Genomic DNA, 125,397 nt, shown 5'->3' on the forward strand with positions numbered 1-125,397 from the left:
TTCATTAGGCTGTATTTCTGAAAGTACATTTATACAGTACATGCATCATCTTATGAGACATGTTTTCTGTATGTGCAAATGTATGCTAAACATTTTGGGATTGTGTGTGTCATTTATGGATTGGGTCTCCATGATTATTATGCAATAACATAAATGTACATGGTGAAATTATCTGAACTGTGAGTATAAACTGTGATCTGAACTGTGAGTGTAAAGATAATTTCACTGGAGATGACATCTGTGTCAATGCATAATAATGATGATAATAAGAGTAATCCTCAAAATAGCTTGGAACTGTTATTTATAAGTAGAAGCGTTGTCAAATGTTTCCAAGAAAGATATACACACTTAAAATACATGAATATACATAGATAGTCACAGATACATTGATGTTAGGTTCCCATGACACTCCATGCCTGTTTATTATTGCATACTTATATTTTAAGTATTTTTGTTGGTCCCAGACCAAATGTCAGTGTCATATTCCATTTGCTTTTCATTTTCTGGACGTGTCGGTGTCATATTAATGTGTCCTCCACTGCTTCATCCCTCACCTCCTTCACACTCATTCATTTTCTTCTCCTCCTCTTCACACTCCTTCGTTTTCTCCTCCTCCTCCTCCTCATGCCTTTCACCGTGCCTGGTCCACCTCGTTCGGATCTCTTTTCTCCTCTTCACGTCTTCCTGCTTCCTCCATACCATACCATCTCTTCCATCCCTGTTCTCCACCCTTCCCTTCCATCGTTCTTCCTCTCGTACCTCTTCCTCGTCTGCCTCTGCCTCCACCTCCTTCCCTGCCACAGCTTTGCCCTGGAACCTCTCCTGCCAAAGAAGCAGCACTTCAAGTCTCAGGACAAGCTGGACCGCGACGAGCCTGAGAAGGACAGGAAGGAGAAGAAGAAGGAGAAGAGGAACAGCAAGCACCAGGAGATCTTTGACAAGGAGCTGAAGACCGCCGACATCTCCGTGCAGCCCACAGAGGCGGTCATTCTGTCAGAGACAGTGAGAGAAAACACACACACACACACACACATGCCCACATGAACAGTCTGTCACACACTCTCCTCCAGCTTCAGTAGAAGTACACACTTGAGATTCACTTTTCTTCTTGGATACAAGCGAGAACTTACACTGAAATAAATGAACAGGCCTGAAGTTGGTTTTTTAATGCATTTTTTATGCGACATAACGTGGCGGTTGTGGCGGAAAATGGCGAGTGTGAAACACGCGTGACACAGATATCCGTAACGCCCAGCTGGACGCACCGGCACACCTGGCGGAGTATCGGCCCTCTGAAGAGCTGCAGTCATGTGCTGTGAGCACCCACGTACTGCTGGAGGATCACGTCCCGTTCTGATGGTTTTATGCGTGCTCTGTTCCTCAAACCGGTCTGCTCTCCCTCGTTACCACCCTCCACTGCCCCTCACTGAGGAGCCTTTAAATGTTTCGCCACGTTATTGGTCTGCCCCGTTATTGTCTTTGGCATCTTTTTCCCCTCTTTGATTCCTTTTACTCAATCCATCACAAATCTCTTAAAGGGCCCGTTCCACTTTTTTTTTTTAACAGGCTGCATCTTTATTTTCATAAGATAGATGAGCTCTTTTGAATCACTGTATTGTGCCTAATGCATAAAGCACTCGGGAGCAGAAAAGCTCCTGAGATCTGCAGTGTGAGTGGGTAGGCTAAACTTCTACAGATTATGTAGGTGGTGATATGTAAATAATTTCTTGTGAAATCAGAGACAATTATGCTCTTGCAGCATGGATTACATATATGCATAGAATGGGCTGAATGGAGTGAATGTTATGTTTTGAAACATTATCTATGCGTACATAGTACTTCCAAATTCTTTACTGCAGTAAATTAAGTTTTCGATGATGGGGGTAATTTCAGTTTCAGTCCAGGGATTTTGTTCGCGTTTAGTACCTCATGGGTGTGGCCTCCCTGATGTTATTCCACACCGTCCAATGAAACATGAGCAAGTCATCTTAAACAGGGCCATTACCCCGTCCTCATCTGTCTCTCTCACTGTTTCCTAGCACACGTGGCAGTACACTGACCTACTTTGTTGACCGTCACCTCATCTTAGTTCTGCAGTAGATCCCTATTACACGCATTTGTCTTTCTGTTCTCAGATCAGTGGTAATGCCGCCCAGTAGGGAGATGATTCTGTTTTTCATTTCCTGACTGCTATATCACCAGGATGGGCAGAAGTGCTGCGATCTGATGGAGTTGTTTTCATCTTGGAGTAAATTGAATAATACTGGGGTTATGATAGAGTGCACTGCCAGTTTCCCCAGTGTGTATTTCTCCACAATCAATCTGACTTGCTGTAGTCAGGGCCACAGACAAATAATGACCCACACACAATAGGTCAACTCGTGAGGCTTTCCTCTCTCTTCCTGGCTCTAGATCATTAATACCTGTGTACGATTATAATGTGCCTGTGATCTCTACCCTCCGCTCTCTCTGTTTCCAGATCAGTCCGCTGCGGCCCCAGAGGCCGAAGAGTCAGGTGATGAACATAATGGGGGAGAAGAGGCTGTCCGTGTCCCCAGGCCCTGCTGCTCCACACACGGCTCCGTCTGCACCTCCGCCCATCACCCCCAGGGTCAAGCTCCCCTTCAGCATGCTGTCTTCCTCCAGTGAGTAACACTCTTCCCTCCAGCATGTGTAGCAGGGCTCTACTCTCTCACTCTCTCTCACTCTCCCACTCTCTCTCTCACTCATTCTCTCTCTGTCCCTTGCTCTTTTATTCTATATTCAGACAGAAATAGGTGGACATTCAAGCAGTACATACACAAATGATCATCATGTGCATTTGACAAAAATCGAATGGATCAGTCAAACATCACAGGAATTGAGCTTATATGTTGCCATAGTGTAGAGTTTACACTTATAGTTTACAGAGTTTACACATATAGTTTACAGAGCTTCACCATTTTTCTGAAATGGTAAGTCATGCTGGAAACCGAAATTTTAATTAGAGTTTGATCAAGGTCAACATCAGCAGTGTCAACCAGGTTTACATGAGGAGAATGTGTTCGTCTCCTAGCGCAGCCGTCTAGATGTTTCTGTTTCGTGGAGATCTGAGGGGGATCTTTCCCCGTTAGTGAAGACTTGTGCAGTTGAGACAAAGTGGAATATTCCCAAACGCTGGGAGCTCTCCTCCACTCTCTCGTCTGAAGGTTTCTAGCACATGCCCCTCGGTGTGCACACAGTTCCAAGTCTGAACGTCTCGGAGTTGCTCTGTGTGTCATCATCCCTGCCCTGAGCTTTCAGTGCGACTCCAGTTCCCTCTGCAGAGTTTACACTGGTTTTTTTAGAGAAAAAAAATCACACTTTGTTTTAATAAAGTCTTTATAAATGCTACGCAGAGATGTGAGAGCACAGTAGTAAGGACTTAATTTTACATGATAAAATGTGATTGACTTTATGTGGAGAAAGGACATTTTCATAACATTTCTATATATTTTGTGTATCTTATAAACCCTTTTGTACTGTAGTACCTTTAGTTTGCTGCTAAATTACACTCCGAGTCTCAGTAGCACTCTGTAATATTTGCAGATCTAGATTACACTACACTCTGAGTCTCAGTAGCACGCTGTATTATTAGCAGATCTACATTACACTACACTCTGAGTCTCAGTAGCACTCTGCATTATTAGCAGATCTAGATTACACTCAGTAGCACTTTGTATTACTTGCAGATCTAGATTACACTAATTGCACTAAGTCTCAGTAGCACTCTGCATTATTAGCAGATCTAGATTACACTCAGTAGTGCTTTGTATTATTTGCAGATCTACATTACACTAATTACACTCCGGGTCTCAGTAGCACTCTGTATTATTTGCAGATCTAGAGCTGAATGGAATGGGTTATGGAGATAAGGGTGAGACTCCACCCCCTCTGCCAATTAAAAGCGGTATGGGTGACTATGGAAACCTGATGGACAACTTGGAGCTGGGCAGCCCCACCACCCCTCCTCCTCCCCCCCCACATCAGCGGGTAAAACACTCACACTCTGTCTGTCTCCCTCACACACACACACACACACACACACACACCAAACAGTGACTCAGATGCACACCTTATTTATGATGTAAGATAATAACATCAACTTTTAATGGTTCTTGTTTTTCCAAAGATGGTAAAATAATGCAAAGAAGGCCCTGTTTGATAGGCCCATCCCTCACTCAGACAGAGCACTGCTCTGACCTTTGTCCTGGCCGTGATTGGCTGAGTACATTCACCATTCTTACACAGACTTCCGTCTTGGACTTGGCCAGCATGTAAGCAGCTAGAGACCATGAATGAATAAGAGAGTTGTTCTTTCATGCTGACTCTTTAACATCTATCAAAGACGTGGCTCATTTCAATCTCTTTACACTTTTGCCAGTCTGATTATTCTTCCCTGTTTCAGTGTGTTCATCTGTCATTCTGTACCACTGCCCTAGCTTATTAAACCTCAACACTTTCTTGTACAGAATCTATTCATATCTAGCAACACCGAACCCACCCCTTCAGTCTTTTACAGCCCTTAGTTCTTGTCGAGTTCATTTCTGCTTTCTACTTCACTCTGGGCCTTGGTATAAATGAACAGTGTATGCAGCAAACTCATCTGACAGCCAGTACCAATATCTAATATCCTGAGTTTCTACATGCGTTGCAGGTTAACACTTCCTGTATTATACTCCTTTGATTTCTGCAGGTTGGTGCACATACATGCACAAACCTTGCAGTGGTAAGACAGGCACGTACACCTGTGGGCGAAGCTGTATTGCTGAGTGTGTTTACCTGATGTTTGTAGTCATGTGGGGCACAGCTGTGGTGCTTTACATCTGACAGCTGTCACAGTGTCCGTCCATTAAAATCAGGCCTTAATCCTATGTTTGTTCACACACCCACACGTGTACACACACACACACACACACACACACACACACACACACACACACACACACACACACACCCATGCACACACACACACACACCATTTGAGCATGTTTTGTGGAAGTACACTTGTGTGCTCAATTAAGAGGGTGGGATTTTTTTAAGAGGTTATCTGTAGAATTGCTGTTGGTAGTTGTGTAACAATATTTACTTTGTATTTTTATCCTGGGCTTGGGAGTGTTAATGAACCCCAGGACTTGAGACTGTGTTCTTCACGAGCAGGTCCACGTACCCGTGCGTGCTCCAGCTGTGCTGGACCTTTGAAATATCAGCTGAATCTGCTTATTCTCTCTGGGCAGCAGCTATTCTCATTTAAAGGAGATATCAATAATCAAGAATTTTTATGTCACATATAAATTTTGCGATCCATATTGCAGAGGTATAAGTAAAAAGTAAATAATGAAATATACATGTATAGCAGTTAAGATGTTTTAATGGGCTGGGGTGAGGATCTGAGACAGCAGGTATGGTATTAGAAATGAAAGGGTCATTCTGTAACGGTTATATACCACTTTCTGTAACCTGCTCTTCTTTTTTTATTCTTTTTTCCAACCTCTCCAGCAACTGCCTCCTCCGTTGCCAAGTAAGACCCCCCCACCTCCTCCTCCCAAGACCACGCGCAAGCAGGCTTCCATCGACTCTGGGATTGTCCAGTGAGCGTCACTGGTGAAACAGCAGAGTAGCTTCTATTGACTCTGGGGTCATCCAGCAAGTGGCATTTGTGAAACAGCAGAGTAACTGTAGATCGACAGCTGAAACTTCGGCCCTTCTTCACGGAGTGTGGCAGCAGCATCATCCTCTCTGACAGCATGACAGAATGACAAGTTCATCTTGGCTCCCTCCTAACCTTCACACAGAAGGAGCTGCCCTGTCCAGGAACACACACTCTCTCTCTCTCTCTCTCCCCCCCCCTCTCTCTCTCTCTCTCTCTTTCTCCCTCTCTCTCCCCCTCCCCCTCTCTCCCTCACGCTCTCTTGCTTGCTTGTTCTCTCTCTCTCTCTCTCTCTCTCTCTCTCTCTCTCTCTCTCTCTCTCTCTCTCTCTCATCATTAGTCAGAGCCTCCACCCAGGTGTCAGTGCTAGGTTCAGTATCTGATCCTTTTCTCTCTTCTGCAGGCCTGTAAAATGAAATGGTTTTATAAAGCGTGTGGGTGCAGTGACCAAATCAGGACTTGATTGACAGGGTTTTGGTGTGCAGAGAGCCTGCCCGATGTGTCCGCCTGGTATTCTGGAATTTCCTTTCAGATTTACACCATTTAGCTGTTCTAGTTGGCATGAGTCTAGATTTATTTAGTCTTGCCTTTTAAAATATTTTTCCTCTCTTCCTTATGACCAAGACTTGTGGCTCGTTTCCAAAGCTGAGAGGTAGTTACAAAATGCTTGTGATGATCTTTATCCTCAATATATAAACCTAGATATATAAACATGTATATGTACAGAGGTTTGTATATATGATTATTTTATTTTTCATCTTTTTCTTTTTTGGAAGTGAATTTTATCATTTTTGTATTAACAATGCATCAAATTAACTGGCATTTTTATCTAAGAAAGGGGCTTTTAGAATTTCCACTGACAGGGACTGTATAGTACTTCTGTGTACTTCTGTGGAAGCACATGTGTTGAATATATGGGTCTTTTTGTTTGTTTTTTTTTATTGTTTTGTTTATTTGGAGTGTTCACAACTAACTCCCACTGTGCTATCATTGTATAGAATTGGTAATGCTGTAACCTTGGATTTCATCAGCATCGACTGTTCACTACTGACTTAAATAAACTCAATGTATACATTTTTAAACATGGCTGGCTGGCCTGTGTGGTAAATCAGTACAGGTGTGTTTCTCAGCAACACCCTGGACCCAGAGCCCAGCAGCTGCTTGAAGAACCTTTCCCTGTGTGTGTGTGTGTGTGTGTGTGTGTGTGTGTGTGTGTGTGTGTGGGGTGGGGAGGGGAAACGTACCCGTGTTGTCTTAAATAGAAGATAACTTTCACAGTTGCACTTGTCAGAGTAGGAATTCAGAGGCCCGAAGACTGTTTTGAAAGTGTTTTTAACTTTTGCCTTTTCTTAGGAGGGTTTGATGAGCCCCAGGATGTGGATGGTCATGGTCAGACCCGGTTGCATCTGTCGCATGTTTTGAGATCCAGATCTGTTCTGCAGAGTTAATGTTCATTCTCCAGAAACCCTTAGCAAACTACAGAGGGAAGCAGTTATGAAACACCACACTGTTATCTGTCTATAAAGAATACTAATATAATAATGAGAATACTTTAATCTTTACTGTTATACTGTATACTATAGTTAGTGTAGTGCTTCCCAGGTGTAGAATGTTATGGCTGATGGTTAGCACAGTGAGGAAGACTGCTTTCAGGGAGGAAGACTGCTTTCAGGCGACCATTACATTTCTCATTTGATGTTTTGTTTGGAAAACGGGCTGAAGTGTTTTTGGACTGTGGCAAATGGGTTTTTGTTGTTGTTAATGTTATTACTGGTCTGAAAACCATAATCTGCCGTGTGGGGACAAAAGCATTGTTTATTCTCCCCCTCCCCCTGTTTACACTTGGCTATACTGGATTGAAATGAAACAGCAAGGTTAAAGTGCAAAACTTAATTTTGAGGGTACTCATATTTCTACTGAGAGAACAGTACATGAACCATGGTCTTTTTCATGAGTAGTTCCCTGGTGTTACAGGACCAAGCAAGAAGAACTCATTCATTTAACTAAACAAGAAAAATCAGGGTTCCAGGCTACCAGTCGTCATCCTAATGACAGCATTCCACAATTGCATTAACTTAGTTTCATGTATTTTGTCACATAAAGTATGGGTGTGGCATTTCCTGAGTATATGTCCACAGAGCATGAATGAATAAGCAGGTTGGTGTGCAAAGAGGAAATGAGTCCCAATATTCTTAATACTGGAAGATTAGGAATGCGTTTATACCAAAACATCTTCATTTGAAGGTCAAAATTTGCTGAAATAATTCTAAAAGTTATTCAAAACATTTAAAGTTAATTAATTTGTTGTTACCACAATCTTTTATTACACCAGAATTAAATATGTTAACTTAGATTTTATTTGCTCCATTATAAGCTTTCCGGGTGACTCCGAGATGTCTTGCTTGATTCTATTGTATCTGATGCCGTCACTAAACTGGTTTATGGTTTAGTGAACATAAAACAGGAATTGTGCCATTGCGATTCCGAGTGGTGTAGTATGTGGTGTATAGCGTGGGCTATTCAGCTAATGCGTTCACATTCACTGTCAATAAGGGTTAATACTGTGGCAAGATGCAGCTAAATAAATACCGTCTACATGGAACAAGCCTTTTGTTTGTTTGTAAGCTTCAGTGGATTTGTGACACAAGTTGGTAATTATGGAAGGCCAAAAGGATAATCGGCTGTGAGGTGCAGTTAATTTCCCAGTCATTTCCTTCACTAGTTCCATCATTTATATTCACCTTTTGTAAACAGCATTTTTTTTAAGGATTTTTCACCAACTGTTTTCATCAAGAAGCAGTCAACACAAATGGTATAAATGTTAATTGTGGGGTTGTTGGCTGGTGTTTAGTCTTTCGAATGCACAGTCACATGAGACCATGGTGATGAGGGTAATTGTCAGTGTGCTGTGCACAGAGATGACCTCTTACTCCAGTGAACAGTGACTACATCCCCCAACTGGGGTGTCCTGTACCGACTGGGCCTATCCAGGCTTCTCTGGGTGGCCCACTCAGTGATTTTGTCAAGACTTTGACTTTCCTTTGAGATTACCATACTGCTTTCATGTGAATTGCCTAGTGCCATCCTGATTTTAATACACCGATGTGTTCATCCAGCAGTGTTCGTGAGCTAAATTGAAATAGAATCCCTCTCTCTCTGCTCATCCGCACCCTCACCGCCCCCCACCGGATCGTGCTGTGATTAAAAGAGAGTGCATGACTGGATCCGGATCAAATCATCACACACAAATGACCAACGTCTCAGTGCTCTCTGCGCTAAATTGATGTCATTTTATTATTTGAAATTTGAAAAATAATGGTGCAGGAGGTGGTATTCTGACAGTGTGTCTTCTCAGTGTAAATGAATTCTTCCAGAAGGCTTTTTCAACATGAAATTTATAAGTGGCTTTAGTGTGTGTGTGTGTGTGTGTGTGTGTGTGTGTCTCATATATATATATATATATATATATATATATATATATATATATATATATATATATATATATATATATACACACAGATAGATAGATCTATAATAATGATAAATCTGGCATCATTTCTATAACTGCTATAATTTTGTTGCCTCTCTATTGTTAGTATTACCCATGTTGTAAGGGCCCAGCAGAAGCACCTGTCGTGGTCCACGTGGCCTTTTGTGTGGCCCTGTGCCGTTCTTGGGTGCCAACGACACTGTGGCTTCATCCTGCTGCTTTGTGTTGCCAGCATGCAAAGCAGATATTTGCAGCTCTTCTATAGAGACGGGCCTCATATCCTCAGATCAATGAGATGGACTCTGGATCAACACAGAACCACTGTACCATGATGCTCTGGGTGAGAGGGATGGGAGGATATAAACTGTTGATGTCTGTACTCTCTTGTTGGCTTTCTTGTCCCAGCACTTCCAATACACACATTCTCTCTCTCTCTCTCTCTCTCTCTCTCTCTCTCTCTCTCTCTCTCTCTCTCTCTCTCTCTCTCTCTCTCTCTCTCTCACACACACACACACACAACATCTGTACTTGTCATTTAACATTAAATATGGCTTTGGCTGACGATACATGTTTGAAATGGTGCCAACATAGTGCCAGTTGTGTTCATTTTTTGGGATGGGGGGGCAGGGGGTGTCAAGGAAAAGAGTCTGTTTATGGTGATATGTATAATATTTGAAGTTACCCATAGTTCCTGTTTACATCTGCAGAAGAGAGAAGAGAACTACATGGGGAGATGAAATTCTGTATCTGACTGATAGGAGAGCACAGAAGTGTGTGCAGCAGGCAAAGTGGGGTACCATCTTTGATGCGTGATAATTATTAAACATTAAGCAACTAAACTGGTATTACTGGTCACGGCACCGAGGATGCTGGTTTTGCTCTGGTGGTTGTGTGTGTGTGTGATAAAGAGATCTGTGGCCAGAAAGCTCTGTGTCTAGCATTAGTTACTGCAGCATCCAGTGTTCCTTTTGGGAATCTTCCCTTCCCAAACATATGATAATACGCATGTATAATACCTTCAGACCATAGCAGAATGTCTGTGTAATGCTTCAAAGCGCACATGCATAGAAAACGTCAAAGCATAGCCAAATATGCAATGCTTCAACTTGGTGCTGATCATGGTTTACCTTGTTTATTTCATATATCCCATATATCCCTATCAGACACTCTTAACTGAGGATAAAGACACAGGTAGACTGCGGGACATTTGGTGTGTGCCAGGTCTGCCCTCTACTCCCTGGGTCTGTGGCAGGTCTGCAGGAGTGTGCTTGCCCATTGTCTTGTCGTCATACTGATCCAGGACAAAATAAAATGATCTTCTACAATAGGATGACTTGTGCCCACAGAAGAGTACATGAAAGAGTGAATGTGATGGACGGTAGGTCGTCGTCTTAACATCAGTAGTGTGTGGGTTATACAGAGTTTAGGCACTGAACTAAAATATACTTGAAAAAAGTATGTGCAGAGAGATTCATTTTTATACTAAATGTGTGTCTGGGGAAATATGACAAAGTCAATTTCAGCAGTTCTGTAGAGAGGCTCCGCCCACAGGCTGCAGCACCTGCCACAACTGGGCCATGAACATGAACGCCAACAGCTGGGAGTCATTCTGCCCTTATGTTTTTGTGTTTGGCTTTTTTGTTTGTTTTCTTAAAAATATTTAAACAATCTGCCAACTGTAAAAATATCTGAACTCAGTAGCTTGTAGCATCTCCATTTGCAGCCAATACAAATGTCTTCTGTATCCACAAAGGATCGTCACATCTGCTTCTGGGGATTTCTGCCCACTTCTCCTTGCAGAACTCCACCAGTTGAGAGAGGAGGAGGGGGGGGGGGGATCTGTCATGTACTGCTCGCTTGCTACAGCATTTTTATGAAATTGAGGTCCGGATTTTGACTGGACCGGATTGACTGGATTGGATTTTGGCCAGTCCAGAGTGCAAATCTTCTCTCTCTTAAGCCATTCCTTGGTAGTTTTGCTGTAATGTTGTGGGTTGTTCTCTTGTTGCATAATCCATTTCTGTCCCAGCTTCAACTCCCTGACTGAATGCAGGACATTCAGGTCAAGAATGTGTTGATAGGTCTGGGAATTGATGCTTCCCTGGATAATATGGAGTCGTTCAGGTCTAGAAGCAGAAAAGCAGGCCATCAAGCTTCACTGTAGGAGGCATATGCAGTGTGGACTTTTCTTCAAACATGGCACTTGTGATTGTGGCCAAATAATTCAATTTTGGATTAATCTGTCCAGAGAATGGACAGCCAGAAAGCCTCTGGTTTGTCCAAGTGTAAGCAAAGTTTAAACAGGCAAAGTTTAAACTCTACCTTGAGAGCAGAGGCTTCCTTCTAGCAACTCTCCCATGAATGCCATGTCTATGGATTTTTCGCCTGATTGTAGACGCATGTACATTTTAGCCCAGATGCTGTCAAAGAGGTTGGCAACTCTGTAGGTGATGTGTGGGTTGGCCTTTACCTGAATAATGTTTCTGGTACTTTTTGGTATATGGTTTGATGGCTGTCCACTTCTGGGCAGAGTTGCGGTGATGTTTAGTGTCCTCCATTTGTAAATGATTTGTCTTACAGTGGATAGATGGAGCTGGAATCTTGTGGAGATGGTCTTGTACCTTTCTCCAGACTGATGGGCTGTCACCACCTTCGTCCTGATGTCCTCGGATATCTCCTTTCCTCCTGGTGTTGTCGGTCTGTGTGCTTTACACCTTGGCAAGACAGTGGCTTGGTTGGTTCCCTCTCCCTTTTAATCAGTGTGGTTCCAATCATTTCCCAATGATGTTTCATTTGATAGGTCTGAACTCATGTGTTTCACCTGAGTATTTTACCTAATTGACTTTACCAATGCAGCTGTGGTTCATTAACTTTTGCTCAGATTCTGTGTTTCATGTAGTCTGCTGGCAACTCACAATTCCTTCAAAACATGTAAATTGTATTGATGAACACAAACCTGACATTTCATATACAAAAAACTGTTGATGAAATAAGAAAATAAGAGAATCATGTCAAAACAATAGAAAAGTCTAAACTACTCATGGTGTGTGTGTGTGTGTGTAATACATTAGGCAGATCACTGGATAAATAAAGTTTAATAATATATGATTTAATTTAAATAAATCAGCACTCCATTGGGAAGTACTGCCAGTTGGATGGATGTGCTAGGGAAAACAGTCCCTGGATTATAGACCCAGCCCTGTAATTGCAAATCAATGACCACCCTCCAACTCATTGATCAGGCAAGTGGCCCCAGCACCGTGGAAACAATTAGCTTAGCTCCAACTCTCTGGGCCTCAGGAACTCCAATCCTGGTTCAGTTTGCTGCTCAAGAGAGGACGAGAGGTTCGTGGTCCAGCTGTTTCAGGTTCTGAGTAGAACAGTCCATATGGACTTACTCAAACTGGCTTTGTCAACCTTCCCCAGATGCACGTTGATTCATCTATCAGACTGTGGTTGTGTGCCGCAATGTGCTTATTGCCAGTATTGCGAACAGCAGTTGGGTCCACTGCTTTTCATGATATCCTAGTTGTCGGTCCAGAGGCTGCAGATGGTGTCGGTGATCTGTGCCTCTGCATTAAGCTCCCTCAGCCTTAATTAAAACCATTTCCAAAAGGATTCAACAATCTCTCTCACTTTCTCATTCTCTTGCTCTGTCTCATTCGGTCTCTGAAATGTATTTACTGTGTACAATGAGCGGCTGTCATTTGTCACACGCCTTCTGCGGGATGTTGCGTGTACATTAACTTCTTCCCGACATTCTCTCATTTGTTTAGCTGCTTAAAGTGAGAACTGCTTCTGTTTTAATGCCTCTCTCGCATAACGAATGGCGCGGACGCTCACATTAATCTTGCATTGCTCTGCGATTGTGTGAGCATGGTCTCTGTTGATCCACAACAGTGTTGAAAGCAGGAGTCCTTTCTGTCACTGATCAGAGAGAATATGAATGTAGAGACCTGAATTCTCTGTGTTCTATGACCTTCTCTTCTCTATGTCAAGAAGATGGTGACTGGAAGATCTATTGTTGTTTGCTTGTTTTATTCCTTTAAAATCTTGTAGGTTTTTTTATTTATTTTTATTTTTTCTTCTTTTCTATCCTTATCTTTCAGTACATATATTGCCTAAATCATGCTGGATATGTTCAGCATAAACTGTTGGTCAGATGCTCCTCTGAAAGGATCTTATCGAGCTACGTCACGTTCCTGTGCACAAACCACTCAGCCATAACTAAACTGCTGTTTTAATTGTTTATTCCTCTAAATTAATTGATGTGATTGGCTAGTCTATAGATTACACACATGAACCAATGGTGGAATCAGTCGCACATGCTCAGTTTAACATAGATGATTGTGTGTGAGAGAGAAATTTGACTATTTCCAGTTTGTTAGGAAGTTTTAGTTCGGTTATTTGAGGACAAGAAGAAACAAAAACGTTCAAGTATTTTGTGATTTTGCAGAACATCCTCACCGATGCCTAGAGCTACCACTGCAGCAGACATAAATCACATTTACACACGCAGTAAATAATTCCCTCTTATCCCCATATCTAATCAGGAGTCACATATCCATCTCTCTCTCGCTCTCTCTCTTTCTCTCTCTCTCTCTCTCTTCCTCTCTCTCTCTCTCTCTCTCTTCCTCTCTTCTCTCTGTCACTCACTTAGCACAAATGTATTACATATGTTTTAAGGGCATGACATGCTAACATCCAAAAAGTTGGGACACTAAACAAATTGTGAATAAAAACTGAATGCAATGATGTGGAGATGGTAAATATCAATATTTCATTCGTAATAGAACATAGATGATGGATCAAAAGTTTAATCTGAGTAAATGTAACATTTTAAAGGAAAAATATGTTGATTCAAAAGTTCACAGTGTCAACAAATCCCAAAAAAGTTGGGACAAGTAGCAATAAGTGGCTGGAAAAAGAAAATTGAGCATATAACAAAGAGCCGGAAGACCAATTAACACTAGGTCAATTGACAACATGATTGGGTATAAAAAGAGTTTCTCAGAGTGTCAGTGTCTCTCTGAAGCCAAGATGATAAGAGGATCACCAGTTCCACCATTGTTGCACAGAAAGATAGTGCAGCAATACCAGAATGGTGTTACCCAGCGTAAAATAGCAAAGACTTTTTAAGTTATCATCATCAACCATACATAACATCATCAAAAGATTCAGAGAATCTGGAACAATTGCTGTGCTTAAGGGTCAAGGCCGTTAAACACTACTGGATGCTTGTGATCTCCGGGCCCTTAAACGTCACTGCACCTCAAACAGGAATGTCACTGTCAAGGAAATAACAGAATGGGCTCAGAAATACTTCCAGAAAGCATCATAGGTGAACACAATCCACCGTGCCATCCGCCGTTGCCAGCTGAAACTCTACAGTGCAAAGAAGAAGGCATTTCTAAGCAAGCTCCACAAGCTCAGACGTTTGCACTGGGCCAGGGGTCATTTAGAATTGAGTATGGAATGGAAGACTATTCTGTAATTAGATGAGTCACGATATGAAGTTCTTTATGGAACACTGAGACGCCATGTCATCCGGACCAGAGAGGACAAGGATAACCCAAGTTGTTATCAACACTCGGTTCAGAAGCCTGCATCACTGATGGTATGGGGTTGCATGAGTGATTGAGGCATGGGAAGCGTTCATGTCTGGAAAGGCACCATTAATGCAGAGAACTATGTTCAGGTTCTAGAACAATATACTGTATGCTCCCATCTAGACATCATCTCTTTCAGGGAAGACCCTGCATTTTTCAACAAGATAATGCCAGACCACATTCTGTAGCAATCACAACATCATTTCTATGTAGGAGAAGGATATGGGTACTGAAATGGCCAGCCTGCAGTCCAAATCTTTCACCTATAGAGAAAATGTGGTGCATCATAAAGTGGAAGGTGTGACAAAGAAGGCCCAAGACGATTGAACAGTTAGAGGCCTGTATTAGACATGAATGGGAGAGCATTCCTATTTCTAAGCATGAGAAACTGGACTCCTCTGTCCCCAGACGTCTGTTGAGTGTTGTAAGAAGGAAAGGGGATGCCACACAGTGGTAAAAATGGCCTTAGAATGATGCATTCTCTCAGTTTAAACTTTTGATCTGTGATTTGTGTTATGTTCTGAATAAAATGTTAATTTTGGCACCTCCACATAATTGCATTCAGTTTTTATTCACAATTTGTTTAGTGTCCCAACGTTTTTGGAATCAAGTTTGTAGATTAAGAAATTTCTTGTTAATCTTTTGTTTTTCTCTTGTAGCAGGAGTCTAGGTGGACATTACAGTAAATGAGAAACCACAGGTAATGGCTGCTGCTCTCTCCAGTGGTAGTAATCAGTCACAGCCATGTTTGAAGGTATAACTAGCCAGTTCACTACACAGTACACACTACACAGTACACACTATACAGTACTCATTACACACTACACAGTACTCACTTCACATTGCACAGTACACAGTACATACTACTCACTGAACACCACACAGTACTCACTGCACAGTACACAGTACTCCCAACACAGTACACCCTACACAGTACACAGTCCTAAATATGATGCAACATGGTATCTTAACTGGATCATGATGGTAAACACTCCAAACAAATACTGAAATTATGATGCTATTTAACTTTTTTTAATAATCTTTTTTTTAATGCCAATTGATACCCCTTAACAACAATATATAGCTGCTAGCATCTGTAGGAGTGACTGGGATTCTTCATTCTCACTGAATGAACTCCAGCAACAGACAGACATGGGTCAGAGTTTCATTTTCAAAAGGATAAAAATTCCAACAATGAAATGTGATATTTTACATTTACATTTATGGCATTTAGCAGACGCTCTTATCCAGAGCGACTTACAAAAGTGCTATGTAGTTGCTTGGAATCTCCAAGGTAGAATAGATAGTCCTGAACACAAGGTACTCTAAGCTGGAAAAACCACTAGACGAAAGTCAAATGATACCTAACAATTATACCTGAATATACACATCCCCTGAGGAAAAAGACAGTAAACAATTCCTATAACCCAATTATGCACAATACCTGAGGAAAGAGACGATAAAGTACAATAGACAAAGCATAATTATGCAAAGTGCACTTGAAAGAGGTGGGTCTTCAGTCGGCGTCTGAAGACAGCAAGTGACTCCGATGTTCGGACACACAAGGGAAGTTCATTCCACCACCTTGGAGCCAGGACAGAGAAAAGTCTGGATGCTTGTCTCCCATGTGTCCTGGATGATGGAGGGTCAAGACGAGACATACTTGAGGCGCGGAGGGCTCTAGGTATGCATCTGGGTTTTACCATGGCCATCAAGTAAGGAGGAGCTGGACCATCCTTTGCTTTGTAGGCCAGCACCAGGGTTTTATATTTGATGCGGGCAGCTACCGGAAGCCAGTGGAGGGAGGACAGCAAGGGAGTGACATGGCTGAACTTGGGAAGGTTGAAGACCAACCGAGCTGCAGCGTTCTGGATCAGTTGCAGGGGTTTGATGGCATGCATAGGAAGACCAGCCAGTAGGGAGTTGCAGTAGTCCAGTCTTGAGATAACAAGGGACTGGACAAGGACCTGAGTGGCCTCCCTAGAGAGAAATGGCCGAATCCTCCGAATGTTGTGAAGGGCGAATCTGCATGATCGTGTTGTGTTAGCAACGTGGGCCGTGAAGGAGAGCTGATTGTCGACAACTACACCAAGGCTACGCGCTTCCATGGATGGAGTGATCACGGTGTTCTCGAATGAGATAGAAAGATCACGATGAGGACTGGCTCTTGCAGGGATGTACAGCATCTCCGTCTTGCTTGGGTTAAGCTTTAGGTGGTGAGCTGCCATCCAAGAGGCAATGTCTTTCAGACATGCAGAGATTCGAGCTGAAACCTGTGTGTCAGAGGGTGGGAAGGAAAAGAAGAGCTGGGTGTCATCCGCATAACAGTGATAAGAGAAGCCATGTGCAGATATTGACTCACCCAGAGAGCGGGTATAAAGGGAAAAAAGAAGTGGACCCAGTACTGAGCCTTGTGGAATACCGGTGGAGAGTTTGCATGGCGTGGATGTTGATCCTCCCCATGTTACTTGGTAGGAACGACCCTCCAGGTAGGATGCAAACCATGTCCATGCATTGCCAGTGATACCAAGGCCTGAGAGGATGGACAGAAGGATCTCATGATTGACTGTGTCAAAGGCAGCCGAAAGGTCAAGCAGAATACTGCTGATAGAATGATATTGGGATAATTCTAGTGTTCAGGAATAGTAGCTCAGAAATAGTTTAATAATCAGTGTTGTTTTGCAAAATATGTTGCATCAAGCAAATTCTACAGACATTAAAATGCTTACTAGAAAGAAGGAGAAAGACCAGACACCACCATGAATCACTTATTTAGCGCTTGAAGAATCAGTCAGCTGTAGTACCGATGGAGAATGACAGGAAGATGCTTCTAAAAAATTTTGAATTTACTGTTCCAGTAAAGCTTTGTTGTAAAGGTTAATTTAAAAACTGTGATGATCTCATCTTTTCTTTTCCACACACACATAATTAGCATTAATCTCATTAATCTACATGCTCGTTCAAAATCTCTGCTCACTCTGGAATTAAACATGAGTGCTGGTCTGTGTAGCATTGCTAACATTCCCTCTGCTATGCAAATAAATGAGAATATATGAATGAATAATTAATTAGACTCTGATTGTTCATGTGAAACTTTCCAATCAAGGCTGTCTGCTGCATGATATCTAATGGCCTACATACACTAGTGTTGACAAGCCCAGTGTTGTGATGATGTTTTAAGTAGGGGGCGTGGCCAACAATGTAAACTGAGTGATGTAATTTTTTGGTTTTTAATTTGTTTAATGCATCTCTCTAGGATGGCCGCCACAATATACACATTAGCAAATACATGAAATGTATGAAAATACATTAAATAGTTCTAATGAATGCAAACTTTTATTTCATTGTCTTTTTCAGCAACTGTATTGATGACATTTGTTTTTGTAAATGTGAGTGTTGCAAAAACATGTAATATTCTCTTTTGTTCTCTAAAACATGTGGATGTAGCTTTTTAGTGGAGGGGCCTCCTCAACAAATCATTTCAATTGTCAACATTGTTTGTCACACATCACACATCCTGTAAGTTTATATGTATTACTGAGCGTAAAGTACTACAGCCTGCAGACACCATACTGGTCACAAGGAGGCGCTAGAGTCCAGCAGTGTGACTGACATTTGTAATGGATTTGTAGATGATTTACGTATATTTTGGGGAGAATATGTAACTCCTTGTTTCCCAACTCCAGCCCTAAGCTGGACGTGTCATTGTGGAGCAGTACTATGAGTGGGCGCATTCCAGTATCGCTGGTTCTAGGGACAACTACTAAAAACTTGATAGCTGATGACTTCCCTGGTTTATTTTGATGGAGAATCTCATAACTCGCTGCACTGCTGAATTAGTTCCTGTGAGTGGTTACCTTGGCAACCATCATCGTACGAAAGAACTTTGAGACGCAGTGAATGTAGATTATGTGGAGAAGCTTTTTATTCCCAGGACTTTCAATGCAATTGCACAAACACACACACACACACACACACACACACACACACACACACACAGATTCAGACTGAGACGTTCCAACATTCTCCCCTCATGCTGCATATGTGCTCTGATCCCACTGTGCTTGGATTATAAGAGTGAAGTAGGAGCATAAGTGACGTTGTAATCATTTTGTCAGTTAACACAAATATGCTTTTGGGAAACTTGGATGGGAAAGTGGAAGCATTCATAACACTCATCCCTCTTATCATGTCACAGCTGTTCAGAGTGCTTCACAAGAGGAGAGCATTCAGCACACCCCCCAAATGCCGGCGTCCACTTCAACCTGATGGAGATGACTCCATGGAAGAATGAAATCTGCAGATGAACATAATCCGGAGTCCCACACATTCTCTGTGTGGGGTGAACTCTGTAGGTCTAGAATCCTCATCTCTCTTTTGATTCTGGCGACCACAAATTTGAGAACAGTGCTTGCAGGTTCTTGCCCCCAGATACAGATTCCTGTAGCTGCCCTCATGTTTAGCGACACACACACACACAATAATAGTTGTTTGGAAAATATCCGAGAGCTAGATGTAATATAGGTTGTAATTCTGTTTGTCAAGAATTTCTGGATCTGATTACACTAAACTCAATTCCACAGTGGAACCACAGATACAAAACAACAGTGAAGTTGGATGAAAAGCATTGACAAAGCATTTTAGCTATGAACTACTGTAACTAAATTATGATTGCAAAGGGAATTACCCAACCTTTATAGAAGGTTCTGGAATGTTTGCTGTGCTGGGTCTCTCGCTGCCTATTTGCCTGATTTATCAATATACCACAACCCTCAGTTCAAGGCGTGAATGATTACAATCCATCAGTGTCTGAGACTGTTCTGAAAACAAATTAGAGTCTCAAGAATCTCAAGACAACTGGGGCTAGAAGTCCAGCCACTTAACATTGTGCCATTACCTGCCTACCTGTTTGGTTACTTATTTCTCAAATGCGTATGATTCAGGTTTTCTTTTGGACCGTGCCTTTTGTGATTCTTCATATTTCACTGTTCTTCATATTTCACTGTAATTAACACATCACTGATGGTTGGCTTGGATTTCCATATGTCAGAACGTCAGCCAGCGTCTTTGTGTAGAGCGCTAGCAGATGCAGCTGGATTACAGCACCAGCGGAGATAGTGAGAGACAGGGCTCTACCCCTACACTTTCCCTAAACTACCCCTACATTACCACTACAATTACCCTACACTACCCCTACTCTACCCCTACACTACCCCTACTCTACCCCTACACTTTCCCTAAACTACCCCTACATTACCCCTACACTTCCCCTACACTACCCCTACTCTACCCCTACACTTTCCCTAAACTACCCCTACATTACCCCTACACTACCCCTACTCTACCCCTACACTTCCCCTACTCTACCCCTACACTACCCCTACACTTCCCCTACTCTACCCCTACACTTCCTCTACACTGCCCCTACATGTCCCCTACTCTACCCCTACACTACCCCTACACTACCCCTACTCTACCCCTGCATTACCCCTACTCTACCCCTACACTACTCCTACTCTACCCCTGCATTACCCCTACTCTACCCCTACTCTACCCCTACTCTACCCATCTCTCCCACCACCCTGAGCCTCTGCTCTGTGCAGTGTGGTTTTGCGGTAGACGTCTTGTTTGTGCGGTTCATCTGAGTGATGCATAAGCAACATGCTTGTACCTGATATGGCCGCCATGCGTCTGCCGTGATGCAGAGGGGCAAAGGTCAAACCTGCCCACCTGCATCTAACTCCATTAAATGACGCCCCTGTCAGGACATAAATATGGAAGACATCTGGTTATTTCTCCACATAATACACAGCAGCGGTAGGAAAGTACTTACTAATCATTTTGTATCGCAGGTGGCCACAGAAATGATAAAGGAATGTTGTCTCCATTTTGGAGAGAGTTATGGTAATGTTATTGATTGATGTGTTTGCACACATACTGCTGGGTTTATTCTACTGGGAGGGAAACCATGTTGTTTTGTATTACTGAATCTTTAGCTTCATTCAGCTAATGTATATATTAGCACCTCTACAACGTTGAGATCTATGCAATCAATATCAGTCAAAGCATTGATTAGAACTTCTACACTGAATTTTGTCAACAGATTATGATGAGGAGCTTCCTGTCTTCCTGCAGTGTAAGTATAAATGACCGGGGGGATTCCTCAATGGTCTCTAGATCATGTTTATGCATTCATCACTCACCACCTCTGATGCTTTAGCTGATGCTTGCCTTTTTCTATTTTTTTTTTTTTATCTCAGTCAGGTGAATAAAGGACTTCTCGGTGCCCAGGGTCGTTAGGAACTCCAAGTTCTACTCTTGCAATTAGACAACAGAGGTATGTTGCTAGGAGACGCACCTCAGTCACAGGAAATGGGTATGCTGCACACTGCCACTGGCCGACATGGCTAAGTGATTCTCACCCTTACCAAACTCCCAACGTCAGGAGCTTTCTTAAAAAACAAAAAAGCTCAAAAGCACAGCCACTCACAGACTCTAAATGACTCCTGTTTGGTTTAAAGTGTTCATTAGACAGCCTAATTAAAACACACACAGCCTTTCACAGTATTCATCAACAGATGAAAAGTTTACTGAAAGACCTCAGAGAGGAACCGTGTTTGTCTATGACAGAGAGTGAAGGGACAGAGTGTGGCATAAAGTGTGTGTATGTGTGTGTGTGTGTGAGAGAGAGAGAGAGAGAGAGAGAGAGAGAGAGAGAGAGAGAAATGCAGGAGAGATTGCACTCATTTAGTTGCAAATAGGAGCATTCAGCTTGGAGGTGGTGTGTGGCTACAGAGGTGCTGCCTCAGAGTCTTGGTTCATGTGAGAGGTTCTCATTAAGGGCTCGACATTGCAGAGTGGACTGTGAGCATTAGGGGAACATTATGAGATTTGAAAATTACAAGCACATATTCCAGTAGCGTAATAAACTTTCTCAGGCGATTGTAGCATGACTGCTCTGTTCATTTTCTGTTAATTGCAAATGATGATAAAAGATGAGCCTCTCCAAACACTGAGCTGTGTGAACACTGTCAGAACTCACAGCCATTTTGTCATAGTGCAGCTAAGTCCGTTCTTGCTGCTGTGGTAAGTAGACAGCATTGTATCTGCTGAAAGCTATCTGTGTGTCACTTTCCCATTACTACGGCCTTGGAGGAAACTATTAGTTAAGGATGAACCTGGCCATCATTCCTAAGCCATTTCTATTGCCATCCATCATTGGAGCACAGATATAATGCAGAGGAACCTTGAAGTTCAGTGATGGTCAGTGATGGAGACCTTTCACTTCACAACCTGCTCAGATCCACCAAAGACAAGAAGAGAAGACAGAGACCAAGGGTCAACTGGACATAACTGTGTAAGTGAACTCTTTCATGAGTTATGAGTCGTGGGTTGTGATGTGTGGCCTGGTTGCAATAGAATGTGATTCCCCCAGCAGTATGTGCACTCAGTGGTGCATGAATGGAGTGTGTGATGAGTAGATCAGACCAGCTTAGAGTCATGCTGCCCCCATCTGCCAGCCGGGTGAGCCCGATTCACACACCCACATCATGTACAATGTAGTCTGTGGTTCCTGCTCCAGTATCTAATTCAACATAGATGTTTCTCATATCTGAGCTAACAGGAGACTGGCAAGGAAATGGGGAAAAAATATAGATATTTATTATTACATGAGGGAGGAAGGGGGAGTGATGAATGGACAGGAAGAAAGAGAACAAATTACAGACATAATGGAAAAAAATGATAGAGAGAAAAAGACAAGGAAGGTAAAAAATGAAGGAAAGGACAATGGAAAAAGAATGACAGAAGCTGAGACAAAAACAAAAAATAAGGTTTTGAGTCTCAATAACAATGACAAGTCTGCCTTCCCTTCTTCTGAAACTACACTTCATTAAGTCACTGTGACCTACCGCACGTACAGAGCCATTCACGGCTGATAAGAGTTTGCAGTAACAGTTCTTTAATAAACAAGGAGGTATATTCTTCCCTTAGGGGACTTCACTAGTGCATTAGAAGAGTTTCACAGAGTGAAGATGTTGAAATTCAGAGGACTTGTATGCATGACCAAGATAAAGATGCACAAATGCTTACAGGTTCATTTAAATAAATCTCAAAGGGTTCACCATGGCTTATGTAACGCTTGGGTGTGGGAAGCAGGCACCAAGACGATTACGGTGAACACTGAACATTTAATGAGACCACACGAATAAGCTCTGTGCGGAGCGCAAGCAGCACATTTAACACACTCACGCTGACACGTAGCTTTAGACAAAGACGAGCACACGACACTGCGCGAACGCACATTAAATAGGTGAATTACACAGACCCACGTGACCTCGAGACAAGGCACAGGTGTAACAAACGAACACGCTCACAAACAACCCACACCCACGGAAGTACAAACATGGACATAACTGCACGCAGACGACATCATGACACGCCCACAGGGAAGGGTCCGGAGCTGTTCCGTAACAGCTTAAGAGTTTCTATAAATTATATATTTAATATAAATTATATAAAATAAAACACGAATAAGAAATTGTAAAGAAAGAAATGATTTCAAACAAGCTATGAATGCAATTGTCCTTTTCAGTGTGATAAACACAATGGACTAGGAGATTTGAACACCAGCGATGCAAAACATTTGAATAATGAAGGCGATTGGCCCAGAATGGAGTTAGAATCAATTATTAACAGAAATCACTCCTGCATATCAAAACCTCACCCGTTTCATAAGATCCTTTCCTGGAGCAGAGTGAATCGAATACAACAAATAACAGAAAAATAAGTGATTAATTTTCACAGAAAGGGGTGGCCAGCCCTACATAAATAATTCAGCCATAAAAGGAATTAAGAGGCAGTCTGCCACCTACTAAATGTTTTACCTGTAAAACCAGACACTGATGACATTGCTGATAGCTTTCCAAATCAGTGTAATATATTGTATTTATGGTCTGATGTGTGATACTAGTGTAACCCTATTTGTTACTGTCTAAATCACTGCAGGTAGCTCAAGTCTCTGGTTTGGAGGAGAGAATACAGTAGGTGGCTTATGAGTAATTATTTTGGCACTAGCATTGCTAACACACTTCCTGTTGTTTGTTTTTCCCCCTCTCTCCGTGTTCTCTCACAAGGGTCCCCCTGGAACATCAGATCACTGGAACCATATTATCAGGATTCAGAGACGGCCTAACAATACACATCCCCTCCTATACAATTTACCCTAACTGAATGAATGTTAACACAGTTTATAAAGAAACATCTCAAATCTAGCCCTAAATCTTACACTCCCACACATTTGTTGGTTATAAATTAAAAACTATAGGCAATGCTTTTACATAAATCACTACTTTCTGTAGTACATTTGCATGTATTTTGTTTAGTTGTGTGTTTGAGGGAGACCGACCCTGCTGATAAGGTCAACGTAGGGCCTCAACATAGAAGCAAGCCAGTGTGAGGTACATCGGTAATAACCACACGTTTAGGTTCGTCTGTCTCCACTAGAGGGAGACAGTGTATTTGAGTAACGTTAACACTAATTTGAATAACCTGTGAATTCTCTATTATCACAAGGCAGGTTATATATAGCCGAACATCCTTTTTAAGGAAACGCAAAGGCAAACGTATTACTTTACTAAGTGGTTTTTAAGCTTTTTAGAATCACTGTCTGATAGACTGTTGCTGTTTGTACTTTATCTTATGCCCTTAATAATTCTTGTTAAATTCTTGTCTTCGTTGTACGCTACTATCTAGTGTCTAATGTCTCTCCGTCCGTCATCCATCATCCTGTAGGCTACCACTCTGCCTTAGACAAGCATTTTCACACTTTGTGTCATTCAGTCTCCTCTTATATCTACTGACCACTTACAAATTATTATAAGTGAAAACCGCGTCTCTTCACTTTAGCAAAAGCTACGCTGGAGAGGAGCACTTCTAATCCAGGGGTGAAACGCTCTTTAAATCGTCATACCTCTCTCTAAATTGCCCAGCTCGGGGTATTTTGCATCAGTCACCTGTCACCTGACATAACCTGAAAATGTCATTGTCACTGAGATCTATGTCAATTATTATTATTTATGTTGTTGTTATCATATTATTATCGTTATTATTATTTCTCCTGTATATTCATTTTTCCCCTTCTGTGCCCTGTTAAAATGAGAGGAAATAAACTGAACTCCTTGTAAATACACTGATCACTACACTGATCATCTGTACTGGTCACTACACTTTCACCGTATACCCTGAGGTAAGAACACTGACTACCAGAGCTTCACATATGCACTCTTCTGGTTTGGTAGCTTTCCCTAATATAAGACATGCTCACAATACTGACCCGGTGGTGTTGTGTTGGACAACTTTTCCTTAGGGATGGATGCACTATGTTCATCTCTCATTACAAAAATCCACCAAACAGATGCTTAACATTACATTTTATGTGTTATGTAAATTGTTTACTCTACAATTATATATGGAACAATTTAAAATACATTTCTTCATAGATGCCAACACATTTTCCCCAGAGTAATCCTGGAACAGTTTCTGCTGTTTTATGGTTTCAGAGATGTTGTGAGCCATGCAGCCTTCAGAGAAGACACGTTGCCTGGTTGGACACTACGCTGTGTTTTCAGATGTGAAATATTTGAAACCCTTTTGGTCATGGCCCAAAAATGTAAGATCTGCTTTCATGTTTGTTGTTGGGTTCACACTGCTCTGATAACTTACTCTTTGAGCCTAATGTTTACAGGTTTAGTGATAGTATGGAAGAAAGAGTCTCACTTTTTAAAGAATTTCTCTTTGTTAGATTATTTGTATAATATAATTGAGTAGTAGCCTTTAATCCATATTTGGTACATTGGTAGAGTGCTAAATTTACAATACGCTTTTGTTAATTTTTGTTCATTACCAGAAGGGGGCAGTAATGTCAAAGGAAGCTGTTTCGACTGACAAACCCAAATAACAGAACTGTGATTTCGTCCTAAAGAAGCTCAGATTTAAGAAGTAACCTAACATAAACTGAACTACAGTGCAAAAACGAACTGTTATGTACGAACTGTTATACACTGTTACATACTAACGTATATACTAACTGTTATGTACTAACTGTTGCCTGTTATATATACACACTGTGTGTGTGTGTGTGTGTGTGTGTGTGTGTGTGTGTGTGTGTGTGTGTGTGTGTGTGTGTGTGTGTGTGTGTGTGCGTGCGCTAAAGGGTATTTGAAAGCTTCAAGGATATCAAATTAAGCTGTCCCAAAATGTAGACTGTCAGTCTCAACATTGTTTTTGACAAAAACAGAATTGCTAAAAGTCAAGATCTTTGATAGAATAATTACTTAAACAAAACATTAGGCTAATAGTAATTGTTTTTTTTTAGTACATGTTAAAATCATAGCATCCATGCTATTGGGTTTCTAAAGTTTCAAGATTGTAGATCATGTGCTGTTTCAGTACTGTCTTCTTTATTACCTGCAAGACGTAATCAGTTTTATTTTGGAGAAACCAGGAGAAGGATAGCTGATCACTTTGTTGAACACCTTTGACCATCAGAATTAAGGATATGTCATTTTCACAGGCAATGTGCTTTAATACATATGGATTATGCATTAGTCACATATTTATTTGCATTACCAGTTGTTGCTACGGTATGCAATTAGGAAACCCAAAGAGAAATAACTGACTTGAAATTTTAGAAGCCAGTGGAATTAATGTTGTAATTTAAACATCCGATTTATATAAACTGGTTCATCCTCTTATAAATTCAGAAGTGATTTGCTCTGCCTGAAACTCCGTTTCACAGAAAATGTCGTTGTGCTTCACTAAATTTTTAAAATATTTTTCTGTGAAACAAATACATGATCAAAAATGTATTTACTTTTTGAGTCTAGTGAGGAATCCTGAAAAAAATAACTAATAGGCAATTATTCAAATCAAGCTGTTCTGCACACTATGAATTCAAATTGGTTTCAGTTAAAGGGAAAAATAGATGGATAACACTCTTCTTTCTTACTTTTTGTGTTTCTTCTTTTAAAATTTGCACCTGTATAAAAGGAAATTCTGAAAGTGTCACTCCTTTAGGCTTATCACTTGAAGGATCTCGACGCCAAAATTGATGCATATTCGATTAAGACCATTTGAAGGAGGTGTGATAGAGGGAGGTGCTGTCATCTAAGGGTTCATTCATTACCCTTACGGCGAAGTACTTAAATGCCACTCCCCAGACAGCTACTTCAGTATTCCAGTGAAACTACGCTATCCCGGCTCGGACACCACACGCTTCATGTTTCTAGAAGGTGAACGGATTATGAACGCATTTGGGCAGCAGCCGTCGAATCAGCAACCAAGTCCTCTACCCAACCATACCGCGCAGGACATACTGGACATGGCCGTGTACTGTGATAACTTCGGCGTGTACCACCAACAAAACCTCCACCACCACCCACAGAGGCCACCAGTGCACACCCCGAGCTACGGGCTGGGCGAGTATGGGTCGCCCGGTACCAACCCTTACCTCTGGCTGAATGGACCCAGTATTAACTCATCGCCTTATCTCCCCGGCGCAAACGGGGCATCTTACGTCCAGTCGGGATACGGTGGCAACCAGCGTCAGTTCCTGCCACCTCCTACTGGTTTCGGAGGAGCCGATCTGGGTTGGCTCACCATCTCCAGCCAGCAGGAACTATTCAAAATGGTCAGACCTCCGTATTCGTACTCGGCCTTGATTGCGATGGCAATTCAGAATGCTCAAGACAAGAAACTCACTCTCAGTCAGATTTACCAGTACGTGGCTGAGAACTTTCCGTTTTATAAGAAGAGCAAAGCAGGTTGGCAGAATTCTATAAGACACAACTTATCACTCAACGACTGCTTTAAGAAAGTTGCACGGGATGAGGATGACCCTGGTAAGCAATTTCAGATTCATTGAATCCCCGTCTACCCAGCTTTGTGTCAAACACGAGACTTTTTCTATCTTTGTGTGTCTCTCTCTCTGTTCACACAACTTTGTGTCAAGTCTTTATCTCCCCTAACTCTCTCGCTCTCTCTCACTAGCATATAGAATCATGTAGGCTATAATTTGGAGGTAATATTCGAATTACACACATTGCTTATCATCATTATTATTTTATTCGAATGAATCCTTTAGATATAAAGTTCTAAAATGTGTTTAAGAACATAAATAAATAAAAATTATGCCTGTTGTTTTTTTGTTATTATTATTATTATTATTATTATTATTATTATTTAATAAAATTCCCTTTATTTTACAGGTAAAGGGAATTATTGGACCCTCGACCCAAATTGTGAGAAAATGTTTGATAATGGAAATTTCAGGAGGAAGAGAAAGCGAAGGGCTGACATCAGTAATGGGAACACCAATGTTGTGTCCGTTAAGTCGGAGGATGCGACCACGCTGAACCTGGCCGACACCGCCAGCATCACGAGCGCGTCCCCACAAAACCTCCTGCACTCCCCCAGCGCGAGCGAACCCAAGTCCTCCTCACCGCCGTCAGCGGAACATAGCCCGTGTTTCAACAACTTTGTCAGTAATATGAACTCCGTAGTGGTTGGGAACAGAGGCCGGGACGTCAGTGCAGGACTGTTGGGGGATTTAATTCAAAGCCGAGACAACGTGTCTGGACATGGGTCGTATTCCCCCAATCCAGTTGCGCCCATGAGTGATGCTGGTCATCTCAGCCATGACAGACTGAACTACTACACATCTGGTCAAAATGGAAGTGTGTTCGGCAGTTCAGTCTCGAATCACTTCAGTGTGAACAATTTAATATACACTCGTGAAGGAACAGAAGTTTAGACTGTAATCAGAATCAAAACAATATCATGCGCTCCGTGAGCGCACGTGGCATGTTTTTTAAAGTTTTGTTTATTACGTGCATTTTTGAAAGACTGGTTCTGTCACGTTATCGCAATAGTGACCAGTTGCACGGTCATAGATGCACATTTTTTTTTCAAATGAATCTTTTGCCTGTTTTGAGCAGTTATGCAGCATACCTGTTGCACGTGCGAACTTATTTTCATTCGAAACAACGGAGCAGTAGCAAATTGCATATTCGTTGTCAAAGTTATCTGTTTTGTTTTTTTTGCATTTTGTTTCGTTATTGTATATCTATGGCAATATCTTTTTTATTTAATTCATTTGTTATTTGTCAAAATAAACCGTTAAACAATCAGAAAAATGGCAACAGTGTCCGTATTTCAGTGTATAACATGTAGGCCTATATGAGTGCCTAAATATGAAACTTAAATCCCAATGAACTCCCCCCTTATTGCTCGCTTGTCACATTGCAAGAGGCGTAAAGAATAGCACCGATCAAGATTAATCAGGCTTAAAATGGGCGCTTTATCTTCAGACACTGTGAAACCAAATAGCTTTCTCGTTTTGGAATGAGGCGCAATGAATAAATATTTTTAAAACGCATCATACATACGACCAACGTATTGTTCACATATATGAAATACATTCGAAACCACATATTTAGTTCAAAGCTTTTTTCCCTATTTATTTATTAAAATATAGTTTGTTATATGACATCTCAGCATACCATCCAAGAGTGCTGTCACATTATAGCTACATAACATGCACAACAGACCTGGGGTGAGTTTCCCGAAACGTTCTTAGCGCTAAGTACTTCTTAACCTCTTACGTTTCATACGAGGTTACGAAGTACTTAGCGCTACGAACGTTTCGGGAAACCCACCCCTGAGTTGACGATCATTTGTAAGAGCTTCACGATTAATCGAGCGTTGCGATTTATCCCCGCTGCGCCTTCCCCTATTTGCACTTCGCTGTCAACCTGATCCATTGAACTCTTCCCTGCCCTATTGCCCAGGTTCGCGTGGTTCATTTTAAGACCCTGTTTAATGGAGACGTTTACGTTGCGTGGTTGTCTAAACACTTTTTTATTACTCTATGATCCCATATTTCCGTTCTGATGTTTTGTGATTGGCTCCATTTTTGGGTTCAATTAATTCGTCCCTTCACTACAGCTTGAAAACAGTAGGCGAGACTCGTGCATGTTCCGCTTGTCACTTTGAATACTGCTGGTTTCAACAGGTCAGCGCGACATTATAGGCCTATCCAGCGAGTTCAAGAGTTCAGCTTTTCGCCTGGACACTTACTTATATCAGCTTATTTAACGCTGTATGAAATTTTGACTTTTTAATACACATCATCTGGCGTTCTTCGGGTCGATTTTAGTGCGCAGCTGTTTCCGTTTATTTACAGACGTTTCATGTGAGAAAAGTGTCGGTTTTGGAGGCGCTCTGGTATTGCGAGCCTGGAGATGGCAGCTCTTCATCTCTTCAGCTCTTCATCTCTTCATCTCTTCGGGGGCTTTAACTCGGACAGGGCTCTGCGACCCATGAGGTTCTCCACTGCGCGCCAATGAAAACAGGTGACCTCGAATTTAGAAACAAATGACATCAATCAGAACGCATTTTCCTCCTGTAGTCTTTATAAAAAAGTTGATTTGTCTCACTGTACAACAATAAATTTAGACAGAGATCACTTAACACGTTAAGTCAAATTAATTTTTATGTTTACATTTCAAAAAGCAACACGAAATTGCCATCATATACTACATACTGGCGACTTCTTATATGGGTCAACTTCAAATCATTGAGATGTATAGACTACACGCTAATAAAAAATATATATAAAATATTAAGTTAGATTACACGCAATACTTCTTTTATTGGAGTGAGAGTCAAAAGACAAAATCTTAGAATTTCAGAGTAGCCTACTTAGAATGGGTGTAAGTAAGGATAAATGAATTAATAACTACGATAAAAGTCTTTAAAAGACAATCTACGGCGCATTGATGTGGCTTAGTATCAGTTCGTTTGCATATTACATTGTAATTTGTACAAAGTGTGAGCTATTTACATCTAGATCGACCGAAACTGTAGAGTAGTAATGTGAACACATTTAGGAGCGCTGTCAATATGCACATATGTGACTCTGAACTCGTGCCCCAGCCTTCGTTACTTAGCCTTCGTGGGAAACCGGTACATTATTTTTCTATGTTGTTCTGTGTATTTCTTTAACTAAAAGTAAACTTCTGGATGAAGGAAAATAATTGAATTTGACATTTTAGTCTAATGAATTACATGATTTAACCCTTTTAAGCATTCAGGTTTATTATGCTGACTTCAATGTCTATTGTATCATTTAAAACGTTAATTACATGTTTGTCTTGTATTTTTAAAGTGAGTCAAATAAAACTTGTGCTTGAGGTCAGGATTTCATTGAACATTTAACTTTTAAAGTGAAATCAATTCAGCTCGGTGTATAGTGGATTCTTATCAGAGGAATGCATGAGGTGTAAATTCTCTGGTGAGATCCCGTGCAGACGGCAGAGATGGGCTAATGGTGTGGCCCCTGTCCTCCACACTCCACTGCACACTGTAGACATGAGCCCCTGTGTTATTCAAACCATTCTAGGCTGAATGGCCCCCGAAGGTCTTGGCCCTTTGCAGCCCTGGGCCCCCTCTCTCCTCCCTCATGCCTGCTGCATGAAGGCTGCCTCTGGGCTAAGGCTCAACCTCTGTTCTCCTGCCCTGGAGGTTCAGAAAGGGTAGTTCATTCCTGTGAACTAAGACCATAATGAAGGGCTTCAAGCTCAGTAACCCAGCAGAACCACCATAACTCCTGAGTGTCTCTGGCTTAAAAGCCTGGGTTTAGTGCAGGCTTATTCTAAACTAAACTAATCCCATTTCCCACAGCAGGAAAAGGAGATATCACTCTCGTTTGACCCCTGCTACCTGATCCTGACCCTAAAACACACGGATGTTTTGATACATTTGCAAAAACACTGCATTCTTTAAGACCAGTAAGGTCTTTATATAGACTTTACAGAGGGTTAATAATAATAATAATAAGAAGAAGAAGAAGAAGAAGAAGAAGAACAATACATATATCGGGTCTCGTATGATGCATACAGTATAACCAGCCCCTCAGAGTGTTGAAGCAGAGACAGAGTACTGTGGGTAATGTGGAAGGCTCAGTTCTGCTAGACACTGAAGTGGTAAGTGAAGCCTGTTTCAGAAGCGCCAGAGGCGGGGCAGTCATTGAGTGAGTGACAGTCTGGCCAATTGCACGACAGATAGAGTTACAGCCACAGCCGTTAGCCCTAGTAGATGTTATTGCCTGATAGAGCTCGGACACCTTAACAAGGTACATCCCAATGCAGTCAGAGTTTAATTTCAGTGCTGCAACCATATAAGTGAAGACTCTGACATACTGTAAGAACATGTGAATTCAGCCTACAGACTGAATATTTTATTTAACAAAGTTGACATGAATTTTACCTAATTAATAATGGTGCTGTCACCACCTCAAGTTCTATTCACACAGTGGTTTTGTATAATGCCAAGACAGTAATATGCTGAAAGACATTCATAATACCTGTGCATGTTATAACTGACCACAAGTAAAACAACTGGATGAGTTATTGCTATGTGATAATGATTCAACCAGTCTGGTTTGATTGCAATTGATAATTTCTAACAATGATGGGTTGGTAGGCATGCAGTCTGTATGATTGTGGTCTGTATATCACATAAAATTCTATGTCTGGGTGGGGTTAGTATGACCTTCCCTTATAACTGCTTTTGTGCACAGAGTGGCTGGTTGATTTGAAAGCTGACCCTGGCATGTCCTCTAAGCTGTCTGCCCTGTGATAATATGATATCGGAGGCACTGATTCACATCTGCTTGCTCCAGTCAGCCAGAATTATGGGCAACAGTCTCATATCACTGACAGATCTCCTGAGGAAGTGAAATATTTGGGAGTAAAGAATGATGACAGCTCACTGGTACCCCCAACAACCCCCCAAGACCGTATGCACCAGTGAACTGGCATCTCCTCGTGCCTCTGCAAAAAGATGGTGTACATCTGATAGCTGAAGAGAATGCCTATCTATTGGCATGACCTGGTTCGGTTTCATCTGCCTCCATTGTGGACCTGTGGAGCCTGCAGTAATCTTTGTGCTGATGATTGCATGGGGTCCAGGGAGTGAGGACACTACCATATGGAGGGTTTTATACAACCACTATTCCAACTCTGGACACGCTCAGCTGTTCAAACTAATCTGAGAGGAAGAATGACAGGATTCATAAAGATTTTATCCAGTGCAGATTTTTGTGAACTTTCTGAATGGCATTGTTTGTTGTTTATTCTGGAAGTTGCAAATTATTGACACAAATATTAACAAATAACAAATATTAATGTCATTGTACAAGTACAGTGGAATTACAGTACAGGTTCTTCCTGTTTATGGATGCTGGGTAATACAATTATTTATTCACATCAAAAGCCTCATTTGAACAGTCAGTTTCATCTTTGTGCTTTGGGGAGTGAAGCTTGTGCTTGTGACATTCAAACAGGTGATCGCTCCCGCACTGTGTTACGGAGTCGCCATAGTGAAAGGTCTTCACGTCAGCACGCTCAGCCTCCTGATTTGCGGGGGTTCACTGTTTCTGTTCTGAAGAACACTGGCATGAAATAATGTAGCAAACGGGGGCTCTGGATTTGAGTCACAACCAGGGACACGTAAGATGCCACTGAATCTCCTGACATTAACACATGACTAGAGCAGTAGGTGTTAAATCCTCAGTTTGAGCTTGTCTGCACATCTTTAGGTCTAGAAAGGCAATCCCCACAAGAGTGTAACATATCCCGGATCTGACGAGCTCACAAATGTATTATGACAATCCCTGCAAGGACAAGCCTTTGTTCCCACATTGTGGATATCTGGGTAGATCATCCTTTATCCGAGGTCTGTGTCAAAACACACTTTGTGTTCACACTTCAGCAGACTGTGGTGTGTAGAAACTGCTCATGCATACAGCACAGAGGAGACATTAGCCCTAGGCACAGTTCTTGGCTAGGAAATGCTGGATGTCCCATGATTTATTTGGGGACATTGTTAAAAATATATAACTTTTTGTGCTTAGGATTCTATTTAAACAAAAAATTAAGCAATTAAAAAAAGACTGAAGAATGATTTTCAATGTAAATTTCCATTCATTCATGCAGTATCATCAGAAAAGATGATCCAAGTAATTTTAAATAACTAGCAATAGACTGATCAAATGGGAAGGGGAGGTGGGGGTAGTGAATAGGGTAAGGTTAACCACACAAACTAACCACCCCACAAACACAGTAACACACTGTAAACACAGTGATTAACTAAAATAATGCATTACAAGACTAATTCACATAAGCTCACACCAACCAGAAAACTAAATGCAAACATTAAAATATTAACTTTAAACAAACAAAATCTGAGAGAGGTGCACAGCATTCTGGGGGTCTTTGTGCCCCTCTGTGCTCTTCCATTGGTCAACAGCTCGTGGAGTATGTCACCACAGTTTATCTGTATGCGTTTGTTTATTACTGTTGTATTATATACAGTGGCGTGTATGTATGTATGTTGCATTCGTAATGTTTTTTTGTTCTTCTCAGCTCTATCTCTGCTCTCTCTGTTTTTAACCTTTAATTTAAACAGGTAGAATAAGCACATTACCAACTTCACCCCTCAACAGCTTGAAACACACGCACACATGCACACACACACACACACACACACACTTTTTCTTTAGATTGTTCTTTCTCAGTCTGGCCCGTGTAAGTGTGTGATGATCCTCTGCTAAAGGGCACCCCTTACCTGACCACTGCTTTATGCCTTTGGCCCTAATCCCCCTTCTAGGGATTCTCTCACTAAGAAAAGCAGCTGCTATCAGCCTATAGAGGAGAAGAAAGACTCTTTAAAGACCCCTCCTCCACCCAACACACTCCCCTACCTTTGTGGATGCTTTGACAACATGATCAACCCCCCAACCCCTCTCCCACCCACGTCACTGCCCTGAAGCCCCGCACAGAGCCCGGCCCGATCCGGCCCGATCCACTCCTGCTCCCCCCGCTGGTTTGACGTGTGCTATAGTCTGTAGAACTCCTCCTAAATATATCAGAGCATTTCTATAAACAACAGTTATCATTAGAGTGAAGTGCTTGTGTTAACACAGCCACTCGCGTCAGTGTCAGACACTGCCAGCCCAGTTAGCACCACGTGAGTCAGAAGATAAATATACAGACAGACAGACAGACAGACAAATAGATACTTTTATATCTTTTGTGCATAGTCTTCCTTTGATACACAGCATAATACCAATTTCATGCTTTCATACAAACACCAGACGTACCTGTAGGTCACACGAACACCTGTACAGCAGTGCGTAGTTTACCAGCGCAGCTGGACTATTTGTGCAGGTCAAACCTGCCACTACATCACTGCTCGTAAGTGCTGCTCACGCCATTGTCATGTGATCACATTCCAGATGTGTGACATCATAGCTGAATGAGAGAGACGGGTGGTGATGATGGTGAGTGTTCCATGAAACCAACATCACAGGGTCTACTGCACTGACAGGCCCCCACTTGACAGACCATGTTCAACCATGTTTTTTTTTTGTCAACCAAGACAAACTTCTATTCATTGGACATTTGAACCACCAGTTTGCATTAAGAGTCTAAGAAGAGCAGCTGTATCTATGACTATCTATCTATATCTATGACTTTAACCAGGGATTTTTGGAGTGTTTGAGTGTGTGAGTGAGTGAGTGAGTGAATGTGTGTGTGAGCAGGAAAGAGAGAGAGAGAGAGAGATTTGGGAGAGGCACTGAAAGCTGAATTCTCAGCTGTTGCCCAATAGTGATATCCTGTACTTCATTATGAGAACCTGACTTCCTATAAAATGTCATTCAGACCTCAGTCAAAACCAAGCAGCCATTGGTATTAATGGTTGACAGTGAAGTCCCCCTGAATTTGAATGAGATTATTTGCTTCCTTGACCAAAGCAGCACTTGTTTCTACTGACCTGGTGGAGGTCTCTCATGCTCCTCTGGGGAAAAGCAATAACTTGCAGCACTGATCAATAACTCAAACCCTAAAAAAAATGAACATTTGAGAACATGGGAAAAATAAACATTTCACCTTTTACTCGTTAAAAAAAGAGTAAAGTTTAGCTCCTAAAATGGCAAAGGCTATATTTATTAATAATGTAATACTGGTAGGGGTTATTTAGAGTTTAATACAGTAAATGGGCCATAAAACAATGAGTAGGAAGATTGTGTACAGTAACTTTTCACTCTGGGGTCATATGTAAGAGTTCAGTCTGTTAGCTGGTGTTACCCTCCTGAGACTGATGAATGAAAACACTTCAGAGGTTGGTCGTTGGTTTAACCTCCTGCTGGCTCTCAGCATGCTGACATGACTCAAACACTCTTCTCAGGGTCAGTTACGCCGATGACAACACACACTCTTTAGTCTTCTGAAGATTCCCTGCTCTCCTAAGCTCATTCACCCTGTGAGCTAGCAGAGATGAAAGAGTACTATAGTATGTTTCATCTCTCTCACTCTCTCTCTCTCTCTCTCTCTCTCTCTCTCTCTCTCTCTCTCTCTCTCTCTCTCTCTCTCACACACACACACACACTGGCACTAAATCTTCAGTTTTGTTTCATTACCACAGAGCTGCACAGAATTTCACAAAAAGGATTGGCTGTTACAACAATCAAAAGTCAAGACAACATGAAAAATTATATTCTGATATGATTTAAAAACAGACAGTTAATAGTCTGATGCACCATCTGCTAAGTATTTAAGATCCACCGGTAGCGTTTAGAGAATTTCTTCACCTTCAGGTTATTAACATCTAATAATGGATCAATCTCAGAATATAGTACAGTGTGCCAGAGGTGGGGACTCGAGTCACATGACTTGGACTCGAGTCAGACTCGAGTCATTAATATTAAGACTTTTGACTTGACTTGAAAAAATATTCAGAGACTTAGACTTGACTTGGACTTTTACTCCAATAACTTGGGACTTGAATTGGACTTGAACCTGTTTACTTGCAAAGACTTGATTGTTTTTACCCCAAATCTAAAATTTAAAACGCATATTAATATTTATAAAGTGCGCCCCATTAATTTCATTTCCGTCCTTCTGACGCAGACCGGCGTTACACCAGATTCTGTGACCGTCGAGTTTTGTGACCACAGGGGGCGCTATTTCACAGTTTCTGTTCAGAGGCACAAACGCTTTACGAATGCTACGTAAACTACGCTGATGCACTTTCTTTACTCGTTTTGTTGGTGTCCACGAGCCAAAATATGACAGATGTTTATATTTACATTTATCGTCTCTTAATTACATAAATGTACTTAAACAAGATTTACCATCCCCTCACCATTCCAGCCAACAAAGAAATCATGAATGGGATGTACAGGTGAGCAGGGCCGGAGTGGGACACTTTTTCAGCCCGGGAGTTTCATGCCCAAATCCGGCCCAAAATAATTTTCCCCTCCCAATCGGCCCAAACTAGAGATTGACATGAGCCGGCCCATCGGGAATCCTCCCGAATCTCCCGATTAGCCACTCCGGCTCTGCAGGTGAGCCTTTTTAACTGGGGTCACCAATTCTGACGGCAGCCATCAGAATATGTGACCACACTGAATCTCCAGGTAACAATAGTACACCGTGACCCCACAATAACAGAAAACAATGAAAAAATAACCCTAACCTTTTATTAGTCTATATTTAAACATTTTATCCAAATGTTTAGAATAACCATTCGTAATGACAGCATCTTGCTTACGATGAAGCTTGCTATTTTCGTGTAAAATGATGTAACGAAACATTCTTGTTTAAGTACATTTATGTAATTAAGAGAAGATAAAATGTAAATGATCTGTCATCTTTTTGTGACGTGTTGTGGAGGAGGCAGGCACAACGACGATCGTAGTGAAACACATACTTTTATTGAACACAAAACGGAAAGTCCAGCACTAACGGTGCAAGCACTCTGATGCTGAGGCTTGCACGGGCATGAACTTTAGACAAAGACGAGCACTAGACACCGCGCGAACGCACATTAAATAGGTGAATTACACAGACCCACATGACCTCGAGACAAGGCACAGGTGTAACAAACAAACACGCTCACAAACAACCCACACCCACGGAAGTACAAACATGGACATAACGACACGCAGACGACGTAGCGGCACGCCCACAGAGAAGGGTCCGGAGCTGTTCCGTAACACTTTTGGCTGGCGGACACCAACAAAACGAGTAAAGAAACGCATCAGCATAGCATTCGTAAAGCGTTGGTGCCTGTAAAAAAAAAAAAGACTCGAAAGGACATGAAATTCCAAGTTTCAGACTTGGGACTTGACTTGATGGTTGCCTGTCTTGACTCAAGACTTGACTCGAGTTGACTGTCTTTGCTTGAGACTTGACTCGGGACTTGAGGACAAAGACTTGGACTTACTTGAGACTTGCAAAACACTGACTTGGTCCCACCTCTGCAGTGTGCTAATCAATTTTATTGATCAGCAAATGTCTTTTTGCAGTACTAAAACAGTAGTACATGTCTAGACTATTATTTTGTGAAGTATGCATTGGATTCCAAACACATTCCATAGGCAGGCATCAAGAAATATTTACATAAACTGACATTTTTATTAGGTATTTCTACCTTCATCAAAAATAACCCCGCCCCCTTTTCCCTCTCTTTTAATGTTACTGCCCCTCCTTTGCTAAATGGGGTAATTATGCCCATGATTACCCTACCTTCTTTGCCCCCTGATACAACTCAAAGAGAGGTGTTGCTATCTCATCATTATGCTAATGGAACCAGCTGCTTGTAGCTGAAGTTAAACTGGGAGACATAGGATGATGTGTGAGTGGAGGTGTGTGTGCGTCGGGGGTGCACCTCACGGGCCAGTCTGCCTGTCTGCTCCCAGCATGCTCTCTGTCCGGGGTGTCTCCGGGCTGATGGGCCAGGACATGTCTCCGGAGAGAGGCAGAGACAGGGAGTCAGACACAATTCAGACCCAGAGGCATGCCAAACTAGCACCCCCCCCCCCCCCCATTCCTATGCAAATCTGCCCTCAAATGTTCTGGAGTTGATTGAGATTAGACTTTGAATTAAAGACCAGCAGTCACAGCCTGCATGCCGATGGCCAGTAAGTTTTCTCCACCTCTCAGTGTTATTGGAGTCTGTAGCTAAAGTTTTTATTTGGGTCTGTAATATATGCGATTAATTTTTTAGAAAGAGTGTTTTTTTTACTTCACCTGTAAGGAATACAATATTAAACATTAAGGGTCTTAAAACACTACACATACATAAGTATACATATGATTTTTGAAAAATTATAGCAAAGCCAATGAAATCCATTAATACCTACACATCTCATTTTGCACCTTGTAGATCTTGTCTGTCCTCCACAGTCGCACTCTCCCATACAGGGTAGCTTGTCTTTCAGAGTAGTCAGAGTTTCCCAAATATGTCAGTGTTGAGATACAGTTGGAGAAGGTGTGGAGCGAATAAGCTGCTAAAAAAAGGAAAAAATCCAGATCTATTAAGACGCATGGCCTTATTTTCATAGCTGCTCACACGAGCACGTCAACACAGTTCATAGCTCCGGCACGCATACTTGAACGTGTTCAATACACATCTCTCTCATTACTTCTGTCAGGAAGATGAAGTGACTCGTTCTCTTAACGTTGATGTGTAATGGGTGAAGCAGGACTATGCTGACCTCCACTCAGACTGGATGACTTCCTCCACATGGTGCTGTCATGACAGAACCTGGCAGAACCTGGCCCAGGTACGACCACTACAGTTCAAGCTTTGTGGTGCCAGTAACTGAAGTCCTTGTCTGACAGCACTATAATATTCCACCGATTTGACCCCTTTGATTCTGTCCTGGAGCTTTCCTGGGTGCACACTTGCCATAGCTGATGTCAGTTCACAGGGGATGGCACAGGGTCAAACGTGCGTGGTATGAAACGTCTCATCCAGGGCAACATCAATCAAGTCCCTCCGTCCAATAAATATAATGGGACTGAATGTCTGCTGTGTAATTCTAATGGCCCATAATGGTAGGAGGTCTGACATCATAATAGCGCAATTTCTCCGGCTCTCTCATTAGCCATACATAGCCACTGTACACACACACACACACACACACACACACACACACACACACACACACACACACACACACAGCAATTATCTCTATCACATATTACTGACCCCACCTGAGTTAGTTGCAGTCACCTTTAATAAAGAGGGCAATCGTGTGGAAATTATACTTAATGAAACCGGCAGCAGTGGACTCTGCCCCATGTATGAAGCTATTATATTATCCGCCTATGAAACTCTTCGCAAAGTCACATTTTAACATGGTCAAGAAAAATACAGGGTAGCCATGTCACTATGAGTGGCAGAGAGCTGTCCTCTTAGGACCTGTTAACTTGTAAACACCCCTTTTACATAGTAGGTCTTGCTATCATTGTGGGTTCCAGTTTTTTGCTCTAACCACATGATTTAACCTGATTACACCTGAGGTTAACGCAGCTTTACTCTGGTGTGGTCCTCGTTAATGGGAACAAAACCCAGGAGCAGACCATGGCTTCTAGTACATCTCACTTGCTCCTTACGGAGTTCACTCAGCTTCGGGTCAGGAGATAAGCATGGAGCAGAAAGAGACCATGGTGTGTCAGATTTGGAGGGTACATAAAGCATGGATTGTTTTATTGTAAACTCCCTGTAAAAGGGAACCCTCCAAAACCTTCACTGTTGACTCCTGACAACACGCCAAGCATAGGGCTGGCTGTGGCTCAGACAGTATTGTGTAAGGTAAGAGAACCTGCAGTGGAAGACAATACCTGACTTAATCTGATACCTCTGCACAAGGCCAGATCATATAACTAGAAATTTACTGACAAAGCCAGAGATGATCTGAATCGAGCACAATAGCTACTTAGTCATCTGAGCAAGATTTGAAAGTTCCAGAGAAATCTGAAGCTGGAGACGACGCAACAGGCTCCAGAAGGTATGATTGACCTCAGGGGTGAGAGGTTAAAGATCATTATTAGTGCTTAATGGGGTGAACACTCACGTTGGTTTTGTAAAACGAATGTGTGCGTCTTCATTTGTATCTGATCTATTTATTGATCATCTGTCATCATTGATCATCCATATTTCCACTGGTCCGTTTGCTAGAGAGGTGGAGCCTCCTTCAGGCATACATAAGGCTGCTTCCAGTGTTTACCATAAACAGTTTGGATATTCACATGAAGGTCAAAGTGGAGACACTGTCCACAGGTTCACTACCCTTTAGTGTTGCTATGTACTGTCTCAGTTCCTACCTGTGCTCAGTTAAGTTCTCTAATAGTCACTATTTACCTGTGCTCAGTTAAGTTCTCAATTAGTCACTATTTACCTGTGCTCAGTTAAGTTCTCAATTAGTCACTATTTACCTGTACTCAGTTCTCTATTAGTCTCTATTTACCTGTACTCAGTTAAGTTCTCTAATAGTCACTATTTACCTGTACTCAGTTAAGTTCTCAATTAGTCACTATTTACCTGTGCTCAGTTAAGTTCTCAATTAGTCACTATTTACTCTACATGTGCTTAGTTACATTCTCTATTAGTCACTATTTACCTGTGCTTAGTTATGTTCTCTATTAGTCACTATTTACCTGTGCTTAGTTACATTCTCTATTAGTCACTATTTACCTGTGCTCAGGTACACTGTCGTCTAGAGCTGTTATTTACCTGCGCTCAGGAACATGATCATTTGTACCTGAACTATTTACTTGCACTCAGATACACTGTTCAGTGCCCTGCTTACTTACCTGTGCTCAGCCATATTCTTCATTAAAATCCCTTACACCAAGTGCTGGCATTCACACAGTCTCACTGCTTGGACAAGCCTGTGTTTTTAAACTGCAGTGATTCATGGATCATCGCTCAGTTACATCTGAGAAACCATGACAGCAGTGCATTCCATTATGAACTCTGGTTATTGCAGGCAAAGACATTTCTAGGCTTTGGGAGTCTTGGCTCAGAGCTGAGGCTTTCTGAGCAAAACTCAGCTCATACACAATCAGACTGACAGTGAAATCAGGCTTCCCTGCAGCTAGCCACGGCCATGGCAAAGAGACATTCCAGTACAATGTGATTGTGGCAGACATACAGGATTATGGATTGTAAGAAATAATGTTTGGGCATACCCGCTGAACTGATTGGCCCCCTGTCCTGCCAGTCACTAAGTCAGATGTATGGGGTGAAGCAACATCATCATCAATTTCATAATAATAATTATTATTATTACTGCAAATTAATGGAAATTCTTATTATAATAAATAATTAATTATTTAGTTAGGGTTTCATTTGAAAAACAGTAACATTCTTTTTTTTTGGAGGGGGGGGGGGGGTACCATAAAATACAGGCTTGTTTTTGGTTAGTTTGACCTCTCACTATGCAGACATGATTAGATAAATCACCTTTACGCTTTCAGAGCTGAAAGTTCCCATACATCTCTGGTTTTATAGTGTTTTGAAATCTCCCTGCCTCTTTACTGATATTGTCACTCATGCAGCCTTTCTGGCAGTCAGACAGAGAGCTCAACACCGCCCCCTGCTGTTTATCTCACGTCATTGTTCAGTAAGCAGGCCGTTGAATTTGTACTGTTTCACAACGCATACTGTGTCTAATACCCAGGAAGAATTCATTCTTACACTACCGTTTGTAAGACTGTTGTAAGCACATACTATCTTGTAGATGGTATAGAATGTGTTTTGATAAACAGCTTTCTGAAATCAGAGCAAATAAATGATCAAATAATGTAAAAGAGTAAATAGAAAGTGAATTAAAGAAAAGGAAAAAGTTTTTACTTTCCTGTAAAATTATTCCTATTAACTACTCTTAGATTTTGATTATAACTGTTTGGTTCCAACTGTTTGTAAGCTAATTATCTACTTTTAATTCACTTAATTATAAGTAAAATAATTAGTGTGGTGTACTGTTTAGTGTTAAATATTCAATGTTTTTAAACTTAAGGATCATGAAATCTTTGTAACTTTTCTCATTCATTCAACAGTTACTTGAAAAAGCCAAGACGTTTCACTCTTGGTCAAACACGTACCCCATGTTGGGGTGCTCTGCTGTGATGGAGTGCTGGTGATGTATCAGCCCATGGTGTGATATGGCACTGCGGGGTGATTCATCTGTGCTCCAGTGACTGGCATGTTTGCAGTGAGCATCCGTGGCCCCTATGGAACTGAGAGGGTCTGGGGTGTCTCAGGCTCTTCTAATCCCCCATCCCTCTCTCCAGCTCGAGTTACTATGCTCATAGATCACACTGACACCATTAGGTGTGTGTGAGTGTGTGTGTGTGTGTGAGCTGGAGTCAGATGTGCCAGAGCCTCCTCTACCAAAGTGAAATGTTTGCATGACACTCTGTTCTCTGTGATTGACACAGACTTTGCTTGTCAACCATAAAATACATTTTTATTAAAAAAAAACAAAAAAACAAACTCTTGAGATCAAAATAAGATCATAAATGATTTGGTATGTTTAAAATGACCAAATGGAAGTCTATATAGTTTCCTGTCAGAGGTGTCAGCAAGCCTGAGTGATTTTCTTCTGGCCTCATCTGATATGCAGCCGTCAGTAGGCTGGGGTCAGAACAGGCACCCGTCCCAACACCCCCAACACCCCCCGCCCTCAGGTGTAATGGAGTAGAGCAGAATGTGCAGGAAGTGCCTCTGCTTCAGGCGAATACCTGAGAGCGAGGGAGAGAGATGGAGAGGTGGAAGGATGGAGGGATGACAAAAGAGGTGAGCTGAGTGTGGCCCCAGGGCTCTGCCGTCACGCCCACCTGTTGACTGGGGCTTAAGTGCACAGACAATGCAGGAGGCAAAGTGACCCCCCCCCCCCCCCCCTCCGCTGGCTTTATCCACCCAGCGCTGACACCAGTCAGCACGTGATGAACTGCTACAAAATGTGATGAAAATTCTTGTCCTCATTTGGTTTTCTGAACATCTGCCAGAACATTTGCTGCGTCTCTGCGCATTTCACGTTATGATGCATCATCCACATTGCACAGGTTTTTGTTTTTCCTGTATTTGTTATCAGCAAGGCAGAGTTGAAGAGCAGTGACCTTCAAAACCCACACTGTTGGTTTAGTGTCTGCCTTGATTCTGATTTCTACTTCACCACATCTTCATCCATCGTGCACGAGGATGATGGGGGGAAAAAAGAGGTGACATGAGTGGTTAAGGTGTGGGGGGAGGTTGGTGACATCTGCTCGGCTTTTCCTGAAATTCCAGACCTCAGTCACTCTGGCAAATGGGATCGGTGGGGAGCGGTGCTATGGAGGAGAAGTCCTATGGAATTCCCACTTGGTGTTCCTTGAAGGGGCCCCAGGATAGAGTGCTAATTTGTAGTGTTGTCAGAATGTAATTGTGTGCCTGTGGTGTGCGTGTGATGGAAAGGGGGGCGGGGGGGTGTCCTTTAGCAGAGGTGGAGTTTGTGCTTCCACACGTACATGTGTGGCATTTTGTGGCGAAGGTCTAAATTACACCTTAGGAAGGATGAGACGTCGAGTGACAGGAGTGACGGGGGTTTTTGTCTCTAAAAATTAGACAAGGTTTGCAGTCTGACTCATCAGACGCCATTTCAGAACTTGTCTGCACACTCACACACTGAAGCACTGTCAGGTTTGTGAGACTAATCTTGCTTTATATCAAGAGCATCGTACATTCCTTCTGTTAAATAAAGCCGCTGGGCCCTGAGTTCCAGGATGGCATTGGAGATCAACAACTTTGACACTCTTTTTTTAATTATCAATTATTTATTATCTTTGACACTCAAAGGGTAAAAAAGCTAAAAAACTAAAGTGTCTGTTTATTTCAGATCTCCATGTGCTTTGTAGTCTGGTGAAGTGAAATAGCACTTGGAGCTGTCTAAACCTGTCAGGCCTTACAACTTCATACTGAGAAATCTTGACTCAAATATATTTTATGGCCCGAGGAATTGCTAATCCCACCTCCTCTGTGTTTTTTGTTCAGCACAGAAGTGTTTCAACACTCTGTCACCTGGGCCTTCACAGTCAAGAGCAAAAGGGGCTGTTGGGCAGGGAGTTAACGGTGTTGAACCTGCTGAAATGAATTAGAAATGGACTGCATGATACCAGCCTGAGTCGGAGCAGAACCTTCTGCTTCCTCTGTTCTGCCAGGGCCGCGATCCTGCCCGTTTCACGCTCGTTTGGAGGTTAGAGCAGCTCAGACACGCCCGGAATCAGGGTCTCAGTTTCAGACTCCGCTCTGTGATCTCGCCAGCTCCGTTTCACTTCAGCGGACACCTCGGCTTTCATCTTAACACCTCGCCATCACTTACAGCTTCTGTTACCACAGGCAGAAAGACACGCTGGGAAGAGGACAGATGTGTTCTCACAGAGCGAGCGACACACAAGATGGACTTTCTAGATATAAACATATAAAAAGAAATATAGGAGTTTAGAAAACATATTCATGTAGAATATAAGATTTAGACTGAAGACAGAAAACCGCAGCTCAAATGACATTACTTCAACCTTGTTGATTTTGTTTTTCAGTTTGTAGCTATAAGTAGTAGGCTACTTGTGGTTAAGAACTAAATAATGAAATTAAAAACAGCACATGCGCTATCATACTTAACTTTTTCATGGTATAAGTGCCTCATATATTGGATGAAGCCATGTGAACACTTCTACCATAATCACTCAGAGACTTTACTTCTCAGATCACTTGCACGTTCATGGTAACGATTAGAAAACTGGCGAAAAGCGTTCGCTACTAATGCTGAATACCCTCGTGCCCTCTGCTGGTGACCTAAGGTATTGTATGAGGTTTCCCCCCTTCCTTACTTAGATCTAATCGTTGTTCAGCACCTGTTTGCAATTACCAGCGGATCATTTAGGAGAGAAGGGGCCAGCAGGAACCTCTTCAGAGTCAGAGGAGATGATGCCAGTTTCCTTGAAATGATATTAGTCATTAATGTCACAAGCTCAGTGTTAGGCTAGTTAAATTAGTTTAACAAAAAAGGTTAACAATTTGCTTTAGATCTGTAGTGAGATTTTTCTTTTCTTAAAACATGAAATTAAGTCTTAAGCCTCTTTGAAATTATGCAAGCAAATGTCAGTTTTGTTTTGAGTGTTTCTGGGCCAACAAATTGGTGATGGCACTTACTGCAGTGTCCGGATCTCTATTGGTTTATATAGCAAAATGAGCCAGTTTGTCAGTAAAATAATTTTTTAATCTTTGTATTCTTAAGACTGGTGTCAGAACTTTGTAGTCAGGAGCTGCCATGTTGGACAATAACATCTTGATGTCACTCATGTCCCAATTCCTCTTGTTTCAGATCCTTCATGAACAGCGTTAAAGGCCTTAAACTTGTTAGAGACTCTAACCTTACCTCCACCTAAAGAAATAGCTTTAATAGAAAATGTCAAAATATCCTTCGATTCCAGACCCTACAAACTTCCAGTGCTGTTTTTTTTATGCCAGATGGATAAAGGGACTGTTTGAAATGTGTAGTAGCTCTACTTGGAAGGATGTTTTTGAATACCTCATTTCTAGAACACAAATAATTACCAGTGATTACAAAGTCCAGGATTTGAGGTCCAAAATTGAAGCCTTTGGCTGAAAAGAAGAAGGGGAAAAAAGCAAGTTTAAAAAATTTAAATGCTTGTGAGAGTTATTTTTCAGTTGAAAATGATTGTTTTTTACATTAATATGTAGCTGGTATATGACATTGAGAAGAGACAAATTCATTGGTGAGTCAGTGTGTTATTCAGTGCTTCATGTGGTTTGCTGTCATCCTTAAAATAAAGTGGTTGTCACTCATGTATGTCCTGTTGACAGACACATTTGGAGGGTAGACCATAATCAGGCAGACATAGGACTATGTATATGATATGCTCACTGGCCAAGTTGAGGTACACTTTGCTAGTACTGGGTTGGACCCCCTTTTGCTTTCAGAACCGCCTTAATCCTTTGTGGCATAGATTCAACAAGGTACTGGAAACATTCCTCAGAGAGTCTGGTCCATATTGACGTGATAGCATCATGCAGTTGCTGCAGATTTGTCAGCTGCACATCCATGATGTGAATCTCCCGTTCCACCACATCCCAAAGGTGCTCTACTGGATTGAGATCTGGTGACTGTGGAGGCCATTTGAGTACAGTGAACTCATTGTTGTGTTTAGGAAACCAGTCTGAAATGATTTGCGCTTTATGACATGACGCGTTATCCTGCTGGAAGTGTAGTCTGTGGTCATAAAGGGATGGACATGGTCAGCAAGAATACTCAGGTAGGCTTTGGCATTAACACAATGATCAACTGGTAATAATGGGCCCAAAGTGTGCCAAGAAAACATCCCCCACACCATTGCACAACCATCACCAGCTTAAATCGTTGATACAAGGCAGGATGGATCCATGCTTTCATGTTGACGCCAAGTTCTGACTCTACCATCCGAATGTTGCAGCAAAAATTGAGACTCATCAGACCAGGCAACATTTTTCCAATCTTGTATTGTCCAATTTTGGTGAGCCTTTGTGAATTGTAGCCTCAGTTTTCTGTTCTTAGCTGACAGGAGTGGCACCCGGTGTGGTCTTCTGCTGCTGTAGCCCATCCACCTCAAGGTTTGATGTGTTCAGAGATGCTCTTCTGCATGCCTCGGTTGTAATAACTGGTTATTTGACTTACTGTTGCCATGCTATCAGCTCGAACCAGTCTGGCCATTCTCCTCTGACCTCTGGCATCAACAAGGTATTTGCGCCCACAGAACTGTTGTTCACTGGACTCTTTTTTTTGGACCATTCTCTGTAAACCCTAGAGATGGTTGTGCGTGAGAATCCCAGTAGATCAGCAGTCTTCTGAAATACCAGCCCATCTGGCACCAACAACCAACAACAGCCTAAATGCTGCCATGTGATTGGCTGATTCGACATTTGCATTAGTGAGCAGTTGGACAGGTGTACCTAATAAAGTGGAATATATTGGGTTATATATGTTGATTGCATCATTGTGTACTTTCTTAATCACTCAGTAGGAATTTTTGTTAAATCTGGTGTGCTCTAGTGTGACTCTGGTGTATGACAGTGTGCTCTGGTGTGACATTTACAATTACATTTACCCATCTCTGGTGGGTGTTACAATTACATATTTAGGGCATCCAGACCTGAATCCCATAAAACGTGCAGGATATTAATAATAATAATAATAATAATAATAATAATAATAATAATACATTTTATTCAATATAACGCTTTACAGGACACTCAATTTCACTTTACAATACAACACAAACAGTATATAGAATGTACAAAACATTAAAAAGAGAGAAATAAGAAAAACAAATAAGAAAGAGATAAATGTTAAAAGCGGATCTGAAGAGGTGAGTTGTTATAAGAGATTTAAAAGTGGAAAGATCAGAAGAATCACGGCTGTGTTGTGGAAGAGGACCTGCTGAAAACCTGCCGGGTCAGCTCGTAACTGTATACCCTGGAACCTCAGTGAGCTGAGGGCCGGGAAAGTCATAGTAACTCAACTTGTGCACAGCGTGAGACGTCATTGTCATGTTGTAATAGATGCTAAAGGGCACATGACAATTTATCGAGACATTTTTTTTCCACTTTTCTTCTTACTGGGCCCCCAAATACAATAAAAAAAAAATCACTCCAAGATATTCTGCATTCTGCGTATGTTGCCATATGAATTTAATTCCATTGTGATGTAATGCACTAATTTCCTTTCCTCTTGTTTCCTCTTCAGTTTCTTTTATTCTTGTATTTATTTTTATTTAATTTAAACAAGTTTTTATTGTGCATTTAAAACACCGTGGATGACCTTTGTCTATAAAATGTATGATAAAACTAAAAAAAAGAGAATAAACTAGCCATTACTTACATGAGAGAGAGAATGAGAGAACAAGTCTTCATGGCACAGGGGAGTTTGTTTGAGAGGGCCCTGTATATGATCTCCATTAGAGCACCTAGAGCACTCATAGCCTCCTACAGCACCCAAGGAAATCCCAAGACATTTGTATAAAAAAAAAATCCATTGATAAAATGCTCATTTAAAACACCCAAAACCCAAGTGTAACTGTTCATATTGCAGTTCATAACCATTCATTCACACTCAGTTTAAGCCTGACATGCACACTTTTCCCGTCAGCTGTGTTTAAACAATAAGATTGTGAGGTTTAAGGCTGTTTAACTAGAGCTCAGTCTAAATCGCATGTCATTAACACCCCAGGCAGCATGGAACTGACATGATAAATAAAACTGCTGTGAAACCCTGTCAGCGTTTCTTCCGTCTACATCAGAAAAACACATTTTTTTGTCATGTCATTTGGGTCAGTGTAGCAGAGGGTACGTAAACGACACACCGGGGCACCCAATGTCAGAGGGTTAACTATCTATCCTCTCGTTTGGCCAGTTTTGCCTTGTCTTTCTGGCCTGCTTCATCCATCAGGGACACTGTCATGGGGCTCGGTGTAGAGAAAGTGCTCAGACTTGCTCAATCAATCACAGACTCAGTCAACACCTGGAGTCATCTGTCCTCCCACCGTCTGCCAAAGGGCCCTGTGGACTTGTGAGGGACTGGCTGACCCTGTGATTGTGTTAAAGTGGAAGACTGACTCGGTGTGCCCTGGTCTGGGGTCAGTGTGGATATGCACAACATCATATTGAGGACTATGAATACGAGCCCAAATGATCGTGGCGCTGTCCTCGCAGTATGGATGTAAGCAGAACACAACTCTTCAGTTCTGTAGCCTCTCAAATTGAGCTCTCCATCACTGCTGTCTAGCAAGAGGTTCTGAGATGCTCACCCCTGAATCTGTCAGCTCCTTGACGTGTCTGAATTTGTGTGAGTGCGTGTGTGTGTGTGTGACTGCATGATAGAGAGAGAACTGGCTAAAGTGGAGACATAGCTGCAGGTGTTTCAGTGGGAGATCTTATCTGATGTTAACTGAGGAATGACGCCTTAATGGAGCAGCAGGGGTGCAATTACGGCCACTCTGCTACCCCCGCCCCACCCCCTTTACTGACAAATTAAGATGAATGAGACAGATAAAACCTGGTTCCTCACTGTCTGTCCAGCAGGACCCATGTGCCACGTACCTCTGGGAGAGTGTGAAAACAGGCAGGAGTGTTTTACCTCAAGTTCTGCAGTCAACACTGATGCCCATGGAGAACTTGAGTTAATCTCTAGGTGTTTTGTTGATGCCTGGTCTTGAGTATCTTCTTCACCTGACTGTGCTAATTTTGTGAGTTGTGATGGGCTGGGAAGTGTTACTATTAGTGCAAGGGTTATAGATTACAGTGGTGCCAATTCAACAGAGGAATTAGATCTCTGTAGTCATTTCACACCACATCAGGCAAGGAAATCAACATTTTGTTAGCATAAAACTAGTAAACATTTAAATGAACCATTGTTAAGAAGTACATCTTGTAAATGCTTAAACTGAGAAATCGTAAGTCGTAAACAAAATTATACTTTATAATTATACTTAAAATTATAAAATCTACAGAATGTATGCAGACCTGATGTAGGATACTTTCATGATGGCACTCCATAAGGAAATTACTTATCACAATCAATTCTATTCTATTTTTTATGTTGAGTTTTCATAACATTATATATTTCAGATTTAATTTTGGTCATTTGCATTTAAATTACTAAATGTGCCATTCAGAGCCTATGATAGATTTCTAGTTGTTAGCAGGTCTTAAAGACTAAGGGGCTTCAGAGAGAGCAAAATTGCTGCATTCTGCCTCACCTGGGCTATATGTGTATTCTTACAATATGTTATATGGGATTCTTCCTAATTATTCATTATGGCAATGGTAATGTTGTGGTCCAGAATTATCCTCAGAAAAAAATTCACATTTAACTAAATTATATCTGTGTTTTTGGCTTTGTACAAGTATTAATTATATTTGCAAAGATGTAATGAAATTTTCAGGTTAGCACTATTTACAAGAATTGGATGAAAAAATAAAGATGATCAGCCACTATTGTGTGTGTGTGTGTGTGTGTGTGTGTGTGTGATCCTGTAAGCCTTGGTCTGTGTTTTCTTATCTGTATGTAAGAGCATCCATGCCCTGCAGCTACAGGCGTGTGTTTTAGAGGCTCTGTGATGCAGTGGGAGGCACAATGTTTCGCCAGACTCATCCTCTAATCCTATCACACACTCCCAGTGACCAGAGCCCAGGCGTCCGCACTGATCTAGCTTTGGCCCAACAAAGAGTCTCACAGAGAGAGAGAAGCCTCAGCTGAATGTTATATTGTTAGATGTTAGATTTATGGAAATTTTTAACACTTTGTCTGCTCAACTACTGCAGTTTTCAGACGTAAATGATCTGGTTGATAATTTGAATGTTTTATGTTCAGATATTTTAGATATAGTAGCTCCTTACAAGACTAGATCGAAACCTTTAAACAATTTAACTCCTTGGGTGAACAATGATGTTGTAGATCTTAAAAGAAAGTTTAGACAGGCAGAACGTAAATGGAAGCAGTCTCAGGTTCAGGTTCATTTCCTTTATATGAAGGATTTGTTGATTCAATTTAATAAAAGGGTCAGGGATGCAAGAGCTGCTTACTTTAGTGATTTAATTATGTCAAATAAGCAGAATCCAAGGTATTTATTTTCTAAAATAGACTCTCTTCTGAATGGCTCAACTGTAGAAACACATCCGTCAGTGATCAGCTGTGAACAGTTTCTAAAATATTTTACAGATAAAATCACTAACATCAGAGCGGATATTCCCCTATCAGCTATGTGCATGCATATTTCTCCTGTCTGCTCAAATAGTGATGTTTTGTCTCAGTTTACACTAATCTCACTAGGGGAATTAACAGAGACTGTGCAGTACATGCACCCCTCCTCTAGCCCACTTGACATTCTTCCTCCTAGATTTCTTAAAAACATTTTAGATTCTCTGGGTCCGTATCTGTTAAATTTGGTTAATTTTTCTCTTAGCTCTGGGCATGTCCCTGATTGTTTTAAAGTTGCGAGTGTTCAACCTATTCTTAAGAAACAGGGCCTTGACCCCAATGTTTGCTCCAGTTACAGACCAATTTCTAAACTGTGCTTTATGGCGAAAGTTCTGGAGAAGGGTCTCAGATCAACTTATTCAGGCTCTGGAGACAAATAATATCTTTGAAAAATTCCAGTCAGGCTTTCGCAAGAAATATAGCACTGAAACAGCACTTGTAAGGGTGGTTAATGATCTGCTGATGAATTCGGATGCTGGAGAAGTGTCTATTCTGGTGTTGCTTGATCTGAGTGCTGCTTTTGATACGGTGGACCATGTCATTTTAAAAAGGCGTCTGTCTGAATGGGCTGGCATATCAGGTTCTGCATACGACTGGTTATCCTCATACCTGACAAACAGAAAATTTTCTCGGACCAATTTTATTCTCTTTATATATGCTTCCCCTTGGAGTTTTAATTAGACATTTTGGTATTTCTTTTCATTTTTATGCTGATGATACTCAGCTGTATTTTTCTTTTAACAAAAAAGACTCTAATAAATTAGAGAATTTAACAGAGTGCTTAGAGGCCATTAATAATTGGATGAACTGCAACTTTCTTAAGTTGAACCAAGACAAATCGGAGGTTTTGGTTGTGGGATCAGAGAAATTCTCTAGGTGTGCAGGGTGCAGGTGCAGGTGGCGCTTGGTACGCTCAGCTCGAAAATTAATGATCTCCCTCGAAATTTAGGTGTTATCTTTGATCCACAATTACAGTTTACGGAACACATTAAAAAGCTGACTCAGGTATGTTTTTATCAGCTGAGGAACATTGCAAAAATTAAGCATATTTTATCGGCTAATGATCTGAAGAAAGTGGTACATACTTTTATCTCATCTAGATTAGATTATTGCAATGCTTTGTACTCTTGCCTCAGTCAAAAAGCCTTAGCAAAGCTTCAGCTGGTGCAGAATGCAGCTGCCCGTCTTTTAACTAGCACAAGGCGCAGGGAACACATCACTCCTGTGTTAGCCTCCCTTCACTGGTTACCAGTGAAGTTCAGGGTGGATTTTAAAGTTCTGGTTTTAACCTATAAGGCGTTGCATGGTGAGGCGCCGGAATACATCTCTGAGCTCTTAGTTCCCTATGGTGGGTCAAGGTCGTTGAGATCAACAGACCAAGGGTTTCTGACGGTTCCAAGAACTAAATGTAAGTGAAAGGGGGACTGTGCTTTTGCTGTTTATGCTCCTAAACTATGGAATTGTCTTCCTCTCAATATCAGATGCGCAGATTCTACATCTTCTTTTAAGAAATTGTTAAAAACCCACTTTTACTCACAGGCCTTTTTAAGTAATTAGCGTTTGTAGTATATATGTGGGACATCTTATATGTAATTCTGTGTTTGTTTTATGTTGTGTGGGGATGTTCCTGTTCTTAATGTATCTTTTTGGTCTTTTTATCTTTCATGTGTTTTTATGGATATTAGGAGTGGTTCTTGTACAGCACTTTGGAGCACTGGCTCAAAAAAGCGCTTTATAAATAAAAATTTACTTACTTACTTACTTACTTATAGTTCTGATGCGCATAATACGAGTCTTTAGTGGACTCAGTTTCCTGGAAGTATCAGTATCTTTCTTACGGAATAGTGTGTAAGGTGCCCCTCTCCACCTCCACCATCACAGTGGTCTATGAACCATGAGAGTTATGGAAAATCCAGCATCTTACCTGCTGTTGACTAAGGGGAATGTCCCGATATTTCCCTAATTAATGTTTCTCTCACAATAAGGTGATTCCAACCTGATTTTAATATGCTGGTGCTATTACTAACCTCATTGTGGTCAAAGTTGCCATTTACAAACTGATCGGATTTTTTATGTTTGTGGGTTTAGAATAGGAAATATACAACAGTGGAGAAACTGAAGCAATTGTATTTGTCTCAATGTCCTTCAAGATCATAAACACAGATCAAAACAGACAAATTGCATTTGTAGCATAAAGACACCTACAATGATATTCCTCCTGTTTTTTTAACCTTTCTCTTACAGATTCCTTACAGCTGCTGTGCAAATAGATACATGCGCCGTGTGTGTGTGTGTGTGTAAGAGAGAGAGAGAGAGAGACCTTAGACAGCAGTGAGTGGTTTGTAAGTGATGAAGTTATGGGTCATAGCGTGGGGAGGAAAAATGCCCTAGTGCAGTTTTTCTCTCACTCACGCGCACACACATGCACACACACACACACACCTACATACCCGCACTTCTTCATGCATACACACATATGAAAATACACTCATCAGTCACTTTATTAGGTATACCTTGCTAGTACTGAGTTGGACCCCTTATTGCCTTCAGAACTGCCTTAATTCTTTGTAGCATAGATTCAACAAGGTACTGGAAACCTCAGAGAGTCTGGTCCATATTCACATGATAACATCACACAGTTACTACAGATTTGCCGGCTGCACATCTATGATGCAAATCTCCAGTTCCACCACATCCCAAAGGTGCTCTAATGGATTGAGATCTGGTAACTGTGGAGGCCATTAGAGTACAGTTAACTCATTGTCGTGTTCAAGAAACCAGTCTGAGATGATTGACGCTTTAAGACATGGCGAGTTATCCTGCTGGAAGTAGCCATCAGAAGATGGGTACACTGTGGTCATAAAGGTCAGCAACAATACTCAGGTAGGCTGTGGCATTGACACGATGATCAATTGGTACTAATGGGCCCAAAGTGTGCCAGGAAAATATCCCCCACACCATTGCACCACCACCACCAGCATGAACCGTTGATACAAGGCAGGCTTTCATGTTGTTGACACCTAATTTTGATTCTACGTTCCTAATGTTGCAGCAGAAATTGATACTCATCAGACCAGGCGACGTTTTTTCAATCTTCTATTGTCCAATTTTGGTTTCCACAGGAGTGGCACCCAGTGTGGACTTCTGCTGCTGTAGCCCATCCGCGTGAAGGTTCGATGTGTTGTGCGTTCAGAGATGCTCTTCTACATGCCTCGGTTGTAATGACATAATGAAATATTCAGACCAGCCCGTCTGGCACCAACAACCATGCCATGTTCAAAGTCACTTAAATCACCTTTCTTCGCTATTCTGATGCTCAATTTGAACCGCAGCAGATCGTCTTGCCATGAGTTGCTGCCATATGATTGGCTGATTCAAAATTTACGTTAATGAGCAGTTGGACAGGTGTACCTAATAAAGTGGTCGATGAGTGTACACACATGCACACACAAACACACAGACAGAATTGCAATGCTATATTTTGTATTACTGAAAATAAGCTTGAAAGTTGAAATTATTTCATAAACGCATGTTCATCTAATTATTTCCAAAAAAAACCCAAAAACAAACACATTTGAGTATCAGTTCAGTAAAGTCCTTCTTGCGTCTGATCTATGCTAGCTGTTATTGACAATTATAGTTCTGATCTGTCCTTCTGTCTTTTAGCTGCAGTAGACAAATATATTTTTCAAAAAGCTAGTTAGTATTGTTTTATGTTTTTCAATGCTAACCCACCACTGAGAGGTAAAATGACTGGTTAGCCAAGAGTACTGACATTGCATTAACTTATATATTAAAGTTCCTACTGTTTGGTCTGCGCTAGTGTCACTGTCAACCAGTAGCATTTATTATCTAGGCTGGGTTTCCCCAATTCATTGCAACATGATGATAAGAGCAAGTATAATACCAAACACTCACTCTCACTTACGATGATCTTAACACTACCAAGTGTTTGGCAAACAGGATCCAGGCTGATTAGAGTATTTATATACTAGCAGAGAATCTGTCACTTTTTCCTATCAGTGAAGCCTACAGTACTCATTCATTTTACCTCTTTAGAATATCACAGCTCCATCTTGTTTTTTGTATTTTTTATTTATTTATTTATTTATTTATTGTTCTGGCTTCTGTACATGTTTCTCCATCCAATCTTCATGAGAGCCAGTCAACACTTTCGCTAGCACGCAGCTCCCAGTGCCATTCTCACGTATTCGATGTGCTTAGCTGTTTGCTTCAGACATGTTGGGAAATGGGACAGAGTGTAAATGTGAAACATCTCACGGGCCTCAAAGAAACACTTACACTGTGTATTCTCCATTTTCTGAATGTAGATCAAGCAGGCAGTTGTACACAAAAAAAGAGATACTCCTGCCACCTGGTGGCCGCAAAGGTGCAATTCAGGGTCCTGTTACTAAGTGCTTAAGTGTTCAAAAAAAATAATAATAACTTTGGCACTAAACCAGAATCTACCATTGGTATCATATTGGTATCATCTACTCAGCTGCTATAACCTACACCCATCCTTAAAGTTTATCATTATTTTGAATTACAATTTATATTCATTCATGCAGGTGAATATTTACAGACACGGTTTTAGAGGAAACCAGTTCTGGACTTTACACTGTAAGTTGATACATAACTGCGGTTCTTTGAAGGAAGATCTGCTGGAATCAGTCTGCTTGTGTCACATCGCTAAATTCTACGAGGGACTATATTCCCCAGAATTCTCTGTCAGTGGATATTCTGTGTACCTTCCGTTTGCTGTTCCTCCACCTCCCTCTCTGCCCTCTTTGGATTGTCTATTAGTTCCTCTGCCTGCTCTCTGCACTGGTTCTGGATTTTCCTAATGATTCAGTTTATGCTCCTGGTTACAATCATCTGTCTGCATCTGCTCTCTTACAGCTCAATTCAGAAACAAGTGGCAGATTACAGTACTCAACTATGTTTCATTTGTTAAATAGTTATGAACAAAACAAATTGGATAAGATTTTATTTATTTTATTTTTTTAATGCTTAGGACTATGAGTGAATTACATTACTTTATAGTTCAGAAAATGAAGCGAGCAAAAAACACACATATTGCCCATTTATCGCCTGTGCTATGTTTAGAACTTTTACTGCTCCTTCCCTGCCAAGATAACGGCCCTGGACATTCTCCTACACCTCTTGATGAGCCAGAGTACACAAAATAAGTCCAGGATATATGCTCATATCATATCTAGATAATTCCATATCAGCTCAGCCTAAGGGATTCCCATGGGGTGTGGCCAAAACTCAGATTCATGGAATCAGGGATAATGGAACCTCTAATTGAATCATTGTCCTACTAGAAGATCCAGCCACAGCCCAGTTTGCCCTCCTTCCAGAGGGTTCTAGATTTCAATATGGAATCTGCTGGTTCCTGAATTAGCCCAGGCTGCCATGCCATATCAAGACATGGTTCCTGGATCTTTGGAGGAAAGACTAATGATTCCAGCAGAAAAGGTTAATCCAGCTACGTTGTTTTAACTTCTAGATTATTGTCTTAACAGTGGAAGTTGCCTTTTGAAGGATTGATGCCATTACTTTAAAGCCACTGCTAGACTTCCACAGGTAAGCGTCCTCTGGTTTTTCAAAGTGGAAGGGTTATATAAAAATAAAATCATAATACATATAAACATGGGACCAATCACTACATACACTCAAGTCAACAATAAAAATCTCTTTGTCATCCAATACTTGCAATTTTGTTAAAGCCAAAGTATGGTAAGTCCTTTGGCGTCATTGCAGGTAAACAAGCCATAAATACACTGTGTCACTAATATTTCCACTTAAAGTCTCCTCCCACCAGATCATTGTACCATGACAGCATCGCTCTGATGATGCCAACCACAGCCCCGTGGGCGGAGGCCTGAGATGTTAATACATCATGATGTCCTTGGGTGCGTCCTCTGTGGGTTTCTCCTGCTCACGCCGCTGTGTGTAGGCCGCATGCACATACATGTAGACCAGCAGGATGGTCAGCAGACTGACAGCGATGTATGGCAGTACCAGGTAGAAGCCGATGAGGAACGTCACCTTCTCGTCTGAAACCTTCACCTCCGGATCCAACTGAGCCATCCTCTGTGCTACGTTCACCGCTAACATGTTTGCTAAGTACAGCAGCAATGCCAGGAATGCCGACGATGCTGCACACACACACACACACACACACACACACACACACACAAGGTTGGGTGTAAATTAGTGTCACAACTGGCTTCCTAATCAATCCAGCCTGAATTTACACATGCTTACATTAGAATATTCACTATTCACTACTATTCACTATCTAATATTAATATTAGAATATTATGGAATTCAGCATTACTTGAATGGTTATGTATTGTTTCGAACAAGTTTCAGACTGAGGATAGTAAATGAATTTGATGTTTGGACTTTTGAAATCTTGAAATATAGAAATAGAACTCTAAATTAAAACCATTCTCAACTGAGTGTACATCAATGATCTCAACAATTTTATAAGAACTAGTAAGGTTCATGTTGAAGTGTTTCTGCTCTTGAAAGCTGAGGTTAATCTAGAATAAGAGTATGATGTCATACCACTTAATCCACTGCAGAAGAACAGTCCAATGGGCCCCATGTAGGTCTCATAGGGGTTACTGACAGTGTTGAAGAGAGTGATGAGGATACTTCCTGCAGACCCCACCAGAGCTATTATCAGGAGACAGAGCACAAGGGCATGCAGAGCTAATGCAGCGCCCCCGATCTCCCCCATCTTGTCAAACACTGGAAACGAGAGCATTTTAACACAATAATTAAGATTAAACATAACAATGCAACACCATTCAATTCACTCTCTCTGATGAGTCCCTTGATTTTAAACAAAGATGATCCACGACTGCAATGAATAATCTCGTCTCACTTATGAATATTTACCGAGTAAAATAAATACCTTTAAGTGAAAAATTATTTGAGTGAATTTGTGAAAATGTATATGGAATTACATGAATAAAAAATATATATACAAATTGTGTTTTAAAATACACACCCCCCTATTCTATGTCATGCATTTCAATGTATTTCAGTTCAACCTTTAAACATGATCATTCCAAATAAGACAACAGGCTTATTACTTCCTTGTGAAGCATCATTTGTCATAAATAATAATTTCATATTATTTTATTTGTCTCCTTGTCTTTAAAGTAACCATATTGGTTTAGTAGAATTTAGTAGTGTCTATTTCATATAGAAGACATTTATATACAGATTGATTTTCTCACAGTAATCACAATCATAAAACACCTCTGTAGAGAACAGACAGTATCTTACCCGTGACCTTGTCTTTAGAGTCAAACCTGGGACAGGCCACTTTCACCTCGCTACCGTTAAACAGGCCCATCTGGAAGGTGACCAAGCCACTGGCACTGGTACTGTTTAAAGGGGAACACGCCAGAGAAGACTCTGACCAGTACGCCGACATGCCATAGCCGAGGATGGCCACACCGCCCATACTCAGAATAGCGCTGGAGAGGAAGTATATCACCTTCTTGGCGGACGGCATGTTTACGCCGTGTGCTCGTCGATGATCCCAATCGGCCCCAAAGCGCCCGTGCGATTCTCTCCGTGACCGATCACACGTTTCCGATCTCACAACCGTTTGTCAGCCAGCCGAACACAACCAAAAAAGACGCTGTGATTCCCAGAGAAGGAAATACAGGGTGGAGAAGAGACAGAGAAGTGGGGTCATAAAAAATGGGCATTGATAGTGCCCCGCTCTTCAGTCCTGAAATCAGTTCTAGGGTTCACTTACTACTGGTAAAAGCAAGACCTGGTACATGAAAACTGACTTCAGATCAGTGCCATAGGAAACACTCCCATCCCCAATCCTGTGCAATAAAATCATTGAACCTTTGGTCAGTGAACAGCTGCTGTTGTCATGGGATTTATGGTGCACACCAAAACCATAATAAAAGGAACTGACTTTGAAAAATAAAATATGCTCTAGCACACGGTTTATGTGGCTCACTCATATGAGTGATGTTCCTTTTTGGAAGGTTTCACATATAGATAATGGATTTGTAGATACATCTAATAACACTGTTTTGCTCTGTGATCTCTAAGTTTTGATAATTTCTTTTTTAAGCAGTCAGAACAATTTATAGAAATGTAAATATATATGTTTAGCATAAATTGTTTCCGTTTTGTCAAAATAATACGAGTTAGTATTTTGGAGGGAGTTTCTACTAATGCATCTGCTGGTCCAAAGGGCTCCATGATCAAAAATCATAATGGGAATAGACCGATCACATGTAGCAGGTACGTGACGAGGCGCGAACTGGTACCACGACGACTGAGAGAACACGTGTCGTGTTGACGTGCTTTCCGATAGTTGTGTACTTTATCTTTGTACTGTAATTTCCTGAAACGTTTATGTAAATCAATACTAAAACAGTCCAACAGGTGGCGCTTATTTTAGTTATTAATTTGAAATGAACACTACAGCACTTGAATCCACACTTTCGTAGCAAATCTACGCAGCCCAATCCACGTGATTTTTTTAATATGACTTTTATAATATGACTATATATGACCATTATTATTGTCATTATTATCTTTAACAACATCAATAACAACAATAATGTTCCTAGTTTGAAAAATAAAACTTACAAAATACAAACATTCACCCCTTGTTCATCAAGTGTACTGCCATTAACCACATTAAGTGTGTCCAGTGCTGGTGCCGGCAGGACTCGTGTCCCGTATATCGCGACCTGGGCTCCGTCGCCCGGCGCATGTCATTTCAGAGAGACTCGCCAGGCGGCGCCCTCTCCCTGGAGCAGAAAGCCCCGGAGAAAAGAGTGAACGCTGACAGAGGACTCATCTGCGGATCAACTCGCCCCTCTCCGTTCAAACAGCAACTCCGTTCAGAAGTCCCGCCCAGCCCGCTCCAGCCGCCGCTCACCGGACCGTCCAACACCCGCGCTGGATCAACTCCTCGTATTTGTATGGTAAGGCATTGAATATCTCTACAGTTATTGTTGGGTCCACGTACTGTCCGACAGTACCTCATTCCGCAAGCGTAAGTGTAGTTGCGCATTGGTGTGGACACGCGTGCGGGCGTTTCTCGGGTCCAGGTAGACGAACCCACGCAGGTAGAGTAGCTGACCCGCACACAGCGCGCAGGTTGGATCAGCACATTTACAGTCGGTGTTTGTCACTCTGGAAATTAAAGGCCTTGTGTTGTAAACCCAATCGTGGAATGGAGGTAGTGAATATTTATTTCATCCCGTGGTATCACGCCAGTTCCGATATGGGTCAGTGGAACACGCACCGAGCGCAGAATTAAACATGTATGGTACGTCGTTTGGTCTTCAGGTTGTTCATATTCTTTTCATTTTTTTGAAGGAGGCTCATGTTTTAATCCGAGGGAAACGCGGAGGATAGGAATGCCGTGCGGTACAGCGCGGAGGTGGCTCGGTTCGCCTCGGGTCCTGCGAGCCGTCTGTGGCTCTGCGCGCTGTGTGTGAGGATGTCGGAACTGCACAGAGGAGGAGTGTTCGGGGAACGGTCATATAACGGCAGACCTTCCTTAGCCATCATAATAATAATACACGGAATAAATAATAAGACATACGCGTCAGGCATTTCGCGTATAAGACATACGCGTCAGTACATTTCGTGCACAGACAGAGCAGACGAGACCACCGATTGAAGTCCCGTGATTTTTAGAAGGCTTCGCGCCGGTCCGTTCACGTGAGCGGTTCGGTTATTTGGACCGAGTGTTGCTTTTCTATGACAGTATTCCATTTCCCCCTTTATTTGTTTTTTATTTAAAAAATGGAATGTAAATCTGTAATGACACAAATAAGCATTTAACCAAGGAAGAATTCGGGATAGTTTTAAATCAGTAAATATGAAACTAAATATCAAAAAGTTCGATGTATATTTTACCCTCGGCATAGTACACCAAACAAGTATGACAACAGAAATAACACGTTGGTACAATTTCCTTAGCAGAGACACTCAACATTCTCTGCAAAGGAAAAACAAACTGTGGACTCTGGTTACACTGGGAGTCTTCCAGCTGAGTACTGGTATGACCTAACATATATACAGAGCACACACATTGTTGCTCAAAATTTAAGATGTTCTAAACCATTTGTCTGCATAAATATTTTACTTTTTCATTTGTCAGACACTCGAGAATTGTATATATATTTCTTTGTAATGACATGTGCTCTCTGAGATCAAGGGTCAGTTTCTTTAGAACTGTTTTCTCCTAGATGGTTCACGGGAATGTATGACACTTTCTTCACATTCTGCATTGGGACTACCAAGATCATTATGTAGTAAACTACTATGTGTTGTACAGTGGCTGCAATTTAGGTGGTTGAAATTTAAGCATTACACAGATTTGGTTGAACTTAAAGAGCTACAACAAAGGATTTGTGTTTGTGTCTTCAGGGATATAAAAGGCAAGTTTGGTAGGTTCTCCTTGAATGACACCAGGTGTTGCCCTGCAGGTCTTTGAGATGGACAGTGACATGTGGCCAAGCCTTCTCGCTGTGTTCCTCGCTGTGTCAGGTGGCATTGTTCATCTGGACGTGCGTGTGGAAGGGAGAGAGAAGTGCTCATCTCTGTCAGCACCCTCATCAAGGCCCTGGCACTGACATTACATCATCGCTCTTCATCTCGTGTTCTTCTTGAGCTTGGATGGGACATTACAAATCTTAGGTGGATAGGCTGTTCAAAGGTATAGGGTCATCACGGGCGCCCAGTGTGTAAGAGGACTGGTCTGGAATTGGTCTGCTCCGTCCACACTGTTTGACCAGTCAAGCATAACTGATTCACATTCCAGCACTCCAAGAATGTGGTCCAGGAGAGGACACACTTGGGCCATGTGATGTGCGTGGGTGCTAGTGTTTGTGTGGGTAGTTGCAAAGTAAATGTGATTTCGTACAGTATGATACAACATAATACAATACACTGTGTTGCTGTGTCTGTAAAGTCTTAGGTGGGTCATTGCTGAACCTCGGGGCTCAGTATACTGAAATGCAGGAAAACAGTCTAAAAGCTCTGGAGACACAGTGGCCAACTGGTCACTTCCTGCCTCTAAGCAGGAAGCCAGAGCACCCCCCTCCTGTAGATTCACACACACACACACACACACACACACACACACACACACACACACACACACACACACACACACACACACACACATACACAGAGAGAGAGAGAGAGAGAGAGAGAGAGAGAGAGAGAGAGAGAGAGAGAGAGAGAGAGAGAGAGATCCCATGAACTGGTAGTGGAAGATATGATGTTGTTCACTATACCTATGGGAAAATACTTTCCAGCAGGCTGTCACCCTTAAACCCCCGCCGTCTGCAACAGTGATCTTTAGTGCACTTTTCCTCTTACAGCACATGCAGAGAGAACATGATGCCAAGCCAACCTTGTGGCCCTGACAAACCGCTCGACACCATCCCATGACAAACCATAGAGCTGAGGTCAGATGGTGCGGGTGTCCTGGGCAGTGTGGCGGGGGCACTCGGTGCTACCGAGCTGTGCAGACACGGCTGTGCCGTTGTACCTGCCACCTCTTCCTGCCTCTCACTGGGACACTGGTGCGGGACCCGAACTCACCTCCACGCTCGGCCTTGGCCAGCCTGCGAATCACGCACACGTCACCCCGATACGGTCACATCACCAGCACTGGGGAAATTCTGCAGAAATGTGTCACTTTGGTGGGACGGACGGAAGACGAACTGAGACTGTTTGTTTTTGGCAACAAGGGTAAATGTTCAAATAATAGTCTTTCTAGTTCACTTGCGGAAATGCATGGGTTTATACACAGTGGGATTGTTGAGCCTGAGCGTGAACGTGAATACAATCTAAATTTCAAGACATTATATATACCGGTATTTACTAAAGATAACATGTTAAGATCTACTATTGAGTTCTGCTTAAATCTGCACGAATGCATTTAACTAACATTAGAGAAGTGGAAGCCACTTTTATAACAGCACTTGTCTGCAGTGTCTTAAGCAGATGCGGCATTTGTACGCGATGTCTGAGGCAGCTGAGAACAGCATCGTATGGAAGGCACATCCAGAACTTAATGTGCACATGCAGAATGCAGAACAGGAGGATGGAGCTGAACATTTGTAATGAGCAGCGTTGATCCACTTCATGTGTGCTGTAAAACACAGGCAAAGACCCAGATCAAAGTCCTTACATTTCCTATTTCAGCACAAAAATAACCCTCAGTGTCCTAGACTGAATTCATGCAGGAACTCAATTCCTAAAGAGAACCCATCTCTACAGAGAAATCTGATGCCGCTCTATAGGGTAGTGGTGTTGTTAGGAATATTATACCAGATTCTCTATCTGTCTAAATCAACTTCGAAATAAAGTATTATTTGAGAGGTAGGTTTACTTAGGGCTTTGTGAAATTCTTAACAAACAAAATATCGATAACAAAATGTGCATACATAGTTACTAAATGCTCATTTTTGGGGGGGGTGAATCAGAGGAATTCCTTCACTTTTTAAATCAAGGACTTAGGAAAGGGATCTGGATTGTATGTAAAGTCTGTGTGTAAGGAAGGGGATCTAGTTTGTGTGTAAGGGCTGTGTGTAAGGACAAAGATTTGGTTTGTGTGTAAGAATGGGAATCTGGGTTGTGTGTATGGATGGGAATCTGATTTGTGTGTTAGGGCTATGTGTAAGGAAGGGGATCTGGTTTGTGTGTAAAGATGGGGATCTGGTTTGAATATAAGGATGAGGATTTGGTTTGTGTCTAAGGATGGGAATCCGGTTTTGTGTGTAAGGGCTGTGTGTAGGGACGAGTATCTGGTTTGAATCAGAGGTGACAGGGAAGGGCCGGTGATGTCATATCGAATGGTTGCCCAGAAACAATATGGACACACACAGACACACACACACACTGGTGATATTTTTATATTATTTGTCTTAGTCCCTTCAGCTTTGTTCTTCCTTATGCAGATCCAAAGCTGAACAAATAGAAAGAATGAAGCAGGAATTTGTCAGACAAGGAATACTTTTAAACATGAGGTTCAGTTACAAAATCTAGTGTTTATATTAAAATATGATATGTTGTTAGCCATTTGGATTCGTAGCATGTTTAGGTCTGCTGGTTTAAGGAAGTAACCATCCTCTGTGGCATGTGGCAGACCAAAGTACTAAAGGGCCTCGTATTCTACAAGTGTCACAGCACAAAGACTCTTGTTCCAGTGCAGGAACTGATGTCACTCTGGACCCTCTGTCCAGCGGTCCAGAAGATATGAGCACTGTGATGCTTCTGCTCCTATGGTGGGTGGTGTCCTTTGTGCAGACAGATACACTCAGGTGTGGTGTTACGTTAACCTTGCGCAGGCGGGGACACTGCAAGAAACTACACCTTTGAAATGGGATAACATAGAAAAGGGATGATCTCACTGGACTGCAGAGACTGCGGTCTCTCTGAGTGTGTGTGTGTGTGTGTGTGTGTGTGTGTGTGTGTGTAGGGGCATTTGCATTATTTAGTAAAGACTAAATGGGCAGGGCTTACAAAGAAAGTGACCCTTTGTGGATGTGGAATATGTCTTATGAATGAGAGGATCTTTCTTTGAGTCTGTATGTTTTTGAGCTGTGCAGCTGTGTATATGTTTTTAATCAACTTTAAATGGATAGGTGTTACAAAAAAGAGACAACTTGTAAGTGTGGCAAGTGCTGGAAGGTGTGTGTGTGTGTGTGTGTGTGTGTGTGTGTGTGTGTGTGTGTGTGTGTGTGTGTGTGTGTGTGTGTGTGTGTGTGTCTGCGTGCGTGTCTGTGTGTCTGCGCACTCATTTAGCTTGGCTGGGAGGTTCAGCTCCACCCAATCCTCTGACCCTTGTTTCTGGCAGGAGAGTAGGCTGGATCCAATGGAGAGCCAGATTGCACTGAACCAGTACAGACACCTTCCTCTGAACCAGTACAGACACCTCCCTCTGAACCAGTACAGACACCTCCCTCTGAACCAGTACACACACCTCCCTCTGAACCAGTACAGACACCTCCCTCTGAACCAGTACACACACCTCCCTCTGAACCAGTACACACACCTCCCTCTGAACCAGTACAGACACCTCCCTCTGAACCAGTACACACACCTCCCTCTGAACCAGTACACACACCTCCCTCTGAACCAGTACACACACCTCCCACTGAACCAGTACACACACCTCCCTCTAAACCAGTACACACACCTCCCTCTGAACCAGTACACACACCTCCCTCTGAACCAGTACACACACCTCCCTCTGAACCAGTACACACACCTCCCTCTGAACCAGTACACACACCTCCGTTTGAACCAGTACAGACACCTCCATCTGAACCAGAACAGACACCTCCCTCTGAACCAATACACACACCTTCCTCTGAACCAGTACACACACCTCCCTCTGAACCAGTACACACACCTCCCTCTGAACCAGTACACACACCTCCCTCTGAACCAGTACACACACCTCCCACTGAACCAGAACAGACACTAGGGGTGGGAATCTCCAAGCACTCTACGATTCGATTCGATTACGATTCAGAGGTCTGCAATTCGATTATAAAACGATTATTGATGCATCTTGGTAGTAGCAATCCATGATGAATTAACTTCAATTTTATTTCCATTTTAAAACTCCCATTTTATTTTATATTTAATCAAACGAAAGCAATATGGCAAGTACAAGGCCACACTCCAGAGAACTGAACAAAGAAATACAAACTGAAAAAGTGCACCTGTAGCAGCATGTTTGCAGTAAATTAACAGATTTCAGCAAATGCCAACTCTTAACCAACATGTGCAAACAACAAACAAATATGTGGTACCAAAACCACAGCTTCCACACAAGAGTAGAATGATGTGCTAGCAGCTGACTTAAAACAATAATGTGATAAAAAAAGCGAATTATTTCGAATCATTTCGAGTACATGTATAAATATTTAACTTAATTAAGTTTAACGTGCTGGGAAATAGCCTATAGAAATGGACCTTGAAAGTGACGTACAAGTGCTTGAATTTCACCTTGTAAAAGGTGTATGAACCCTGCAAACATGACTTTGTTCATTGCGCTGAGGCGCGGCGCGCGCGAAGTTACAAAACTCGAGAGGTGCACGACCTCGCGAATCGACAGCGCGCGAGACCCTCGCGCACGGGCGAAGTGACCGCGATTACGTCATTTTCGCCGTGCGGACCCTCGCAAGTATAAAACCAGGCTTCAGTAAGTTAGTGTCGGCTGGATTTGCCGCTCTTCTTGCGTCTTTGTTATGTGCGCAGCTAACGTCTAGACAATCGATTGTTGTCATTTGTGAATCGATTCTGAATCGTCCACGTTGCGCATCGAGATGCATCTAACAATCGAAAATTACCCGCACCCCTAATAGACACCTCCCACACCTCCCTCTGAACCAGAACAGACACCTCCCTCTGAACCAGTACAGACACCTCCCTCTGAACCAGTATAGACATCTCCCTCTGAACCAGTACAAACACCTCCCTCTGAACCAGTACACACACCTCCCTCTGAACCAGTACACACACCTCCCACTGAACCAGAACAGACACTAGGGGTGGGAATCTCCAAGCACTCTACGATTCGATTCGATTACGATTCAGAGGTCTGCAATTCGATTATAAAACGATTATTGATGCATCTTGGTAGTAGCAATCCATGATGAATTAACTTCAATTTTATTTCCATTTTAAAACTCCCATTTTATTTTATATTTAATCAAACGAAAGCAATATGGCAAGTACAAGGCCACACTCCAGAGAACTGAACAAAGAAATACAAACTGAAAAAGTGCACCTGTAGCAGCATGTTTGCAGTAAATTAACAGATTTCAGCAAATGCCAACTCTTAACCAACATGTGCAAACAACAAACAAATATGTGGTACCAAAACCACAGCTTCCACACAAGAGTAGAATGATGTGCTAGCAGCTGACTTAAAACAATAATGTGATAAAAAAAGCGAATTATTTCGAATCATTTCGAGTACATGTATAAATATTTAACTTAATTAAGTTTAACGTGCTGGGAAATAGCCTATAGAAATGGACCTTGAAAGTGACGTACAAGTGCTTGAATTTCACCTTGTAAAAGGTGTATGAACCCTGCAAACATGACTTTGTTCATTGCGCTGAGGCGCGGCGCGCGCGAAGTTACAAAACTCGAGAGGTGCACGACCTCGCGAATCGACAGCGCGCGAGACCCTCGCGCACGGGCGAAGTCACCGCGATTACGTCATTTTCGCCGTGCGGACCCTCGCAAGTATAAAACCAGGCTTCAGTAAGTTAGTGTCGGCTGGATTTGCCGCTCTTCTTGCGTCTTTGTTATGTGCGCAGCTAACGTCTAGACAATCGATTGCTGTCATTTGTGAATCGATTCTGAATCGTCCACGTTGCACATCGAGATGCATCTAACAATCGAAAATTACCCGCACCCCTAATAGACACCTCCCACACCTCCCTCTGAACCAGAACAGACACCTCCCTCTGAACCAGTACAGACACCTCCCTCTGAACCAGTATAGACATCTCCCTCTGAACCAGTACAAACACCTCCCTCTGAAACACGCTGAGAGGAACTTGGTCGGCTGTGTTTTAAACCTGTGGGAGCCGCAATTATATGTGCTATTATATGGAACATCTCCATGCTTAATCACTCTCTTCCTCTCATTCACCTCTTTGACTTCATCTCTCTCTTGCCCCCCCCCCCCCCCCCCCTTCACACAGAGGTCCCCCACAGCACCCACACAGCCTGGATCTGTTGTAGAACATCTGTAGTATTTATACACCCTTTGTGGCAGTAATGCACTAGGTGCTGGTCTGCCTATTGGTATCCTACTGTAATATGCCAATGTGCATGTATTGCATGTGCAAACTCTGGTACTGATGCTTCCTCCTGCTGTTTATAGCCTAGCTAAGGACCTGTCTGAACACACAGCACCATACAGACTGGATGTTCAGGCCTGGAGTGGTGTGTTAGGACTTTAGCATGCCCTCAGAAAGACTTCTTCACTCCTAGAGAAACTAGGAAAATGGAAATCAACAACAAAAATAAACAAACAGCAACAACAAAAACAAACATAGCTCTGCTGTTGCTTTCGGTTCTGCAACGTTTTTTTTTTTTTTTTTTTGCTTTGTAAACATCACGGTGCTGATATGTTTTCCACATTGTGAAACTCTGAATTACAGCCCTTGTCTGTCCCCTTGAAACCATACAATACAATCTGAGCCATGGGAAAGATCAAGGGAACTGCCACTGGTGATTTATGACCTTTTCTGACTAATATCCACTCCGATACAGAGTCCACTCAGCTCACGCCAAGGAGCTTTTCCCGCCTCTGCGTTATGTTAACACTTTTCCTCTTGCTGTATATCTAACGTTAGCATTATGTTCTTCATTTACAATCTCTTAATTTGTTGTGCTCATCACAGAAGGTGGTTTGGGAGCATGTCAGTGCCCAATGCTGCATAAAGGTTTCTTACTCTCTGAGCTCTGTCGCCTCTGGATCCTGTTCCAAATATACCAATCAGAATAAATATGGTTAAATTAGAATATGCTCATAAATAGGTAGAAAGAATGACTCAGAGACAGATAAAGAGAACAATACAGATAGAGAGGTACAAAAAGGGAACAGATAATGTTTCACTTGCATCTTTTCAAATGTGGCTGGTGACAAACATATGTCTGCTCAAGCTTCTCGTTTGCAGCTCTCCGGCCACTGCACCGGAGTATGACTGAGTTAGACTGAGTATGACAGTATGTCTAAGTACTGTAGTATGTCTGGGTACTGGAGTATGACTGAGTTCTGGAGTATGTCCGAGTGCTGGGGTATGTCTGAGTACTGGAAGCATGCTAGCCAGCTTTAGCACTCTCCATGCCACACTGACACTAATTTGCTGACAGTTCTTGATACTGTGACAAGTGATGATTTGTGCTGTATGTCATCAACCACTAATATATGCAAATATATCATCCATTTGTATTCTCCATTAGCCAATCCAGAGCCAGTCCTGGGTCACAGCGTATCTTGTACGGGCCTTGATATGGAACATAGCACCATCCCACTTTCTCCAAGCGTAAAATATGCGCATCGCTCACCAAAGCCATGTTTTTTGCTGCTGTGACAGGTATATTGAGGATCTCCACTGCAGAGCAGCCGACGCAGTCACTAGTGGCATCGCTTTTGTGCTATAGTAGACAAAGCGAGAGTGGTGGAGAGGCACTACTTCACTCATCCGCCATTCATCCCCAGCTGCGTTAGGGTGAAATAATGAGAGTTTCATAGGCCACCCCTCCTGGCCCACTCCCGCCCACTCCTGGCTCAGTCCCACCCACTCCCGCCCACCCCCGCCCACTGTGAGGTGGAGAGCAGTGTCTAGATGGATGTAGCCTAGAGAAGCAGGCATGGAGCAGGAATGTATCCTGAAACAATAAGAATGCCAGCGTCCCCAGGCAGAATGAGCGGACACGTCCTGTGGCTAATACATCTAATACAGAGGTGTCCAAACTTTTTGCAATGAGGGCCAGATCTGGTAAAGTGAAACTGTGTGCAATATAAAATATCTGCTAGTGTGCCGCATATTACTGATTTTATGGCATAGGCTGGGGGCCGGTGGAAGTTTGGACATGCCTGACCTTATACATTCATTTAGTTTTGCTTCGATCATTTGCATCACACAAGACTTCTGCCAGCAAAGGTAGCTTTTAAACTGCAGCAGTAATGGTTCACCTTCGACCGTTGACATGCTCTCTATTAGGAAGCACATGGCGGACTGGTTCCATCACCGGTTAGGGTTAAATCATTTACCCCAGAAACCTCTAAACCTGCTCCTGTTTGGGTTAGGGTTAAAAGCCTCCAAACCTGCCCTGGTTGGGTTAGGGTTAAAAGCCTCCAAACCTGCCCCTGGTTGGGTTAGGGTTAAAAGCCTCCAAAACTGCCCTGGTTGATTCACTCTTTAAATCTGCAGTAAGCAGGTCCCACAATCTGGCATCTCACATGGCCAGAACTCATCAACCTAGGTCAACACTGAATCCTTTATAGAAAATACAGCAATGTACTTTGGGGTTAATGATTTACACTTACAGTATGTGAAAGATTATACTACGTGGCAGGGCCGGAGTGGGCCCCTTTTTCAGACCGGTAGTTTCATGTCCACATCCAGCCCAAAATTATTTTTCCTTCCCAATCGGCCCAAGCTAGATATTGACATGAGCCGGCCCATCGGGAATCCTCCCGAATCTCCCGATTAGCCACACGTGGATTATCATTCAGGTTTCATTTGGAATACTGAATGTGTTTCACTAATAGATTAAGAGACACAAAGAAAATACATGAACATACAACAATACACATTGCCTGTTACTAGCCTAACTAAGTGTGGAGATGTGTTCAAGTGTGGAGATGGTTTTATGTTTCAAAGCTGTAATGTTATAATCACAATCCACATAGCTAACCTGCTAGATAAGTTTAATGTCCCTGGTATTTTTACACATGTTATGCTGAGGTCTGCCAGAGAACTTGTATGTTCGTGGGACCGTGAACAGCTTGGAAACGACCAAACACTGAAATCATGTAATGTAATCTAACATTTAAAACACCCTGACGTTTACAGCTGCTCAGGAGGGAAAGGTCTGTCTGTAGATGGTGGAATGTGTAGGGGTGGAACTTCTCTGGCGCTTGACCAATCAGAATATAGTGGGTGAGCTGACCAATCAGAACAGACTGGGCACATTGGGGGGAGGGGCTCATTTAATTCAGATTCTGACATGGTGTTGATATGTTTGCCACCATCCCATCAGCCTTGCCAGGACAGACGATGCCGCATACCGGCCCCTCCTCCCATCACCGCGTGCACATGCACTTCTGTGTATGTTTTTGTGTGTAACCACACCCCTGTATTTAGGATTTGTCCTCACAAGCCTTGTATTCCTAATTGCATATCTCTTGTATTCCTGGTATTTTGTTTTTACTTGTTTCTGCATTTCCCATTATGGATTATTGTTTTGACTGTATGGGTCAGATTGCTGGAGTTTTGACCTTTGAACTTTTCCACTGGTGAGAATTGCTTACTGTAAAAAACATCTGTGATGTATTCAACAAAATGTTACAGATAATCTGTTGAGAAATTTTAACTCTCAAAATAAAGGTATTAACAAACAACTATATGTTGAATATAAAAACTATTAAAAAATCCCAATAATGAAATAAGGTATTACATAATTGATAGACATTTTATTACAGTAATGGTTATAGTAATTGGGATTTACAATAATGGAGTTTTATTACATTTTTGACTAGGTTAAGTTATTACATTTTTGTGTTTATTACATTATGGGAAATTATAATATTGGCTTCTACATTCCTTCAGGATTGGCTCAAAGAAGAAGACATTTGTGTAATTAAGGCAAAGGTTGGGCAGTCGTCTTCCTGCTGTGCTACCAGACATGAATGTGTTTACACTAGTCCAGTGTGTTCCAGTTCATTAAAATACTGAGGAGGTTCTGAGTACCAGATGCAGGTGGGTTTGGTTAGGGTTTGGACTGAAGTCTGCAGGAGGGAAGCCCTCTCACAAGAGCACCGCCAAGTCCCACTTCAGCATTTCAGAGTAAATATTTTACAGCGCAGTCAGTGATAGCATCAGACTGCTCTGAGATCTGGAAATGCTAAATATGGTCAAGGAATGTGCGCGCAACAAATAACCTCAAAACATTTAGACCACATCCAAGCCTTATTTTCTTTGCAGTAAAGGTGGTGAAGGTTCTGTTTCTGTAAACTACAATTTGACATCTGTCGATTAGCATGGCCAAGGAGTGGCCTATCATATGAGAATAGCTGGGATTATAGGAACAGGATGGATATGATTGTACGCCTGAGCTTAGCCTCTTGATATAAATGAATCCGTTTCAAAAGTCTGAATTAAACTCCACTGTATATTTGTGAAAAGCTGACACATTCTTTATCTTCTCAGTCCTAATCCCTTTGCCCTTTCCCCCTCCCCTTTCTCTCCTCCTCATTAGAGCTGGAAGTTGACACTGGCTGGCAGTTAATGTATGGGGTGGGACAAAACCAATGTGTGTAATTTAGCCCCGCCCACACCCTGGAGGAGTGGGTGGAGCCACAGCATGCCGCAAGAAAGCAGACTTGCATAATAATTAAAGTTTGTGCCTCCCTTTGTGCGTTACCCTCTAAAGCCACTCCCTCCTGCCTGATAGTGTTGCATGTTTTTCAAAGCATATGTTTTCTCTCTGCACATCTGGTGCTCACAAAATGTTAAATACGCACTAGTGAGAAGACATTAATCTTTGTGGAAAGCTAGTTCAATCTTCATTTTCACTAATGGCTGACTTACTGTTCTGTCATTGTAACTGTATGTGAAATTTCGGTCAGTGACGTAAAGTTTCCTTGCTCTGGCCACAGAAGGTTGTCTGAGACTGGGTTCTACCTGAACATAGGATCTGAAAATAAACATTTGTTCAGCAAATATAATCCCACCCATGCTATAATAATAATGATGGTGCAAAGCCTCATTTCCCTCTGGGCCTTCTTTGCTTGTTGTGCATTATGATCCAGTAATAGACTGTGATCCAGTAATAGACTGTGATCCAGTAATAGATTGTGATCCAGTAATAGACTGTGATCCAGTAATAGACTGTTATCCAGTAATAGATTGTGATCCAGTAATAGATTGTGATCCAGTAATAGACTGTTATCCAGTAATAGATTGTGATCCAGTAATAGATTGTGATCCAGTAATAGACTGTGATCCAGTAATAGACTGTGATCCAGTAATAGATTGTGATCCAGTAATAGACTGTGATCCAGTAATAGATTGTGATCCAGTAATAGACTGTGATCCTGTAATAGATTGTGATCCAGTAATAGACTGTTATCCAGTAATAGATTGTGATCCAGTAATAGATTGTGATCCAGTAATAGACTGATCCAGTAATAGACTGTGATCCAGTAATAGATTGTGATCCAGTAAGATTTTGTCTCCTCTCCTCAACACATGAAAGCCAAGCCCGTCTGGTCAGCTGTATGACCGCTAGGCTTTAGGAGTTCAGCCAACATATGGAATTACATTATAGGTTAAAACAGATCTAAAGATTTCAGCATGATTCTGTGCTGCAGCAATATGGGTAAATATTGTAATATTGTATAGCATGCAGTCAGCTATAGGAGTCTGTTCTGTTAGACTGCATTGCTTCTTTGGTTTGGTTGCATGATCAAAAGCCAGTCGAGGTTGTCCTCTCCTGCAAGCACTGGACCCTTGTTCTGATCTTCAATAATGAGCAGAACTGATGGATAAAAGACCAGCATCCTATGTCTAGGAATTTATGCAAGTGTATGTGTGTGTGTGTGGGTGAGTGTGTGTGTGTTTGTGTGTGAGGAGGGAGTTGAGGAGGTGGTTGCTTTTGGATTTGATGCTTTGTAACTTGGCTGTTTGTTTATGATCTCAGGAGAAGGACCCAATGCAGACCCTGTTCTGACCCAGTTCTGCAGCTGTGTGTGTGTGTGTGTGTGTGTGTGTGTGTGTGTGTGTGTGTGTGTGTGTGCGCTCGGTTTGTACGCATCCCTGCCGCATCACATCCTTCAGCAGCTGAGCCCTGTGGGGGGTCCGTTAGCCACTTTATCAGTCGGAGGGAGATCCCCTCATCCCGGCTATACAAACGAGTCTCTCCGGCATCCGTGGTAGGAAGCGAGTGCATCGCCATGCCGACCCTGCCCTTCTAGCCGTGGTATAATCGGCTTCCCGCTGGCGGCCAGGAGGGCGCTTGACCTCTGAGACCGCTGCCTTTGTGCTGAAATGACACAGACGCTTTTCAGGAGTCTTTGCTGCTTCTAGTACAGGAAGACATGCACCATGGTGCCTGTCAGCTCTTGAAGAGAGAAGCTGGGTGGTGATGGTGTGTGTGTGTGTGTGTGTGTGTGTGTGTGTGTGTGTGTGTGTGTGTGTGTGGACACTGCGGGGTGTGTTCCTCTTTGTGTGCACACAGTTGGACCAACTCACTGTCATGTGTAAAACAGTATGGTGCAACGTATGCACTGCGCTGACAGCCAAGCCCAAACGAGGCCACATGAGCGTAGCTGTAATTGTGCTCTCTCTTCCAAGTTTAAGGGGATGGTATGGGGGTTTCCGCTGTGGGCTGTGGGGGGTGCGTGTAATTTCAGCGTTCGCATCTCTGAACATGGCACTGTGGGTGTAAATGAAACACAGGCACCCACCGGCGCCTTTGCCAAAACTCATTCCCACAAGATAAAGAGGATTTTTTTTAAAAGTGTGTTTCATTTGCTTGGGCTCAATTAACCGCGTCTCCGCTCTCACAGTGGTGGAGACAGTGTGTGTGCGGATAGCGGCAGTGGGGTAGAAGTTCTTCCCACAGTCGCTGTTTAGATAGTACAGCTCATGTCGGTGTGATTCATCTCTTACTCACTACTGCTATACATCTCCTTTGACTGTCACTGGAAATGCATGACATGGTATCCGTGTCAGAAAAAATTGGCTATTTTTCCCACATAAATTATAATGACCTTCCTTTACACTCAAAACATTTTATACTGTCAAGAGCTTAACAACCTTAAAATGTTATGAAAGTCAATCATGATGCGAAAATGATAAAACTGTGAAATAGTTCACGTTAATTAGACTAGTGTGAGGAATAGCTGCTGATTGGAGATGAGATGTGTTTTTGTCCTCTCATGACATTAGCTGTTCCTAATGGTTACTGCAGGTGTGGATCTGAAAATGTGGTACTAATATCTGACTATCAGATCCATGAGGAAAGGCCACCCCAGCTATCACTGTCACACTGCTCATGCTGACACAATGGGAAGTGATTCACACCAAATGATTCACAGAGTGAAATGATTCACAGAATGAATTGACTCACTGGTTTATATGAGTCCCAGTCACATGCAAGCACTTATTTGACTCCCTGGAGCTTAATTCCCACACCTGGGGACCAGACAGTTCCTACTCAAATTCTCCATTATTGGTCCTGTATCCACATACACTTCTTGGCTCTTTTTTCTTCAATCAGTTCTTATCAGTTTAATCAGGGATTAATGTCTTTTTACCACAGGGCTCCATGTCACACTGCCCGGGCTGCAGGCCTTGCGAAGCACTTCGCACGGCACTACACGCCCCTGCAGAGAATCTCAGTCGGCAGGAAGAGACTGCAGGGCCCTTAGCGTGTGTCGCCGTGTCCAAATGCGCCGCCTCGAGTCTGACACGCCACATACGCTCCCTGCTCCTCCTGCAAGCCCAGTTTAATGATGTGTTTTGTGTGCAGAGCTGGGCGGTGAAGGGTTCAGCCATCTCCTTTGGGAGGCCAAATAACAGGCCGCGTCCGCCCCGTCTCTCCCCTGCCCTGCAATCATGGAGGGGACAGAATCTCGTTATCTGAGCCTCAGCTACCGCAAATCATTAGGAGGGGTGTTGGGATGGCTGCATGCAAGGTGTCTAGTCATTGCCATTGATCTGCCATTAGAAGACGCTGAAGTGTGTGTGTGTGTGTGTGTGTGTGTGTGTGTGTGTGTGTGTGTGTGTGTGTGTGTGTGTGTGTGTGTGTGTGTGTGTGTGTGTGCGATTTTGCCACTGATCATTGTGATTTGCTGTCGTTTGTACTTGTGTGGCCAAAGTGTGAGATTAACTGATCATACGTCAGCTTAAATCATTCACAACAGCCATATGACCCTCTTGGATCATTTTTCATACCGTTGACTGAAGGCAAATTCATCCACCATGACTAAGCTTCTAAATCCAGATCCTGAGTGAGATACTGAGGGGGACTGTTTGACTTATTGTTCTCCAAGGTGTTACATGGTCTTTTAAAGAACTGTTTCCATATGCAGTTTATAGCATTTTAGGAAGACCACTGTAACTGTTGACATCATATAAGCTGGAGCACACTGCACTATACGGTGCCCTAAAGAAGAATAAGCTTACTATATTGACCGAGAATATGATTCCCTACCAGCTGCAATATACGATCAGTGTGGTCTCTGTTGCCCTTGTGCCATTTCCCTTCTTTTAAACATCAGAAGGCAGTATAAAGCTCTTATAGACTGTGATTATGGGGGGATTGTGAAGGCGCCTCCTTCATCCTGATCCAGGAACAGTGGCCTTGGTGGATCTGGGGAAGAGAGACTTAACTTGTGACCTTTCAAAGCTCCTCAGATTCCAAATGATTTTCTGTCATCTCTGCACAGGCCAATAGATCATACTGCCAGAGGGGTAGGAAGCACCCCCATCACACACACACACACACACACACACACACACACACACACACACACACACACACACACACACACACACACACACACTCATTCTCAATAACTATGCTGTCCTGCTTCTGCCAGTGTTTACATCCTGAATTCCTCATTCAGACCCTGGCTCAGAACGGGCAGCAGTGTTGACTCTGACACACTATCAGTCTCTCAGAACACGCCTTTTCTCTCTCCCTGTCTACGTCTCTCTGTCTCTCTCTCTGTCTGTCTCCCTCCCTTAATTTCTCTGTGTCTCTCTCTTGCTCAGATTATTTTCAGCCTCTGGGCTAAACCGTGATAAGACTGTACAGTGTGCGCTGGCTAGCCTATCAGCTGGCTAGCCCATCAGCTGGCTAGCCTATCAGCAGATACCACTTTCAGGAGGAGGGCCTGTGGTGCCCCATGCCGCTAATGGAATAGTTTTTTCCCTGCCCTTTTCATTGTACTGGGAATCTCATTATGGTTACATACCCTGCTACGGCAACAATTTGATTACATTTAATTTCTCTGTGTTAAATGGATACCCTTTTAAAGGGCTTTAAATTGAATTACATTGAGCTGCTGATGTGTGAAATCACTTTGATGGAGGGGGACTTGTTAAAGATACCCATCTCGTATTTGTTCTTTGACATGCTGTTGGCAGTGGTGCAGTAGTGAAGTGGGCACAAGGCCAACAAACTCCTTGAGGGCAACTGATCCCATCTTCCATTTTTAGCTCATCAGTACTCAGTCATGGACAACATTACTCATGCAGCTGATGCTTGAGAAAACCACCATGTCACTTAGGAACGAAGGCAGGCGGTCTTTGGGCTGTGAACACAGAAGTACTGCATGTCTGCAAATGACATCACTGCACATGCAGCACAGCAAAACTTTAACAATGACCACACAAGTCAACTAAAGAGTGTTGAGTTCCATCACAAACCAAGGGGCTGCAGACAAGGGTGTGTACATGGTTTTTTCCCTCATTGTCTCTAAACAAAAACATGTTGGATGCAGTTACTTAATGCAGTAGGGATTAATAGAACGGCACCACCAAACCTTTTGAATAGTAGTATCCACATACTAAAATATAAAATATAATACTAAAATACGATAATAAAATCCAATACTAATATACGATACTAATGAACAATACTATGCTGTGATAATTAAAACCAAGTTTGGCATGGGGTAAATGTGTTGGTGATTCGTTAAGTCAGGGGTACTCAACTGGCGGACCGCGGTCCCCGAACGCAGTCCTGTCCGGACCCAATCACCCCCCCCCCCCCGCCACGGAAAAATTTAGTTGAGTACCCCTGCGTTAAGTCATAATGGGTGTTTTGAAGTTGCTGCTACAACTGCGTGGAAGCTAAATCAGAGTAACATGGCTCCTGCTGTCTGGTTCACAGTGGCCTTAGTCCCTGCCGCTCACCCAGTGCCTCTCAAATCGAGTCGTGAAGTTGTGCACACATGACCCAGATGTAGCATGGGCCTATTGAGAACCCCTAACCCAGTGAAAGGGAGACACTGGTACCAGTCTGGTGTGAGAAGCGACCTCCTTCATTCCCATAATGGTCTGATTATGAGAATGACAGAGAATTAATGTCCCATTTTTGGGGAAAAAACAAGAAAGCGTACAGCTCTAATGATCTAATGATTTGTCCCATATAATGATCTGTTTGCCCATTCAGGCATAGATGGAGGAAAGAGATGAGAAGAAAAGCTCATTTGGATAGTGGGAGGTCACAGACTACTGGACCATTAGAAAGTCCTTATTAGACCCTTAATTACACTATCTTCTCTTAGTTGCACTGCAGAAAAAAATGTCTTCTGTGAAAGAAACAAAATATATTGAAATCTAACAAAAACTATAAAGACAAACAAAGGTAAACAACCTTATGTGCACTTCTTTCTGAAGATTTGAACAAATAAATTTTAACAAATAAATATATAATTAATGTTGTAGTTTGTATGATTCATTTGTATGAAACCTTCACGTTTTCATAGTATCGAGACTGTAGGAGATTATCAAGACTGTATAGGCCACCCCTAAAGAGCACTGCATTTCTAATGGGGATCAAACACACATACACACACACACACACGCACACGCACACACACACACACACACACACACACACACACACACACACACACACACACACACACACGCATCTTAGTGGTAGATGATAAAACCAGCACTTGGGCACAAGATCAAAGATTCTGTTGTATCTGTGCGTAAGTTTCAGATTTTACAATCCAGATTTGTGAGATAATTAAGTTAATTATACTCGTAGACTTGATATTTATGCTGCATTTCTGCTGTAGTGGAGGCTTGAGTCTGGGAAGCTCTGTGCTAACCCATAGGATGCAGGTTCAGATTTCACCTTCTCTCTCTGCTTTGGTTGAATAACTTGGAAGATCGGCCTTTGACAAGTCCTGTGCTGTGTTTGCACCTTGTGTAATTGTTACACACGGTGGGTGTGAAAATAACGCCTCAACACCTCAGCATCCACCTTTACCTTGCAACGTTACAGATTTTTTTATTTGCAGAAACAACATTTCCAGGAAAGCTTTTATGCTTTTCAGCATTTTTAAACTAATTGGGGTTGTGATGTCATATTCTGTAGAATAGATTCTCATATGATTCCAGAGATCTGTGACCCTGGTCTGCATTCACACAAGCTGGGAAGAGAGGATCATTGTTAGATGAGTGGCTTGTCAGCACAAAGCAACAAACATTTTCATTGTCTTTGCTGCTTTCCTGTGGCAGCAGCTGTAGTAATCTGGCACACAGAGCTGTTCCAGGATTTCCATAATCCCACTAGTGAATAACAAGGGTCTAATCTGAGAGAATGCAGACTGTTCTACACCCTGTTCAGAGGGATCCTGATTGCATGTTCTGGTTCAGTCCTGTGTGTTTTCTTCTACTCTTGCAGCCACACATGAACGTAAACACACATCTGGATAAACCAGCTTTAGTGAAGCTGAGTAGCGTGAGGCATCAGGACAGAGGCATCAGGACAGAGGCATCAGGACAGAGGCAGTAGGACAGAGGCATCAGGACAGAGGCAGTAGGACAGAGGCAGTAGGACAGAGGCTGCAGGACAGAGGCTGCAGGACAGAGTCATCAGGACAGAGGCATCAGGACAGAGGCAGTAGGACAGAGGCTGCAGGACAGAGGCTGCAGGACAGAGACAGCAGGACAGAGGCTGCAGGACAGAGACAGCAGGACAGAGGCTGCAGGACAGATGCTGCAGACAGTCAGATTGTGCTGTCTTGGAGCTGAGTGCAGCTGACTAGTCATGCAGATAATAAACAAGACTTCTGGAGAATGCAGTTACCGTGCATCTCGCTAGGCTGGGCTTCATTTGCATGGCCTTGGCACTGTCTCTTTCACACAGACACACATACACACACTCTCTCTCTCTTGCTCTCACACACACACATACACAAACACAAACACACACACCCGTGCAGATGACGCGACACTGCAGATGGCCCAGGGTGGAAGACGTGCAGGCTTGCTGATCTGGGCCTCGTTATTGGGGGGGTCAGATGAGGGTTTGTTGTGTGCAGGATGTGGAGGTGGGAGCTGCAGTGTTTCCACGACTGAATACAGAAGATCAATACAAAAGCTGCTTTCACTGCATTCCAACGCCCTGCGTTTAGAGGCAGCCGAAGGGCTGGAGGGCTGGAGGGCTGGAGGGCTGGAGGGCTAAAGGGCGGGGCCCAGCCCACAGGGACAGCAGCAACTTTGTCATTTAGAAAAATTGGAGATGCTATTATAGACCAGCTATCAGCTTACAGACAAACACTGCCTGTTTTTATATGTCACTTCCTTTTAGGGAGATGTTTTTTCAGTATACGAACAGGATCTCCTCTCCTTTCTTGGCGATACACATTTGTGAGGTGAGCAGACACACACCTACGCCCCCCTGCTCCAGCCAACCCGCTGGACACAAGTGCAGACGGGCCAGGCAATGGAAAATAACCATGGCACCGGGTTGCTAAGCTACATGTGAACATAGGAAGGTGAGGCTCCTCTGTCATAGCCACACATGGGGAATGGTCATTATGTCAGACCTCACAGGCACCGCAGGTGATGAGCTGCATGAATGCTGCCCTTGTGCACATACACACAAACGTGTGTGTATATGGAACAGACTGCATGTGTACCTGTGGATCTGTACAGTGTGAGAAGAACACAGTATTGACATGGAGTGAGACAGAGCAGTGCTCTGCCAGGGGCAGTTAGCACACTCCCATCATCCAACCTAACTGCCCCGAGGCATCTTCTCATATGCTGCACATATGGCTGTAGGCGAGTGAAACTGACCTGAAGTGTGTATGTTTGTTTGTGTGTGTGTGTGTGTGTGTGTGTGTGTGTGTGTGTGTGTGTGTGTGTGTGTGTGTGTGTGTGTGTGTGTGTGTGTGTGTGTGTGTGTGTGTGTGTGCCTTCAATGCAGTTGAACTGCCCTTGGGCCTCAGACCTGGCTCTTGGCTCTCTCCCCCGAGACTCAGACGTCTCTCATCTCAGACTGAGCCATGACTCCTAGGACTCAGCCCTGTCTCAGACACCCCTGTTGGCTCAGACTCAACTCTGTCTCCTCAGACTCAACCCTGTCGGCTCAGACTCAACCCTGTCGGCTCAGACTCAAATCTGTCGGCTCAGACTCAATCCTGTCGGCTCAGACTCAGTTCTGTCTCCTGAGACTCAGCCCTGTCTCCTCTGATTCAGTTCTGTCTCCTCTGATTCAGTTCCATCTCCTCAGACTCAGCCCTGTCTCCTCAGACTCAGCCCTGTCTCCTCAGACTCAGCCCTGTCTCCTCAGACTCAACCCTGTCTCCTCAGACTCAGCCCTGTCTCCCCAGACTCAGCCCTGTCTCCTCTGATTCAGTTCCGTCTCCTCAGACTCAGCCCTGTCTCCTCAGACTCAAACCTGTCTCCTCAGACTCAACCCTGTCTCCCCAGACTCAGCCCTGTCTCCCCAGACTCAGCCCTGTCTCCTCTGATTCAGTTCCGTCTCCTCTGACTCAGTTCTGTCTCCTGAGACTCAGCCCTTTCCTAGTGTCTGAGGAGCATCCACACTCCCTCCTCTCTGATTCCATTCTTAGCTCTCTCAGTCTCTCTCTGTTTATTCCTGCCAGACATGTAGCCATGCTAGGGAGGAGACCAGCTGGTTTGATTTGAGCCCTTTTTAAAAAAGATAACAGGGGATACGTAAAACATTTGGCTGTTGAATCATTTCATGGATCCTAAAGCTGTAATGTGTTGTAGCTGGATAAGAACACAGTTAGCCCAACTCCCTTCCATCCAGACACCAGGGAAAAGATGCAGTTTCCCCTGAACAATGGCCTGATGTCCACTTTATGGGTGTTTTCCTTTTTTCCTTTAGTCTATGGATATTTTTAGGTGTACATTTTTCTTCTTTTCTTTTTTTGTCTTTCCTTCTTTGGGGGTGATAGGGTGTGTAGTTATGCCTCACAGTAAATCACCTGACTGCTGTTGCGCTGATGTAGCCACGGCAATCCAACGGGTTCAAGATTCCATCTTCTGTAGTATGTGTTAGGGACAAGCAGTACTAGCTAATGTGTGTGTGTGTGTGTGTGTGTGTGTGTGTGTGTGTGTGTGTGTGTGTGTGTCTGCGTGCGTGTGTGTGTGTGTGCTATTCTTCCGGCACAAACACGATGCATGTGCAAAGCAATCAGTCTCACTGACTGTAAAGGACATGATACATATAGTACAGAGTTCTTATTTTCATCCTTTCTATCTCACTCTTTCTGTTCTCATACTGTGGCTAATTTTACATCCTTCTTTACTGGACCACAAACCCCCAGCTTCCACACAGGAAATGATGTCATATTCTTCTCTTCCTGCAGCTCTATAACATGCTGTTGGTCAGCTAGGATTCATGCAGAAAAGAGTATTGACTGGCTGCTGCTCTGTTCTTTAAGCTCAGAGACTGGTCGGGGTTCTGTTTTGTTCTTAAAGCCTGGAGACTGATCAAAGTTCACTTTTGTTCTTAAGGCTTGGACAGTGGTCTGGTACCCTGTCTTCTTAAAGCTGGTAGATTTAAAGCTGAATTAATGCTATTCGAAAAGCAGTTATGTAGCCACCTTTACTATGACAGATGTGAACTGAGGGGTGTTTGCCTCAATAAAATCCAAGTTTCTCAGGCAAATCCATGGGACACACTGATTAGTCTGGTGAAACAATATTAGTACTGTGTCCTGTTGATGAAGTAACAGTGAATAGTAATCGGCTAAGAGACCCTTTCTGTTCAAGGCAAAGCTAATCTCATATGTCTCATACTTCTAAAGTATTCGTCTCTCTCTCCCTTTGTTATGAGGTTTAAGGAAGAGGCTTACAGATCTAATTTGCTCTCTTAAATATGAGAGGGAGGAGAGTGAATTCCAGTGTTTCTCAACAGTCTGATATTATCAGCAAACATTCTGCTTGTGATGGCTGAGGGCCAGTTAGGGACCAGAATGCAAAAAGAAAAAAAGTGTGAGAGGGCTAAAACAGAGAAGCCAGAGAAAGCGAAAACTAACCTCAAGATTCTGCACAGCCAAAGGTAGCCAGAGGCTGAGGTCCGTATGTCCTCTCTCTCTCTCTCTCTCTCTCTCTCTCTCTCTCTCTCGCTCTTTCTCTCTCTCTCTCTCTCTCCACTCACCTACCCCTTTCTCTCTCTCCACTCACTTCATGTCTCCCTGTCTCTCCTCACACACCTTCTCTCTCTCGCTCTCTCCACTCACCTCCTTTCTCCCTCTCTCTCCTCACACACCTCCTCACTTCTGTCCTGTCTCTCCTCTCTCCTGCCCCTCTAAAGGAGTATGGGGACCAGGCCGACAGGTTTGAGCTCCCTAGTAAACACCATTAATCGGAATAAGGGAACTTCTTCAGGCTACGTGCCCCTGACAGCCGTGTCTGTGCTGCTCACTCATCCGGAACCTTCTCTGATCAACAGCTCCAGCTCATCAAAATCCCATTCGTTAATGTTCAACAACTCCAGCGGTTAAATGAATTATCGAATGCATCCCCATGTTAGACTCAGTACATTCATAGAAAGGGAATCTAGCAGAATATTTAAGGATGCCAATTTATGCAGAAGCTGTGGTGAGTTTTCAGTGCTGTCACATCAGCTTGTTGTGGAATTTATCTGTACGAAAACATGACACTTCAAAGTTATTGACAATACTTCAATTTACTGCTCAGACTAGCTGGATTTGGACTGTGTGTTGTTGGTCAGGATGGGTACTGCTATTGGCTGATAACTGCCTTAATCGAAGGAAGCTGGTGTTGGTAAATTGTTTTTGGTAGGTGTTGTTGGTAGGTGGTGTTGGTAGGTGGTGTTGGAAGGTGGTGTTGGTAGGTGGTGTTGGAAGGTGGTGTTGGTAGGTGGTGTTGGTAGGTGGTGTTGGTAGGTGGTGTTGGTAGGTGTTGTTGGTAGGTGTTGTTGGTAGGTGGTGTTGGAAGGTGGAGTTGGAAGCTCCTATTCTGGTGGCTCAGTTTAATTCCTACGCTTAGATCTCAGCACCTAGATTATTTCTTTAATTGCAGTTCTGTCTGCACTGAGAGATTCTTCTGTAATACTCTAATCTAACAGACCCCACCCTGAAGCTGCACAGAGATACTTTATCCCATGGAAGCACACATGACTGCTGCAGATGTGTGTGTGTGTGTGTGTGTGTGTGTGTGTGTGTGTGTGTGTGTGTAAAGGAGAACCATAGATGTGTGTGTGTAAAAAATATCAAGGGAAGATACAGATTGTGCGTGTGTGTGTGTGTGTGTTTGTGTGTGTTTGTGTGTGTGTGAGTGCGTATGTGTGTGTGCACTATTCTACGTGAACGCAAAATGAATCATAGGTGACAGGTGTGTGTACTCTCACACTTGCCACAGATAGTTATTTTTACCCTCAACAAAAAAAGAAAAGTAAGTAAATTATGCTGAGCAGTACACGAGGCGCAGAGCGAGGCTGATTTATAGACTGCATCTCTCTTCTTCTGGGCTATGAGGGAGGCTCACACCCTCACAGCCACAGATCTGTGTCCTGAAGCAGAACCACGCAACTTGCGTCTCTGGTCCCTGGGCCTTGGAATGAAGTAAATCCAAAGAATGGCTCAATACGCTTTATATGAACAGTCTGAATGGACCGGAACACAATGGGACAAGACAGTAGGGAATCTGGGCCCTGAAGGTTATCTGGAAGACACCTAAAGCTGAGTCTTGGGTTCTTATTAAATCTCCCGGAATAAGACTTCATTGTGTGTGCTTCAGCTCTGCTGTACCTCTGGACTGCCCCAGCCTCCAGACACCTCCGGAGCCCCTTCTGCCCCTCACAGGCCCCTTCTGCCCCTCACAGACCCTGCATGGCTGGGCCGGGCCAGGTGCAGGGGGCTGTCACAATGCCTTCCTTATTCCCCCACTCGGGACCATCCGCTGGTGTGACTACCCTAAGTGTCCTGCAAAGGGGGGGGGAGGGAGAGAGAGAGAGAGATATTCTGGTAAAGAGGAAGATGGAGGCCACAGTTCTCTGACGGGGGTTGTTGAGTTCAGTGAGAGAGTTGAGACACTGGGAGAATGCATTGGACCCAGTTCACTTCCTCACTACTCTGTGTTCTTTCTGTGAAAACAGTGTGTATTTGCATGCTAATATTTCTCTCATTAACAACACACTGTGCTCCTTTACCTGTCAAGCAATGGAGGGCCCCCTAATTTCATGGAAATCAATAAAAATACATAATTCAAGATAAATAGATATGAATAGCTGTGAAGCTTTGTGCATGATAATATAACCTTATTTCTGTTTCATTTTCATAGTGGCAGTTGAATACCATATTCAGTATCTGCATATTAGTTATATGGTTCTGAGTTGAGTTAGTGTGTGAGCAGTCTACCATCATTGAATAAAAATATCTGCTGTAACCTGTAATATAAAAAAAAGCAGTAATCTCTATGCTAAAATGAAACCATTTTTTTTCTGTGTCTGGAGGTTTTCTTAATACATAATATTTCAAAACATTCTGAATTTATATTTGGATATATGTATTAACATCAATTACAGTGTGTGTAAGAGGAGGTATGCCCATTTTTGTATGTTATGCATGCAGCATCTCCAACCTTCACTCTAAGGATCATATATTTCAAATACAGATGTTATATCATCTTTACAACTTTATATAATGTCAGCTGATGGCCACATCAGCCCCCAGACACAGACACGCAGAAACACCTTTAGTCTCAGGGTTTGTTCTTTGATGCCTAACCATGGTGCAGTCATATTATTATTAGCTTTGTTTTCTCAGCTTTAAATTTCACTGTAAGGAAACAGATGCCTACAGAAGGTGAAAGCTTCATAATGGGAAAGCAAAATACATGTCCGGAAAACTGAGATAGCACGATGGTCTGATAGATGATCCGATAGAGGATCTGATAGGTGATCTGATAGAGAGGTACAATGCTGACTAGGTGAAAGGGTGGACCTGTATTTTTTTCCCTCCACAACAGAGGCATAACACGGGATATGGGAGTCTGCTGCCAAAGTTCTGCTTAATGAGAAGATAAATCATAACTTTATTTTTCTTTCTGCGGCTTTTTCCATATCACTAATAACCCAAATAGCCTGCATGTACTCTGCACACCCAGTCTGTGGCCTGACAAGACTCTGTTAAAAATGGTCTTCATTACCCAGATTGATTGAAAGTGGAACATGGAAAAGAGGTCTTTGACAGCTACTTTGAGACAGAAAGATGACGTGTGACTGGCTTTGCCTTCCTGAGGGGCAGCGTGCGGGCGAGGGGGACCTGGTCTGTTTCCAAGCGTGCTACTTTGTCACTGATTGCTACAGTGGAGACAGTGAAATGGGCAAAACCCCCAGGGCAGAAGAGTTCGATCTGGGCTTCCATTGGTCTGGCCCACTTCAATTCCTTGTTAGGACAATTTTATGCACAAACCATGTATAATCATGTTTGTCAGATCCAAAGAGTAAGCTAGGTGGCCTACATGTTTGTCATCAGGTCTTCTTTGTAGCTGTAAATGGTATTTGCAGTTTTACACTTTAAGCATTATTCTGCTTATATGATTATTGTCAATGCTTGTAATCTTTGAATTTCCACACACAGTAAATTTCCACATGCCAATACAGACTAACTTAAGACAAGCACCTCTGAAAAATGTAGTAATGAGGAGATTACTGCAGTATATTTAAAAAAACAACATGCACAGTGATTTGCATTTGCCATTTTGGATCCATTCTTGCAGAAACTGAAGCTTCGAAAGGGGTCACTAACCTTTTCTCACAAGCGTCCTACTTTGCTGTGTGCATGCACTGAACACAAGAAACTCAATTACCATTCATGCATTTAAGCAACATTGCACAGATCACGCAATCTACATATCAATCAGATCTTGCATATCAAGCACACCTTACAAGACAGACTAGTGAATTCACTTGCAGAGGATGGATGCTGGAGCCTTCCATGCCTATGTAGCCCAACACAATGTTCCCTCCTCTTGCTCCTTTCCTTTCAAAGAAATGGCTTGCCCTTCATCCACGGCTGATTAGACTCCACATGGTCCCTCTACACACCTTCGACATTCACAGAAATGACATGGCACACAAACGTGCAGGGTAGAACAGTACACGATGACCTCCGTAATTGGCTGCACACTTGTTCGACACATAAAAGGGCCTTAACCAGATTTCACGCGTGGAGAACTCCCATTTGCAAAGCTGCCCCTTTCATCTACAGTGCTAAAGGTCATGCTCAGACCGCCACTCCCTGCTGTGGAGGCTCAGGGAAAGATGGGAAGATAAAAGGTGTGTGTGTGTGTGTGTGTGTGTGTGTGTGGGTGTATCTGTGTGCTTGCGCGTGTGTTGTTCATTGATCTTAAGCTACTTACATCCCCTCTGACTGAGGATGGATGCCTGCAATCAGATTATGTCATTCATACGGGCTGCTGGCAGTGCTTGAATGAAAGCAATTATCTGGAAACCTAATGATTTAGCTTCTTTTGGCTTCATCTTCTTGCTTTGTCCCCTTCTTCTTCTATTTCTGAGTTAGACACTGTCCATTGGTATTTTTGTCCTTTGTATCCATGTCTAAATCTATTTGTAAATCTAATAAAGTATATACAGTAAATCTGTATATACACTGACCAGCCAAAACATTTAAACCACCTGTCTAATATTGTGCAGGTCTCCCTTATAGTGTCACCACAGCTTTGACCCACTGAGACATGGACTCCACAAACCTCTGGAGGTATCAGAACATCTGGCATCTGGCCAGACATTAACAGCAGTTCCTTTAAGCTTTGTTAGTTGGAATATCCAGAGATTGGATTTGCTTTATCTAGCACATCCCACCGGTGTAATGCTCGGTTGGAATGAGACCTGGGGAGGCCAAGTCAGTACCATGTACCTCTGTCATGTTCCTCAAACTGTTCCTGAACAGTTTTTTTGCAGTGTGGCAGTGTGTGCATTTTCCTGCTGAAAGGAAATGGAAGATTTAGAGAATACCCTCGGGGTATACCCCTGCCATGAAGCACCACAATCGATCTGCAGTGTTTAGAGTAGGTGGTACATGTAAATGTAACATCCCCATGAACGCCAGGACCCTAGCTTTCCCAGCAGGACCTTGCCAACAGCATCATACCTCTGTGGGATTGCCTTCTTCCCATAATGCATCCTGGTGTCATCTCTTCCCCAGAAAACAACTCACATGCACACATATATACTTCCCGCATCTGTTACATCAGATTCAAGGATTGACTGTTGACTTGCAGCCTGATATATCCCATCCATGGACAATGGCCCTGTAATGGCATAATCAATGTTATTAACTTCAACTGTCCATGGACTTAATGTTATGGCGGATCAGTGTATGAATCATATTTTGTTTTGAAAGACCCAGTCACCATTAGTTATGTTACAGCAAACTGAAAGAACACTTTCATATCATTCAAGTAGGAGAGTGTAGTAAAGTATTGTGTAGCTACATTCAAGTACTACATCAGTACAGTACACTTACAATCTGTTGGCATGTAGTGGTGACATGAAACACCAGGACAGATGTTCAGGTTTAGGTATCAGATTTAGGTATGAAAGTGAATTTGTTTTGTCTTCACATGAACATCAGCGTGGTGACTGTTGGCCAACAGCATGGCTTCAGGTGAACCTCAACAAACAAACAAACAAACAAACAAACAAGCAACAAAACACATGACAAGTCACTGAAATATCCAGAGCAGCATACAAAAAAAGAATACAAACCCTTCTCTGACTCCATAACTGCCCACAAAAATTAGAAACCCCAACGCACCCCTGTGCTTTGACAGGTGACTCTAGTGTATATAAGAGGAACCTAGACAACACACACGTATGGGTTGGTGCTGCATGTTCAACCTTTCAAGAAGGCCTGGTCTGAGACAGAACAAGCAACCGCCGCAGGCTTTCAGAGGCGAAACCCACCCGGGACAGCCGTGCCTGCTGGGAGCCTCGTCTGCAGTGTGCCTCGTCTCACCAGCCAATCAGAGCCCAGCTCTGCCCACGGCGGGGACGCCCTAACAGGGGAGATATGTCAAAACACAGGGGAAGTGAGCGCAGGGAGAAGCGAAGAGAAAGAAAACAGAAAATAGGAGACAGACAAAGCCAGACACAACACGCCATGTATCCTGGGACTTAAAAAAAACTGATGGCAACATGTTTTGATGTGATGTTTGAGACGGAGCGTCTGCTTGGTAAATTATATGCAGATATGTTTCGGTCACCCTGTTACGGACATCAAAGCACCCTCAGCAACTCAGAGCAAATCTCGAGTGAAAAGTCAGCCCTCAAATCACTTTTGTTTTAATTATTTTCTGCCTGTCACAGAAATATGAGTGTTAGCTTTTCTTTTAAACCAACGTGACATGAAGTCTGGGGGACTTTCTGATGGAATGTGGCCACCTTACCCATAATTCCATTGGTGAGGATTGGTAGGATTGGGGGGGATTGGGATGGGGGTGGGAGGTATGTAGAAAAAAAATCTAGCTGCAGCTCAGTCTGGTTGCTAGATGAGAACGTCACCATAGCAACAGCTTGGAATGTTCAAGCACCAAGGATTCTTTAGCCTTGCTATTTTCCCAGGTAGATAAATTGTGTTGTGCCACCCCTGGTCTCTCCTTTTCTTTCCTGCTTTTCTCTGCCCCCTCTCTCTCCCTCTCGCTCCTCCTAATCTCTCCGTCCTTCCCCTCTCTGTTTATGCCCATTTCTTCTGGCTCACCCCCCAGTCTCATTTGAATTCATATATGGTACGTCCTCCAGGGGTTTCAATGGATCCCACAGCGTTGGATCTCTGGAAGGAGACGTTGCAGTCGTGACGCTCGGGGTGGTGTGTGCAGTCCTGTATACCCTAACGCGCCAAGCTGTTCAAATATGCAAACACTTACAAGAACCTCACAGCTGTAGGTCGAAGGTGTAGGTGCATTTCAGTCAAATCTACATCTGTAAATACAAACTGGTGCGCTTAAATTAAAACATGTAGATAATATATTTGACAAGGGCTTTCTCTACTGGCAATGTATTCAGTGTTGAAGAAATGTATGGAAGAAAAAAAAAAAGAATGTAATAAAAATATTAAATTCTTCACTCACATAATGCTATCATGGTATTTGTTATTAACAGCCTTTGCCCAAAGAAAAAGGAAGAACACAGGGTACAATAAAAGCTCCATGATTCTCGTTCCTGAATCTGATTGTGATCATCTGCCAGAACATCTTTGTTCATGTTAGAGTCTGATTGCAGCCTTTTTCTGCTATGATGCTTCGTGGCCTTTGAGGCCCTGATGAACATGATGATTTGACATTTTGGCTCATCCTGTGGGACTAACAGGTTGGTCACAATGTTAGATTAGACAGGTGCTCTAATGCTGTGCCACTCAGGAGGCTTTCATCACACCAGATGTGTCTGTGTCTGTAGGTTATCAGTTTGCTGACCTGCTATTTCACAGTGACATAATCTTTGCATACTAACAAGCTGCAGTCTTCACTTAGCCTTGAATAAATAATGTCCACATGGATTAATATCTAACCTAAATATGTTTCTCTTCCTTTATCTCTCTCTCTCTCTCTCTCTCTCTCTCTGCAGGTGGAGAAGTGCTAAGTTTGACTGGGAGCGTGCCACACCTGTCCATAAATACTCACCCAAAGAGAACGAAGGGAGAGAGACAGGAAAACGAGTCCTAAAGTCTGCCGACGAGAGAGAGAGAGACAGTGAGAGAGACAGAGAGAGAGACAGAGTAGAGGCGGTACAGAAGACATGTGACAGCCGGTTGCTTCCAGCAGAATGCCGGCTACGATGGACACTAGAATCAGCAGGCACTAAATCTCTTCTCTATCAGGTACATTCATGCACCAGAAAACTGTCACCTTGACGAATGGGTATAGGAAGACATAACCGTTAAGGGTAACGCAAGCTATTTACGGCACGTTTTGTGCAGTGATTTTATGTCCAGCTACTTGAGTTTGTCATGTATAAATACACAGACACCCACACCCTCACACCCCCACAGCCACAGACACAGAGAACCTCATACCAACACATAAACTGGGAACTTAAAGAGGTATGTGAAAGGTGCACAAATTAGTAGCTCTGAAATCTGTAACAGCACTGACTTCAGACGAGAATTTCACACATTCATTTCTGGTGTCTGAGAAAGAAGCAGGATGACAACTCGCAACAGCACATGGCACCTCAGTTAACTAACCTCAGTTAACTAACCTCAGTTAACTCAGTTAACAGTTAGCCTGTGCTAAACAAATACAGCACAAACAAGCAGCAGGTTCCACCACTACGTACCGCAGTACAAAAATAAATGACCCTCTTCTGGCTTGTGGTCCATTGTAAAACGCAGGCATGTGCATTTGACTGAATGCAGCGGCCTGTGTTAAAGTGCATCTCATTGCCTATTTGTGCTGGTCATGTTTGTTGATTTGCTTGCAGACATTTGCCAGGGGATGAGGCTTCTCTCATACCCGCTCTCACAATCAGAATGAGAATCGCTTTAATCGCCAAGTATGTTGCACATACAAATAATTTGTTCAGGAGAGAGCACCCATGAGGGACGTGGATGATGTGTATGACGTGTAACACATGTTGAGGTGATATTGAGGAGCTCTCACTGAGGGGTTTACAGATAAGAGTCTTTAATTAGAGCCATCAATGTAGTTTAAACCACGGCCTGCACTGCTTCTCCCATAATGCCACACTGTGTAAATAAAACAGCACACTAGCATACTGAATCCCAGGTGGGAGCAAAACTGTGTTTTTAAATGTGTGTATGTTTACTCAGGGATCACCATGTGTGTTTGTTTCACATCACTGTTGCTGAGGACACTGTGACATTGCTGCTCTTGGTGTGTATATATATACCTTCACAATATGTGTAGATGAGACCTGAGTCTGTAGGTGTCTCATTGCATAAGTGAGGTTTTTTGTATAGTGGGCACAAGATCATTGGCCATCACTCTGATCCACCTCAGAAGAGAAAGTGGGTTCCATCGTCTTATGAAGCGACACAGGTTTCAATTAATAAGGGATGTGTGTTTGTGTAGTTGAAACAGAAAGGGCAATTTTGTATGTGTGTGACAGAAGGAGAAGGGGCCTGTGTGTGTGTGTGTGTGTGTGTGTGTGTGTGTGTGTGTGTGTGAGCGTGTCTCATTTCCTTGTCGGAATGGAACAGGAAGGCTGGCTGCTCAGGAAAGGAAACTGCGTCTATCAAACACCAGATATGAACAGATGGAGGACAGCATGTGCTTACACTGCAAAACACACACTCACACACACACACTCACACACATACACCCACATACACTCAAACACACATACCCACACACACGCAAATACACACACCACACCCACAAAACAGTGTAGATGTGACCCAAATAGTTCACTCCAAATCCCAAGCATAATGACTGGTGGGGACTTTTATTCTGAAGGGGCTAAAGGAGGAAGCAGCATTACCGCCCAAAGATAAAATGGCTATCCAACCTCTGTAGACCAATCAGCTCCCTATAACTCTGTATAATACTGTACAATGTGTTAGGGAATGTAATGACTAAGGCCAGTGTCTTCTTCACTGCCGTCTCCTTCACTCTCCAAGTGTTCTTACGTAGTTCTACTCTAGTTAGAGTGATCACTGAAGTGACAGTTCTCCACAGGCAAACAGCATGAGCATCATGTCACACTAATTAAATGCCTGTACACCACACACACACACACACACACACACACACACACACATTTAGGCCCTCTTCCGACACCACCACTGTGTCTCCAGGACTATGTTGTTGTCTCGAGTGTTTCTCAGTTATCTCAGGTCTCTTCCCCAATCGTTTCCTTGATCGGCCTGTGTCAGATGCTGTAGCTGAGACATGAGATTACACAAGATTTGAGCTGCTGGACTCCTGTCGCTGACATTCGACAAACACATAGCCAGCATGTTGAGCAGAGCACGACACACTCTCCATCCTGCATACTGCTTCAAACCGCTTCAGGTCAACACTCTCCAGTGTCTCAGCACACCACATACATATATCATACGTGTTTCATGTACCTTACACATGCACTGCATAATTTTCAATTATTCATTTTAGTGAAGTTACTCACATGCTAACATCGCTAAACAAGGTTAGTGTGCAGGGATTTCAGGCGAGGCCAGTGTTGCAAGCCCTCTTCATTCACCACTGACACACTTATGCAATGTGAATGGCTTTCTTCAGACTGCTCGTCCAATCAGAGCACGGACATATTTCACTGCCATGTCCATTGTTTTCAGCTGGCATGTCTCCCCTCCCACACACAGGAGTAATTAAATTAAGGAGTTCCACTGTTCTGGAACACTCCAGGCATTTATTTGGCTGGAATGTTGCACATGTTTTGGAACTCTTGTTTTTGGCATTCCGGTTGTTTATGTGGTTCAGCGTCAAGGTATAACACAATTCTATCCATGACAACAATGACAACAACAACACAAATAACAACAACATTGCAGTTAGAACAATGACTATGACTATGACAGCAATGTAGTCACAACAATGACAACAGAAGAGGATAAGAGGATAAGGACATTTTAGGTGGATTGTGGAGTTATCTTAAATGTTTTCATTATATATTATTATATATAATGAAATATATAATGAGATATATAGTATTTATTTTCAATATGTATATAATAAATGTGCAACTGAACATGCACTAACACTGCAGAACACTGAGCAAATAATACAGTCATACAGTCAAATGTTATTCCTACACACTGCTGAGTGCACGCACACACGCACGCACACACACACACACACACACGCACACACACACACACACACACACACACACACACACACACACACACACATAAACACACGGCTTTCCTGTGTGTCTGTCACCATGGACAACAGGTGTAGAGTGGGTGGCATTTAGCCGTGTGGTTGCTGGAAGTGGGTCTCTCCTCTGCGTTCCCCACAAACACCACTCTGCATAAACCTGCTCAGTTCACATCTCTCTCCCTCCTAGCTAAACATAGTACAGCAGTAAATGGCCCTTATACTCCACCATAAAGAAGTCATGTCGACTGAGTCCACCACACAGTCTGTTTTTGAATTGTATGTTGAATACATGCCTGCATGCACACCCACACCCACACAGGGAAGTCTGGATTACTGAATCTATCAGGTCTGGGCAGAGGATTCAATGCAGTTTCTCTCTCTCCCTCCCTCTCTCTCTCTCTCTCTCTTTCTCTCTCTCTCTCTCTCTCTCTCCCGTTTCCATTGCTTTTCCTTTCTTCCTGTTTTCTCCTTGAATCAAGTGCCTGTTCTCCATCTGTAGAGCACTCACTCCCCTCTTCTCTTTCTCTCTTCTTCCCTTCCTTCATCCCCCTATCCAGCTCTCCCAAACTTATCTATCTTTCATTTTCTCTTGCTTTTCATCCTTCTTTCCATATCCCAATTCCCTCGCCTTCCTTCAAACGCACCACGTGGAGAACATCTCCAGCTCTGGGCAGCAAGAGAACACTGTCATGGAAAATAACCTGTGCAGGCCCAGCATGTGGGGACTTTTGTCTTGTTTTCTGCCGCCATCACCTGTGCGGGGAAACTGCCAAGAAAGCCTCATGCATCTAAATCAATGCCCTACATAAAGCAGTCAGGTGGTGCTGTCACCAGACTGCAGCACAACGGTGGTTTGCTGATCACTCTTTTGCTTTTTCTTTGCACTATTTTAAAAATGGAGGCATTTGAGGGTAATAATCATCGATAAGGAATCACGGCACTTTACCTATCTGTAATCAAATGGTTTGCACTCTTCCAGTAGCTAATAGCTATTCTCAACTCATGTGTTAAGAGTCTGAGAGTTTTGTGACAGAAGGAGAACTGTATCTGCTGATGCCCAAACAGGCATGATGATTGGTGTTTGGAGTTTTTGTTCAAACTGACGCTCACAAACCTGGCTGTTTATCAGGATCAAGTATCAACTCAAGGAAGCAATCTTCACATTTTCAATGATTTCACATGGTAAATGACTGCACTTTTATCTCCGACTGCAGGAGCATGTGGTGATGGAACAGGTTAAATGATCATGTACTTAGATTATCATTCACCAGGTTTAGGAATGTCTCATGTATTCAGACCATGTGGTGTAAAGAGTTGTTCCACACTCCCTCCATGTGCTTTACAAGCAATGGATTTGCTGTCCTGTCTCTTTTATAAATTTTATAAAAAAATTTGTGAATATGAAGATCAGAACAGATTTAATGCCATGGGCCCTCCACACAAAGATATAAACTGCTATGTGTATCACACACACACACACACACACACACACACACACACACACACACAATCTGTATCTTCCCTTGATATTTTTTACACACACACATCTACGGTTCACACACACAGCACAACACACACACAGCCTTTCCAAGGACAATACCTCACAGATTTCATACTGTCATGTACCCAAACACACATGCTCAGCACCAAGCTGCTAATGTCTTATTCTCTTCATGGTGTAATTAAAGGTGGATCTTTTCTTCTTTACACCCCCCCCCCCCCCCCCCACACACACACACACACACACACACACACACACACACACAAAACTGAAATAATCATCGCTGCTGTCACCAAGTAAGACTCACATTTCAGTAAATATTTACTCATTAATTAGCCTACAGTCTGGTTCAGACAGGCAACACAGAGCGCTTTCTAACTAGGCCCGTTGGCTTCGCCAATGTTCAACACCTTAGTCATTTAATTGCTGTTGCTTTGCTGCTTTTAGGGACACAATTTTCTCTCTGTAATATTCTGCTTGTATCATTTTTGAATGGTGAGTCCAGAAATATCTTGTTTTTCTTAGTCTGGTCTAAAGAACATGCCATTTCTGCTGACATGACGGTGACCTGTTGTTGTGTTTGGCTCTGTGTTGCTTTGCTGTCTTGGTCACAGGATGGTGAGTCACCTGTTCACCTTATTCCTACCACCAGGTGCGCTCTACTATTCGATGACATATTTACAGATGAAATACTGGCCAACATAAAACTCAAAAGCCTGTACATGGTGGCTACACTCACACATTCGTCGCCTCAATTTCACGGCTTTTCTCACACTTCTTACAAGAAGTGTAGGGCAACGTGACAGCAAAGTCATTGCACGCGACCCATCGGCTTGTGACCCAAAGCAGCGATGTCTGTGGCCGCTGAGTCTTCTCTCCGTGTCCAAGTCCTGTGATGAGAAGCGAAGCCTCTTTTCTGCGGGACTCAAGGTCACCCTGATCTCAGGATCCCGAGGATGGAGACGCTGTTCGCCTGTGTACAGAGATGGAGAGCGCTGCTGCACGCTAAGCGCTGTGATAATGTAAACTCTGCTGGCGCACGGCGCGGTTGCCTGGCGGCCACAGGCAGCTTCTGCCATGTCGTTAATAGCATAACTCACTGAGACGGTTCCGGTGAGCTGCACTGCCTCTACGGCTTTATTAGAGACGAGGCGCCATTATTAGCCTTTCGGACATTCCTCCCTGAGGAAGTGATTAGCAAGTGCATTACGGAATCCCAATAAAATGCTTTTAACAGAGGGCAGCGTGGGATGACATTTGGTCTCAGACAACCAAACCCAGTAGGTGGAGAAAGGGCTTCTGAAGCTGAATAGCTGAAAGCACTCACCACTGGGCTGATCGAAATGTGCAGCTTTTAATTCAGCCTTAGAGACTGTGTATCGCAAGAAAAAACAACCCACCCAAAGTAGTTAAACATACTGCAGCCTCTAAACAAGGTTCTAGTAAGAAGGCCTAAACACACACACACACACACACACACACACACACACACACACACACACACACACACACACACACTCTCTCTCTCTCTCTCTCTCTCTCTCATGCTATTAGTTGTTTCTTTAATTCACCGGTCCACTCCACAGTTCAGTTCTGTGTGAATATACGTCTGCTGCTCTGAAGCTCCGTGATTCTCCCTCTAAGACGTTGCAGTAATCCTGGCAATTTAGACTTCAGTCTAGCCAAGTCGTATTCGACAAACAAATCAGACTTTTACTGGTGTACAAGCATTAAGAATTTAAAGTACATTTTTGTTAATAATATTATTTATGTTATGCATAACACTTAACCCTTATAAAAGTGAAAAATATAATATTAAGGGTCATGTGTGTTGTTAGGCCTGCTAACCTAACCCTAGGCTACTGGAGGAGATAAAGCACAGTAGAACATCTCTGTCTGCTCACACTGCGTAGATATTTAGTTGGTGATGCTAAAGTTGCATGTCCTTGCTGTTTATTCATCTGGATTCACAGGTGTGCACCACAGGGAGAACAAAGCGGGAGACGCGAGGATTTCGCCAGGCTTTTGAGGATTGTTATTAGCTGTTTTGTCTGCATGGTTAGGTTTGGACACCCAAGACACATTTGGTTCCAATTTTTTAAGTTCACTTTGCTAAAGGTGTAAAGTGGATACTGTGGCAATCCAGGGCTCAACAAATATTCTGGCACTTGCCAAAATAATTATCCCATGTTTGAAGTAAGATTGGCTTCTGTCCAAATGAGTGCTGTTCTGACTCTCAAAATGACCTCCATGACTTTTACATATACTTTAATTAGTTGTACTGCAGCCAGTTGACACTGCTCTATTTCTGGAAGAACACACTCAACACGCACTGAGCTATATAGATCTTCATTATCACTTTTCTGCTTCTCTCTCTCTCTCTCTCTCTCTCTCTCTCTCTCTCACGCTCACAAATTTGTAAAATGTGTGAATTCGTTAGAATTATCTGGATTTCTGCATGAAAGGCTCACAAAAATACTATTTAAGAGTTAGTACACACCATTTTACAGTGTCGTATATCTTAAGCACTCAAGATAAGTGATTGAAAAGTATCTGGAGCCTTACATTTAATAACCAGGTGCCATTATTGGAGAACTCGCCCAGGGGCTTCATCACTTGTGTGATGCTCTTGCACTGATCTCTGTATGATGCCTCTCTTAGGAAGTGTAGTAACAGCACTGAATTTCTGCTTTACCTACCTGCTTGACTGTGTTTAAGCCAGGCAGACCATATTTACAATCTTAGGAGCTTCAGAAATATTAATTTAACACACACACACACACGCACACACACACACACACGTATGCGCGCACACACACACACACACACACACACACACACACACACACACACACATTGAGACTGTGCTTCAGGGGACACGTTAGCCGAAGGCCCCAAACATCCATCTTATGAAAGAGAGTCCACACACAAGCTCATCCCATGACCCATTTATAACGAAACCTTTTTTTTAACAAGACCCATACATATATGCCACAGGCAACAGCAAAATGTGTTTGTCTGTGTGTGCGTGTGTATGCACATGTGTGTGTGCACATGAGTCTATGTGTGCATGTGTCTGTCTGTGCTGTGGTTGTGGTGTGTAGCAGAATGCAAGCATTAGCTTGTTAAAGGAGGCCAGTGTGGCTACACTGGTGACACAATACTTGAGTGGTGGACCAAAATGGCCGCGTCAGATCTGACTCTCACAAATGTGTTGTCCTCTGTTTGGCTCTGTGGCAAACATTACAGTTGTCTAAAAATGACACACAACACAATCACAATCAAAGCTTTGTTTCTGCAATACTTCAGTAATGACTGATTTGCTGTAATTAAAACATCATTCCCTGCATACAGTTTTCTGTAGTATCACAACATGTTTTTTATGACACATTGTGTGTCTCCATGAAGAGCGCTGGACCACTGACATGTCCTAGCATGCAATTTCCGCTGCCGTTCTCTACTGTATGGACAACATGCAGATAATGAATGTAAATGAGAATTAAAATCATAATTAAAATTGATGCTAGGAGATATCATAGATATCACGTGTCAACAAATCAAAGAGGAGCTGGGGAGACACACAGAGAGAAGAACATACATGCTGCTTGAGAAGAAGCAGTGACACATGGGTAATGTAGTCTGTAAGGGCCGGGCATACTACCACCCACCAGGACACTTAAGATACTGACCGTGCTTGGGCTGGTGGAGCTAGACAGATCCACCATTTGGTCTTTCGTTTGGGTGTGCATTACTAACTTGACATAATTGCATCCACAATCCCCTGCTATGTTTTAGCAAAAAATATTCAGCATTTAATTTATGATGGTCCATGTTATTTGACTTTGTATGATTTTACGCCCCAAGTGTAAGTGCTGTTCTGGGATGAGTACGGCTGTACTGTGCTGTACAAAGAGAGTTACTCAGACAGTCAACAGCATGGCTGCTGTGGAGGGAGTGGACACCCAGGCAAAGCTTAACCACCGCTGCTCAACATCATACCCTCCAGGGCAGCTACACAAGCACTGGGATTCACTCTCTTCACCTGTGTGTGTGTGTGTGTGTGTGTGTGTGTGTGTGTGTGTGTGTGTGTGTGTGTGTGTGTGTAAAGAAGACATTCGCCTGTTTTCCCAGACTTTTCTCTCATTAGTGATTCCCCATCAGTCTGAAGGTCACGGGGGTGAAGCAAGGCGTTCAGTAATGACTGTGGGATACAGTGTGGACTCTACCTTCCTCCTGTAGACAGGAGTGGCACAAGGTGTGAGCTCATTCCGTAATCCTGGTCATTCTGAGCTGGACTGCTGAAATGCTGGGATGGGAAGCAGAATGACCATTCTACCAATGGGAAATACCCTGTGACTCCTCAACCTATAGGACTGTTCAGCATCTTACACACTAGTGTGTGTGTGTGTGTGTGTGTGTGTGTGTGTGTGTGTGTGTGTGTGTGTACACAATGTAAATGAAAATGAAACACAGCCACATTTGTGCCAAGTGGGGTCTTACCTGTCTGTCTCTGGGTAGCTGAAGAGAGTGCAGACCTGTGAATAACATAGAGTGGCTTCCTGATAGGCTGCTGGACACTGCACCACTGATCAGATCTTGATGAGACCCTGCTGGGGGAGGGTGGTCTCCACTTCTTCTCATGCCCTGCTTTAACAACTTCACATTACGGGCCATTCCTGCTTAGAACACCTTTAAACAAACTGACCTTTCAAATTTACCAATGACCAGTTTACTGATTCATATTTAAACTACTTAATATGCCAAAAATAAATCATTATTTTTAAACAAATTTTTCAAACTAACTTACAGTCGACTGACCATTATTTTGAATGAATTATGTGTGTGCCATCTAGTGGTATGATAACATTACTGCATTTTTATGTCCTCTTGCTGTGCAAGCTAAGTAAAGTATATTTATAGTATATATAGTGTATAGTTAAGTACAGTATATTTGTTAGCTCACAGGCTATTTGTACATTGACTAAAATTAATTCTAAGTTTCCTCTCTCTCTCCTCTCCCTCCTCTCTCTCTAGTCACAATGGTACCATTTCTGTTTGTGATACTCCAAACAGAAAATTCAACACAAGCTGAAAACAGCACAAATGGTAAGTTTTAATAATGAACATTAATTTAAAAGATTAAAAAAATAATTTGAATTTTAAAATCTTCTGATTTGTGTAAAGCACATTGAATTGCCTTGTGTATAAAACAGCCAATATAATGCAAATAACCAGCACCATAAAACCCACACTGCCTAATTACTTTAGTAATAGGAACTAATTGTAACTGTTTTTTTTTTTTTTGACAGCAGTAATACTTTTCTTAGGTCAGTGCTGATTATGGTTCTTACATTTTACTTGCAGGGTTCTTCATAATTGTGTAGAAATGTTTTAGAGCACAGTACGTTCAAGCCATGAAGATGATTTTAGATTATACATTTCTAATCTATGCTTTTAATTCTACACTATGCTTTTCAAAATAAATCATATCTCTGTTAGGCTGTTGTGTTACAGCTGTCCTGCAATACGTATATATTACCTAAGGTGGTGCTGTGGGGTCACAGTATCACTAATTCACTCATCCCTAGCTTTACAGTTAGATGTTTGTTTTTGCAGATTCAATACAACATGTTGGTTATGATACCACCTCAGTTCTACATTCACTACAATAATGCAGCATACGCAATAACAGAAATGTATTAATGTTTTATATAAGTTTTATATAAGGCAGACATTCCAACACAGTTCAATGATTATATGCAATTCCACTTATTTAAAAATCAGTGGAATTGCATATAATCATTGAACTGTGTTGGAATTACTGCCTTAGTCATACTGTCACTGTTCAGACTTCACTTTAAGCATGGGTTGCTCTGTGAGCTGTAATTTCACAGCGGCTGTTGATGGCTTAGAGAGGTGTTATACCACAGTTTGCAGGTTTTAACACCACACCCTACTGTTAGGTAGAGGGATTTACCACCACTGTCAAAACAGTTCTGAAGCACTTGATTAAGCCAGGCATGATGGCCATTCTGGCTCTATTCTGGCTCCAGAATGGGGCCAGTTTCCTGCTTCTTTGTTTGCAATGGGTTGAACTGCCTCTCCTTCTTCCTTCAGGAGGCACAGTGTTCTCCCACCACCACATCCTGCCTACAGTGCTGGTGCTTTCACTGTTAGTGCTCATCGCTGCTCTGTTGACCTGCTACTGCCTGAGGTATGACACACACACACACACACACACACCACCCGCAACACGAGGACACATTGTTACGTCATCTCAAGACACTCCTCCTATTTCAAGAAGGCAGGGTCAGGAACTGAAAGTGACTCAGACACACCACACACACACACACACACACACACACACACACACACACTCACTCACTAGCACACATGCACGCACACAAATACACACGGAGCTAAAACTGAAAGCAGACACAAGCATAGAGACGGAGCCGCATGGTTCTCTGAGTTGAGAGAGTTGTCTGTAGTTCAGCCTTATTTCACCTCTGATGAGAAAGAATAGCCTTAGCTTTCGATGGTAAGGAAAATGTACTTCATGAACTTTAATTCAATGTCTAAAAATTTAAAAAGTATTGTTTCATGAATGTAGAACATGTAAATTGTAATGCAAGTTTGTTTCTTCAATTACAGTTTTTTTGTATTGTTGTTGTATATGTATACATGAAATTTATTTATTGTCACATATTTCTCCAGGTTCAGAAACCAGAGGAAAGCCGACATTACTACCGTCGACAAGAAGATACCAAATGGCATTGTGGAAGAACAAGGTACTGTGATGTGCCATTTGTAAATGATGTGAACATCTACTCTGCTTTTTCAAGGCTGTGTGTGTGGCTTGTGCTCTGACCCATGAGGGGTTTCCGTGTAGCACACGAGCTCTGTGCTTCGAGAACAGGATGTGGTATACTAGCAAATTCCTGTTATTATAAGATGACAAGCACTGACTAAAAATGAAATAATTAATTTTTGGTTTGCCAGAGGATTCCATGATTAGGTATTATTTGCTTTAGGTTAGGTTAGCTTTTTGTAGAGGTACACAAAGCTTTACTGTTAGGCTAACAGTTTGACTAAGCATCATTCTAGCTGCTCTGCACTATTCCTGACAGAGGTGCCTGATTCTGCTGTAAATGAGCAGGTAGCATATTCAAGCATTTAGCATTAGCTTCAACGCAGGGCTAATTCAAATCCAAATTCATGTTTGTGCTTTGTTTGTCTGATCAGAGTAGCTATTGGCCTTAACTTTTCAGCAACCCGTCCTGCACTTCAAGTGTACAGACCATTTCTGCACTGGAGATCCGATGTCTATTTAATCTGCACACGGCCTCTCTGTTTGAGGGTTGATGATTGTCAGCTAGGATTAGGAATTCACTTACAATGTTATAGAAATATTCTTAAAAGATTCCACAGATGTCTTAACAAGCTTCCGCCTGTTCTCGGGACCTGATGGCAATCTTGGAGTGCACACACCCACACATGCCAGACGACCTCAAGGCTTTTCAAGTGTTGTTTTGCACAGATCGCCTTGTGTCAGTCATCGTTGATGTCTATAGAAATGCTTTATAAGAGGATATCTGCATTTTGCGGTACAGAAGTGAAAGTAAAACTTCAAGGACTGGCTTTTTTAAACCACAGACAGGAACATATACTTTGTTCATAAGTCAACAATAATGCCTAGCCATTACAACAGAAACTACATCATTTGTATTACTTGCATGGAGTCCCCTGTGAAAGAAAGTCGACAGTTCTGTTTCATTAGGTCCTATACGTGACAAGCATGGCTTTTGCTCACTGTACCCCAAGCAAGAAAACTGATCTGTGGTCAGCATTACTATTGTACTTTACCACAGTCATTCTCTGACCGTGTGTGTTCTCTGCAGCTCAGACTAAAGATGCTACATACAGCCACACTACCTTTCCTCCACAAGTTATGCATTGCTATTAGTGAAGGGGGGTTCCTCTAGTGCTGGCGCCCCAAAAAGTCCCACTCAGCTCCATTCAGCACCAGCTAGGGTCCATGGTTGGAGCTTTTTCAGGAAGTGATTTTTCAAATTTTCAAAATAAAACACAGTGAAGTTCTTCTACATACACACAGAGATCGACTGCTTACTGATGGTAGCTCTTAGGTTGAATTTATGTGCAGTTCTGTGGAGGAAACAGTGAGCTTTAGGAGACGCACAGGCAGATGTCTGGTAAAAGCATACAGCTGCCGAGCACACTGAAAGGTCTGCCTTTACTGACCAGAAATGAGAGAAAATTTGATTAAGTATTTATATGTTGAGAAGTATTTCCAAACATGTGACAGTTCTTTAGGTATTTATTCTGAATGAAGCAGGAGGCTGTGGCTCCATAGGCTACTTGGTGCACAGATTTTGGTTCCTGGCTGCAGACTAAAAGACACCCCCCCCCCCCCCCCCCCAACAACCTAAAAGTAATAAACAAACATCCAAACAAACAAAAATCCAAACATTTATAATGGAGAATTTCCAAAACAGCAACATGTTTTCCTACATACTTTAGCCTACTTAATGGTGTCAGCTTTGTGTTTTTTATGACATGTCAAAGGCAATGTAAATATTTGATTTTGCCTTAGTTCATGGGTGGCCAACTAGATCTCCTGAAAGACCAAATCTTGATAGCACTATCTACTTTACTAGATCTCCTGGGGGGCCCGAATTCCGATGTAGTGCCTGGCTCAAATATTGAGATACAATATGGTATCCCGTGGTGATCCAGACTAGGGCTGAACGAGTAATTGCATTTGCGATAATCTCGCGATATTTTAAAGCGCGATTCTCTAATCGGGGGGGGGGGGGGGGGGGGGAGGGGGAACACGACGAAAGTTGTTGAGTGGGGGGGGGGGGGGGGTGGCGAACGTAAAATGGACACAGATTCAGTGTTATATATCGCCGGTGGATGGCGCCAGAGCTAGCGAACTAGTAACGTATTGAATCATATATGTGGATCTGAGGTAAATAAACTGGATATTTTTTTTCGGCGTGAGATATCGGAAGTGTGGCGTGAGAGCGTGTGAAAACGGTCAAATGCGTGTGTCTCACGCTCAATGCGTGAGAGTTGGCAACCCTGGTTTCTCTGTGCTTATACAGCTTTAGTATGCGGTGAGCAGCGAAATACCGTAAAATCACGCATATAGGCGCAATAAGATTCAAAGCACGGATGAATCGCGGAAGCGCGGATAGCTTGACCGCGGTCCAGCAGACGGTTCACTGACCGAACCGTTTGAAAGTGTAACTCATTATGGATGTAATTGGAAGCGGCACGCTGAAATAACTCGGGCAGTAACGGAGTTCATAGTGAAATACATGATGCCCGGTAATATTAGTGAACAAGGCCGGCTTCATGGTTTTGTTAAACACACTGGATATGCGCTACCAAATGCACTCACGCACATATTTCAGCCAAGTTGCTATACCTGCAGGGCTGCCAACTCTCACGCATTGAGCGTCTTAGACTAAAAAGTTACTAGTTCGCTCTGGCGCCAGCCACAGGCGATCGAACGACCGCGATATAATAATAATAAATTTTGTCCATTTTACACCGCCCCGATAACAACAAATTACATTCACCATCCACTCCAGGTTCAAGTCTCACTTCAAGCGATCTTGAAAAGTTGGCAACCCTGTATCTGAGCTGTATAAAAATGCCGAAACAGTTTCCTGAAAACAGTGGGAAAAAATCGCGATTTTAAATCGCAATCGCAATTTATAGATAAAAAATTGCAATTAGATTATTTTCCAAAATCGTTCAGCCCTAATCCAGACTAATTGTGTTAAATATGGGCAGCAGCTAAATTCTGCGGGATGTGTCGCGGTTGGTCTGAACATGCCCTGAGTTTGTATGAAACAGACATTATCTTCAACGTTTGGCTTCAGCCTACATTGGACAGCATTATGTGTTGGGTTTGCCCTACAGCATCAGTGATTTGCTCCTTTATGTGCAACAGCATGCCTGATAAACACACAGAAAGATGAGTTAGGACCCAGATTTCTGTTTAAGCAGCAGATGTACTTGACTCTCTGCTACACTCTCCTTCCTTTCCACACTTGAACTGCCAACCTTGGTAGCGCTGGACAATTTGCAGGTAAATCAGTGAATTAATCAGTGAACCTGTTTTCAAAAGTAAATATAACCAAACAGGCACAATCTTGACAAGTCCCTTTCCCTTGTGTGTAGGCAAAAGTTGACTCTCAACGTCTGACACGTGTTAGGTAAATGCATGCTGTGTGCTGCCTGCCTTCAAGTACCCACCGCAGGGCAACTCAAACCACCACAATGACGAGCAGATTTGTCTGGGCTAGCAGTGTCATCATGTCATTCTCTTTTTCTTTTGTAAATGCCTACATGTTTCACTTCAGTGCTGTATTTAACGTGTGCTCTAGGGTGCTGGCAAAAGCGGGATTAAGGATCGTTTCTATTGCCGTACATGTAGGCTGTCAATCAAAGTGATGACATTGAAAACATTACAGCATGCAGGTTAATGTGGTACTAAGTTGAGACTGTAGCCTACAGAAAGGTGCTCAGTCTGGATCTAACGAATCAATACTTACACTGTTTGAAAAAACTGAATTGGTGACCAGGGCTGCAATGCAACTCAATAAACATCTGAACTCTCTGATTCTGTATTTGTATTCTCAGCTATGCTCTGACCCTGGTCTAAATCTCTGACCTAAAACCAATGTTAGCATTTCTGGGGTTGCTGTTTGGTCTGCCCCTGTGTTGTACTCTGTGAAATGCATTTCTATTAAAGAATATTATACAGGTTATCAGCTTTAATATTCCATTGGTACAGCACAAAAATAAAAAATCTTTAAAAGCAACAATACTGAATGGAATTACTTCAGCACATTTTTAAATAAATGTTTGACCAGAGTGCTTACACCATCCTCTATGTTTTTCTCATACACAGTTTGCAATTCCACTTTCACTGGCCTCGTTTGTGGTTTGCAAGCCAAACATAGAAGAGGATTAGTTACTTGGTGCTGACATTTTTGACATTTTGCATGGTGACTGGACTGACTAAAAGCTGAAATGGGTTCTTTACAGTGGTACATCATTGTTATGTATCTGGCCCATCCAGGCCTAGAAACTGTTGTCTGTTCCTTAATTGCTAATGTGCAGTTTTCTGTCTGTTATAGCCAAACTAACCATTTTAAATTTAATTGTAGTGTTTTCAATGAAGGACATTGGCTGTGTTATTTTACATCTTTGTGACATCTTGGTTCATATAGCAGATAGCATTTTACAAATATCGTACATACTTTTTTTTCTCCATGTGTCTTCAGTGGAGTCTCAGAACTTGCAGAAACTTGCAGCACTTCTCAGCACTTTTAATCAAATTCAGAAAACAAGGAATATGGTTGAAAATTACTTTTTGGTGGTAGAGTTTTGATGGTAGAGTCTTGTTAGTAGAGTCTTGGTGGTAGTCTTGGTGGTAGAGTTTTAATGGTAGAGTTTTGGTGCTACAGTTTTAATGGTAGAGTCTTGGTAGTAGAGTCTTGCTCATTTACATTTAACAGGAACTGTCAGGGCAAACCCCAATCATGATTTGCAGAATGATGCAAGCACACACATAAGAAATAATTCTAAAAAAATACATTTGCAATAATAATGTGCATAATTATGAATAAATGCAGCTATATAAGTATGCATACATGTGGTTGTGGGTTCATTAAAAGGGCAGTTTCTGGTAGGGCATCCTGTGAGGAAAGGCTTCATTTCTGGACCATTGTTGTGTTAATAACTGTGATGATTAGCTGGGACTTAAAGAGCAGATCAGCTCTCTGTCTCTTTTGCCCTTTAAATCGCTTTAGGAGGCTGTGAAGATGGCTGCAGAGCCTGAGCTGGGTGGAACGTGTCAATCACAACTTTATTCAACTCAGTAAAGCAATTTATTGCAGGAAGTGACATCATTACAAAAAGTTTTATTAAAAAGTTAGTTTTTCTCCCCCGACACATTTAATTTGATCACAAAATGTACAAGATAATGATGCTAAACACATTAGAAATTTCTTTCTGTGGAATCTAGAAATACTTTTCTATTAGTGAGTAGTGTCCTTAATTGACCCTAATGAAAATTTAAATCTAATGTCAATCCCGACCTGTAGTTATAGATGATTTATCGATTCCTGTCTGGCCCTCTTCACCATAGACCAACAGACGGTCGTCCTGCTGCCCAGATCTCCCTCCACGCCCAAAACATACTTCCCCATACCCGTAGACAACCTGGAAGAAGAGTGTCGGATCCGCTCAGCTGATGATGGCAAACTTTTCCGAGAAGAGTACAACGTGAGTGGCACTTCCACCTTTCGCTGCCCTCTGTTCCTCAACTGATAAACCACTCCAGGAATCTCATTGATGGTGCCACTCTGCCCATTTAAACGGCTCAACACCAGCACCCGTTACTTTTGAGAAAAGAGTGAGAGTGTGGGAATGCTGAGGAATTCATTTTTCCTACCTGTGATTAGTTTTGGGAGAAACAAAGGAATGAAAAATGTTAAATGTTGTTTGCTAGGTCTTTTTGTCTGTCAGTTTTTTGCTCTGGGTTTGAGTATCTAATCACAAAATGAGCTGATTGCATAATCCCCTTATATTAAATAAAACAAACACAAGCAATACATTCACTGGTATATTGGGAAAATTATCCTTCATTTGCTAACAACTCAGTACCATATGTTTCCCACACTGTTTAAATGCAATTCTGATGAAGGAGAATCGTTTGTCATTGATTCAGTCACTGGTGATTCATTTAGAAATTACCCTTCACCAATTTAAGTCTGATGATTCAGGAACCGTTCCATGGTATTCTAAAATTAAATCAGTGGCTGCTGATTCAGTGACCACATACCGATTTATCGAATGAATTCCAAGAGGAATGTTTGTGCCCTGCCTTCTTAATGGACACTTAAACTGCCTGAGTCAGAGTGGGATTGACTCTACAGGTTAAACAAAGTGCTACACACACCGTATAACAAAGCCCACACAATATCACTTTTTGTGAGCCAGTCCAAGAAGCACAACACTTTGCACAGATTTTGCACAACACACTTCTGAGTCAGCAATTGTGGTCATGCTTGTTTCTTCTACGGTGTCACAGTCGCTGCCGGGAGGAAACCCCCAAGGATCATATGAGGAAGCAAACCAGGACGACAATAAGGAGAAGAACAGATACCCCAACATCCTTCCATGTAAGCCCCCCTCACCACCTCTCTGTGAGCAAGTGGTATCAGAGCAACAGCAGCATTCACAACAGGAGGACTTGTGAGACATCGAAGAGCTCTGGTTATATCCACCGTTCCTAAAGCAGTTTCAGAGCTGTGGTTATATCCACCGTTCCTAAAGCAGTTTCAGAGCTGTGGTTATATCCACAGTTCCAAAAGCAGTTTCAGAGCTGTGGTTATATCCACCGTTCCTAATGCAGTTTCAGAGCTGTGGTTATATCCACCGTTCCTAAAGCAGTTTCAGAGCGCACTGTGGTGTGGTCTTTATATTAAACTTTCAGCACAAAGGTTCTGAAAACCTTCTGCCTAAAACTTGATTATTTTCTCTTGGATAAATATTTTTCTTTATGTCTTACATCAAGGAGAGAAGTCAGACAATGCCTCTGTACAGCTCTTTTGTTTGGGTCAATGTTCGATGTTCAAATAGGCCAGAGATGCATAGCTCTGCACCTGGACACCTGGTACTTCTCAGTTTAGGTGACCCACTAACCAACTGATCAGGCTGCAGACTAAACGCTCTGTCTCTGCTTATCAGATGACCATTCCAGGGTGGTGCTGTCACAAATAGATGCCATTCCTCACTCAGATTACATAAACGCTTCTTATATAGATGTAAGTATCCAGTCTCTGTCCAGATTCTAAAAAAAAAGAAAAAGATTCTGTTTTATATATATACATATATGCATAGATATTCAATGCATAATACAGCCTACTTCATATCTCACAGGGTTACAAGGACAAAAACAAATTCATCGCAGCACAAGGTGGGTGCTTCAACAGTTATTACTCAACATACCATCCTATCTTTTCAGCTGTATTTGTGCTTCCTAGCTAAGAATTCTGAAGTGTCTGGATTAGGTCAGACAGTTTATGTGTGTGTGTGTGTGTGTGTGTGTGTTTGTGTGTGCGTGTGTGTGTGTGTGTGTGTGTGTGTGTGTGTGTGTGTGTGTGTCTGTGTCTGTGTGTTTGTGTGTGTGTGTGAAATGTTGGGATGTATTAGGACCAAAACAGGAGACTGTTTCAGACTTTTGGAGGATGATCTGGGAACAGAAATCAGCAACCATCGTCATGCTGACCAACCTGAAAGAGAGAAAAGAGGTAGGGGGGGTTTTCTGTTCTGCTTACTTTCCCAACCACACAGGCGTTCCCAGGTCTTCATGTCTGGAGCTCCACAAAACACTGGCTTCTGAACACACTGCACACTGCCATATCAGCAAGCCAGAAGGCCTTCACTGCGTTTCACTTTTTAGAGGTCATCAGTGATTAGCAGCGGAGGTTCCTCTCTCCCCAGCCCTCCTAAACCCTCCTAACGCGCTCTTCGTCATGTCTTCAGGCAGCTTCTGAAAGCTCAGAGACAAATCAATAAAGCCAGAACAGAGGGGAGATTAAAATCAGCTTTGGCTGGGTGCTGAATCGATGATTAAATAATTGGCTAATAAAGTTCTCTCAGGCGTTATCATAATTAGACAGCAGAGTGTCATTAAGTGTGCATTATCCGTCAAGCCCTGCTTTCCTAATTCTGATTGACGGCTCTGGATGATTAGACCTCCTTATTTGCAATGCAGAGGCTCAGATGTCACCTTAGTAACCCCAGTGCTCTCATGCGTGGTTTACTGAGGCAAATTTAAGACATGCATATCCAGAATCATGTTTACAGATTGGTTTACCTTGTTTGCTACAACCTAAAATGTTATGTCTAGGTTGCCTAGGTAAACAATGGCAGCATAGATGGTGTGTGCCCTTCCTCTTCTATAGATATGTTTTACATAGAACAGTTTCTTCAGTGCCTTAAACTGTCACTGGTCTTTCGCTGAACACACTCCCTCCCTCCTTCCAGGATAAGTGTTATCAGTACTGGCCGAACCAGGGCTGTTGGACGTATGGAAACGTGCGCGTAGCTGTGGAGGATGTCACCGTGCTAGTCGACTACACGATACGCAAATTTTGCGTGCAGAATGTAAGCCGCAAGTCCGACAACATGATTTTTCAGCTTCCAGTAAGCTGTGACTCACCAAATGCAGCATTTACAGCGAGCACCAGACAGACACGAGTCCACTTAACACACGTCTGCTCTTAGATGGGGAGCTTTATTCACAGGGCAGTGACCTGCTCTTATGTTAAGTATAATGACAAAGCTGATGCATACAGTAATGTAGGAGTAATCATGTAATAATTGCTGTAATGACAAAATTGAGCTTTTTAGAGCATACTTCCAGCCCTGGAATGTTCTAGACTACATATCTGCTAAGCGAAATGTTAAAGTGGTAAATGTTAAGTGGTAAAATGAACAAAATGTGTACTTTTTTGAGTTTCAAAAGTAAGGAAACACCCATACAAAATGAGTGTTCAACCTGTTATTTTTTTTCTCATTTCTCATGAACTTAAATTATATATTGAGGCTATTTCCACCACTTAGGTTTACAATCCATGACTAGTCACTATCTACAAATATGCTGTTGTTTCTATCTATTTTATAATGCTTATTATTCAAATTAAACCTAAATTTAAAGTTAACCAGCCTTCTAGTACAAGGGCCAGACACATATATAAGGTGTTTTAATTTTTGCCGGAAAAGAAATGTAAGGCTCAGTTGAGTGTAAGGCAAACTTCTGCAGGTTTGTTGAGGAAGCCAGTGTTATGGTGTGCACCTCTGTCTCTGGCGATGTCTCAGCAGGCCAACGACGGCTCCAAGACCCCTCGCCTCGTCACACAACTGCACTTCACCAGCTGGCCTGACTTTGGGGTGCCGTTCTCGCCCATCGGCATGCTCAAATTCCTCAAGAAGGTGAAGCAGGTTAACCCGTCGTATGGTGGGCCCATCGTAGTGCACTGCAGGTACACCAACCCGTCTGCACCGACTGCCCTGTGCGCTGGGGAACCTTCCGGAGCTCAGACTCTGTCCCTTGCTTGCAAACATTCACCTGCATGTGAAGCGTTAGGTCCAAACCAACTGAACTTGGCCAGGATAAGAAAAGTAAATAAGGATGTTTTGAATATTGCTAACACTGGTCCCTACTGAACTAAAGCCTCTACCACACTACATGCGTTAGGCCCCATGACACTGTGTGAAATACATCAGTGGGTTATCCATAAGTGCTTTAACTGAAGGTTTGTGGTACATCATAGTAAATAATGAAGGATGCAGGTGAGAGTGGTACGGCACCCACCTTAACACAACATGATACATTTTTGGGTGATAATACCCAAAAGCATTTTGTAAAAAAAACAGATGATCATCTGTTATAATCAACAGATAATGTCTGTTCTTCTATTTATGGCCTTTGAAATTGAAAGAGTCCAGACCCAAAGGTAGGAGATGAGGAAGGCCTAGCTCACGAAGGACCAGGTGTGCTCCCCAAGTGAGCAGAAAGACAAAACCACAAAGCAGGAACCTCAGAAATCATCACAATGCTGGTGAGCCAGCAGGCAATAAACCTTACAGGCAATAAATCTTGTTTATCTTAAATAAAAAGACAATCACTCCAAGACTCTTTTAGATTGACTAGATTTAGGGATAACACAATCATGTATCTTATTAATATTATGCTTTTTTTTAATTAATGTTATTGCGCAACTTTTTTTTTTTTTACACAATAATAAAGAGTTTTCAAACTGTATTAGCACTATGAAAGCAGACACTTGACTCTCAGAAAAAGGCCAATTTTTACATAACTTCAGTGCCATTATTCAGAAGACCTTGTGGAACCTTTGTGTCATTTGGAACGTATCCGTCATGCATGCATAATTTATTTTATCAGACAATGATGCATTATTCAAAATGATTAGCATACGATATGAATTATGCGAACTGAGAGCTATTCATTCTGTCTGTGCGGTTAGGGAAATAAGACAGAAATATGTAGGTCAATGTCTGAAAGTTTGATTAGGCCCCTCTGACCTAGTTGTGTAATGTTTCAGGATCACAAGAGTGTGTATGTCGTAGGTCTGACCCCGTGGTCTCTGCTCCGTCCTAGACAATCCTGCCATCGTGCCTCCCATATAAATGAGCCGTGCACATAAATAGCCCCATTCAACGAGTCCCTCATCTAAATTGTTGACCAGTGGCCTCCAGTGGTGGCAGAGCTTGAATACAGCAAGCACTAGTTCTATATCTTCACAAGGTCTACATTAGTACTGGTTCTATATCGTCACTAGGTCTACATTAGTACTGGTTCTATATTGTCACAAGGTCTACATTAGTACTGGTTTTATATTGTCACAAGGTCTACATTAGTACTGGTTCTATATTGTCACAAGGTCTACATTAGTACTGGTTCTATATTGTTACTAGGTCTACATTAGTACTGGTTCTATATTATCACTAGGTCTACATTAGTACTGGTTCTATATTGTCACAAGGTCTACATTAGTACTGGTTCTATATCGTCACAAGGTCTACATTAGTACTGGTTTTATATTGTCACTAGGTCTACATTAGTACTGGTTCTATATTGTCACTAGGTCTACATTAGTACTGGTTCTATATTGTCACAAGGTCTACATTAGTACTGGTTCTATATTGTCACAAGGTCTACATTAGTACTGGTTCTATATCGTCACAAGGTCTACATTAGTACTGGTTTTATATTGTCACTAGGTCTACATTAGTACTGGTTCTATATTGTCACTAGGTCTACATTAGTACTGGTTCTATATTGTCACAAGGTCTACATTAGTACTGGTTCTATATTGTCACAAGGTCTACATTAGTACTGGTTCTATATTGTCACTAGGTCTACATTAGTACTGGTTCTATATTGTCACTAGGTCTACATTAGTACTGGTTCTATATTGTTACTAGGTCTACATTAGTACTGGTTCTATATTGTCACTAGGTCTACATTAGTACTGGTTCTATATTGTTACTAGGTCTACATTAGTACTGGTTCTATATTGTTACTAGGTCTACATTAGTACTGGTTCTATATTGTCACTAGGTCTACATTAGTACTGGTTCTATATTGTCACTAGGTCTACATTAGTACTGATTCTATATTGCCACTAGGTCTACATTAGTACTGGTTCTATATCGTCATTAGGTCTACATTAGTACTGGTTCTATATTGGTACTGGTTCTACAGTGGTGTTTTCACAATTAAAAAACTGTATCAGTGGCCATACAGGGGTCACTGATATGTGAAGTCTTAAAGGGTTTATTCATGTGTGTTGTGTGTGTGTGTGTTGTGTGTGTTGTGTGTGTGTGTGTTGTGTGGCTCTTTCAGTGCTGGGGTCGGGAGGACAGGTACCTTCATTGTGATAGATGCCATGATTGACATGATGCACACAGAACAGAAGATCGATGTGTTTGCGTTTGTGTCCAGAATCCGAGACCAGCGATCACAGCTCATCCAGACCGATGTGAGTATGCTCAACAGCACCACAACACTTCACACTTTCAGGTAGCGTGTGTGCTATTATAGCACATGCTCAGCCAACTGTAGTAAACCAACTGCATTCTTTTAAACGAAAAGAGCTCCACTCAAATGAAAGCAAAAGTCGACTGCAAAAGCCAGATTATCAAAATATGATTAAGGTTGAAGAGTGTGACAGATTCTGCAGATTACAAATCTATGCTGAAATCAACAAAATAATGATTTTTGGAATAGACACTCTTTGAAATCCTAAATGTAGAGAATGAAACTAAGGTGGGTCTCTATGTCCCTTTAATAAAGTCTTCATGAATATGTTATCAAGAGGTCTCTGAAATGCTTCAAACATCAGGATTCATGTACACCTAGCACATCTGTAGCATTTATAGCCTCCACTCCTGATTTTCCACTGTAGCTTTCATATGCCTGGTTCTTGTGAAATTCATAACCATAGTACAAAAATGAGAAGAGACCTTTTTAAACATGCAGACTGCAGCTCTAATAATAGTGCTGCGTGAGGACATGCATGTTCCTGTTTCTCAGCTGGTGCTCTGGTGTGTGTGAACTCCACAGATGCAGTACTCCTTCATCCACCAGGCCCTGTTGGAGTATTACCTGTATGGGGACACAGAGCTGGATGTGTCCTCACTGGAAGGCCACCTGCACAAACTGCATAACACCTGCACCCCCAATGACCGGCTTGGCCTGGAGGAGGAGTTTAAGGTGGCCGCCCCCCTCCCAGGAACATAAACATAAAGATTCACGACAGCATAAAACAGCGTAGTGCTAGATGTTTAAACAAACACAAAACCACCTCAGTGAAGCATGACGGAAGCTTTTACTGAAACATCACGAGTTCAGTGTCAACACTTAATGATTCAACACTGGTGTTTGCAGAAACTGACCAACATGCGGATTATGAAGGAAAACATGAGGACGGGGAACCTGCCGGCAAACATGAAGAAGAACAGAGTTCTACAGATCATCCCGTGTAAGAGCGGCAGGACGAAGCGCTCGGGAAGCAGGACAGAGACCTGCAGGCTCATGGCTGTGACTGTCTAAAACAACCCCACATGCCATATTAAGCCTGTGTTCCTCAGAGTCATGCAAATAAGAAAACCGCATCTTACACATTCAGCGATGAATGTCACGGCTACTAAATTTGACTTGGTGCACAGGGAAGTTTGCCCAAGCCACAACAGTGTGGCCGCAGGTGGTGCCGAACAGTAGTGTTACATTACAGTGTTGCACCAGTAGTAGGTAGAAAAACAAACTGCTTTTCTCTGGATCTAGTCAGCACCAATCAAACTAAACAAATGCATTTTTTGCACAAGGAAGTTAGTGACACCACGTTTCCTTTCCCATTAAGGTGCTTCCTGCCTCTGATTTTAACCATCAGCAGACGCAACACTGTGATGTTTAATATATTAGACGTGCAAACAATTTCAGGAACAGGAACAGTCACGGCATGAGCTACAGGTCCCGCCATGTTGAACAGGAGGGCAGCTTGCCATTCAGATTCAACACGTGCGACCGAGTCCCCTGCCCCAGTGCCAAAGGTCAACGCAGTGCTGATAACCAACCAATAGTGCACCAGTTTGGCAAACAGCAAGCAATGCACAATGACCTCAGACGAGTGCCTATGCTGCACGGCACTGAGTTAGGGGTCCCCAGCCGGGCCCACACGTGCCACCCAGGGCGGGCCTTGGCCCCCCACACCTGTGGCAGCTGTTGGGCTGCACCTCCAGAACGAGTCCAACACCCAGGCTCCTCGTCCACGTGTCCACCGTCCCTGTGCTTCTTGTGTCGTTTTATTTCATCGTTCTTCATATGTTGATTTGGTTGCTATTTTTTACAGATGACTTCAACAGAGTGATTCTGTCAATGCGAAGAGGTCAGGAATTTACAGACTACATTAACGCATCTTTCATTGATGTGAGTGGTCAAACACCTTCACTGTACTACAAAAGCCATGTGTATCCAAGTGGTAAAATGGCTTCCCAGCACCTCTGAGTATTTCTGAAATAGCTTTTAGGAATTGTTGCTATTTGGAAGTAGCGCAGCTTTTCTGTAGCACGTCATCAGTGTGTGAAGGGGCTCATCTTTGAGGTGTGTGTGTGTCTTGTGCAGGGTTACAGGCAGAAGGACTACTTCATCGCCACACAGGGGCCTCTGTCCCACACTGTGGATGATTTCTGGAGGATGGTGTGGGAATGGAAATGTCACTCAATAGTCATGCTAACAGAACTACAGGAGCGAGAGCAGGTACGCACACATGCACACACACATACACACACTCAAACACGTTCACACACACATACGCACACACTCAAACACGCACACACACGCTCAAACACGCACACGTTCACGCACACATGCACACTCAAACACGCACACACACATACGCACACACTCAAACACATATGCACACGCTCAAACACGCACACGTTCAGACACACATACGCACACGCTCACACACACATGTACACACACATACACACACTCAAACACATACGCACACGCTCAAACACGCACACGTTCAAACACATACGCACAAACTCACACACACATGCACACACACATACGCACACGCTCAAACACATATGTACGCACACACACAAATGCTCACACACCTACACACAGGCGGGAGCGCACATATGCGCATGCACACACATGCTCTTGCACACAGACACACACACGCCCACGTGCAAACAAGTGTGCGTGCGAGTGCACACATGCACGCACACACACACACATTAATTAATTTTTAGTTGCCTGACAAAGCATGAACATGTTAAATTTGAATTTAAATGCAGATTTTCTTTGAGTCACTGATAACCAATGTGTGAACCAGAGTCTATGACTGCAATTGCTTACTGTAATCAGTACGGTCAATATCAGTATGATCAGTGGATATGGTTGCAGTTACACTGTGTTGAGAGAAACTTTGTTAACTGTGCTATTACAGTTTGGGACTTGAGACTCATTGTGTATTTGTCTGTGTGTGTGTTTGCAGGATAAATGTTTTCAGTACTGGCCTACAGAAAACTCAGTGAAATATGGTGACTACTCAGTGGAGATCAAAGCAGATACTCAGTATGACGATACGTTCAGTCTCAGAGACCTGGTACTCTCATATGATCCGGTGAGTGAGTGGACACGCGTGTGTGTGTGTGTGTGTGTGTGTGTGTGTGTGCGCACAAACTAAACACTGCGTAACCTACATGGTACCATGTCTTAAGGGTGTGTGTGCAGCTGCATAACAAACACTGTGTGTTGTGCAGGAGAAAGAGACACGTTTGATACGCCACTTCCACTTCCATGGCTGGCCAGAAATCGGAATTCCAGGAGATGGGAAAGGAATGATTGATATCATCGCTGCAGTGCAGAAACAGCAACAGCAATCAGGCAACCACCCCATCGTCGTGCACTGCAGGTAACACACACACACGGCTGGAATTTCTTTGTGGCAGGTATTTCAGAAGCTGCCGGAAACAGTCTATATATTTCCAGATATATTCTATATATTTCCAGAACTCAGATGTGCAGCATCATTCCACAGAATGACAGCATGTTTTAGCAGATCATTCACCCAAAATGCTACGATCTCCAGGTCCACCACATGGAGTTCAGAAGCACACAGACACCAGTCTCACATAAGCGTGTAATAGCAGTATCATCAGTCAGGAGTCTTTTTGAAGACACTGGTTCTTCTGCTCTGAAAAACAAAACAAATACCCCAGCTTAACTGGAGCTCCTGAAGGACTTGGATCGAGACCCTTTAGAACACATGCAGTGTTCTGTTGTTTGGTTTTGCATAGCTAGATCTCTTGACCATGACTCCATGCCAAACTGAGACACAGCCCGGAAGATCATGTAGTCTACCTCAGGAAACAGCTGCTTCACACTTACATTTAAATTGCACCTGTACAGAAAGTTTATACTCCTTAATTATTTGCATTTCTGCTTATGTACAAATGAGTATTGTCACTTGGACATCTGTGTATGTGTGTGTGTGTGTGTGTGTGTGTGTGTGTGTGTGTGTGTGTGTAGTGCTGGAGCAGGTCGGACCGGTACGTTTATTGCCCTCAGTAATATTCTAGAGCGGGTGAAGGCGGAGGGCTTGCTGGACGTCTTTCAGACTGTGAAGAGTTTGCGAATGCAACGGCCGCACATGGTGCAGACCGTGGTACGTCCTTTGAGTTCTGGACTACATTTCCCATAATTCAATTCAGCATAGACATTGCTATGTCTGTGGAAGTGCATGGTAGTGTACTAAATGTGACCACTAACATGGTTATGGTGGTTGTACTTTATAATATACATCTAGCTCAAAACGTAAATGATATTGAATATATGTGCTCTGAACTGTGAACAATAATTAAACTTTTAGTTTATTTATTAAATCACTCTCATTCTCTCTCTCTTTCTCTAGGAACAATATGACTTTTGCTACAGAGTGGTACAAGACTTTGTTGACATTTTTTCAGACTATGCCAATTTTAAATGATCAAACCTGCCTTAAATATGTCTGTTCAATGTTTTTTATATGCCAGTTAGTCAGGATTTTACGCCCATAACTGGATAAAATTCGCTACCGTTTTGCTATGCACTGTCCTCTAAAAGAGCATATCTATCTTTAGACAAACAATTTACCATATTTAAATTAATTATTTCACTATGGACTTAAACTATATGCCATTATAATGCCAGCATCATTTTTAATGAGTGTTGTTTCTTTCTTTTTTTAACCAAGGTCTTACGGACTAAAGTTCCATTTTTAACCTGTGTAAAGTTTGTAAAGCTGTAGGTATTGTAAATGTATTTATGTATTGTTGCTGACAGTCCATTCTCATGCAATTTACATTTATGTTAATGTTGAGAGATATTTTATTTATTCAAAGCTGATGTCATTTGATGGCCGATATCACTGATATATAGCATCAGTGTTTGTTTTCCCCTTTTGGACAGCAAATGAAGGTGAAATTAACAAATACATTCAAAACTCAGTGAACCTTTTTTTCTGAATGAACAAAAACAGATAAAGTTACAGATTTTGTATCAAAATTAGCTTGAGTGGATGCACTCAGTGAGAGAGGCACATTCTCCAGTCAAACTGCAGACATCAGTGATGTTTTCAGAGCTGATCTCAGAGGGTCACTGTAGCAACCGGACGTGTATGCTCACAGCCCGTCTGTTTGATACGGATGGAAGAGGCCGCACAGGTTTTCAAAGCACACTGATCAATGCTCTTTGCCTTCCACAATTCCAAGGATTTACAAATGAAAGAGATAACATGTTATTAAAGGATGATATATACATTTGCCTGTGTGATTTTCTTAAAAATTAGTTAAGGGTTATAGATTAAATTTCTTCATCTTGCGATTGTTTAGATGTCAACAAAGGCAATAATAGTGTTTTATCATGAAATGTGCCTTTCTAGACAAATGTACTAAGTCAGGATTGTTCGTTGTTAATTGTAGCACTAGGAACCTGACGACAGAGATTTATTTACCTCAAAAACGACATTTCATTAAGTTATTACTCGTGTTAAACGTGTTTCTAGTATGAACTATTCTTGCCTTTCAACTACTATTACAGCCTTTCACGACAGTAATATTCATTCATTTTATTCATTTTTCATCACAAGTTTTCTTACCGCTTTTGGAAGAAACCAGAATATTTCTAGCAGGCCTGTTTACAGAATATAAAGTAAATTAACAATTATCCAGCAATGTATATCTGGGAAGGCAGCTCCTCACTGCTCCTCACATCTCCTCACAGCTCCTCACGAGCTCCTCACAGCTCCTCACAAGCTCCTCACATCTCCTCATGAGCTCCTCACTGCTCCTCAGCTCCTCACAAACTCCTCACTGCTCCTCAAAGCTCCTCACTGCTCCTCACAGCTCCTCACTGCTCCTCACGAGCTCCTCACGTGAGCTTTGTCTCTAAAAACCCAGCCAAACGTGCAGAGCAGAGAAGTAGCCACACACACAGTGCACTGCAAGCCTGAAAAAACGTTTGAAAAAAGCACTATTGTTGTGGTGAAGCACTATTTCACCATTATCAATGTTACATAAAACTGGAAGATGCATCCAGGTTCACGGTTAGTTTTGGACAACAGATAAAACTAATTGTGTATTGAAGACAATCCGACGTCTGGTTCCCCGATCAACTAACTGGCTACCACTGTTTACCACTACATTATTAAAAGAAAGAAATTGTGTAAAGTCGATGGCTACATTCCATTAAGCCCAAAGATAATGATCACAGATTTGCTGTTTAAAAAATGGTACTGACCATATCATTTCTCAGTCTCATTACTAGAATAGAGGGAATGTGTCGGCAATGTTAAACATTGCTTCTACCTGTATGTTACCGTGGCAGGTATTTAGTGCGACCTCTCTGTACGCTGGAGGAAGGCCAGGGAAAGACCTGACATCTACAGAAGACCTCTGGGGAGTGCTGAGTAATATATAATAGGCTAAAGCAAAAGTCTACTTCAGAAAACATCAGGACAGCCTCCCAAACCAGTGTTTAGTGCCAAGGGAGGACACACTACATGTTACCAGTAGAAGCACAAGTGATGTTTGATTATTATTATTATCTTGTGTACACATCTCCTATAGTTTGTGTTTATATTGTAATAAGGAGACCGAGCAATAACTATATATGGTCATTACGCCATTGCCAAAACAACAACGGTGGCCCAAGACTTCTGCACAGTACTGTGTATGAACGGTAATAGCTCCACACTGCTCAATAACGTATTCTTATTCAATTGAACTTAATTTTGGTGGTCATACTGGCATTCTGAGCTTAGCTCCATGTGTTTAGGTAAAAGTTCTCTTTTAGATGCAAGACCTTTCACACACAGATGCCCATTGGAAGCTTCAACTAGAAAACGTTCAGGCAATGAAGACAACAATGCTGCCATCTAGTGGCGACTCTAAACTACACATTCAAAACGCTTAGGTCCTGCTTGGCATTAGGGCAACAATTAACTCCCTTTACGTAGAAGGCCTATCGCCTGTATAAAACCCAAACAGCCCAAATAATTGAAAAGTGTAGTTTATAAACGGTTTGATTCATATATCCGTGTCAGACTAGTCATGGCGTGCTGTTTAGGCGTTGAGCATTTTTCTAACAGGAAGGATTCTGTACAAATCTCGTCAAAGTGGTAGCGGGCTCCATCATTTAGAGGCGGACGGTCCTGAGTGAAACTGATGACAGGAATCGCCGTCCACGTTGTTAGCAATCTACTGTCACATTACAGAACCACCTCTACAAACGCCCCATTTACCGGCTTTCCATGAAGTACCACGACATTCCGTGTTAATGGAGGCCTATCGCAGAAAAGGTAAGAGAACGCGGTCCACGTGAAACTACGTTAACTACTTTGTTATCCAAGTCTGCACGCGCACTGATAAAGATCATTTGAGGTGCGCATGCGCCTCTTTCTGTTGATGGCAGAATCCTAATCAATGTCAATAGACTTTGAAAAACTTTGAAAGTCTATTGAAGTTGACTTTCATTTAATTTTAACTAGACATTTCTTAAGAAATCTTCATAGGCCTGTAGTGGTTCCATGAATATAAGAAGTCAATTTAATAACTTCAGGAATAACACCAATAATTATGACGACGAACACACACACACACACACACACACACACACACACACACACACACACACACACACACACACACACACACACACACACACACACACACACACACACACACACTTCGGTTACAGTTAAATGCTACAGTTAATTAGTTGTATAACTATTTTATATACATATCAAAATGTTATTTGTAAAAATGTTAAGTCTCAGCTCAGCCTAGCATCACATGAGTGAAGATGGTGTAACGTGGGGACTGAATAACGCCATTTCCAAGCCATTTTTTTAAGGATCAGACAGTTTATATCCATTATAAAGTCATATAGGGTGATGTAAATATTCGGTTTTAGAGATGAAGTGCAAAATAAGAGAAACAAATTACGCCTGTCCACATCCTCCGTTGTAACATCGAAAATGTACCAGCAGGTGTCGCTATTAAATAGAAATTGTTTCGAGACCTCCCAGGGCTCTGCCACAGCGTGGGCCTGCATTTTTTGTGTTATCATTGTACACTTATCAAAGTTTGACGTTATGCTGTATTCACATAGAAGAAACTTTTATTGTAAACGGTAAAACTATTGTTATATTGTAAAAATAATGAGCATTAATTATAATAATTATTTAATAGATATCTTACTTATTCTGCTCCAGTTTGACTCCAGAAACTAATTAAATTAATGCAAACATGATATAAACGTTCTGTGTTAAATCATTTAACAGTAAGGTATTAAACTGTAAACACATTAAACACAGCATGTTATTCAACACTAGAATACTATACACTACATTTAAGGCACACATTCTGCAAGTTTAATTTAAAAATAAAATTATAAAATTACAATAATATATATATATATATATATATATATATATATATATATATATATATATATATATATATATATATATATATATATATATATATATATATAAAGAATCCCTAGATATGGTTTGCGAAGCCTTTCTATGCTGGATGAGCTCTGGATTCACTCTTCTCTGCATGATGTCAACAAATAATTTTAAGAAATTCCCATTTCATGCTGAGGAATTAAACACTGCAGGAGGGGGAGCTGAAGGCGTGGAGCGGTCGCCGGGCTGCACGGGCGGAGGGGAGCTCAGTAAGGGAGGATGAGTATTGACAAACACCGCTCCAACCTGGAGCCTTCAGACCAAACCTGCTGTCTGGAAGGAGCGCGGGGAGTTTGTGCGTGAGGCTTACGCAACCGCTGTGTTCTCTGAGCAAAGGTAACATCTGTGCACATCAAAAAGACCAACGCCTACGTCAGAACACCGAGAGCATCAAGCCCATAGCATAAACTGGTTTATCCTCTTTTAACATTGCTTTATGAGCATCTGAACTGCCAGCCCGAGCCTTGTGTGTGTAATTAAACTTTTAAACCACCTATCACAAAACGCAGTATCGCAGTGCTGCAAATCCATGTATTATTTTGTAGGTACAGCGAACTGTGCAGTAAACTGGCCTTCTGTTCCTTGTACTGGTATGTATCTATGTATAGGCAGGTATATACCTTGTGCGTGTGTGTGGGTGTGTGTATGGGGGGGGTTCACAGAACTCACCTCAGCCAGTCTATTAAACTGCAGCTATAATGTGGTGGTGAACAGCAGGCTTGGCTTGTAGGTCGTGAGCAGTCGGAATGCGTCCCCTGCTAGCAGACCTTGCTTCATTAAAACCTGCCTGTAATTGCTCCACTCTGACACAAAACGCCTTGTATCTGTGCATTTGCAAATTTAATTTAACCTTAGCCTCTCCTTCCCAGACCCCTTGTGTATCCCCACTTTGTTTACCACAAATTAAACTTGCCCTGATTGTTTACCAGGCCTCCGAGTCCCACCACATTTTCTATAGTGCTCATTTCTTTATTTTAATAATCGCAGGGCTGGGAATCGCGTATATGCACAGCTCATCTGCATGAAAATTGTACAATTAACTTTTGATTAAGCAGCTTGTTCGTGTTTTCTCCTCACCATTTTCCCCCATGTGCAGTAGTGTAATGGCTAGCCTGAATTTTAATAAATACCTTTAAATTAGGAGCGGCCCTTTCATTGAGCGGTGTCAATGCGGGCGAGCTGCATCTGTGTTGAATACGATCAGGCGTGAACAATGGCGTCAGCTGTCGGTCTGGGGTGTCATCTTTAAGTATGCGGAGATGAAAGCCTCGTGATTCGCCCATCAAAACAAATGAGAAAGAAAGCCAGTAATTTTGATGGCAAAGTGTCAAGTGTTTTTGCAGCATGGCTGTTCCCCAAGACACGAAAACCCTCCTAACCTCAGCTATTCTTCTGCATGGTTGATGATGCAGGGCCATGCTGATATGTGTGTGTGTGTGTGTGTGTGTGTGTGTGTGTGTGTGTGACTGGCAGAGGTGAGGTGTGTCCTTTCTGAAATTTCTGCACAGCATAGTACACTTATCTCTTAAGTCTTGAGTACAATTAGGAGTAACAATAGCTGTAGAATGACTTGTTTGTTGTGCTGAGAAGGCAGGCAGCCCAAGCGGGGTGAGATAAAGGGGTTCTGAGCGGAGGCAAACTCTCCCCAGACCTCCAGCAGGACTGCTGGCTGAGATTACACCCTGCCCCTCCTCACGACTGCCTGCAACACGCCGCACATCCAACGGGCTGCACTTTCACTCCTTCCAGTGAATAGCATCTTGGGCCAGTCTCTGTGCCCCTGAAATGGTAAATTCCTTTGTAGTGTCCAACAATAGAGATGGATTTGCGCTATGTCGGTGACAGAGCAGTAAACAGTTTAAAGGACACCATGTCGCAAATGTTATTACTTGGATTCATTATTTAAATATATATAATCTCAGGGAGAAGGACATGAAGCTTGAAATTCTGGGTTACGATGCTAAGTTTAGATGCTGGGTTAAGATGAACGTCCAGAATATCAACTAACTAGTGTATTTCTACTAGCCCACAGAAAGCAGGCCACTGTTGGTTTAATTGGATTAAATGATAAAAGCAGTGAGGGGAGGAGGAGAACCACTGTGGAGAGTGAGCACAGAGCTGAGAAGAAGAAGAAGAAGAAGAAGAAGAAGAGAAGATCTGGTGTCCTCTGTCACTACACGCACAGAGCTACGTCCGTGTGGCGGGCGGCGTGCGCGCTGCTCTCGTGTTTTTGTGCACGCAGTGTTTTCATACTGCCAGAAGAAGAAGACGACGAGGAAGAAGGGGGGGAAAATGTCACCATGAAAGAAGCACGAATTGTCAGTTCTTGAAGACACAGCATGCTCCACTGGGGCAGAGCAGTGCAAGCAATGGCAAGCGATCTTTCAGAGAGAGAGATAGATAGAGAGAGACAGCGAGAGACAGAAGGAGAGAGAGAGACGGCGAGAGGGAGATAGAGATAGAGAGCAAGTAACAGGACTACAAGCTACAGTGGAAGAAAGATGAAACGAACATGCCCCCCCCCCCCCCCCACTGATGGCTGGCAAGAAGGCCTGAATGGTGGTAAATGTGGAATATGTGATAGGTCATGTGTTGTATAATGAGAGCAA

At 42.5% G+C, this 125,397-nt stretch overlaps 4 protein-coding genes across 11 annotated transcripts in view; 3 read left to right on the top strand and 1 right to left on the bottom strand.

Moving 5' to 3' along the window:
* Positions 1–6,754, top strand: part of dock1 (dedicator of cytokinesis 1) — a 196,447-nt gene extending 189,693 nt beyond the window's left edge. For both annotated transcript variants that reach the window (XM_077000004.1, XM_077000005.1), the window contains exons 49-52: positions 804–1,002; positions 2,480–2,645; positions 3,860–4,011; positions 5,518–6,754. In XM_077000004.1, coding sequence (XP_076856119.1) covers positions 804–1,002; positions 2,480–2,645; positions 3,860–4,011; positions 5,518–5,613 — 613 coding nt within the window. In that variant the 3' untranslated portion in view covers positions 5,614–6,754. The remainder of the gene's footprint in view (positions 1–803; positions 1,003–2,479; positions 2,646–3,859; positions 4,012–5,517) is intronic.
* Positions 6,755–27,044: 20,290 nt separating this feature from the next.
* foxi1 (forkhead box i1) lies at positions 27,045–28,710 on the top strand. Its single transcript, XM_076998585.1, has 2 exons — positions 27,045–27,666; positions 28,033–28,710. Exons 1-2 carry the CDS (start codon positions 27,045–27,047, stop codon positions 28,575–28,577), a joined length of 1,167 nt encoding a protein of 388 aa, XP_076854700.1. The 3' UTR covers positions 28,578–28,710.
* Positions 28,711–56,455: 27,745 nt separating this feature from the next.
* clrn3 (clarin 3) lies at positions 56,456–61,003 on the bottom strand. Of its 5 annotated transcripts, none has more exons than XM_077000014.1 (4): positions 60,521–61,003; positions 58,785–59,145; positions 58,056–58,241; positions 56,456–57,640 (listed from the first exon to the last, which is right to left on the bottom strand). In XM_077000014.1, exons 2-4 carry the CDS (start codon positions 59,014–59,016, stop codon positions 57,372–57,374), a joined length of 687 nt encoding a protein of 228 aa, XP_076856129.1. In that variant the 5' UTR covers positions 59,017–59,145; positions 60,521–61,003; the 3' UTR covers positions 56,456–57,371. The 5 variants fall into 5 exon arrangements, with proteins under 5 accessions (XP_076856129.1, XP_076856126.1, XP_076856127.1 ...); XM_077000011.1 differs by lacking the exon at positions 60,521–61,003 and adding an exon at positions 60,123–60,263; XM_077000012.1 differs by lacking the exon at positions 60,521–61,003 and adding an exon at positions 60,140–60,259.
* Positions 60,328–119,576, top strand: ptprea (protein tyrosine phosphatase receptor type Ea). 3 transcript variants are annotated; one of them, XM_077000008.1, is made up of 21 exons: positions 60,328–60,463; positions 90,891–91,143; positions 100,662–100,733; positions 101,745–101,841; positions 102,345–102,418; positions 107,818–107,954; positions 108,763–108,853; positions 109,422–109,498; positions 109,614–109,650; positions 109,887–109,984; positions 110,724–110,843; positions 111,561–111,721; positions 114,109–114,244; positions 114,829–114,978; positions 115,153–115,246; positions 116,114–116,190; positions 116,386–116,520; positions 117,272–117,400; positions 117,540–117,691; positions 118,309–118,444; positions 118,691–119,576. In XM_077000008.1, the coding sequence occupies exons 3-21, from the start codon at positions 100,667–100,669 to the stop codon at positions 118,763–118,765; spliced, it is 2,043 nt and encodes a 680-aa protein (XP_076856123.1). In that variant the 5' UTR covers positions 60,328–60,463; positions 90,891–91,143; positions 100,662–100,666; the 3' UTR covers positions 118,766–119,576. The 3 variants fall into 3 exon arrangements, with proteins under 3 accessions (XP_076856123.1, XP_076856122.1, XP_076856125.1); XM_077000007.1 differs by having other exon boundaries at positions 60,329–60,463; positions 111,558–111,721; XM_077000010.1 differs by lacking the exons at positions 60,328–60,463; positions 90,891–91,143; positions 100,662–100,733; positions 101,745–101,841 and adding an exon at positions 101,983–102,168 and having other exon boundaries at positions 111,558–111,721.
* Positions 119,577–125,397: the final 5,821 nt, after the last annotated feature.

The sequence above is a fragment of the Brachyhypopomus gauderio genome, chromosome 3, assembly GCF_052324685.1.
Source record: "Brachyhypopomus gauderio isolate BG-103 chromosome 3, BGAUD_0.2, whole genome shotgun sequence".
Classification (NCBI taxonomy): domain Eukaryota; kingdom Metazoa; phylum Chordata; class Actinopteri; order Gymnotiformes; family Hypopomidae; genus Brachyhypopomus; species Brachyhypopomus gauderio.

What these genes read in the sequence shown, in the direction of transcription:
- foxi1 (XM_076998585.1), top strand. Translation starts at nt 27,045, where the DNA reads ATGTTTCTAGAAGGTGAACGGATTATGAACGCATTTGGGCAGCAGCCG. An exon ending in ACGGGATGAGGATGACCCTG is followed by an intron (nt 27,667 to 28,032) that starts GTAAGCAATTTC and finishes TTTATTTTACAG; the next exon opens with GTAAAGGGAATTATTGGACC.
- clrn3 (XM_077000014.1), bottom strand. Translation starts at nt 59,016, where the DNA reads ATGCCGTCCGCCAAGAAGGTGATATACTTCCTCTCCAGCGCTATTCTG. An exon ending in CTCTAAAGACAAGGTCACGG is followed by an intron (nt 58,242 to 58,784) that starts GTAAGATACTGT and finishes TCTCGTTTCCAG; the next exon opens with TGTTTGACAAGATGGGGGAG. An exon ending in CTTCTGCAGTGGATTAAGTG is followed by an intron (nt 57,641 to 58,055) that starts GTATGACATCAT and finishes GTGTGTGTGCAG; the next exon opens with CATCGTCGGCATTCCTGGCA.
- ptprea (XM_077000007.1), top strand. Translation starts at nt 100,667, where the DNA reads ATGGTACCATTTCTGTTTGTGATACTCCAAACAGAAAATTCAACACAA. An exon ending in ACCTGAAAGAGAGAAAAGAG is followed by an intron (nt 109,985 to 110,723) that starts GTAGGGGGGGTT and finishes CCCTCCTTCCAG; the next exon opens with GATAAGTGTTATCAGTACTG. An exon ending in CCCATCGTCGTGCACTGCAG is followed by an intron (nt 117,692 to 118,308) that starts GTAACACACACA and finishes GTGTGTGTGTAG; the next exon opens with TGCTGGAGCAGGTCGGACCG.